At 42.5% G+C, this 121,896-nt stretch overlaps 3 protein-coding genes across 3 annotated transcripts in view; 2 read left to right on the forward strand and 1 right to left on the reverse strand.

The window, feature by feature from the left end:
• lmo1 (LIM domain only 1) overlaps window positions 1-11,233 on the forward strand; it is a 26,733-nt gene extending 15,500 nt beyond the window's left edge. The window contains exons 2-4 of the mRNA XM_038969797.1: window positions 546-759; window positions 8,872-8,997; window positions 10,705-11,233. Coding sequence (XP_038825725.1) covers window positions 546-759; window positions 8,872-8,997; window positions 10,705-10,810 — 446 coding nt within the window. The 3' untranslated portion in view covers window positions 10,811-11,233. The remainder of the gene's footprint in view (window positions 1-545; window positions 760-8,871; window positions 8,998-10,704) is intronic.
• A 34,764-nt stretch (window positions 11,234-45,997) lies between these two features.
• Window positions 45,998-48,728, forward strand: LOC120024788 (protein RIC-3-like). Its single transcript, XM_038969073.1, has 5 exons — window positions 45,998-46,198; window positions 46,329-46,356; window positions 47,294-47,387; window positions 48,231-48,388; window positions 48,613-48,728. Exons 1-5 carry the CDS (start codon window positions 45,998-46,000, stop codon window positions 48,726-48,728), a joined length of 597 nt encoding a protein of 198 aa, XP_038825001.1.
• A 3,868-nt stretch (window positions 48,729-52,596) lies between these two features.
• LOC120024789 (tubby protein-like) lies at window positions 52,597-109,491 on the reverse strand. The gene is made up of 12 exons (XM_038969075.1): window positions 109,364-109,491; window positions 90,160-90,211; window positions 73,259-73,421; window positions 67,173-67,310; window positions 60,195-60,347; window positions 59,282-59,403; window positions 57,962-58,153; window positions 57,350-57,462; window positions 54,583-54,697; window positions 54,013-54,111; window positions 53,723-53,894; window positions 52,597-52,730 (listed from the first exon to the last, which is right to left on the reverse strand). Exons 1-12 carry the CDS (start codon window positions 109,489-109,491, stop codon window positions 52,597-52,599), a joined length of 1,581 nt encoding a protein of 526 aa, XP_038825003.1.
• Window positions 109,492-121,896: the final 12,405 nt, after the last annotated feature.

Here is a 121,896-nt window from a genome sequence, read left to right on the forward strand (position 1 = left end):
GAGAGGCACTTAGGCCATAACATATCTCACCGGGGTCTGCGAGCAGCGTTCATGTGGTCAGAGGCGTTTTAAAAGGTTAATGTTAATCTATACCAAACAAAGCCCATGAGAAGCTTTTACAGCTGTGGACAGTTCAGAGCAATGAGCGCTGATGAAATGGTAGGTGACTAACATAATATACAGCATGCTGTAAATACCACGGTAAGCAATATGACTCTGTTAAGAGTACAGCTTCAAAAAACACTAGGCCTGCCTGCGTAGTATGTCCCTGTTGCATTGTATGTGGTTTACCTGGTGTAATATAACATCTGTTTCCATGGGAGCAGCAAGTGGAGTGAATGTAGTCCAATGTGACCTGTGTGCCTATCTGAACGGAAGAGTGTTCATGTTAATGCATATGAAGCAGAGAGGCAGTGCACTTTCTCGTGAGGCTCTGCTGCCTCCAGACGCTGCTGCAGCAGCCTTATCAAAAAGAGAACATGAAAAGTCACTGGTGTTCCTGGGCAGTGAATCACGCCGCGGCGTTTGTCTCCTTATCGCTACAGGTGTGCCGATGCTCTCCGTCCAGCCCAAAGGGAAACAGAAGGGGTGCGCTGGCTGCAATCGCAAGATTAAAGACCGCTACCTGCTCAAGGCCCTGGACAAATACTGGCACGAGGACTGTCTGAAATGTGCCTGCTGCGACTGTCGCCTGGGGGAGGTGGGCTCCACCCTCTACACGAAAGCCAACCTCATCCTCTGTCGCAGGGACTACCTGAGGTAAGAGAAGCCACAGTCAGTCGCCCCTCACAGAACAGAAAGGCCGCGCCCCACCTAGAGCTGTGTCATTAAAAAGTGCTCTCTCTCTCTCACTACTGCTAGTGTAGCGCCACCATGAATGTCTATGAACCTGCCTCTCACTAGAACTCTCTAATTTGGGTCCATTTGTATGTGAACCAGTGTTTTTCTCAAGCTTTTAGAAGACATTTCCTCCCAGGCTGTTTTAGTAGATCAAGCGCTTGTTTGTTCCTTATTATAGGATATCGATACTAACTAGATGTGTGTCAATTAATCCTGAATCCCATTATGCTCATGTGCTGACTCTCCTGAGGCTCTGATCTGAAGCCTTGGGAAGGCGGAGCGGAAAGTTTCCAGTTCCATGTTTGTTTGTTTTAGCTAAAAAAATATATATATATATGTTTCAATTGTTTTGTTGCTTGTTTACATGAACACAGCACTCTCCCCTCGTGGTACAGACCTGGTTTCAGTAACAGTAGAGATGGGTCATGTTGAGTTCTGGGAAGACTCCAGGCAGGCTAGCTTCAACCTCAGTGTCTGTGGCTCAATGTTTTTCCCTGTACTCTGCCATCTGCTTGCTAAATTAAACATGATCATTTCCTGGGCGTTAAGTCGCATACCCTGGGGCTTCCGAATGAGATCCTACCATTTATCCCTGAGACCATCCCCTGGGGGCCAGCCTAGAGACCTTGCTGCCCCTGGCCTCTCCCTGTCTTTCCCTCCCTCTCCCACCCTGCCCTACCAGCAGGTCCCAACCGAGAGGGGCTTGGGGGCTGGGCGTTGAGAGGAGCCATTACCATCCATCAGCTCCCACCAAGAGTTAATGCTGTTAAGATGCAGTGAGAGAGGTTCACTAAGACTGCTGCTGCCCCCGGAAGGGGCAGATGGTGCAGATGAGGTCATAATAAACGGAGCAAATGACAAGAGAAGGCAAAAATTATTAAGCCAAGAGTGGCGCTTTTGACATGGTTAAATATGATCCCTTAAAAGGGCCGGCTTCTCCCTCCATCTGATTGATTTCTCCTCCCATTATGAAGGCCTTATCGTAGACATCAGCTCCCTGATGAAAATGTGTTCCTATGGCGCAGGCCAGAAGAGGCTAACTGGCCTGACAGGCAGCTCTGCAGAAAGCAAACTCAAAGCAAGACCAGGGCAGAGAGGTGAGAGAGGGAAGAAAATGAGGGGCAGAGGGGGCTAGAATGAGAGGGAGGAAGCAAGGGAGAGAGATGGGCTTTCTGTGTTTCTGCCTGGATCCTGATGGCCTAATGAAATCCAGCCCACGTGTCTGCTCTTCAGCCTGAGACAAATGCATGCCACTTAATGGCTGGAGATGTTTGAGATGAATTCTATTATGGAACAAATTAAAAACGTTCCCTTTCGCAGCAGCGAGGGAAGAGACCGTTTTAGAGCTCATAGTTTTAAAGTAGGTGACGCAGGCTCCATACGGCCTTGTAATCCCCTCACAGAGCCCCCGTCCTGCACGGAGAGAGGAACGCTTCCCCTCACCTCCATTAATGAAGTGGAATCCTCCTGTATGGAGCTGCAGTTCATTAGGGACATGCAGCCAGGGTGGATCAAACACTATTTATTTCCCTGGGTTTGGAGCCCTGCCATGCGCACATTAATTATGATAGGAGCTCCGTCTGTGTTCGTCCTTCAGGAGCTCAGGAGCACCGGTAACATCTTGTGCACGCCCCCCTTCCCCCCGCTCTCCCCTGCCTGGCCTGCCAGCAGCGTCTTCTAAAACCTCAGATCAGAAGTTTCTGAATCCACTTGACATTCTATTCCCTCCGTTGTAAAAGGCTGGGTTGGTTTAATAGCAGTTTTACCACACTTTCATTATCACGCAGAACAATAGATTAATTAGGTGTTTAATTTTTGTCTAGGACTCAGTATCTGGCGACCTCGCCAAAGAAGGTTGACAAGCCAGTCATGCTTTTGATCGGCCAAACCCCAAGCCTGACATCATTTTATCTTCTAACGGACGAATATTTTAGGGGGAACGGACTGTATCAGTCATCTACTTATCAAAGTAGAGCGCTTTTAATTGAAATTTTAAAAGCACTTTTTTCAAGCTAATGGACATTGTAAGTTATGCAGTACCAATGGCACTGCAATGGAAGTAGATATTAATAAGATGTTTTGATGACAGTTTCTGTGGATGTATTCATGTATGTCAAACTTCTCTGCCACCCACCGGAGAGAGAGACTTAGAGGAAAAAAAATATAAACTCAGCAAAAAAAGAAACGTCCTCTCACTGTCAACTGCGTTTATTTTCAGCAAACTTAACATGTTATGTTAATACAAATATTTACACAAGATTCAACAACTGAGACATAAACTGAACAAGTTCCACAGACCTGTGACTAACAGACATTGAATGTGTCCCTGAACAAAGAGTGTGAGGGGGGGGAACAAAATCAAAAGTAACAGTCGGTATCTGGTCTGGCCACCAGCTGCATTAAGTACTGCAGTGCATCTCCTCCTCATGGACTGCACCATATTTGCCAGTTCTTGCTGTGAGATGTTACCCCCCTCTTCCACCAAGGCACCTGCAAGGTCCCAGACATTTCTGGGGGGAATGGCCCTAGCCCTCACCCTCCGATCCAACAGGTCCCAGACGTGCTCAATGGGATTGAGATCCATGGCAGAACACTGACATTCCTGTCTTGCAGGAAATCATGCACAGAACGAGCAGTATGGCTGGTGGCATTGTCATGCTGGAGGGACATGTCAGGATGAGCCTAAAGGAAGGGTACCACATGAGGAAGGATGTCTTCCCTGTAACGCACAGCATTGCGATTGCCTGCAATGACAACAAGCTCAGTCCGATGATGCTGTGACACCCCGCCCCAGACCATAACGGACTCTCCACCTCCAAATCGATCCCGCTCCAGAGTACAGGCCTCGGTGTAACGCTCATTCCTTTGGCGATGAACGCAAATCCGACCATCACCCCTGGTGAGACAAAACCGCGACTTGTCAGTGAAGAGCACTTTTTGCCAGTCCTGTCTGGTCCAGCGACGATGGGTTTGTGCCCATAGGCGACGTTGTTGCAGGTGATGTCTGGTGAGGACCTGCCTTACAACAGGCCTCAGTCCAGCCTCTCAGCCTATTGCGGACAGTCTGAGCACTGATGGAGAGTTTGTGCGTTCCTGGTGTTGCCATCCTGTACCTGTCCCGCAGGTGTGATGTTCGGCTGTACCGATCCTGTGCAGGTGTTACACGTGGTCTGCCACTGCGAGGACGATCAGCTGTCCGCCCTGTCTCCCTGTAGCGCTTTCTTAGGCGTCTTACAGTATGAACATTGCAATTTATTGCCCTGGCCACATCTGCAGTCCTCATGCTTCCTTGCAGCATGCCTAAGGCACGTTCACACAGATGAGCAGGGACCCTGGGCATCTTTCTTTTGGTGTTTTTCATAGTCAGTAGAAAGGCCTCTTTAGTGTCCTACGTTTTCACAACTGACCTTAATTGCCTTCCGTCTGTAAGCTGTTAGTGTCTTAACGACCGTTCCACAGGTGCATGTTCATTAATTGTTTATGGTTCATTGAACAAGCATGGGAAACAGTGTTTAAACCTTTTACAATGAAGATCTGTGGAGTTATTTGGATTTTTACGAATTATCTTTGAAAGACAGGGTCCTGAAAAAGGGATGTTTTATTTATATATATATATTACAGTTTAAGTCAAAAGTTTTATATACACCTTAGCCAAATGCATTTAAACAAGAATTCACAATTCCTGACATTTAATCCTAGTACAAATTCCCTGTATTAGGTCAGTTAGGATCACCACTTTTATTTTAAGAATGTGAAATGTCAGAATAATAGTAATTTTTCAGCTTTTATTTCTTTCATCACATTCCCTGTGGGTCAGAAGTTTACATACACTCAATTACTATTTGGTAGCATTACCTTTAAATTGTTTAATTTGGGTCAAATGTTTCAGGTAGCCTTCCACAAGCTTCCCACAATAAGTTGGGTGAATTTTGGCCCATTCCTCCTGACAGAGCTGGTGTAACTGAGTCAGGTTTGTAGACCTCCTTGCTCGCACACACTTTTTCAGTTCTGCCCACATTTTCTATAGGATTGAGGTCAGGGCTTTGTGATGGCCACTCCAATACCTTGACTTTGTTGTCCTTAAGCCATTTTGCCACAACTTTGGAAGTATGCTTGGGGTCATTGTCCATTTGGAAGACCCATTTGCGACCAAGCTTTAACTTCCTGACTGATGTCTTGAGATGTTGCTTCAATATATCCACATACTTTTCCTGCCTCATGATGCCATCTATTTTGTGAAGTGCACCAGTCCCTAATGCAGCAAAGCACCCCCACAACATGATGCTGCCACCCCTGTGCTTCACGGTTCGGATGGTGTTCTTCGGCTTGCAAGCCTCCCCCTTTTTCCTCCAAACATAACGATGGTCATTATGGCCAAACAGTTCCATTTCTCCAAAAAGTACGATCTTTGTCCCCATGTGCAGTTTCAAACCGTAGTCTGGCTTTTTTATGGCGGTTTTGGATCAGTGGCTTCTTCCTTGCTGAGCGGTTATGTCGATATAGGACTCGTTTTACTGTGGATATAGATACTATTGTACCTGTTTCCTCCAGCATCTTCACAAGGTCCTTTACTGTTGTTCTGGGATTGATTTGCACTTTTCGCACCAGAGTACGTTCATCTCTAGGAGACAGAACGTGTCTCCTTCCTGAGCGGTATGACGGCTGCGTGGTCCCATGGTGTTAATACTCGCGTACTATTGTTTGTACAGATGAACGTGATACCTTCAGACGTTTGGAAATTGCTCCCAAGGATGAATCAGACTTGTGGAGGTCTACATTTTTTTTCTGAGGTCTTGGCTGAGTTCTTTTGCTTTTTCCCATGATGTCAAGCAAAGAGGCACTGAGTTTGAAGGTGCCTCCCTTGAAATACATCCACAGGTACACCTCCAATTGACTCAAATGATGTCAATTAGCCTATCAGAAGCTTCTAAAGCCATGACATCATTTTCTGGAATTTTCCAAGCTGTTTAAAGGCACAGTCAACTTAGTGTATGTAAACTTCTGCCCCGCTGGAATTGTGATAGTGAAATAATCTGTCTGTAAACAATTGTTGGAAAAATTATTTGTCATGCACAAAGTGTCCTAACTGACTTCCCAAAACTATAGTTTGTTAACAAGAAATTTGTGTAGTGGTTAAAAATGAGTTTTAATTTCCGACTTCATCTCTCTCTCTCTCTCTATATATATATATATATATATATATATAATAAAATAGCAAATTTTCTGGCAACATTGAAATCTATATAGGAAGCTTTACACCTTCAAAGATACAACTGCTGAGGAAGGTCAAAACATGCCTTACGTGCATTAATACAGTAGCTCTCCTTTGTATGAAATCGGACAAACTGTCAATGTAGCGGGTGAATCTCAGAGTTTAGAACAGAGTAGAAGACTTGAAGAGCTCAAGTCCAATCTCAATGAAACAGAAGACATGCAGATGATGCCGGCATGCAGGGGGAGAGTTTGAAGTTAGCGAAGCAGCAAGTTCAAACAGCTAAAGAAAGCACACCTGTCTCTCCAGATCCACGCTAAATCACACAATAACTGAAGGAGTGGAACAATGGAGGAGAGGCTCTTTAACTTTAATGGCAGTTCATTTTGTTTCAACCAGTGAACATCAGTGAAAGAAAATGACTTCCATTATAAACTGTTATATTATTTTCTCTCTTAACGCTGCAGTGTTTTCTCAATCTTGGCAGTGAACAGTTCAAATCTGCCTTTTTGTTAATATGCATTTATTTTTTATGGCATTCTGTTGAAGATCATTTAAAATTTCAGTTAACTTTTCAATTATTTGACAATCATACTCTATGGATTGAATAGATATTCCGTGACAGGTCATTTCACACTAAGACAGAGAATATGAAAGTGGAAAGTCACTGGAAAGTCCCACTAAACGGCCTCACCATGGTAATGGCCGGTTTCACTTTATCTTACAATGGGATGGATTTTGAAGCTATATAATGTGTCTCAGTTTGTGAGTGACCTTTCAAATGAGTATTTGTAACCCTCTAATCCACTTAAATTAACCACTATTTTAAGCTGGGACCTTTCTGTGCTTTAAACCCTGCCTAAAAATGATGACTTCTTAACAAACTAGGATTGGCTGTAGTGAGGGGCAATGTAGTCTACCCTCAAATTTTCCGCAGCATTCATACTGCACTTCAATGGGTTAACTGGACAAATTGTATTCATGTCGAAATAATTTGTATACCAGTTGAGGATATTGACTTTTCTTAATCCTAACAGACAAGAAAATGGAACTGCATCGTGGGAATTCAGCAGAAAATATTCTATGATTTGTAATCATTCTTAAAATAACTAAAATCTCTACTTTATGATGAATCGCCATTAAGGTGTTGCGATCCTCATTCTCACCCAGCTCTCCCTAGTGCTATGCATGCTGGTCTCTGTAGTCCCTATTCCACAGTGCCCTCCCACTAAATGGTCAGCACAGCGTCTCAATCTATTACTCAAAGTGCGCTGCAGTCCCTATATCAACCACAGAGCCCAGGGACACACCGCCATAACACTGAAACATAACCTACATGATGGCTTTACATCACTGACATGTCCCCTGGGATGCATACAACACTGCATATAATAAAGCATCCATATTCACAGGGCCAGTCAAGTAGCAGGTCAGCACACACACAGAAGGACAGACTAGGTCTGAGTCAGGCCACAGAGATGATAACAGTCTGGTTTAGTTTGAGCTAGAACTGATGCTGATAATAACAGAATCAATACAGAAGACTGAGTCCTTTTCATCTTTTTTTTTTAAAGAGGAAAGAAATCGCTAATATAGCATGAATAAATCTAAAAGCCTGACAATCATTTTACCAAGTGGGTTTGAGCAGCAGCACCTCGTCTGGGTGGAAAGCTCAGCGTTCCAGAGGTCTATATCAACACACTTTACTGGAACAGTAACCAGTTCTAACAATGACTTTGTTCAACACCTCGTATCTATTAGAACCAAACAGCTCTGTCTCGCTCTCTTTCTCCTAGTCTAAGGCACCAGCAGCAGTCCTCTCCTCTGGGGCAGTGTGCTCTAATTAGACCCTGGGTCTGCTGGAGGGATATATGTTTTCTGTGACAAGGGGAGAGCAACCGACAGAGACTAATATGGAGAGGGGATACCAACTTTTGACTTCTGAGTGTCTGAGCCCACAACTTTGGGAAAGTGTTTAACATACTGTCAGAGTGGCAATCTGCTGTTGTCTGCCTGATCCCCTCTCACAAAGCTGTGGCACTGTCCCATTTTCCTGCCTGCAGAATGTACAAGTCTATCTGATTCAAAATCTTCAAATTAAACATAAGGGCAGGCGCTTGGAAAATGTGACTAGGGGCTGCAGGCTCTGGAGTGGAGTTGCCTTTGCTTTGCTTTGAGGAGAAGGATCTACACCAGTGCCTCTTGCTCTGCTTGTGACCTTCATCGTTTGCCTCCTATCTAATAAGCTTAAACAAACAACAGTGAAATGTGAGTTGTGCGTCTGTTCAGTGTACTGCCGAACATCTAGTTACCTCTCCAAGGTCTCCCCGCCATTCTCCCAGGCAGTCTCTGAATGAAACAGAGGGGGATCAAGGCAGTATCCTTGCAACAGGAATCTTTTGAATGTTTGACTACATTATAGAATTTAGCCTCTTGTGTAAAATCCAGCTGGCTTTGGTTGGAGCAAGTCTCATTAGGTACTTTGGTTTTAAAATAAAATAACTTTCAACAGTTCAATTGGTTGCCTCAGACCTGTTTTCATTGCTTTCTCTATGTGCTAGGAGAAAGGCTTTGAAGAAGGGGATTAGAACCATGTGATCATTTTAATTAGATCATTAGCAAAGAATTAACATCTAGGTTTGTAGCCCTCATTAACAAAAAATATCAAGTGTGTGCCAAGATAGATTTGTGTATTACATGAGATGTTTTCACTGTTCTTTCTGGGTTTTCTTGGCTTTTACTTTTTGTTCGCTCCTCTGTTGCATGAAGGCTAAGGAAGGTACGTTAATCTTTGTCTGTATTCTCTCTCTCTCTTCCAGGCTCTTTGGTACAACAGGGAACTGCGCTGCCTGCAGTAAACTGATCCCAGCCTTTGAAATGGTGATGAGAGCCAGAGATAATGTTTACCATTTGGACTGTTTTGCCTGTCAGCTTTGTAACCAGAGGTAAGGAGAGCGAGAGCTCACAACTGTGTCGTGAGATTGCCTTTTTCAAATATGTAATGCTGTTCTGAAATGGCCATTAACTCAAACTAGTTAGCCATTTAACAAAAAACCTGCCTCTTGAGGTGCAACAGATCTGTTTTGGGGTCAGTAAAAGCTTACAAAGCTCAACTCAGACTGTCTGTGTAAATCCAGATTTTTTTTTTGTCTGTCTTCCCATTTTGAAAGCACACACGTGCTGCATTTCATTAGCAACACTCTGTTAATTATTTTCTATGTTGACCCTGCCATTAGTTTGTTTTGTGACCAGAAACAACTGGGATTATAAACTCGAGGGAAACAAAATTTGCTCATGTATCAAAAGTGGTACAGCTGCCAGACCAATGCCAAGGCTGATCACACTCACAACACTCAGTGCTTTAGTTGAAAGGTCCACTTTAAGCCACAGCAAGAGGCCACTCTACAGGAACATGCCTCACTAGTTTGGTTACCACACTACAGGGTAGTGGAATTAAACAGACAAAATTATGTTTTTTGTTTTTTTATATATATATATTTTATAAATACTGTATGCTATTCAGTCCAGGAATGTTAACTAAGACACCTTAGTGACCCACGTGGGCCAAAACCTTGCTCACTCCGTCCTAGGTCCTGACCTCTCCTCACTTCTGCGCTCTACACTATTACATCCATACATACTCTCCTCACAATACAATGCAACAATCCCATAACAGTACCACAGTGCAGCACAGAGAACACTCTGCTAATCATGGGGTATTGTGACCCTCTCCATCCATACAGCACAAGCACATTAACCTTCCACAGGGATGAGTCAGTAACCATGGTGAGCACCTGGCTGGGGTATGGGAATGCTGGCTGCAGCCACTCATGGGGCCAGGCTTTACTGGCTCACTGATACCACAGCCATTGCCCCTCTGCCAGCCCTATTCCTGCCCAACACATTACTGTAGCCCAGCCTGATAAGCAGCCCTGCCATCAGTACGGCTGTTCTTATCTTCACTCATTCTGTCTATGAAGCTGTGTGTCGTACAGTACATAAGCACCACCATTTAAAAGGATGCCCCTGAACAAGGCAGTTAACCCACTGTTCCCCGGTAGGCCGTCATTGTAAATAAGAGTTTGTTCTTAACTAGCTTGCCTAGTTAAATAAAAATCAAGGCCTACTTGGGTGTGTGTTTTTTTTCTTCAATTGACTTGAAATCTAGAGACAAATTCATACAAGGTGGCACCCAAACTGGTGTATGGAAAGCTCGCCCTGTGGCAGGGTTTCCTTGGAAACCGGTGTGGTGCTTTTCTTGTTTGCCAAGCCTGGGAGGGACTGCTTTCATTGGATGCCAGTCCTCTTGTCCGCATGCTTTGAAATTAGTTTTTTAAATTTTTTATCTACTTGTATTTGAAGCCACAACTTCAGTGACCATCAGAGAGGCCTTTGAATCACACACAAGGAACAATGGCATTTGCAAACAAGCAACGTCGCCAAACGTGTACAATCAAAGCCCAGAGAGCAGCAATGGCCATCGCCTTTAACGGCTGATCTCAATCAACCACATTCTTCTCCTAGAGCAATGCTATCATTATCAGCCCGTCAACACAAATAACTGTCATATTGTCCGCTACTAATCTCCTTTGTCTCCCCACGTTGTCCTCCTTTTTATTAATGCTTTGCCTTTGTGTTTTCCTGGCTGGCAGGTTTTGTGTGGGGGACAAGTTTTTCCTTAAGAACAACATGATTCTGTGTCAGATGGACTATGAGGAGGGCCAGCTGAACGGCAGCTTTGAGACGCAGGTTCAATAGCCGGGCCCAGTGGCAGCGACCAGAACCCTCGGCCCGCCGTACTTACACATGATGCCATGGATGTTCTGCTGCACTTGGAAAGAGGAGCGTCTGTCTGCTTGCCTGCAATACTTTTTAAATAGCCCTTTATCAGTCCATAAGGACTCTATTGTAAATGTACTACTTTTTGCCCCTCCCCTTCCCACCCCAACACTGAGCAGTTACAAGTTTTGATGTACAGTTGTGCCTGCTTAGCTGAGCACTGTATTGCTTGTATGTTTTTGTGATGTTTGTTTTGGGTTTGTTTATTCTTTTCCCCTTTCGGGAACGTTTCCTTGGAGGGTATGTACAGTCTGTTTTCTCTGTATATATAAACTGGAACATTTATTTTATGAAATGTAATGCAATTTTATTACTAGTGTGAATTAAAGATTCTTAAATGTTCATAGTGAGTTTTTGTTCGTATACCAAAACCAAAGTTGTTTGAGGAGGCTGGCCCATGTGTTGATATATCATTATCATCTCTCAAACCACAGAGCTGTAAAAAAGCCTTGTGAGGGAAAACATTTCTTTTTTTTAACGTGATGGAGAAAAAATTAAGTTTTATTACATTTTGCAAAGAGTGCTGATGGAATTAGAAATGCTGTTTCAAATGAACTAAATAAGATTTTATTTGGAATAAAATAATGACTTCTCCAGACTGTGTTGTTGTACTGAGCGTGCAGGTGTCATGAAAGAAGCAGTGTTTGGATGAGAACGCAGAGAGAGAGAGAGAGTCTGCACCCACTGAATCATGCCTCGCTAATTGCCATCTGATTATGAGTGTGAATTGGCTGGGAAATGAAATGCACCAGCAAATAACAAATTAGATAAATGCTCATTGCATTTGAGTTTATTCTAACTAGATGTGGAGCTGCAATAACCAATTTAGGTTGGTGGCACCGTCACTATTTATCTGAGGGGAGAAGGCAAGGAGCAAAACTCAAGACTTTGTTATATCATTATCGTATGAAATAGAATTGTGTATATACAATGTAGTATTCTGGAATGATATAGTTATATTAGTTAATACTCTATTAGCAAAAAAGATCACTTGAAACTGTCGATCAGATAGAAAGGATGCAATGTTTGAGACCTAAAATAAGGCACTGTACACTTTAAGGGAGAATATTCAACAGATCTGAATAGCTTTTATGTACAAAGGCATTGCAATTAAGGGATTGCTACTTAGGTGATACAATCCTTTGTCGTACTACTTTTGATTTTCATCGGTTGGTGGTAATTCTTGTTTCTATGGGCTCAGAGCCACAGGAGACCTGCTTTGCAGCGTTTATGCCATTTTAAAGCAATTCGCTTCATCCTGAGCAAAAATTGTGAGGAAACCAGTTGGGATCTTTGAGCATATTGACATTTCATTTAAGCATGTCTAACAACTTGGGTAAGAAAAAATATATATAAAACAAACTTAAGTTTATTTTAATGGACTCTAATGTTGCTTACCGCAAAAACTTTTAACAATGTTTTTCAAAAGTTAAAAGGTAATTAAAGAAGTCTTATTTTTTTGCTGTAAAGGCATTTATTAAAAACTCCACTAATAAAATTCTATGTATTCATATATTTTTTGTAGACCTATATTCTAAATGTACAGCGTTAAAAAATTGATTCCTTTTGAGTGTTCAAATCTGTCCCTCAGGCATTCACCTTGGATTACTGTGCCACAATGACATCACATGTTTTGATAGTGATGTCAGAGCTCTCAGCTCAGAGTGAACACCAGTCCTGTCGTTAGTGGGACTTAACAAGTCTGGAACACGCTATATATAGCATATAGCCTTGCTTCCTAGTTCCTACCGCCACACCACATGCAGTAACAGTACATACAGATGATATAAAACCTGTGCTCACTCAAACATTCACACAATCAAGTATCATATAAACAAACGTGATACCTCAACACAAACCCAGAACTAAGACCCACTCTGCACACTGAGTCACAAGGCATAGAGCTGGGCTGTGTCTGGTCGGTGCAACACCCAAATGGAGCAATCAGTGTAATCATAATAAAGGAGGTAAGGCTTTTAATGGCAGTACTTAACATGCTGGAGGTTTTTACAGGTGCACACAGAGAGCACTGTGTGTTAGGGGTATACATGAGGGTGACTGTGGGCAAGACAGCGTGTGACTGGAACTGTCTGTCTAGGTTATGGGAAAGGCAGAGAACAATTGCCAAATGATCATAAACTTTTAATGTTTCTCCTCCACCTGCATAGCTGTGGCATTTCCAGCTGGACGTGGGGAACACATGTTAACTGAACTTTCCAGTTTCTGCAGGATGCACACAACTCCTATTCAGCACACCCACGGTCTTCAATTTCCTCTCTGCTTATGCGACTGGCTGTACCTCAGATTCTGGGCAATGTGTGACATTCTGGAAGCACTTTATTCCAGCAGAAAGCAGACCAGCGACATCATTTGCTAACAAATAAATTAAGTGTGCAATGTGCATTAATTAGAAATTCATAAAACATCCAGACTCACCGGCAGGTGTGCAAATAAAGGATTAGCAAGACATCAATTACACCACATAAGAGTACCTTTTAATTGCAGCTCCTGGATTGATTTACAGAGGGAGACAATCAGGCTCTGTGCAAGATGGCTGATTGCTCATTTTCTGGAAAAATAATGAGAAAAAGACCTGACCAGGTTACACTGTGTCCCCAGCTATGCTCTCGCTTGCTCTCGCTCTCTCTCTCTCTCGCGCTCTCTCTCTCTCTGCATTCCCATCTGCCTATGTTGGTGGAGATGTTATTAAGCATGTTGAGCAGTTATGACTCAAGTCTATGAATTAATTCTCCAGCCTCCCTCCACTGTGTTCCTGATTACTGCATTATGGCATCTGCCTAATTAGCTGGGCTTGTGTCATGTGCGGCACACCAGAGGGAGATGGAGAAATGCCATTCACTCCAGCTCAGTTAGTATACCTGCCTTCCTCACTCCATATGATCTACAATACCTTCTCCTGTGTTACATTAGATCTTACTTTTACACTTTGCATGCAGTAGTTTGTTCCATACATTCATCTATAAAGGGTTTCTCTCACTCTATCCATAAACTAAGCCAAATGAACTGTCATTGTTAGGTTCCAATATCCTCTCCATGACTATTTGAAAAGAGTTGGCGTTTCACTATGGTAGGTTAGTCTAATATGATGATCTTTGTCACAAGATGTCTGTCTATCCATGTGACCAGTGTGAAAGCCCTCCCTATGTGTTAGGACAGGAGTGGCCTGGGCCTGGACTATGTTCACCAAATGAGCTGCCTGCCACTGGCATCACCACCCCTCTGATGGGTCTCTCATTACAGACGTCTAAGCACAACTGATGGACCAACATAGAAACACAGAGTCAGTCAGTCAGTCAGTCAGTCAGTCAGTCAGTCAGTGAAAGATTAGTGGAATCTGTGTGGGTAGCTGGACAGGTAGGATGACTGACAGTGAAGGTGAACAGGTGGTCACGTGTCAGGTGACAGAAGAATGGATGAGACTGAGGCAGGAATTCCTTTAACCATAAAGTGGTATATTTACTGAGTAGTCTGTGGTGGATTCATGGACGCACAGAACTTCGAGCAGACGGAGTTAAGGAAGAGAAAGCAGCGAGATCAGGTGATGCCGTTTTCCTCCTTTTATGTGGATGAGATCTGTCGGTCATTGCCACCTGACCTAATTAAAGCGCTCTGGCCCAGCTGAGTAAGTGACCATGAATTAAAGGATTATTCCACCAACTCCATTGGCCTTTTCTACAGCCACCCTGGAAATTTGTTAAATTCCACACTCCTCAAAAAGGCTCATTGCTCCCCGTCCTCCGTCATCTCAGGGAGAGGAATTAGTCGAGCAACTGGCCTAATATATGTCCGGTTCTTTACCTGGATCTCCACTGATCTAACGCGACCATCGGTCCCAGGCATGGTCTTAGTGATACGTCCCACCGGCCAGGAGGCTCGAGGCAGCTGAGGGTCCACCACCATTACTACTTGGCCAGTTTCCAGGCTGGCCATTTCTCTCCGCCATTTCCCTCTGTGCTGTAGGCTTGGTAGGTAATCCCGAATGAATCGGGCCCAGAAATGGTCAGCCAAGATCTGGCTGTGTCGCCACCGGCGTCTGCCAACGAGGTTGGTATCAGCATACATGGCTTGAGGAAGTGACGCATCTCGGCGTCCCATCAAGAGCATATTCGGTGTAACCGGATCGGGGTCAGCGATATCTGCAGAGAGATATCCCAAGGGTTGGGAGTTCAATATCCCTTCCACCTCTATCAGGACGGTCCGTAAGACAGTTTCAGTGACAGTTTGGTCACCCAGGACGACTCGTAAGGCCGTCTTTACAGATTTGATCTCTCGCTCCCATGTTCCTCCAAAATGAGGAGCTCCTGGAGGGTTAAATTTGAATAAGATTTGTTGGTCCATCAGCTGATCCTGGAGGCTGGGTTCCATGGCTTGGAAGGCTTCCTCCAACCTGGCTTCTCCTGCCTTGAAGTTTGTGCCTCTGTCAGCCAGGATCTCGTAGGGTTTCCCCCGTCGGGAGATAAACCGCCGTAGGGCCATGAGGAAGGCTTCAGTATCCAAACTCTCCAGTAGGTCCAGGTGGACACACCTAGTCGTCAAACACTTGAATAGAATGCCCCAGCGCTTTTCCACTCGACGACCTAGCTTGATCGTCAAGGGGCCAAAGCAATCTACTCCTGTTGACCAGAAGGGTGGTTTGAGAAGGCGCAAGCGAGCAGGGGGTAAATCTGCCATTTTGGGCACAGTGGCTCCAGCCCGCCATCTCTGACATTCTACGCAGGCGTATTGGTGCTTACGAATGGCTCCTCGTCCTCCAAGTATCCAGTACTTCCGCCTCATCTCCCCATAGACCCTCTCTGGCCCTGGGTGGAGAAGCTTTTCATCATAACTCTTGATGAGGAGCCTGGTAAGAGGGTGTCTGGAGTCAAGGATAATTGGGTGGATAGCGTCGGGGTCCAAAACTTCTGCTCGGCGCAGCCTCCCTCCGACTCTGATCACTCCAAGGATTTGATCATATTCTGGGGCGAGAGAGAGAAGACGGCTCTCCTTAGCAACTTCCCTACCAGCTTTCAGAGCTTTTAGCTCCTCAGGGAAGCTAACTGCTTGTGCATGCTGGAGGAGTAGTGTCTCTGCCGCGAGGGAGGTGGGTATAGAAGCCACCCCATCTGAGGTCTGGTTTGTGGCGGCGATCAGATCCGGCAGTGTTTGGGATTGTGCTAGGTCAGGGAGAGCTGTTGTTGGTTCCGTAGAGATGCTGTAACATTGGGCGGACTTCCTTAACTCATGAGTTTCAATTGGTTGCGGAGGAGCCGCACGCCTGGGGGCTTTCGGCCACTCGTTCTCTGGTTGGGACAAGAATGGTGGTCCCAAGCTCCAGCGATGGGGTTGAGCCAGTTCCTTAAGGGTTTTACCGCGAGTAACGTCATCAGCAGGATTGTTTATGCTATCAACATACCTCCAGTCCTGGACTTCTGTCAGGTCTTGGATTTCCGCAATGCGAGTTCCGACAAACACCTTATACCTGCAGGACTCCGATGTGAGCCAGGTCAATACAGTGGTCGAATCACTCCAGTAGATGACCCTTTGGATTGGCAAGGTGAGCTCGGCTCGCAAGGTAGAGGCCAACTGGGCTCCGGAAAGGGCAGCACTGAGTTCCAGCCTAGGCATTGACAACTGCTTCTTGGGTGCGACCCTGGACCTGGCCATGACAAAGGAGACATGGGTGTGTCCTGCCTTATCCTCCACTCTTAGATAGGAAACCGCCCCATAAGCTCGCTCCGAAGCGTCACAGAACACATGCAATTCCAGGCATGATCCCAGTTGGTCAGCACAGGGTGGTACATAACATCTTGGCATTTGGACTTCAGAGAGCTCCGATAACTCTGTTTCCCAACAGATCCATCGTTCCACTAGGTCAGCCGGATGGATCGGTTCATCCCAGTCCCTCTTGGTCTGCCACAGGTCCTGGACTAAGACTTTGGCCCGGGTTGTGTATGGCAGGATATACCCAAGGGGATCGTATTGACTGGCCAGTGTCCGATAGATGGTGCGCAGAGTGGGGGTTTCGGTACTCAGGGCTGAGCGGTGCTTGTACCCAAGGGTATCCGGTATGCAGCTCCATCTCAGTCCTAGAGTGGGCTCTTGTGGGTTAGCACCAGACTGCGATAGCCAGAGTTCACTGCTACTGGACCTAGCTTGTGGCGGGAGGTGCTGGATAACCTCTGCTCTGTTACTCGCCCACTGTCGGACCTCAAATCCCCCTTTGAACAGGAGATTCCGTACTTTATCGAGGAGTGCTTTCGCTTCAGCCATGGATGGGATGCTCTGTAAGCAGTTATCCACATAGAAGGCATTTTCCACTGAATCCCATACTTCTGGGTCACTGTCTGGGTGCTCCCGTGCGTGTCTCTGCAGAGCGTATATGGCACAGCAAGGACTGCAGGTGGTGCCAAATGGGAGTACTTGCCATTCATAGATGGTGGGCTCTGCGTCTCGTTCCATATCTCGCCATATGTACCGGAGCAGTGTGGTGTCGGAAGGCAGTAGACGAATCTGATGAAACATGGCTTTGATGTCTCCACTGATGGCTGTAGAGTGCTGCCGGAACCGGAGAAGGACACCGAGCAAGGAAGGACCTAAGGTTGGTCCCAGGAGTAGACAGTCATTCAGGCTTTGACCAGCAGCTTGGAATGAACAGTTGAAGACAAGTCTGTACTTCCCACCGTGTTGCTGGATAACATGGTGAGGGAGATACCAGGATTCGCTGAGTGGGTTTCCCTCTTCATGAGCGGTCACTTTTGTGACATAGCCTGCCTTCACAAGGTTATGAATCTCCCGGTTATGAACTTCAGCAAGCTCAGGATTCTTCACCAGGCGTCGCTCCGTTCCACGCAGTAGTGGGAGTACAGCCCGTGTTGTGGTTGCCAGAAGAGGATGGTTGGGCACCCGTAGCAGTGGGGTTGCGTACCTCTGAACGCCATCCAGTTCAGTGGTGGTGCGCTTCTCCAGGAGGTCTAATGCATAGGAGTCATGTTTTGAGCGGGTGACCTCCTGTAGCTTCCGGTTGGAGAAGGTGTCCATCTTCCAGAGCATCTCTACATTCCGAAGGAGGTCAGTGGCCGCACAGGGGGATGGAGCTGGATTGCTTCTGGTGAAGAGGACTTGCTGTGTCTGTACAGCTTGGGTGGAGAGAAGTAGATGGACTGGACCTTGCACAGCCCAACCCAAGGCTGTATGGACAGCAATGGGCCCTCCTTCTGGTCCAGCTCGTATAGGCTCAGTCGGGGTGACGAGATGTGGGTGGTCTGACCCAATCAGGATAAGTGGCGCTACTCTGGCCAGGTTAGGAAGAGGCAATCCTCGTAGATGAGGATATTGTTTCTGTAGAACACTTACCGGGCAGGAGTGCTCCGCAAGATTCAAGCCATCTGCCGTGAAGGCATTGGTGATGTTATAGGCCACGTCCCGGTTTCCTGAAGGTGAAATGCTAAAGGTCACAGCAGAGCCTTTCATTTGGATAACATCATGTCGCACCGTTCTGAGGTTAAGGGTCTCGGGAGTCCCCTCCAGGTTTAGCTGACGGGTGGCCGCCGTGAGAATGATCGTTCTTTCTGACCCATCATCTAGAACGGCGAATGTATCAATGCTTCTCCCTTCACTTTGCAGAGTGACCTTGACCACCTTCAACATGACCCTTGGAGACCGGTTCTGCTGGTCGAGGTACAGCTCCTTTGCAGCTCCTACCATGAGCATACTCTGCTCCTTCTGTGCTTGGGGAATTACATCATGCAACACTGTGAGATGGATTTCCTTACAGCGATTGCAGGGTTTCCTCAATGTGCAGGTCTCCGCCTTATGGCTACGGGCACACTTGTAGCATCGCTCGCCTGAAGTGATCCAGGCCTTCAATTGAGTTTGAGTGAGCTTTTTTACCCTGGTGCATGAGCCAAGGAAGTGTCCCTTACTATTGCAATATGGGCAGTAAGGCTGGAATTTGATGTTCTTGCTCTTGAGAGGGGTCTTCTTCCCGGGTTCCTCCCCGGCTTCACTATTTAAGTACATGGTAGTGGGATTTGGTCTTTTCTGTCCCCCCTGGCGTTCAAACTCCTTCCTTCCCCCGGTGGCTATGGCTGAGATTGTGGCCTGGTGAGCGATACTCTTCGCCTTTGCCTTCACCTCCAACCATGCGGCCAGGTCTCTGAGAGCATAGGTGCTTCTCGAGCCCTCTTTCAGGATGCCCTTGTTCAAACAATGTTCAATGAAACTGTCTCTGAGGTACACTGGAAGCTTGCTGAGAAGCCTGTCCACGTGGGAGCCACATTTCAGCTCGTTCCCATCTTCTCCTTCAACAGATTGGAGCATTGAGGTCAGGGATTGGACAGCCAGGGAGAACTCTTGGAAGGCAGCATGGTCTCCCATTTTAATTGGAGACGTGTTCAGGATGTTGTTTAGTTCATTCTGGACTAGCTGGCGTGGCTCACCATATCTCGCCTTCAGGGCCTGGAGAGCGGCAGTGTATGGTGTTGCGGAGTGCATAAAAGATTGGGCCAGCCTGTATGCACTGGGAAACCGCAAATGATCCATTAGTACTTGGTATTTGTAGCGTTCTGACAGATGACTGTGAATACCCAGTAGGCTCTCCAATGCCATTTCCAAAAGGACAAATTCACTCTCCTTTCCGCTCTCTAAGTATGGCAGTTTGGGTCTGGGAATTCCATAGGCTGAGGCTACTAGAAGTTTCATAATATTGGCTCCCTCTTCTGGTTGCGTGAAGGATAAACCCGGGACTTCTGATGAGCCCACTGTGGCCTCATTGGGCCGGTCCCCTACTGTCCCAGACTCTCCATTGGTGGCAGACGGAATTGGGTGAGAGCCCTTCCACCTGATGTTTGAGGACTGGCCTGGCCCTGGACGAGAGGAACGATTTGCCGTGGTTGGTAATTGGCGGAAAGGCGAAGGAGTGATGCTTTGTCCACATGGAGGAATGCTAACTGGTGTCACTGGCATAGAGGGCGTTGGTGGAGCGGCCTGTCCCCCGTGCTCCGTGTTGGCTGTTGACCCCGGAGCCTCCGGGGACTGTGTGCCATGCTGTACCAGAGGGGCAGATTGGGAAAGAAAGGCAGACAGGTCAGGTCCATGTGGAGGGGTGGTCAGGTCACCTCCCTGTTCGTTCCTCTCCAGGAAGGATGAGACCATCCGTGCCTCCTCCAATTCCCTTCTGGCTTGACGGTGCCGTCGCTGTTGTGCCAGGTCCTTGGCAATGAATTCCCGTTCCTGTAGAGCACTACGGGCCTGCACATCCAATAGGTGACATCGTTCATCAGCCTGTCGTTCCTCCTCAATCTGACGCTCAATTTCCTCCAAAGCTAATAGTTTCATCCTCTCTTGCAGGACAGCGGTCTGTGAATCGCTGAGGGCTAGTGAATGGCGGCTGCCATGGCCACTTCCAAAGGGGTATCCACTGGTCGAACTCCCACTCCGTCTAGAGTGCCTCGACGATTTCCCTTTAGTTAAGGAGTGAGCGGAGCCTGCCTCAGGAAGCTGGTTGACCTGTGCTGTGGGAGTCACCTCCATGGGTTCTTCCTGTAGACCACTTTCCTGCTCCAACGCAGTTTCCGGTGCTTGGCTCAGAGGAGATGGTTGATGGCTGAAACGTACAGTTGATCCATCACCACCTTGAGCTCTAGTGGGCTTGCCCTTTGATGTCGAAATCTCGACCACATAATCCTTAAGATAACCAGGTGCTTGCCTGGTTCTTCTAGTGCTGCTGGTGGTTGAGGATGAAGCCTTTGTTGCTTTAGGCTTAGCTCCTGGATATTTCCTTTGTTCCAAGACCTTTCCCTCAGCTGCCCTCTCCTCCTCTCTTCCTTCCAGTGGAGACAATTCTTCCCTCTCCTCCTCCATTTCACCTGTCTTTGGTTCAGTCATCATCCGGCTCGACGGACCATTGAAAGATTAGTGGAATCTGTGTGGGTAGCTGGACAGGTAGGATGACTGACAGTGAAGGTGAACAGGTGGTCACGTGTCAGGTGACAGAAGAATGGATGAGACTGAGGCAGGAATTCCTTTAACCATAAAGTGGTATATTTACTGAGTAGTCTGTGGTGGATTCATGGACGCACAGAACTTCGAGCAGACGGAGTTAAGGAAGAGAAAGCAGCGAGATCAGGCGATGCCGTTTTCCTCCTTTTATGTGGATGAGATCTGTCGGTCATTGCCACCTGACCTAATTAAAGCGCTCTGGCCCAGCTGAGTAAGTGACCATGAATTAAAGGATTATTCCACCAACTCCATTGGCCTTTTCTACAGTCAGTCAGTCAGTCAGTCAGTCAGTCAGTCAGTCAGTCAGTCAGTCAGTCAGTCAGTCAGTCAGTCAGTCAGTCAGCCAGCCAGCCAGCCAGCCAGCCAGCCAGCCAGCCAGCCTGTCCGTCCGTCCGTCCGTCCGTCCGTCCCAGTCCAGAACGATGTTGTGTAAGGGTATAACACTCAAATAGCATATTTAACAAAATATGTATATAATTATAGTATACACACTTTCATACAAATGGTCCCAGCAATTGAACCCACTATCCTTACGTTGCAAGCACCATGAATAACCAACAGAGCTAAGGAGTATTCTTTTTTTTTTTTTTTTCTTATTATAATTTGGCTAGAACTTTAGAATTTGGCTAGAACTTTAAAACCTCTGTTCATGAGTCCACACTAAAACAGCCAGCCTTTATATACACTAATGATAGGTAGAGTCAAACAACTGAGTGCTATGTACTGTAGTAGCATATATTAGAGCTACATACAGTTAATTTGGAAAGTATTCAGACCCCTTAACTTTTTCCCCAAAAATTTACATTACAGCCTTATTTTAAAATGGATTAAATCGTTTTTCCCCCTCTCCAATATACACACAATACCCGATAATGGCAAAACAAAAACAGGTTTTTAGAAATGTTTGCAATCTTATTCATTTTTTAAAACTGAAATATCACATTTACATAAGTATTCAGACCCTTTACTCCTTGTAATCGCACCTTTGGCAGCGATTACAGCCTTGAGTTTTCCTGGGTATGACGCTATAAGCTTGGCACACCTGTATTTGGGGACTTTCTCCCATTCTTCCCTGCAGATCCTCTCAAGCTCTATCAGGTTGGATGGGGAGCGTCCCTGCACAGCTATTTTCAGGTCTCGCCAGAGATGTTTGATCGGGTTCAAGTCCAGGAGTTTTGATACCCTTCCCCAGATCTGTGCCTCGAAACAATCCTGTCTCGGAGCTCTAAAGACAATTCCTTCGACCTCATGGCTTGGTTTTTGCTCTGACATGCACTGTCAATTGTGGGACCTTATATAGACAAAAATTCAAAATCATATCTAATACATTTAATTTACCACAGGTGGACTCCAATGATCAAGGATGATCAATGGAAACAGGATGCACCTGAGCTCAATTTCGAGTCTCATAGCAAAGGGTCTATTTCAAAAAACCTGTTCTCTCTTTGTCATTATGTAGTATTGTGTGAAGATTGATGAGGATTGATGAGGATTTTTTTGTATTTAATCCATTTTACAATAAGGCTGTAAGGTAACAAAATGTGGAAAAAGTCAATGGGTCTGAATACTTTCCGAATGGAACATTATTCATGTTCTACATACAAACAGCCTGTCCCAAGAAATGCATTTAAAACTGAAATAAATGGCTACAGATGCATAAACTCGCCCTGATAGAAGTTTACTTATTCTATGATCTCATTCTTAAATGAAACCAATTTGCCTAGAAAGGTCTACATGAAGAGTTCTGTACATCAGCCCTGCCACACACGGACACACACATACACTTTCACAGTCACACTGCCTCCCACCCTTCCCTCGCTGCAAATCATGTTTGACTTTGAAGTGCTAATTTTGGAAGTTTAGCCAATTTTATTTGCTGCTTTGAAATGTATCCTCTAAGCTGCTTCACCAGCAATGAAATATACAGACCTTTACAATGAGGGATAAGTGACCAAAATGAGAAGCGCCTGGTTTTCTCCTCCACATTATATAACTGTGAATAATCTGCACATTGCATTTGCTCCTATGGCATTACTGAATTACTGACTCAATTTATTTTCCCAAACATTATGCAGACACACTTCTTCCTCATTTGATAAGCTACCTTCCTTCAGAGCTCACTGCAGGAACACTATGACGCTCATGACAAACAAACGTATTTATATGTAAGAAATGTAAAAATACTAAATCTAGAAACTTACAGTACCAGTCAAACCTAGACTTACAGTACCAGTCAAAGGTTTGGACACACCTACTCATTCAAAGCTTTTTCTTTATTTGTACTATTTTCTACATTGTATAATAATAGTGAAGTCGTCAAAACGATGAAATAACATATGGAATCATGTAGTATCCAAAAAAGTGTTAAATAAATCAAAATATATGTTATATTTGAGATTCTTCAAAGTAGCCACCCTTTGCCTTGATGACAGATATGTACACTTTTGGCATTCTCTCAACCAGCTTCATGGAATGCATTTCAATTAACAGGTAGGTGTGCCTTGTTAAAAGTTAATTTGTGGGATTTCCTTTCCTTCTTAATGCGTTTGAGTCCATCCGTTGTGTTGTGACAAGGTAGGGGGGTATACAGAAGATAGACCTATTTGGTAAAAGACCAAGTCAATATTATGGCAAGAACAGCAAGAACAGTCCATCATTATTTTAAGATATGAAGGTCAGTCAATACGGAACATTTCAAGAGCTTTGAAAGTTTTTTCAAGTGCACTCACAAAAGCCAAACGCTATGATGAACCTGGCTCTCATGAGGACTGACACAGGAAAGGAAGACCCATAGTTTCCTCTGCTGCAGAGAATATGTTTATTAGAGTTACCAGCCTCTGCTTCACAGAGTTCAAGTAACAGACACATTTCAACATCAACTGTTCAGAGGAGACTGCAGGAATCAGGCCTTCATGGTCGAATTACTGCAAAGAAACGACTACTAAAGCACACCAATAAGATGCTTAGGCCAAGAAACAAGATCAATGGACATTAGACTGGTGGAAATCTGTACATTGGTCTGAGGAGTCCAAATTTGAGATTTTTGGTTCCAACCGCCGTGTCTTTGTGAGACGCAGAGTAGGTGAAAGGATGATCTCCGTATGTGTGGTTCCCACCATGAAGAATGGGGGAGGAGGTGTGATGGTGTGGGTGGTGCTTTGCTGGTGACACTGTCTGTGATTTATTTAGAATTCAAGGCGATACGCCATCCCATCTGGTTTGCGCTTAGTGGGACTATCATTTGTTTTTCAACAGGATAATGACCCAACACACCTCCAGGCTGTGTAAGGGCTATTTGACCAAGAAGGGGAGTGATGGAGAGCTGCATCAGATGACCTGGCCTCCACAATCACCCGACTTCAACCCAATTGAGATGGTTTGGGATTAGTTGGACCGCAGAGTGAAGAAAAATCTACCAACAAGTGCTCAGCATATGTGGGAACTCCTTCAAGACTGTTGGAAAATAATTCCAGGTGAAGCTGGTTGAGAGAATGCCAAGAGTGTGCAAAGCTGTCATCAAGTCAAAGGGTGGCTACTTTGAAGAATCTAAAATATACTTTGATTTGTTTAACACTTTTTTGGTCACTACATGATTCCATATGTGTTACTTCAAAGTTTTGATGTCTTCACTATTATTCTACAATGTAGAAAATAGTAAAAATAAAGAAAAATCCTTGAATGAGTAGGTGTGTCCAAACTTTTGACTGGTACTGTATAATACATCAGATGAATTGCTCAATCACAAGAAAAACAAAGCAATATAAAATCATTGTTTTGCACTTTTTTGTGCAAATGAGCGTAACAGCGTAACAATAATTACTGCTGTAATATGATACAGCAGTAATTGGGAGACAATCTGCCTAAACTCTCAGGGGAACCTTTGTGCTGCGAGGCCAAGGGACAGGTGAGTGTCATTCAGTGGTGGAGACTAGGGAACATCAGCACTATTGTGGTTGGGAAATGTCATTACTGTAATCAGCCTTAAGGTGCAGGCCTCTGTTGTGTGGAAAACAGATCTGCACAATGAAAATAGACCTTGGTAATGGATGAGCCTTGAATTCCACTTCATTTAACCCACTAATGGATGTATTGACGACCTCAATCACAATCCTTTTTTAACCATTTTCTCTGGGAGACGGAGCATTATGTGGTAAAATAAGTTGATCAGATTGGCTCCTCACAAAACAGCCCAGCTAATCACATGGCAGGCAAAAAGCTGGAGGGAGAAGAGATTTGGAATGTGCCCCCCTTCCCAGCCCCCTTTTCTGCTTTGCCACGGCCCTGGACTTGGCAATAAATTGCTTCGGTAATCAGCTTTTTGAAAAGCTTATTTACTGCTTGTTCTCTGTTTATTGTGGTTCTCAGAATGAAATATAAAATTGGATTTCATTAGATGTGCAATTTTCTCTTCTCGTAAAGAAAGAAAGAGAGAGAAAGAGAGAGAGAACACATCACCTTGTTGAGTATAGAGAATGGATCCAGACAGAGTGTATATTATTGTTGATTGAGTTACTCTCTGTTTTGATTCAGTCTCCTCCTGCTCTTACTGGGAACACAGTCCAGAGAGCCAGGAGAGGAAAGCCCAGGACTAAAAGGTAGGAAACAGTACTGTATGTATGGTTCTGGGGCAGACTCCTGTGTGTGAAAGCCTCAGACAGACAGTCTGTGAGGGGTGTGAGTGTCTGTCTGGCTTTCAGCCTGTATTAATAAAGTACACACAGAATAATTGCGTGCTGATTGACTGAGCACAGCTCTGATGCAACGTTCATTTGACCACAACTGTACTTAACTAATGTACAAATGATGTACTTAATCATATTGGAGTCTTGTGAGTTACACAGCGTTAGTTAGGAGCACTTCTGCACAGACTACTGTATGAGCCTCCAGGGCTTTTATTTTTCTGATGTTTTAGTCTGGTTCATTTCTGGTCCTATGAGGAGAAATAGCCATATGTCTCAATGGTTCTAGGCCACGGGAATGAATAGGAGAGGATGCAAACATTAAAAAAAGACTAGAAACCAAAATTGAGTGGTCAAAACAATTTGTGTGGATCACCAAAATAGAATTTTCAGTGAAACATGTGATATTTCAAAGGTCTACAGTAACATCATACATCATCACAAAGCCGATGTCTATGGTCAATATCCTAAGATGTATTACTTTGTAGATGCGATGGATCATTAAGGAGTTATGGAATACTATGACAATAATAATGGTTTCGTGCAGCCATACATTTTAAAACAGCACCATCTGCAGGCTAGAGGGAGGTAGCATCACGGTCCTACTGAGGGAGAGACGGAGGACACTGAACAAGTGTCTAGCCCTGCGGATACACCATCCATGGACTACATGACCATGTCACATGCTTCTGACCTCTCAGGACCCTAAAATCAGTAACAGCCTCTTGCTCACCCCACATGACAAAGGAGATCATAGTGGACTACAGGAAAAGGAGGACCAAGCACGAACCCATTCTCATCGATGGGGCTGTAGTGGAGCAGGTTGAGAGCTCCAAGTTCCTTGGCGTCCACATCACAAACTAACATGGTCCATGCACACCAAGACAGTCGTGAAGAGGGCATGACAAAACCTATTCCCCCTCAGGAGACTGAAAAGATTTGGCATGGGTCCTCAGATCCTCAAAAGGTTCTACAGCTGCACCATCGAGAGCATCCTGACGGGTTGCATCACTGCCTGGTATGGCAACTGCTCGGCCTCCGACCGCAAGGCACTACAAAGGGTAGTGCGTATGGCCCAGTACATCACTGGGGCCAAGCTTCCTGCCATCCAGGACCTCTATACCAGGCTGTGTCAGAGGAAGGCCCTAAAAATTGTCAAAGACTCCAGCCACCCTAGTCATAGACTGTTCTCTCTGCTACCGCATAGCAAGCGGTACCGGAGCGCCAAGTCTAGGTCCAAGAGGCTTCTAAACAGCTTCTGCCCCCAAGCCATAAGACTCCTGAACAGCTAATCAAATGGCTACCCAGACTACTTGCATTGCCCCCCCCCCCCCCCCCCCTCTTTTACGCTGCTGCTACTCTCTGTTATTATCTATGCATATTCACTTTAATAACTCTACCTACATGTACTGTACATATTACCTCAATTACCTCAACTAACCGGTGCCCCCGCACATTGACTCTGCAACGGTACCCCTGTATATCGCCTCGCTATTGTTATTTTACTGCTGCTCTTTAATTATTTGTTACTTTATTTTTTTTTTTTTTTTTTATTAAAACGGCATCGTTTTTAAGGGCTTGTAAGTAAGCATTTCACTGTAAGGTCTACTACACCTGTTGTATTCAGCGCATGTAACAAATACAATTTGATTTGATTTGATTTGATCTGACATGTCTGAAAATAAACATATTACAAGAAGAATAGAGAGTGAATGCTTGGTGTGTGGGGACATTGGCTCTGTGTGTGACAGAGTGAGTGAGTGTGGTGAAAGGTACATGTAAGGGTTGCTGGGGCCTCTCTGCCCCAGGGCCCTACTGCCCCACACACACACAGCTGCAATATTTACCAACACACCTCCCTGCTCAGCCCCCCTGCCACATTCATACCCACACCCCTTCTTTATAATCCTTTAAACATGCTTCATGCAGCTTTCCTGGAAATGTAATTATGTTTACAAGGTGACAAGACTTTCCAAAGTTGTACGATTACCTGGGTTGAACATGCTGCCTACTCAGCCAAACTCACGCTACAGACCAAAGGCTAGGATTGCATCACCGTCCTCTTTGGCTGAGAGAGTCTGGTATTTCTATCATGACTGCCACTTATCACCACCTTCACATCAAGGAAGATTGGGGGCAAAGAACACAGTCTTTAAAGCGACTTATCATTTCATGACTCAAATACAAAGCTGTTAATATTTGGGGGGAGTTGAAAGGGGGCAGCTGTTTACCCCCACCTACACAATGCATCTAACTCCCAAAGAGCACTTGAGGAAAACAGGTCAATACAAGCTCCAACACGCATTTTTAGAGAGAGTTGACATGGCTGTAGGTTTAATTTGCGCGCTCGTCTCCTCTCAAAAGATCTTGGATGCTTACAAACCTCTCACAAACTCATGACGCCAAACTATGTTGACAGGCAGCTTTTCCTTTATGTTTTTTGCCGTCAGTGAAACTTAAAAGCTAATTATAAAGTAATTTCACTTTGAAGCAGATGTGCCTTTCATTTCTACAAAGACCTGCACACAATATGCATATCTCACTGTTTATATACCCCCAGGTATACAACTAAGAGTCCTCTCACAACACCCCCAGGTATACAACTAAGAGCCCTCTCATAACACCCCCAGAATAGGCATCAGTTACATTGTTGAAAGAGTACAAAGACAGTGAGGAGCCTGTCATTTAGGCACAACCAGAATAAGTTAGGCCTAGCCAAACAACACCTACGCTTTACAGTTCAAAGTTTATAGCACAGTATGTCCAGCAGCTCTCTACAGGCTCAACTTATTCATATTCAGCTATTATTCTGGTGGCAGGTAGCTACAATGAAATCCAAATGAGATCTCGGTAGCACTGACATACTTTTAGCTAGCAGGTACAGGATGCCTCCTATATGATTCATTAATTGCGGCAGCCTGCCATCTGTGTTTTAACTGATTAAATAGCTCACAAAGTGGGATGCACCTTTTGATGTGAACCTTCGGGGAACAGGCTCACTCTTTGTATTTCTACCTTGATGAACCACAACACTCCAGCACTTCCCCCAGCCCTCAATTTCAAAGTCTCTTTAATTTGGGAGGAAAGGACACAATGGCATTTGGGGTGCTTTATAATCCTGCCCATCTCCAGCAGCAGTCTGGGGGCTCTCACTCTCTCTCCTCTTTTTTCATGAAGTGAATGTTTCACACGGGGCCGAGCACAGCGCAGTGAGCAAGCATCCAGCCTTCGGATAAAAATTGATTCCAGTAAATTCTCACCTGAGATCCATCACGGAGAAAGGCTTTAAAAGGTCACATGTAATAAGTTCCTATGGTCTCAGTCACTCCAATAATGGGCCTTTAGTCTGCCGTGGAAGACTGGTATATAGAAATAATTGAGTAATCTGTGGACCATTCAATTCAATAGTGGGACTGGGTGACAGTGCAGGGGCTGGTGGGGTGCTGAGAGGTTGAACTGGGGAGTCTCTGTACCGAGTGGGAAACGGTTTGTCCCTGTAAGCCATGCACCTCTATTCCATCTCAGCACCGCCACTGTGGATCACTGACATTTAAAGGCTCTCTCATAGGCCTTAAATGCACTGAATGGTGTCAGTATTTCAGATAAGAAAAAATAAATATTACAACTATTCTCAATACCATTTTAATTAGATATAGAAGTGATAGATTAAAATATTATATTTTAAATACAAATGTGATTAACATAAGGGATGGAGACATAAATCCTACATAAACAGATACAGCTACTGTAACTATACAGATATCAAATGTTTAGGGAGCTAACACAAGTTAATGCATATAAACTCCCAAGTGAAATTGAAAATGTAAAATAATAAACAGTTGATAATAAAGCAATAACAGTTCCCAGTGAGTTCAGAATCATACAGAATGGCATTTGAATAATAATGTCATAATGCTACAGCCCAATATGAGCCCATGTGCTCTTAAACTAAGGCCCCTGCGTGAACCATATCACTCAGCACCCCATCTCTACAGCAATTTCTACAGATTACAGTCCTGAGATAGCTAACTGGCTGAGGACAAGCCACAGTCCCCCAGAATTATGGAATTTAATATAGTGTGTGGAAAACATTGGAAATGTATAATTTATGCTTGATGCATTCCACAGGCCTGTATCCTCTCAAGCTTCTTTTATTACCATCCTCAGATGAGCCAGACACTCTGTGGCCTTCTGATTCTGGGAACACGAGGGACAAGCCTGCTGCTTTTGCCAAGCCAATCCAAATGCTTATCATTCAAACGAGCTGGAGCATTCCAACGATTGTTACTGTTTCAAGTACAGTTAAAAGTAGAAACCTCAGTATTGAATACAGCAATGCTGATTTGTCTGACTTTCCTTATCCTTTCATGTTCGTTTGTTCAAATGTTATTCAACGTATTGTAAAAAAAAACTGTTGCCATTTAAGTAGCCTCTGTCTAGTAGGTGAATACTAACACCACTCAGTTATATAGATAACTTCAATCAGTCCACTGTTTGATGCCTTACTGCTTGTTCATTCCACTTCCATCAGCATACCAATACAGAGCATACTACAACATGATGCGACAGCTCGTACCACCATTTTGTTTTCAGCCAAACTCTCTTCTACCCCATCAAAGAAGTTCCCTCCACACACAAAACATGATATACTTGGAAATATGACTTAAACCAGAACAGATGGCCTAAAAAGTACAACACAGTAACTCAATCTGGATAATGGAAGGCTAACCACAAACTGCTCCGTTCTCATTTCTCTGACTGAGAAACTCTCAGCTGAATTGTAATTTGGACTTTGATGCTCAACCCCTCCATCAAAGTGTGTTTCTATGTTCCTCATGCATATTATAAGATGTTTAAAAGGAAAATAGTGTATATTTACTAGACAGGCCTCACAACGTGCCCATAGAAGAGCCATTAGGGCCCAGACAAAAGAGGAAATGTATTGTAATTGATTGTTATCAAAGATTTCCCCTTCTCAAGAAAGCATCTAGACATTTCAGGATCACATTTGATGGCTAAAAGCACTGTGCAAAATAAAGAGGCTCTTTCAGCATCACACATTCATGCTGACATGCAGCTTACAAAACAATTACCGCACTTTGTTGCTTTGTCTCAAAACCTGACTAGCCGAGTTCCTGCTTTGGATCTTTCTTCATAAGTGTGAGCACAGTCGTTTCCCTGCCATGCAAGTCCTGTGGCAATTATATGGCTGAATCTATTGACGCTTCCTTCAAGGAATCTCCCATCAACAGCAGATGCATTGCACGTTCCCTAAAGATATACGACAAACTGTCAAGACGAGAGCAGCTTGCTACATGAAAATTAAGCAATTAAAATAATTCTGCATTATGTTTCTGTCGAAGAGTGGCATCTGTTTCTATGAGATCAGATCTCACCTTCATTCACTTAAAACAATGAGCCTAGAAATGATTGAGGTTGAAGTCATTGTTTAATACAACATCATTTAGATGTGCTATATGTACCATGCAGTGACTATACAGAATGTGTTGAGTGAGGCCATTGGAGACATGCCAAACAAGCAAATCACAGTAAGGTTTTGCAGGAAGCCAAGGAGGTTGAGTGAACCATATACATCTCGTAATGACAGAACATTGCAGGGCCTGTATTTGATTCTGTTTCTGTATGTTTATGAAAAGATATCCAGTAACAGCCAGACTATTCTCTTATGAGGTCTCCTTAATTATCCACCGAATCGGAATATAGTATTCAACTCCATACACAGAAAGATTCCATAGTCAATAAAGAACCTCCAGCAGACTGAAATAGTTGATTTGAAGGGAAAGGCATCTGTGTCCATTTAAGGATAGTGTGGTAGTGTGTCTAAATAGGCGAAACACAGAATCTTGAAAATCCCCAACTAGCAGAAAATTGGTTTCTCTGTGGCTGCAATATAGCTGAGGCATTAATATTCAGCCCTTTGGAGGAAATATATTAACCTGGTGGGCCACGTGCTGAAACTCTCTAACCTTTTTGTTGACAGGTTTTATGAACCTAATGCACTTTGTGATGTATAGCATAATAACAGTTTATGACTGTAGGGCCTTGCTCTTAATATCGGCTGGCTGGTGTATCAGGCAAAATTATTGTAATGAGACCAAATTTCCATACAACAGAAAAATGAGTTCATTACTCTAAGTTAAATTGGTGAAGTAACCAAAATAAATTGATGCTTTTATTTGGCCGGAATTGGATTTCAGACATATATAGAATTAGGTAAACTTGCAGATAGCAAAATGTAAGAATTACATTCCAGTTATCGAAAAGGATATCGCAATGACCCCCCACCACTCTTTAATCACTGCTTTCAAACAGAGGTGCACTTTCTGCGCTGGGATAATTCCAATTTCCTTGGCCTAAACATGCTGATTGAAATTCTGTGGCATGTCCAAATTGACAGTTGGACATTACACTGTCTGAAAACACTACAGGAATGCACTGTTTCCAATCATGTTAAACTTGGCCGTTTTCTTACAGGCTTCCTTCTCAGTCAGATAGTCTTGCATATTTACGATTCAAAGACTGAGTTTGCACTGCACATTGACAATTTCCCTCTCTAAAATGCCTCAGATTACTGCATGGCTGATGAGTAGTAAGTACATTACCAGGAGACTAGTCTAGCATGGCTTGATGTTTGGGAATATTTCGGCTCCTGTCAAGGCTACAGCACAGATATGATGTACACTACAGCAAGTTATCCCAAATACATATTCCTTATGCAATTTATTCATTGCTTGCTTCACTGGCAAGGTGGAGAGGCTTGTTCCGACAGTAAAACTGAGCTACAGTTAGATTGGCAGGCGGTCTCTTAGGGCCCAATAGTTCATGACTCTGTGCTTCAATACAGTGAGCAGTAAAGGTACACGACAAGGATGTCCCAGCTACCATATATCAAAGTGTGTCTTTACACCATCACCACATTAATATCCCAATACAATGATCATATACTGTGGAATAGATAGAATACCACTTTAAACTGCAGTACAGTATGTACAGAGAGTTCTTGGAACAATTAATGTGAATGTGCTTACTAATGCGATGATAGTCAATAATTATAGGCCTGTGTAGGTACTGTATTATATAACAAGGTGTACTGTAGTTACACTGTGCCTGCCTATATAGCCAAGTGATCATGTAATACAACAACAATTCAGAAACACTTAGCCTAAAGCTGAACTGAAAGCTGCATTCCCCTGTTTATCCTATAGATTTATCAAACCAATTATAAATTGCATTCAGTCCTTTCAAGGTTACCTTAACAACATCCTCATCTCTCACAGTAGCCTAGCTGCACTATTCAGTGGTCTGTCCATTCAGTGTGTATCCTCTTCATCAGCTGATTATACTATCTATCAGCCCCAGCTGTCACTGGCCATTTAAACCTTTGTCAAGTCCTCCATGTAATGCAACCACCTGGAACCCAGTTGATTGCTGTTTTGTAATCCAACACCTCCAACATGCCTCACCCTTTCTCAATAAAAAAAAATACATCTTATAAAACCTGAAATCAAAAAATACATACTGTATAGGAACGCTTTAAAATGAAACATTTGGGTTCAGCTCTGTTGATGAAGGAGGGGGAAATACCATTTACAAACAAATTGCCATCGAAAAAAACATTGTTTAGTTTTTCTCTATGTTTACAAAGTTGAAATGAAAGGAGAAAAAAAACATGCCAAATGCTTTTCCTCGTTGCCAAGGCACGCACAGGATGCTGGCAGCAACAAAGATTCAATTATACAAAGTGCAGAAAATAATTAGAAAAAATAATAGCACTTGAAAAAAATTGCCCCTCCAGAAATTGCGTAGAACAATAAATCTGTTAATTAGCTCATTAATATTCAATTGGGGTCAGTGGACTTAATGGAACCTTTTTCATGGGCCAAAGAAATGTTTAACACTCAGTTTTCCCTCTGCCGGTTCTTATTATCAACTATGCACAGCCAGGCCTTATCAGTCCTCCAGATGGCGAGGAACAATGCAGCGCCATTATCGTCTTACAGCAGCGTGTGTGCCTTGTAACCGGTGTGTGTCTGGGACAGTGAAGTATAGATACTGAGGCGTTTAGTGTAATTGATATGTGGTATATATCGTATTGTTTAGGCATGTTTGTTTGCTCTGCTGGTATTCAAGGCGAAAGGAGAGGCGAAGATTGATTTTCCCCGCAGTCGTTCCTGCTCTCTCTACAGGTCACAGATAAGTTGTCAACGAAGGGCTAGGTCCGGTGTAAAATGCATCAAGGCTAAACTCTCGGCCATTCCGTAAGAGAGCGGGTTTCATCTCGACAAACAGCAGCACAGCGTCTGCCATTTCCTTCTGCTATGAGACCAATGTGTTTTTATTCAACAAGTGCAGGGGGCGGAGAAGGGAGCTATGTTATGTTGCTTTTCAAACCATTCACAGCCAAATGAACAGGACATTTTTCAGCCTTTTTATATGCTTTATGTAGGGATAAAACTTGAAATCAAATATTCAAACTGAGTCAAACCAGGCAATGGCTACAGCTGCTTAGAACTCATAGTACACAAGCCAATTAAATAAAATTGATAGAATCGGACTCAGTTTGGGCAGCAGTTCGTACACATACTGTGCTGCATTACACCTACTGTACAAAATACTCTTAATGATCTACCATTGTTTTTCTCTTGAAGTCAATAGGTATGCAATTGATGTCATTTTCCAGGAAGTAACCTTGTAGTTTTGTAGGCTTTTTGAATGGTATTCAGCGCAAAAACGTAATAAAAGGCATCAGGCAGAAGTAAATTAATCCACAAACCAAAATTTAATTTTAAATATAACTGTGTTTTCACAAATTTTATAATATAATCGCCAAGCCCATTCAAAAGATTAGGGGACATGATACGGAAGTAAAGTGGAAGAGGGGGTTACTTTCACAGGGTATAACGTTCTGTAGCCTAACAAACACGTGCTTTACTACATTGGCTCTTTCCCAGGTATGGCATCCTGTTCCTATATATATCCATACAGTGGTGAACTACACATGATGGTTCTTATAAGCCAATTGATGAGTACATGAAAGCCAGCTCCCCCAAAAGTCCCTGCAGTACAGCCTGTGTATATTTCATCAGTGTATCTTATATAACCATTTCTTTTTTGGTACTTGCATATTGAGTAAAAAGAGGAGAGATCCTCCATGCCGGAGCAAGAAAAAGTAATTTTTATGATCCTATCTCCAACTTCAAAAAAAGGGGGCTCAATCATGGAATCTTCAGTCATGCCACCAAAAACTGGAGGCGAGTAACCAATCTTTGATTAAGCTTCTCTTAGTGTCACAGAGGTTCTGTGAACTTGCCAGAACCCTGGCTTTGCTCTCACTTATTAAGCTCCTCAAAGATTCAGATTACTTCAAGCCATTTTCACTGGCATACGGCTTCAGCCAGCGTCTCATCAGAGAGCAGATTGAGACCAAATCACTCATGCATACACAGTTGGCTAGGAAATGGTAAGGTCAAAGACTATGGTAAAGCCAAGTATAATTAATGCAGACATATAGATTAAAAGCCAGGTTGTCACTGTGGGGACGTTATTAAAGCCATGATATATACAGTACAAAGCTTTTGGTAGGATATCTCTCTCACAGAGAGGAAAACAGGCCACTGAGGATTTTCAGGATCTCAAATTTTTTGAGGAATAAAATCAGCTCAAGCAATCTTATTTTACTGACAGTCAAAGGGGAAATGGTGTTGCTTGCTCAGTATTTCTTTTTTATCAATATTTTCCACAACACTGTGGATTAACATAGCTTACTTCAAAATATGAACCATGACGGTGTCATTTTCCATTAGCTTATTCCATCTCCTGTATTCATCATTACGTCTACAACTGTTAAATGTCAACCTTTGAAAGTCATCCTCTCCAATCCCATGCAGGGTCTTGCCTCACTGAAAAATAAGGCGCAACATAAAAATGAATAGAATGTGTTTCTTTCTCTGGTTGAGGTAAAGACTTTATAGATTTTTGCTGAGATAAAAGCTGCCACGTTTGTTCTAAAAATGTCTGTTTACTGACACCATTCTGAGAGCACAGGAAGATTATTTCAAATCGCATTATCTTTTTAGTTGGTGGTAAAAATGTTGCTTTAGGTTCATCAGGACATGAAAGATGTCTGACTGTAGGGCTGGCCATGGGGGACTTAGAGGAGATTTCCCTTCACAGTCTTGCCCAGGTAATTTAAAATAGAATGATATGAACAGTACAAAAACAGCAACATTGGCGTAGGAGACCAATGATAGAGCCTCTCAACAAATATCTAACAGTGGAATACAAAGCAATTGCCTTTGAAGCTGTGGAAGTCAACAGACCACAGTACTGAATTTGCTGAATGTGCAACAGCAAACCTATGGATCTCGACAACCAGAGGTTATCCCAGATCATGTGTTTAAAGGTTGAAAGCTTCAGAGCCTAGGTGTCATGGATAATACCTACTCAGATATCTTTAGGAGCCTCTTCTATCTCTCCCCTTCTCTCTGTCCTGGCTTAACTTCACCTCTGTCTGACAGTGGAGCTGCCATGCTATCGATCCTCCCACACCCCCACCTCAGGCCCAGACGGCGGGCACAAGGGCAGCCACTAAACCTGTGGGCAAAGAGAAAGAGGACCCCCCTACTGAATGCAATTGGGATTTGAGAAAGTTAAACACTTCTCAAGCACAAAATTCCAGCCTGGGCAGCAGAGAGGGGATTCTCTCTCCAGGCCCTGTGGATGCTCCCGATCAGGAGGTCAGTTCTATCATCACAGTCCCTCCTACCAGCCTCCCCTCCCCAGCATCCTCACCGCTGTGGAGGGGCTCAGCTCTCTCATTTACTTCAAACGCTCCTGTCAACACTTTTGCTGCTGCCCTTGACTCAAGAACGCCAGGTTGAGGTGAAGAAGGACGAAAGTGCAAAATGGAAGAAGGGGGATATTGGACAAAGTGTTGCAGAGAACGCTATTGGCTGCACTAGAGGGGGAGGGAGCCTACCTTGAGATCTTGTATTATACCCTGCCTGCGGTGACCTCAATGAAACTGATAAATATAAAGTAGAAAACATTCCATTGATACCAATGACCATGAAACATTACCTTGACAGAACAAAGTTAGTCATGATAGTCATAGCTTCATCTCCTGGTCTTGTCCATCCGTACGTTACAGAATCCATAGAAATGGAGCATACAGAGCTGAAAGCATGGCTTTTGAAAGCATAAATGGACCTCTGCTCTTTGAAAACCTATCAATACACATATTGAATATGGCGGTTAAAGGATGCTCTGTTGAAGGTCACCTGGAACTGAGTGTGAAAAGATAGGAAAGCCCTTTATTCATACGTTGACATGAATAGCTTAACTGTCCATACTTTCACAGTCAGTCCCAGCCAAGGTTCTAAGGAGAAGGAGTGGGATGGAGAATGGTGAAAAGACCTGCATGAAATGACCGTCAAATGATAGTGGTTTCATGGATCATCTACTGCTAGCTGTTACGGTTGTCACTCCTGTACATCCTCCCCAGTGGACAGCTTATTGCCATCCTCACTAGTAAACCTACCAAACATGATTATAAACAAAATATAAACAGTTGGGACAGCCTGTCAAACCCCTTTCACACCACACCCAACATACCATAGATGTCATATTCCCTCTCCAGAAGAATGAAGTATGGATCCACAGACACATGACCAGGAAGCTGACTGAACTACACACAGGTCTCAGGGCTTAAAGGGGGACAAAACAAGCTAAATGCAACCATTATGTGGCCTGTCAGAAACATTACTTTACCTTCAGATTAGCTTTTGCCTCACACCATATTCAGTGCTAAGATTAACTGCACTTACTCTGCACAGCCTAATATAAAGCTACACTACTGCGCCATCGACCTAACTACAACCCAGCACCTCCTCTGTTGTTCATGAGAGGTTAAGTGCTTTCCTTTCACATCATAGGTTCAATATATGTCCCAGTTTTAATCACAGATATTAATCAAATGCTGCCTTCTCATCTTCATAACTGACATTAGACTGGTCAAAGCCCTGCTCGGTGGATATATAACCTCTAAAAGTCAGGACCATGTTTGTACAGAGAGGGCTGAACAACAGAGCAGAACAGAGGAGAGGCTTTGGACTGGGGGAGTGCATCAGACACAGGCCAAGCCCAGAGATAAAAGCCTGGTACATCCATTCAAATGTACTCTCACAGAGTTCAGGTTGTTCAAGAGACAGGTCTTAGTGGTCATTTAGAAAAGCCTCCGTTCATGACGCAACAGGCATAGTGATGGGGCCAGGCAGTTCAACAGTGAGCCCCACAGATATTTACTAATGGAAGACAAGTGGTGTGTCGGGTACTACTACACAGCCATCAACCATCTGCTAAAGGGCTTCCATTGGACTGCTTTATTGAGTCATCTTGACAAGTATTACCGTTACTTTGACTGCCCTGTGAGAACTCCTGCATGGCCTTTATCTGTACAGACCTGTGAGTCTCATTAAACAAAAACCTGAAGCAGGGAAGGTGGATATAGGTTGTATCACCACAACAAAAGAACCGTGTTTACATGTCCAAGACAAGCATATTACATAGACACAATGCAGCGCTAGGCTCCAGTCCTGCAGCGCTCTCCCCCTCAACACCCCACCCCCTGGGGGTGAGAAGACCTTCCTTCAAAGATTATCAGTTAATCCAAAATGTGCAGGAGCATGAGACGACAGGAAAGGGACCAATATAAGAGGGTGGATGGAGGGAGCTTCAGCTTTTTATTTGTTTGTTGGCTTTCATATTAATCCATTGGAACACCACACATTTTTTCCTATTTTTGGGGCATGTGTAAATTATGTTTAAGAGCCATTAAATAGAAGATGAAATTTTCAATGGATAGCATGCGAAAGTATTAATTGTAAAGGCCATTATTTGGTGTCCATGAGGCTGAATCAGCTTAGCCACTCCATTCCCCATTTGCATACAAAATGCTTTATTTTGGCAATCAATGAAAGTGTTCCACTGTATGTGTAGCTTATCACATGCTTGCAGGAAATGGATTCCTTAGCCATCTCGTTAAATTCTGTTGATGCAGAACAATTTGAAACATGGCACAGGCTGCAATGACATTTAAAGATGCCTCGGCTTAATTATATTTTGCAAACATTTGAGGTGTTTGTCCTCAGGGATAAAGTGCCTCCACTACAAAGTTAACTTGTTAATAATTCAAAAATAATCTCTCTTTTTCGCAGAGCACTAATCATTATCTCCTATTAGTAGTGGTTAAGGGCATTCAAGGTGCCATGCACACACAGGGGAGACATTCTGCTGTTTATCCGCCTAGCGACAACTTTAAATGGAGTGCTCAGATGGAGCAGAAGTGCGACGAACTGTTTCCTAATTTTCTGTGATAAAATGCTTACCACGCAGACACTACAGACCTTGTAAACTTTTGAACCCCATGGTCAGGGAGAGAGAGAGTGGTTAAAAATAGGAGGAACTGGAACACTCACCAAAATGCCAGCTTCCATTCTGCAGGTTCTTGTAGTGCATGGTGTAAATGCTCTCTATTATGTCTTCACCCGGCACAGCCAGAAGAGGACTGGCCACCCCTCATAGCCTGGTTCCTCTCTAGGTTTCTTCCCAGGTTCTGGCCTTTCTAGGGAGTTTTTCCTAGCCACCGTGCTTCTACACCTGCATTGCTTGGTGTTTGGGGTTTTAGGCTGGGTTTCTGTACAGCACTTTGTGACATCAGCTGATGTAAGAGGGGCTTTATAAATACATTTGATTGATATTATCTGATAAGAGATAAAAACATCTATTAGGAAACGACAAAACATGCTCTGTAATGTTTGGACCTGTTTGTCATATTTCAACAGTGGTATCTTATCTGAGACTAACACAAACACTCAAAGTGTTTGATTACACATACAATACAGTATATCAATGTACCCAACATACTATTCAGCCGATTTGCGCTATTCCAATACTGATAAGACAAAACTAGCATATTGTTGACTGGAAATGAAACATTATGAGTTCTTTAAGCTCCAACAGAAAGATGCTTTAGTAATCCCAATCATAAACATACCTGAATATACAGTGAATCAGAATACACACAGTATGTGATTAATGTAATTACCAGAGAGAATGTATGTTGTCTCTTATGCTTTGTTTTAGTTTCTATGTTGATGCCAGACAGAAAGTATTTTAATGTAGATGGCATCAACATCGTCTTCTTCATTAATGCCCCGTGTGGCTCAGTTGGTAGAGCATGGCGCTTGCAACGCCAGGGTTGTGGGTTCGTTTCCCACGGGGGGCCAGTACAAAAAAAAAGTATGAATGTATGTACTTGTAAGTCGCTCTGGATAAGAGCGTCTGCTAAATGACTTAAATGTAAATGTAAAATGCGACAGCACAGAATGCATATCATTTACCAAGTGGCATCAGAAACACTCACAACAGAACATGTATACAGTATATTACATGAGCCTACTGTATAACAGAAAGTCTAAGCTTTGAGATACTGTATTCCTTTGAGTCGGCCTATTTCATCTGGTTGAGATGCTTTAAGGGCCACATATAGTATAACAGTATATAGGTGATACATGAGAGCAGTCTGTGGTCATCCATAACAAAGACTCTCCTCTCCTCACTATGTCCAGCAGGCTCCTAGCCCAGCAGCTGCACAGCTTCAGCACTCACCATGTCACCAACATGGCAGAGGGAGTCCTGGAATCAGACAGACAGAGAGGATGAGTGAACATATAGACAAAGACTGTATATTACCTGTGCTGCACTAGCCCTGAGGCCCTCCAGTACTGATATGGTATCAGTACCAGTACTGGTACCTGCAGGCATGTTTCTCCAGCCAAAGGGTGGGCACACTGAGCTGCAGCTTTACAACACTGCAGCTGTGGGCAAAATCCTGATGGAGCAGAACCAAGAGGGGTTCAATGATCTGTGTGTTTGTGTTTAGTGTGTGTGTGTTTAGTGTGTGTGTGTGCACTTGCGAGAAAGGGCACACATCCAGCATAGCGCAAATAAACCTGCAATTTCACTGTGTACCTCACACAGCGCAATGCCATGGAGATGCTGAGACACCTTAAATAAAATCATCTCCACCCCCGCTGGTGAAGATCAAAGTTGTATCAGGTGAACTTCAGCGGCGGCTCCACCCTGGTGGCGCGCCCCTCTGGAGCCCAGCACAGGGCTAACACAATCAAAGGGGAAGACACAGATACAGTTCACAGCTGAGTAACTCTATATGTCAAACAAAGCTAATCAATTGTTCATTCCCTCTGTGAAAAGACGATCAGCCATGGCTTACCTTTAAAATGATAGGCCAAGCGGTTGTAATTATCCTCTCTCTCTCTCTCCCTCTCTGTGGAACAAACAGAACAGAATAAAACACAGCTTGTTTTAGTTCCCCAGGATTTCAGTCATGGAAATGCAAAAATACTAAATTACTATTTTTGTCACAGCAGATGTTACAATTGCAGCATCCAGATGTAGCCTAACAAAAATTGTTTTTAGAATGTGATATGTGGATTTGGTTTTTGTTTCTGACCTGGTTTCTTTCCCAATAATGAACGTTTATCTGAATGTGTTGATGAATAAGAAGCTAGCCTTCCCTTTGTCTTTAAAGTCTGGGTGGAGATGCTGTATAGTAGACTCTCATCCAGTGAGTTGGGTCTCACCACTTGTACAACTCTGCTGCAGGTCTGATTACGGTGTAAACAACTCTTGAAAGCTAACCAGCAGACACATATGCAAGCTCTGAAACAGCACAATAGGTCTACTTCATCATCATCATCATCATTAGTGGTAATGGCCACTAATGGCCATCCATAGATAACAGAACAGTTGTTCTATCTCTATGTGTCCACCAATATTTGATGTGTATTGATGTGTATACAGGGCTCATCTGTGAAAGAGAACGTCCTGTTAAAATAAAGGTTAAATAAAATAAATTACTTCTCTATATGTTTTGGGTGAGGATAATCATAAAGTTTGCACACATTTAAATTTGATCCCATGGTCATTTGTTACCAGTGGATTATTCAAAGAGTTGTCGCAACTGTCCTTCTTGTGATGCTAATAAATAAAGTCTGACAACAGCAGCACTAGAGCCACTCAAGGACTGTCCTAGCTGTACAGCACAGCATCCTCCTTCGACTCCATTAATCCACCTCATTCACATTTCACAACTGTCTTTGTTCTATGAATATAAAGGCCTGGGATTTGTAACAGTGTGTCCTTCATGACACTCAAAGCCAGGTTCATCCACATCAATATCAAATAAAAAATTAAACCTCCTTATATAGGAGTGCACTGATTTAATATTTTGCCAACACTGAAAAAACCCTTGCTCCTACACTCAACTTGCAATTTGGAAATAAATTGACTGATTTAGACAGAGGCAGAGAGAGGGGGAGGGAAAACAACTTGATGTAAACCTGGGCCTGCTACGCGCTACCACTGAGTAAGGTGACATTGCACACCAAATCACTTGCATGAATATAGAGAAAGAAAACAATTTCCATTTCTGAAAGCAATTTTGTTTGGTGAAGGTGTGTTGATTGCCATGTATGTGAATCTATTGCTCACAAGACGTAGAGGAGCATGAACATTTCATAAGAGTCAGTGTTACATTTTGCTGTTAATATAACAATAAGAGAACCCAGGACTTTCATCTAAGGAATAAGAAAAACTTGTTTTTCCAAGTACATATAGAAGGGCAAGCACGGTAGCCTCCCTCTGTTGTTCTTTGTACACTGCTGAGAGGGAGCAGAAATTGCCTGACTTTTGCTGCAGCGAGTCTATTGTATTTTAATTGAGCCTAATGAAGAATAATTAAGTAATTAAAGACTTGATAAGAGAGAGGCGCAGTAAACAGATAAAGGCAGAGTGCCTAGTATTACCAATGTGCCACACTGCAGTGTGAATTGGCCATACTCTCACACATACCTTCTGCGTGGCATCGTCCAAACTAGAGGCAAATGACCAAAGACACTGTCCAAAATGTACCCACAGACCTTAGTATTTCATTCCTCATAATGGCTTCTCCATGTGTCTGTGAGCATGCATGTGGTCGAATTCAAAATGTAATACTTCCCAGTTGGATTTTGGAAATGGGAGTACACTGTGATATTTTCACCACTCTGACATTAGCAGGTTTTATTTTTTGAGTAATTGCACAGCGTGATGTGTACTTATGGGTTTCCATGAGAACCATCAAAGTCTTATTTTAACAACACTGCAATTATGGGGAATATGGAAATACATTTTGAGCCAATTCACAGTTGAGTTGACTCGAATAATAGGAAAATAAAAGTGAAATGGGGGAGGGTGACAGTGGTAAAATTAAACTCTCTTTTCTTCAAAGTACCCACAATTTAAGGCCAAGAATCACAATGAACGAAATCCCTAATACCCAGATATTGTTAAATGCTATGTGCTATAGCACATCCACAGTACTTTGAAGTAAGTGTGTGGTGCCAAAAACTCTCAGCATATCGCTCGCTATCTGCCGTATTAAACATCTGTAATCTCTGTTCAAATCATATGCTGGTTGGCACTGATAATCTACACATAATCCATTCCTCCAAGAGAGGGTACACAAATGCATATTTGTTTCCCAGGATTAAAAGATTATGGTGGGTGGATGGCAAATAATGTACACTGGTGGCAGTTTTCACTGAATTTAATTTCAACACGCAAATTGGTAAGACCTACAAGACCTATAAAGATTTGACTTTAACGCCACATTGTAAAATTATAATATCTTGAATAAAGGTAAGCAAAAGATGCTTGTGAGAGCTCCTGTACATTGATTCCATGCTGGCCATGCAGTTCACACTAACTGGGACTTGATCTGAGTGTTTTATGTTTATAATCTAAGTGTGAAGTTCAAGGATTACTTTGTGTTCCCAAACCACATTGGAGGAGGTATTTTGATGCGGCCTGCCTGAGATCAATGACAGACTGCTGTGAGAGACAGGGTGGCAACCTTCAGAGTGATATTACTGCAACAGCCACATTGTTTTCTTTCTTTGCATGCCTTCTCAAAATGTCACCTTTCAGGGAAAATGTAATTGCTTTAATAAATCTATGTATAGACCTCATGTGGCTAAACTATACATTCACACTCATCAAACAAAGTGAGTGGGCCCTAACCAAGGTCTATTGGACACTAGCCTTTGTGGACTAAACTCTGCTAGCTTCACCTACGCAGGCTACAGAACTATCACATAAAATAAATCATTCTGGGCAATTATAATTGCACAATGAACACAATTACTGTAGGCCAACTTTGATAATGAGATTAGACTAACATTGTCTCAGGGAGACCTTTGTCAATATTCCTGAAGGACTGATACTGTAGGCCTATGTGAAATATCAACCATATGGAACTATATCTGTAAAGTTTAGACTAGGGTAAGTATTTTGTTCGGTGACTTGTCATAAATATTTACAATCTGGCCTACTGCTCTGAATTCAAAATATAATAGGACGCTCGACCATCCTCCCTGTACCGCCTAGCCTATGCCATTGTAAATGGAACTTACAGAACTAACAGAAACCGCCATCTTTGTACTCATGGTAACTGACCCCGCCCTTGATTACAATTGCCAATAGCTGAGACGGTCAGTGCTATCTGGGATCCGTGTGACGTCCCTACCTTAAACTCGGCAGGCCTGGATAATTCCAGTCCTCGGGGCCTGATAGGTGTCACACTTAACTGCAAAAGATTCGACCTACAGGTTGTTTTATCATACTGAAGTGATTCAAAAAGTATTACACTAAAGGACAAGGGAATAAAATTGCGTTGCCTGATTGAGTCTAAAAACAGCCATTATAATGAGCCTGCCCTCCTATAGCTCCTCCCACATTGATCAGCCTACATTATAATTAGATTACAGACACGGAAAATGAAGGATGTTTTTATACATTTCAAATGGCCTCCTGTGGGTTCATAGACCAATCACGATGCGAATACAAATCAAAACATGATGTGATTGGTAAATGAGTTGCAGAAATCTGACCAATTGTATTTGCTCCTCAATTCATGACGCACCTTGGTTGGAGAGCGAGATAGCGGCAGTGTTCCTTTCCAATAGCTAAAGCTGCATTGCCATCTGATGGATATCTTCCGAATTACATCGTATGGCCTACTTTGTTGGACCGCGGATGACGCCTCTCATGGATGAGACTGCAAGCAGGCCTTGCTAGATATAATCCAGTATTGGTCAAATTAACGTCAAAAGTATATATTATTAACATTTTAGCTAACCCTTACCATTTTCCTAATCTTAACCTAATTATCATAACCTGCTACGAAAAGTAAAATCTGACGTTAATTTGATAAAAGCTTGGATGCCTTCCAGCCATGACTACTGCAAACTGCATGAAAATACACCAATCACAAAGCCAAAACAAAACAGGTCACTTCCGTTGAGCTGTAAAATCAGGAAGGATGCTGGAGGTTTGGGTTTCCACTAGTTACCACAGCCACAGAGTCCAAATTGACTATATCGTAAAAAATCGGTTTATGGGCTACATTTAAGGTGAGGCATAAAGTTAGCAGTGTGGTTAGGGTTAGGTTTAAAATCAGATTTTAAGAAGAACAATTGTAGAAATGGGCGGGGTGTAGCCATAATTATGACTTTGTGGTTGTGGTAACTAGTGACGACCAGATGCTTAATGTACAGCCAAAGATACTCCATTCTCTACTATCTCTGGTACAGTTTATCTGTGACAAAATGTCGATGACAACTATGCAGAAGGTTACTCTGATTTTCTGCTCTGTCCTCTGTGTTTCGTTTTTCCTTCCCTAAATAATTTTACAGAGAGGGAAGAATGATGTAGGGCAGCCCGAGGGTAAGGCAGCTTATCACTGATCCGTTCTGATGTTGATGTGCAGCTCGGCTTTGATGCTTGGAAGATAATTCCATATTTTGCGTATCGTTCTAGCCATCTACAAACCTGCCAGCAAAGCTAGATAATGTATAATACGTACAGTAACTGCATGTAACTATTGAATACAGCATTTCATATAAGTCTATGCATTTTGCCAATAGCCTACAACTGTAAGTTATTATAGCCTACAATTTTGTCATCATCATCAGGTTGTATGCATCTATTTAGTCTAGGAGGTTATCCTCTGTGTTCTACTCCTCATTGCCCTTGCCAGTTTTATGAACTCCCACACCATTCAAATAAAGTCATTGTAATTTGTCTTGTTTTTCCAGTTCTTCATTGTGACCATCTCTCTCCATAATATATTATACTGTATCTTTCACCCGTTATATCTGTCAGAGGTGTGCTGTGTTCAGTAAACTGTAAATTGATTAATCATTGAACGCTGCAGGCTTCTTCCTAGTGTGTTGATCAGTGCTCTCTGCTCTCATTCCTAGTTGTTCCTGGGTATTATCCTCCCATGATGCATCGCCTACAGATGCCAGAGGAGGGCCTCAGACAGTGGATGGAGGGGACTCATGACTCTGGACCCCACAGCCCTGAGGTCCTGGCTAAAGTCAAAGGCATGGGCACACTTCAGATCCGAGGAGCAACTAAATCCAATCTGATCAGCCAGGCCATTCCCATCTACGGATTTGGAATCCTACTCTACATCCTCTTCAAGGTAAGCTGCACAATGTCCACCCTAGACTGGCTCAGTCAAATGGATAGACAAACTATTTAGAGGCAGGAATGTAGAAGATGTAGACTATTACAGTTTTTAACAGCATCCATGTAATACCTATACTGGCTAGGAGTCCAGTGCATCCAGTACATTACAAGGTGTGCATACCATAAATGCATTGCTGTATTCACAGATGACAACTAGGCCTAAAGGAAAAAGTACTAAACTGGTATGCCGATTTCCTACAATGTCATTTGAAGTTTGGCAGAAGAAGAGGAGTAAGTAGACAGAATCATATCATTAATAGCTAGGCCATTGTGAATGACACAATGATGTATATGATGTGCCTTTTATCTCATAGCGCAGTTGATAAGAGTCCCATGCACCTGACCTCCCTAACACACACCATTTAGGTCCTACATTCCGTGATGATTCACCCTGATGAAAGACTAATGCAGGATATAGCACACCCTGCGAGGAGAAATGTCATCTGACAAATGAGCTCCTCTCTAACAGTCACCTCTTTCATGACTTTGAGGGCTTATTTTCAATCAACTTCCTCATTGTTTCATTGTTTTGATCGTTCCATTTGTCAGGGCCCCTGCAGAATGTATCAGTAGCTCCAATTTAAGCAACTCCGTGATAAGGTAGATTAGGATCCTGTCCAATTCACAGGGAGCTTTGTTCCCTGCCTTTGTTAGACCTGGATTAGCAATCAGAAGTAATGTTGTTTCAGCCCAGCAGTGTCTAATACCAATTACTGCATATATTTTGGATCAGCACTAAGAGGTTTAGCACCATTCATCAAATGAATGCCAAGGGGGTAGGGGTGGGGGACAATGTGACAGGGACGAGCATAGATATCTATTCATGTCCTATGTATCAATGCCACTCTCACCTTCCGTAATTAAGAAACATTGAGTCACAATGGTTGATTCGTTTTCATTCCTGAGTATTGAACATGTAGTTCTGAACGTGCAGAGTGAATGTTGAATCTCAAGGCTTTCTGCAACATTGGAAAGCAACTCTAGATACGGTGTGTGCGCGTGCATGAGTTTGCTCTTTACATCCCTGACTGCCATGTTTCCCTCCCAGCAGATGATGAGCTGACCCAGCTTCAGGAGAAGCTGCTGGAGACAGAGAGGGTGATGGAGAGGATCGTCTCCAGAAGGAGCAGCACTCCTGACAGGTAAACGGCCCATAGTTCCATTTACACACCACTTCTCACAGCCCAGATCTAAGAAAAGCCAAATAAATTACTCCATTGCAGGGATAAATCAGGGTGGACGCCACATAAAAATGAAAGGGCAAATTCTTTGATTAACTCTCACATATTCAGGCATTCCTTTGCTCATGTGCCATTTGTTTTTTTGTCTGGATCCAACTGTTAAAATATGACATGACAATCTTTATAGGTTCACACTCTTACCCACCATGCAAGTGTATATTTTGTGCTTCATGAAGATTGTACTTCATTGTAGATTTGATGCAACTTGAAGGAAAGCATGTACATTTAAAAGCCTCCTGTTTTACACAGAGATTGGGGCCACCATCCATGGAAGGTGAATATTCGATCTCCAATAACAGATAATATTCACTCTGATCTTTCTTAATAAGGTGTATATTAGATCAATAACATGCAATTAGTGGCTCTCTTCATTTTCACCCCATACTGGAGTAGATTTCCAATCCTTTTCAGAGACAAATATCTTCTTTCAGGACAAATCTCAGCTATTAACTTCTCTCTTTACTAATTTCTGCATGCCATTTTTCACCTCTTCACAATAACTTCCTAATATTGCTCATCCTAGAAGCAGTGTTTAGGCATTTCATTAAAATGTGTTTGACTTAATATTTGTAATCTGTGAAAGTGTTGCAGGAAGGCATAAAAGGTTATCATGAGCATGAATAATCTCCAGGCTATAGATAAAGATTGATCAGAATGAAAGCACTGTGGTATGAATGGGAGAAGGACCGCATTGGTATTGAGGCCCACTTTCCCCCCTCTCTGCTGCTCTCTGGTGGCGTGCAGCAGGACTAGCAGCAAGGTTAGAAGAGCATCCAAGCAGGAGGAGAGGTTAATGCGGAAGCAGAGTAAGATCAGCCGGGTGATGCAGGAGGTACGACTGATGGAGGTGGCCACACCTGAGATGGAGGCTGAGATGGTGCCCTACGCTGCTGACTGGGAGGGTAGGTTAACACAACACAGTAGGCTCCTCTGTCACTCACCACACATACAATAATATTCACATGAGGCTTTGAGTATTATTTATTGTACTTCTATAGAGTTATGACAGAGGTAAAGTGGAAAAGGTAAGTTAGCAAAACGTTGGACTGTGAGACAGTTGATATTCTGATTGTCCCCTCTGGTGGAGTGGGTCCCTGTCATTCCATGTCTGTGTCTCTCTCTCCAGGCTACCATGAGGAGACCTACCCCCAGTATGAGGAGCCCGGAGGCAGGCGCAGCAGCAGTTATGACCCCATCACCATCCTGGAGGAGCCTGCTGCTGACTCAGATACCCACTGCTGATGCGGTGGTGGATGAGGAGGTAGAAGAAGAGGACGCAGAGGAGGAGGAGGAGCAGTAGCTCTGCCTGCCCCCACCTCCTGAAGGAGGAATGGAAGAAACGGGTAGTAGTCCCAGCAGAGTAAAAAAGCTAATCATATTCAGCGACCACAAAGATGTGTTTCACTACCCTAAGCAGGATACGGTCTATGAATATAGGTATGAAGAGGAGGAAGAGGAGAAGGAAGAAGAGGAGCAAGTGGATGAGACAGAGGAAGAGGAGCAAGTGGATGAGACAGAGGAAGAGGGTGTAGTAGGTGATGAAGACCCACTGATGGAGTCCGAGGCTCTCAGTTTTAGTTGTGACGTCTGTAGTAATCCAGAAGCAGAAGAAGAGATGGAAGAAGAGTACATTCTACTGTCTCAGTCTGAAGAGACAGACAGCTTCACCCCACCATATATGTCTGGGGAGCTGGGGATTGGGAGTTCTCACAGGAGAGACAGAGGGCAGAGTCAATGAGGAAACTAGCTCATCCTAAACTAGCCTCTCTAGCCCTTTGACCTTACTGAATGTTCTGAATATTCCTCTCCTTATGCAAATCCCCGTTTTCTATCCTGCCTCCTTGCGTCCCAAGACAGAATATGCTGTTCACTGGGTGTATTTTGTGATCCTTACTGGACTACCTAATACTCTAATATTCATGCTGCTTTAAAGAAAACCATTTACCCACAATTCACCATGTCCTTTGATGGTAGACAAACTATCTGACTCTAACCTTATTCCAATATGGCAGTCAAGCATTGTAGAGACCCTGGTGTCCTCTGGGATAGATTGTAAACAGAGAGAGAGCAGGGACCCACATAAATAAGTAAACAGAGGTAGATCGTTCAAGTCCAGCTTTTGTATCTCAGATCTATTAAAAGGTCATATGAAAAATATTTTTTCAAACCAACAACTATTAAGCCCAGAATGTATTCGTAATGAAAAATGAAATTGTCCATGAGTTGGATCTGAGTCTCCTGTTTTCCTGTTGAATACACTGTACTACCATACCACTGTCCTAGCTGCCTATTGTCCTTTACGACCATATCATCACTTCATACACATCTCAGGGGTTCAGTCAGAGTATACATAGTGTTGTGGGTGCATGTGACTGTTGTTTGACTCATTGGAGTTTTATTTTTTTCATAATCAGAACTGTGTGTTTACAAACACTGTATATTGAACAATGTACACATTTTACATTACAGTGAAACAGTACTAAACACACTCATAGAATGAAAGGGCCTTGTTTCTTGGACACAAAGAAACTTGATATGAAAAGCACAGTATTATTTTCTGCAAGGATCTCAGCAGTTTGCCTAAGAATTCAGAAGAGTTGGAACACATTACTAAAAAACAGGAATATCATGGTTGATTAAAGTAGACCCTTTTTCATAACTTACAATAGCAATGAGCTGCCTCATCAGAGATTGTTCTTTGCCTTCATTTGGTCTTAATTTTCCACTTAATATCTGTAAAATAGTTTCATATATTTTGTGAAAGGTTTTTGCCTCTCAACAAGTGTGGAGAGTGGCCAGGTGGTCTAATGGTAATTTCGCAGCCTCCAGCACATTTCTGCATTATCAGCATATGTTTGAATCCAGTCTACTGCCCTTTGACACAACCTCTCTATCTTTCCCCACTGTCATCCTCTCTTTCTATCTGTTCAATAAAGTCAGAAAAAATTATATATATTTAAAAGGAGGGTAAAGATATTTATTGATTCACTAAAATATAGAGAATAAAATCCTCTGGTATGCCAGATTCATAGAGAATGATATCAATATAGGATAACATGAGATATTAGTATGTGTGTTAATACAGACAGGCCTGCTACTATCCTTGCCATATCTGAGTTGTTTGGTCTCTGATAACGTGTGAAATGATTCACATTATCAGATGGATGTTATCAGTTCAACTAATAATGTCAGATGAAGATATGAGTGCATCTGCAAACCACAATGCCCATGGTCTTGTGCCTGGTGCCAATAACCGATTCTGTACGTTATATTACTGAATATAATTTGTTAAGATTCCTGGGGACAAATTAGTAAATTATATTTTATTCAGGGAGTTGAGCATTTACAGTAGGGGCATATAAAAAAACCTGACTTTAGTGACTTCATCATCTGAAAATAATATAATCAGATATAACCAAACAGAAAAGGGACCAAATCCCGTCACCTCAAGAAGTGTTTTTCTAGTAGAGGGTGGGAGAGGAAGCAGGCAGAACAAAGAAACCCAGGCTCAGACAGGTCAGGTGCATTACAAAGTCCCGTCTCAGAGAGAGAACATCTGATAAAGTTAAAGCATAAAATTGGATTTTGTCTCCAAAGGCACAATATTTACAGCTATTTCACATACACTGTAAACGTTGTTAAAGTGCACCATCCTATACATTCTCATACTTGATAGTGTGATATGTTTTACAAGATGCACGGACTGTGTGTCATGCCCTTGGCTTGACCTGGTCTGTTCATGTCCAATTGACTATCTGTTTTTATCCTATGTGTCGGTATGACAGATATTCCCTTCAATCATGTGTGCTTCAGGCTCAAAAACAAAGATTCAATGAGTGTAAACTAAGGATATGGACACACTTAAGAACAAGATACAGGTAACTGCCAGAATAAAGACAACACTTGAGTAACTTAAGGATACAAAGTATTATGAAAGCAGGTGCTTCCACACAGGTGTGGTTCCACAGTTATTTAATCCCATCATCCTTAGGGTCATGTATAAAAATGCCCAGTTACCCATTATTTTGGCTACCATGGCTAGAAGAGAACTCAGTGACTTTGAAAGAGGGGTCTCAAAGAAGTATAGGGGGTTTAAAAGAGTGTGTCTCTCAGTCACCAGATCTCAATCAAATTGTAAACTTATGGGAGATTCTGGAGCGGCGCCTGAGACAGCGTTTTCCACCACCATCAACAAAACACCCAATGATGGAATTTATTGTGGAAGAATGGTGTCGCATCCCTCCAATAGCGTTCCAGACACGTGTAGAATCTATACCAAGGTGCATTGAAGCTGTTCTGGCTCGTGGTGACCCAACCCCTTATTAAGACACTTTATGTTGGTGTTTCCTTTATTTTGGCAGTTACCTGTGTCATGGATATGTATAAATACATAAATAACAATATAAACACATACATGGATGTGAATGTTATGCGATGTTCAAATAAGTAATATTAGTGACAGTTATGAAGTTAAAGTGTTATTTGTTAGAAGCTTTATCTTGAATTATGTTTTCAATCTTGAATGGGTCCTAATTTGTAACCTAATGGTTTCCAGTCCAATATTGAATAAGTTAAAGGTGGCATGTGGGGGTTAATTACTACGACGATGAAACTCTTTCAACCAATTCAACATGAAGATGAACAGTTTTTTGTTTTTTTGTTGTTGCAATAAATGTTAAATTCATTGAAAAGTAATTAATGGTTAAAGAAATGTTAGAATTCCACAACGGATACATAAAGTAACAGAATTCATTGTTACATATTTAATTTAAAACATGATCTATTAAAATCAAGAGTGGATTAGTCTTTGTGCTTGTCCTGTCCACTGATTGACATATCCTTATCCAGAATAGAGACTGGAAGGGTTCCTAAGGAGCACCAGAACACATATACACACTCACAGACACACTTGCAGACAGTTTGTGCCGCCACACCATCCTCGGCTTAAGCAAATTCCAGGGGGGATTCTCGGACAGTGTTGGGTCCCCATGGTGACCCGGGATTAACTGCAGCCCTTGGTGAGGGGACTGATGGACTAATGCAGGCCCATGAGTAGGCCTTCAGTTAGGGGCAGGTAGCTTCTCAGGAGGGAAAGGAGAGAGGATGGCTGCTACTCACAGGCCAGCTTGCTGTCAAAGCTGGAGAGAGCAATGGCGAAGGCTTGGAGGGCACACATAGGGTAGTTGTAGTCCATAGTGAATACATCCTCCGCAACCCTCCCAAACTGCATCACAATGTAGTCCGCTAAAGGGGTTAGGAAGAAACAGAAAACAAAGAAGTGATAACTTGATAAATGTGGGGTTTTAGTTACATAAAACAATATAAACTATCATTACTCAAATCAAAGTTTATTTGATTTATTTGACGTACACAGATTAGAAGATTCAGACCTTAAAAATATCACTTTAAAAGAAGTGAGTGAAAAGATATTTCTTGAATAAGTAAAAATATGGAGAATAAAAACCCTCCGGTATGCCAGATTCAGAGAATGACATAAATATAGGATAACATGAGAGATTAGTATGTGTGTTAATACACACAGGCCTGCTGTTATCCGTGCACTGTGCTCTGTACTTTGTCTGCATACCAAATGGCACCCTATTCCCTATATCAGGGATAGGCAACTTCGATGGGGGTGAGGGCTACAAAATAGATCATTTTTACATTTTATAGTTCATTTCATGCAATTCTACACGTTGCCATTGGCTGTAGAGAAAGTGTTGCAGTGTTAAAGCAAGATTGCTGCAATTCTACATATTTTGCCATGGGGTGGAGAGGAAAATTAGCTTTTTTACAGCTAATTTCCTACAATTCTACACAGTTTGACATAGGGTGGAGAGAAATGTTTGCAGTTTTTAATATGATATCTGAGTGAGACTGACTAACCAAATCAATGGGGGCCCTCCAGCCGGTAATTCAATAGCTGGCCGCAATACTAATTTAGCAATCCCCCCAAAAATGTTGATATGGGCTAATTGACTGACTATCAGTGACTGACATAAGAAGAGAAAAACTGCTGATGCACAACCACATTTCAAAATGACACCTTGTGTATTCTACTATTCTAACTCGCAACAGTAAGTTGAGACCCCGACTGATCAGAGGGCCTTCAAAAGGGGGGCCGCGCCGCCGGTTGCCCATCCCTGCCCTATATAGTGCGACAATTTTTCATCTGATTAGGGAATAGGATGCACAAAGTATTTGACATGCAGGCAGTAAGAATCTGGAGAGCTCACGGTCATTGTCGTGGATGATCTGGAAATTCTTGACTGAGGCCTGAGTGACTCTGCCGTGGAAGTTGAGAACGTAGGACTGCGTGTCGTCGTTCCACACGGGCGTCTTGTTGTGAAGCTCGATCACGCTTTCTGTGCTCTTGTTCTGCCACCGCGCCAGCAAAGACTCATGGTCCTGAGGTGAAAGGATAAGTCACAGACAGGTGAACCATTACTCAAGGCAACCAACTGAAACCACACCACCAGTCCCTAACATAATCTACCTACATTTAAGAATATTTTTGTTGACTTACATTCCGTGGGCAGATGGCAACTCTCTCATGGTCCATGTTCATTCCAGGAATGATGACACTCATTTTACGAGGTCCCTTGAACCCTAAAACATTGGTTTCCTGAAAAATAAGTACAGTGGGGACTTATATTATGGTCCAGTTTATGTCCACCACAGTATGAGTCCTCGTTGATAAAGTATCAGGTCAAAACCGTTGCCATTTAAATGTGAGCACTAGGTGTCCCCATGTTCCAACACTAATGCTCTGTGGCTTTGCCTACTAACCCCATGACATTGTATGGGTTCATCCAGGTTTGCCTCTTTTCTTTTATTTGCTATTATTTGTGTCTGACACACAGATGTCTCCCCAGATGAAGGTACTGTTATTAAGGGGCTACGGGGGCTGGTCCTAATGCCTGTGCGGTCTCTGGATTCAGTGTATGGATTTGACCTTGCTTGCCTCTCCTCCCTTATTTGTGTCTGACACGTCCATGTCTCCCCCAGACTAAGGCAATGCTAATTATCTATGGGCCTGAGAGTAGCTCAATGTTTGCCTGTTTGTATCTGGGTAATAGACAACAGGAGGACTCACATAGCAGACAGCTGCCAGCTCCTGCCGCAGGTTAGTAGCCTCTAGGCTGGAGGTTGTCTTCCCAGGGTTCTGTCCACCGTCATACACTGTAAACTTGGTTCCCATGAGGTTGGATCTGTAGAGAAGAGAAAACACACTGAGGATACAGAGGGACTGGGAGAGTATGCCATGCCATACCAAAGGGACAAGGAGCCATTGAGACAGATGAAGGCAGTGGCCATTATCCCTAATCAGCCACCTCCTGGAGCCCATCCTTCAAATCAGACTCAATGAGTAGGAAAATGGCTCTGCTAATCAACCTTAAGAAAACAATACATTTGTATCCAGCCCATGATGCGCAATCAATGTAAATGGTTTACATCATCATCATCATCAACAACATCATTGTTTTTGGTAAACGGTTGAGTCATTAGTCGTTCAAAAGTCACCATCTCATTATTTCAAATTACAATTAGTGTTTATCATATCTTACAGTACATGCAATCATGGTATTTATACTATTGCCATAGTAAATTGAATTTATGAATTAAAACTGCATTATTTCGTTATTAGCTGACAAAATAAATAATTGTATGGCTATAAACAGTTGGAGAGGGTTAGATGAGATGTCTGCACAGCTAGGTTGAATAATGGCTCATATCTCTGTTAATCCCTTTACCTCAATCACAACTGGAGCCCCTAATGGAGGATTGGACGGCTCTTAAAGGTCAATTGAAAAGTCAGGAGCTCATTTATGCGGCCTGTCCATGACTCTCACAAGTGGCAGGTGAAAGGTCAGCTGCTATTCTCAATCCAGCTCTCCATCAGTCAAGTGTTACTGTGATGATAGAGGCGTGAGGAGCGAGAGGGACGAGAGGCGCGGAGGGGAGCGTAGCCTATCGACCAGCAGAAGCAGCCAGTACACCAGATTAATGAAGAGCGTGGCCAGGCCATGTTTGATTAGGCTACCTGGGGGGCTCTCTCTGTGGAGCCACTGTGCTGTGGCAGAGCTGATGCTATCTCTAAGGAGCCCTGATGTCACTGTCTTCCTGGAAATCAAAGCCTGGAGCCTCGGCACTATTCTATACTAACGCAGACAGTGAGCAGGCCCAGACAATATGTGACTGGTTACAGGATCGGCGGCGTTTGAGGCTAGTTTCTACTTAAACAAAAAAGAGCTCATTAGAAGAAGAAAAAATCTGTTACATTTTACATAAACCCCCACAGCAAAATCTGGTCACAGAAAGTATTCAGAAAGTATTCATACCCCTTATTCCATATTTTGTTGTCGTTTTTTTCCTTTCTCGCCCATCTATACACAATACCCCATAATGACAAAGTAAAAAAATTTAGATTTTTTTGAAAATGTTTTGAAAATGAAATACAGAAATATCTAATTTACATAAGTATTCACACCCCTGAGTCAATACATGTTAGAATCACCTTTGGCAGTGATTACAGCTGCGAGTCTTTCTGGGTAAGTCTCGAAGAGCTTTGCACACCTGGATTGTATGATATTTGCACATGAAAAAAATTCTTCAAGCTAAAGTTGGTTGTTGATCATTGCTAGACAGCCATTTTCAAGTCTTGCCATAGATTTTCAACCCGATTTAAGTCAAAACTGCAACTACGCCACTCATAAACATTCAACGTTGTCTTGGTAAGCAACTCCAGTGTATATTTGGCCTTGTGATTTAGGTTATTGTCCTGCTGAAAGGTGAATTTGTCTCCCAGTGTCTGTTGGAAAGCAGAGTGAAAGGATTTTGCCTGAGCTTAGCTCTATTCCGCTTCTTTTTATCCCCAAAAACTCCCTAGTCCTTGCCGATGACAAGCATACCCATAACATGACTCAGCCACCGCCATGCTTGAAAATATGAAGAGGGGTACTCAGTGATGTGCTGTGTTGGAATTTCCCCAAACATGTGTTAGTATTGTCGAGTAACTACAATGTTGTTGATCCATCTTCAGTTTTCACCTATCACAGCCACTACCTACGGTTAAATAAAAATAAAATAAAAACATAATTCCACTGGGTATTGTGTGTAAGTTATGGGTTATTGTGTGTAGGCCAGTGACACAAAATCTAAATTTAATCAATTTTAACACAACAAAATATTGAAATACTTTATGTGAATACTTTCTGAAGGCACTGTATGTATGCGCACACACACACACAGACACAAAGCTGATGAATCAAAACAATGTAGACATACTGTAGTCAGTGCAGACCCACCCACACATCCTTATAGGAAGCGTCTGCCAGGGTGTGTAGGCTGCAGCAGTGCCGCTCTCCCCTCTCCAGTGTGCCCACAGGGTCTCTCTGTCCTTGTTTTAATCAACCCTGGCCCCCTGGCTGCCAACACGCAGGTGTTGCTTCCTCATCCCAACAATTAGCGCTCAAACGGAAGTAATGAATCCAATTACTTTGTCTTCTCCAAGAGAGCAGCCAGGTGTGGGCCTGCACAGCCCCCAATTCATTACAGCATATATCAAACAGCACATTCATTCAGCTACTCCAAAAAGGCAAACGTCCTTCTTGCATAATATATTTAAGGTTAGAGAATCCCATGGAGTTGACAAATAAGTATGAGCATGCACTCAGTAGCTTGCTCTACTACTCTACATTGTTGTAATACCTCTGCCCATAGGCCTACAGTCTGAAAGAGAAACAACCATCTTCCACAGTTTCTTGGAAGGTAATCTGGATTTCCCATAAAGATGAGCTCATTATTGTGAAAATTGCAGCTGCAGCCCCGTGGTCAGAAGAAACAGCAGCAGACTCACTCACCTCAGCTTCCCGATGAAACTCTCCCCCCCTCGAGACAGATCAGTGGGATCGATGGAGATGAGGTAATTAGATGTTTTGCTCTTCTTTCTCTTCCGTCCAGCTAACAGGAACACCTATGGCAAGAACAAATCCAATTAGCAAAGCAACTTCATCAGAAACAACACCATCATCAATAAGCCCTGGGACTTGAGGCTGCAACACCTAAATTAGCCTCATCTAACCAGCTCCACTAAACAATCAAAGCATGTACTCATTTCACAACCTGTCACAGTTGATTGGTAGTGCTAATTCATAGTGTCATGATGGTATTTGACACCAGTTTTTGTTCATAGGCAGAGGGCCAAGTGGTGTCAGGATGGATGGTGGCCCTAAAGCAGTGCTGTTCAATTCTGGTCCTGGAGGGCAGAAACATTTCTGATTTTTGTTTCAACCTGGTAGTTAATTGCACTAACCTGGTGTCCTAGGTCTAAATCAGTCCCTTATTAGAAGGAGAGGATGAAAAGCAGTCGTTTTTTGGCCATCCAGGACCGACATTGAACAGCCCTGCCCTAAAGGGTCACACTTTGCGTTCTGTCAGTGTGATAAGTATTTATCCTTCTGCTCCACACTCACCTTCTTCCCATCCTCCCTCTCCAGGTGGAGGTAGTAGGTAGGGTACATGCCTCGGTCCATGCCCTTCTTGTCTCTGGTGATCCTGCACTTCACCGTGATCCCCTGAGGGGCTGGTCTCTGGGTGAACTCTTCCAGGTCGTCCACGTCGATGGCCGGCTCACTGACGGGAGGGGTGGACGCTGAGGCTGCCTCCTGAGGGACAGAGGGACACATCAGTCCATGTCACGTTCAAAACATCAGATTATCGGACCTTCGGCTGTTCTGCTTCCCTTCCATTATAAACGGTAATGGTTATTATAAAACATCCAATGGGGCCTGAAACTACATTAGCACGTTGTGTTTAAAACCATGAGGCTGTGTAGACACCATCTGGGTTTCAACAGGGGGTTAGATCCACATTGAAGGACCAGGCAGCGAGAAGACATGATTAACAACCAAACTTATAGTAAGAGACAGACTGTCTCAGCAGCTTGGTGACATGGTCAGTTTCTCAGGGTAGGTTCTAATGTCACTCCTGATGTCAGGTGCCTCTCTAAAGCCCACAGTACACTAAAGAGTCACTTCCCCTCAACCTCCTCGAACCACAGGAGACTACACAGCCCACCGCCTCCTCTGACTAGCTCTACCTCTGAGTCAGACAGCAGGAGAGGAAAGAAACAGCAGAGAAAAATTGCCTGTTCTCACACCACATTTCCTGCAGGTTTAAAATATTCATACAAATAATAATCAGCAGTTATTTCGGAATATGACAGATGATAAGTCAGAAATACCAGAGCTAACCTAACCTAGTCATTTTGTGGACTGTCATTTGTCTTTTCAGGGGGGTATTTTAAATAGCATTTCAAAACTGCCAGGGGGCCAAAGGGCCAGGGTATGTCATCTGCATGATAGAAAGCCATGCCAACCGGAATATTATATTCAGCTACCAAAGAGTTCAGCAAGGACATGATTCAGAGAGGCAGTTTGATATACAAAAACTCCCCTTTCCCCTCTCAGATGGATTCATGAGACTGCTTATGTTCTGAGATCCAGGGAAAAAACTCCCATTTCATCAGAAGATGTCTGGGCTGCTTCCATGCATCAACAAACTACAGTTCAAATGACAATAATAAAGCTACAAAAGAGGAATAGGTTGAGCATAATGTAGCCCAAAACACAAAACTGCTCTGTCGTCATTCCCCAAATGGACTAATGGCTGAGCCCCGCTGAACAGAGGAACAAAGCAAATAGAGGGTGCATTAGTGCACACTGTGTGTAAAGTAAAAGCTCCATCCAAGAGTCAGGAATAAATAGATGACCACAGAGCATCAAATGGTGTACCTTGCAGGACTTCTTGCTGGTGGCAGAGCCTGGCCGTGTGTTACTGTTGAGCTGAGAGGAACTGGAACTGACTTCATCCTCGTCATCCTCCTCTTCGTCAAAGTTCATACTACTAGAAATACCTTCAAACAGAAAAGACATAATGTAATGGCATTGTCGTGCTCCTAGTAATGCTGTTTGAATAATAACAGAACTGTAAATGCATGCTGCACCATACACCAAGCACTGTACACAAAGACACAACACACAGGAACATAGACACATACGCCTGTTCTGAAACATCAGTTCATGGAGAGGTTTGGATACACTACTGTCTAAAGGCAGGGTAGTGTTCTGGGTAGAGTCTGAACTGTATGAGGCTCTCTCTCCAACAGGGAAAGAACCATGAAAAGCTGCCAATACACACCTGTAGCGTGCTCACTAAAAGCATCACAACATAAGCCTCAGGTCATAGTATACCTGCTGCTTCCTGAATTGGTTGGTTGCCCATGACAATTTTTAAGAAAAATGTATCTAACTGTCACTGTACAGTATGTTTTCAGCTATCAAAAGGTGGTGGAAACTGGAAACCTATTTACCAAGAGGAACAAAACAAGTGGAGTACTGTTGATGTTTTTAGTAAGGTGTTATTCATGATGTAATAAGCATGATGTTACTGTTTAGTTGGCTTAGATGTTATTGTTCAGTTGGCAAAGATCTAAGGGGAAAGGAGAGCTGTATTTGACAGGTCTTACTGTATAATAAATCCAAGGTCCTCACAATCTCATAATCTCAGACCAATCACTGCATGATTGGAGAGGCCAAGTGCCATTCACTCTCTGACCAGTGTTTCAGACCAATCAAAGCCACAGAGGGACTGTACATGTACACAGATCAGGCTAGAGGCCAGGGATAGGCCTATATGTATTGATACCTTTCTTAAGCATGGTGACCCTCAGGTCCTGCTTGCCCTGTGGCTGAGCACTGATCACAGCATCTCCCTCACTCCCCTCCTCCACGGCCCAGTGACCCACCGTCATGATCTGGATCTGGCCCTCTTCCTGGAAGGACGCCGGCCCATCGAGTCCTGCCACACCACCACACCCAACCAGCCCCATCAGGGTCAGATCTCCATAGTCGTACAGTAACAGTAGTAACACACATGCATTAGATCATGCACAAACATACTGTTATGTGTCAACACTCACACATAACATGCCTACATGCATGCAAACATGACATGGAGAATGAATGGAAATGTTGGAAAAAAACTCATACAGTATAAGTAAATGGAGTCTAGTAGATGACATTTGCCTGGGTAATACGGGTCATGCAGTAAAATTCAGATTTGAAAGCCTTTGTGGGTTGATGTGGTATATTTTCGGCCTGACTCTTAAAACTTCCGCTGCTTCTTTGCCATTCAATTAGCCTGCATAACAGGGCAGAACATGATGTCCCTGCTGCTAGTCAGCTACCGACTCAGCCAATCAAGCATCAGATTACTAGTCCCTTTCACACGAATAGAGTGGTGGGGGCTTCATTTATAAACCGTGCGTATGTACAAAATATACCAAAACATGCGTGCGCCAGTCTTCATGCAAAAGTTAACTGACATGAGAATGTGGTCACCTTCCTGCAAACTTTAGACCATGTGTACGCACAGTTTCGAGTGGTTTAAGTATTGCTATTGCAAGCAGGCAAGTGGCCTAGTATTTTGTGCAACTGTAGATTTTTTTATTTTATTTTACTAGGCAAGTCAGTTAAGAACAAATTCTTATTTTCAATGACGGCCTAGGAACAGTGGGTTAACTGCCTTCTTCAGGGGCAGAACGGCAGATTTTTACCGTGTCAGGTCTGGGATTCGATCTTGCAACCTTCCGGTTACTAGTCCAACGATCTAACCACTAGGCTATCTGCCGCCCCAGATGGACATGTTTGTCATATTTCTTCTATTATTTTTAACGAGCACCTTATGAACTGCATATGCACCAAAAACCCTGTTGTTTTGACAAGTGGCAATTAATCACTCATATTGATTAGGGGAGAAATCAGGTTGTGTGCACTGTTGAAACTAACACAACTCAAAAACCACATGGAAACTGGAAATCATTTTTACATCACTCGTTAGAGGTCCACCTGCTGATGACAACCAGCTACATTTTGTAGTGATGCATTTTGCTGTGGGGGTGTGGCCAAAACGGAAAGAGAAACGCAACACTTATTTGTCAATCACTCATACTGATATCACGTTGAAATCAGTAGAATGAGAGGGGGGAGTCGGGTTACACGTCCTGTTCAAACTAACCTTACTAAAAAAACACACGGAATCTGGGAATAATATGTATATCACTGGTTAGAGAACAACTTGTAGAAGACAGCCAGCTACATTTAGGATTGTTGCAAGTGGGTCGCCAATGAGGAAAGAAACAACACTATTTTGTTAATCAGTCATATCGATATTAATTTGAAATCAATAGAGCAGGGGCAAACGTTTGGAGTGTATGCACTGTTTAAACTAACACTATTCAAAGGCCACACTGAATCTGAGAATCATTTGTATATCACTGGTTAGAAGAGAATTTGCTGTAGACAGTCATCTAAATTCTAGAATGTCGGATGGAAGTTGTGAGGATGCCGAAACGGGGAAGGAAATAAATCAGTTGCTTTGTTATTTAACTTCAACAAATCAAGACTCGCCATAGGATATCAACAGTGACAAGGGTTAGCTGTTATTTGAGTGATAAATCCATGTATTGGTTTGAGGCCAGTGACTTTTATACAGAGAGCATTTCAAATTTTGCCTGACATTTGAGTTTGAAAACGATAGTAGAATTTGAAGTCCCAAGACCCCCGGTCTAATCTGAGGTAAAAAAGGATGTGTAATTACCCTCAATTCAATATAGTCAAAACTTGGGGTTGTGTAATGTAGTAACACATACGGTCTTAGTACAGGAAATTAGCGCAAATAATCTAAAATCTAATATGGCACAGAAACCTGAACATTTATGTTAAACTGCAATCAAGATTAAAAACAAGTAAACTGAGGAACATTTTCTCTCCCATGTCTCTCCGGAGCACAATGTCCATCTCTTTGCCTACCCACACCAGTGATAATTCCCTGAGGTTCTCAACCTCTTTAACACACCACCACAATATGGGAGTGGTTCAATCCTATCAGATTTTGGAACCATTCCTATTGGACTCCTATGGGATTCTATCCTATAGGTTTTTATCTTATAGGATCCTACAGGATTCAAATTCAACAATCTCCCCAATAAACAATCATAATTTAGAACCAGTCCTATCAGATAAAATCCTATACGATAGGACCTACAGGATGAAATCCTATAGGGTAGGTTCCAAAATGATTTTCTATTGGATTCTAATAGTTTCTATTGGATTTGGGGGATTTTTTGACTAGGGTAGCCTTTTCAGAAATTATGCACAGATATTTAGTGTCAAACTTACACAACGGTTATAAATGAGACCTCATGATCATTACTGCTTCAAAGCCACTGATATACTGTTTTTCCTCATCCTCTTCTGTCTCATCACCATAGCAGTGCAACAAGCGATTAAATGAGATGAGCCAGATGAAATCACAGCCGGTAAAACGCACATTCTGAAAGAGGGTTTTATTGCTCCCAACTGAATTAGTGACTGTCTTTTTAACACTGTGATTACACAAGAATTACTGCTGCTTTTAGAGGGAGATTGCAACCCTTTGTTAGTGTGGCGTTAGCGAAACAGCCAACCCTCATTTCAGAGAGCAGCTGTGTGTGTGTGTATGTGTGTGTGTGTGTGTGTGTGTGTGTGTGTGTGTGTGTGTGTGTGTGTGTGTGTGTGTGTGTGTGTGTGTGTGTGTGTGTGTGTGTGTGTGTGTGTGTGTGTGTGTGTGTGTGTGTGTGTGTGTGTGTGTGTGTGTGTGTGTGTGTGTGTGTGTGTGTGTGCGCGTGTGACGAGGTAAGCCATCATTCCGTAAGAAGAAAGGGACCATATCGGTGTTGAACGACGTCGTGACTCTGGTCTGATTAATCACTAGCCCTGAGTGAATCACATTGGAGGAAAAACAATAGCATTGAACAGATGAGTAAGGATTACAAAAGCATCCTGATATGACAAACAGCCCTGTTACCTATATCATCTTTACAAGGTAGTGGGTTTCCCATAAACCAGCCTGGAGGGCTCACTCTGTATGTCAGGGATAGGTATCACTTGATCAGAGTGAAATAAAACATACCCATCACTGGAAATTAACACATTTCACTGTACCTATCTGGTGTATGTGACAATAAAAACATGTATTATTATTTATTATATAAATCATTTGCCTTTACATTATTTCAAGAGAAGTTTCCTGCATTATTGTGCAGACAACAAAGATAGCGCCAACGGATAAGAGCGACATCTTAGGAGTTCCAACCTGACTTTGCTATTTAGTGACTTTTTCGTATTTATCTTTACTTTGTTTCGTAGAGAAAGTTCATACTATTATCACATATGACCGCCATCCAATTCTGGACAGATCAACAGTTACTAATCTCGATTTCGACTTTCATATCCGACTTCAACTCCGACTCAGCTGTTCCCTTGTTCATACTGGACCCCATTCCTTTGCTGCATGGGCTACCAAAACACTGCAGGCGTAGACGCGGCAAACAAGCCGGCATCCTTGTGAGACTGAGACGAATAGAATATCGAACATCACTCCCCTCCGTTCTATTGGCAAATGTCCAGTCACTCGAGAATAATATGGATGAGAGAGTCTTCTATCAGAGAGATTTGAAAAGCTGCAATATTATATGCCTTGCAGAGACGTGGCCGGATGACCATGTATGTAGAACTCAGTGGTTTCTCTATGCAGCGGCGCGATCGGACGAATGTGGCCTCAGGCAAGTCCAAGGGGGGAGGAGTGTGTCTCTTCATAAACATCAACTGGTGTGCTGCTTCCAGTGAGAAGGAACTCTATAGCTTTTGCTCACCAGATATAAAATACCTCATGGTAAGCTGCAGACCCTTTAATCTACCAAGATAATTCTCATCTGTAATTATCACAGTTGTCTACATCACTCCACAAACCAACACCACTTTGGCACTCAACAAACTGTATGGTGCCATAAACAAACAAGAAACCGCTCACCCAGAGGCAGCGTTTCTGGTCGGCGGAGACTTTAACGCAGGGAGACACAACTGTTCTACTTAGCGTTGCAAAATTCTGAAAACTTTCAGTAAATTCACTGTTTTTACAAAATCCTAGTTGGAGGATTGCGGATTTCCTGCTTATTCCCTCCTGATTCAGGGAAACCTCCAACTGGGATTTTAAGAAAACCAGGGAATTTATTGAAAGTTCACGGAATTTCGCAACCCTAGTTCTACCTCACTTTTATCAACACGTCTTCTGCGACACAAGGTGCTAAAACTCTAAACCACTTTTATTCTACCCACAGAAACGCATACAAGCCACTCCCTTGTCCTCACTTCAGCGAATCTGACCACAACTCTATTCTTCTAATTCCTTATTACAAACAAAAGCTCAAACAGGAAGTACCAGCGACATGCTCAATAGGAAAGTGGTTTGATGAAGCAGACGCGAGGCTACAAGACTGTTTTGCTACTACAGGCTGGAATATGTTCCGGGTTTCATCCGATAGCATTGAGGAGTTTACCACACCGGTCACAGGCTTCTTCAATAAGTGCATAGATGACGTCGTCCCCACAGTGACTATACGAACGTATCAAAACCAAAAACCATGGATTACAGGCAATATCCACGCAGGGCTAAAGGTTAGAGCTACCGCTTACAAGGAACGGGACACATGGACGCATACAAGAAAGCACGGTACGACCTCGGATGAGACATCAAAAATGCAAAAGGACAATATAGGAGAAAGGTGGAATGCTATTACACCGACTTTGACGCTTGGCATATCTGGCAGGGCTTACAGACAATAACGTATTACAAAGGAAACCCAGTGAGATGCCCAGTGATGCAGAACGCCCAAACGAGCTAAATGCCTTTTATGCACACTACGAGGAATACAACACTAAGTCTTGCGTGAAAATCCCAGTACCGAGTCGATGTGCAAGAGTATGGGGTAATTTAGGTAGATGTACATATAGGTAGGGATAAAGGGACTAGGCAACAGGATGGATAATAAACAGTAGCAGCAGCATTGTGATGAGTCAAAAGAGAGTGCAAAAAGGGTTCCAAGCTCAATTGCACTTCACAATGCCCTCTCCTACCTGGACAAGAGGGGAAATAACTATGTGAGAATGCTGTTCATAGACTACAGCTCAGCGTTCAACATCACATTCCCCTCCAAGCTGTTTGTTTGTACAGATGAACGTGGTACCTTCAGGTGTTTGGAAATTGCTCCCAAGGATGAACCAGACTCGTAGAGGTCTACAATTCTTTTTCTGAGGTCTTGGCTGATTTCTTTTGATTTTCCCATGATGTCAAGCAAAGAGGCACTGACTTTGAAGGTAGGCCTTGAAATACATCCACAGGTACACCTCCAATTGACTCAAATTATGTCAATTAGTCTATCAGAAGCTTCTAAAGCCATTACATCATTTTCTGGAATTTTCCAAGCTGTTTAAAGGCACAGTCAACTTAGTGAATGTAAACTTCTGACCCACTGGAATTGTGATACAGTGAATTATAAGTGAAATAATCTGTCTGTAAACAATTGTTGGAAAAATGACTTGTGTCATGCACAAAGTAGATGTCCTACCCGACTTGCCAAAACTATAGTTTTTTAACAAGAAATTTGTTGAGTGGTTGAAAAACAAGTTTTAATGACTCCAACCTAAGTGTTTGTAAACTTCCGACTTCAACTGGAGCTCCATTCTTGTGTATACTTATTCCTCGTGCTACTATTTTTTTATTATTATATATATTTTTAAATCTGCATCGTTGGGAAGGGCTCGTAAACAAGCATTTCAGAGAGCCACTGGCAATTTATTTTATTTTTTAATTGAACCTTTATTTAACTAGGCAAGTCAGTTAAGAACTAATTCTGATTTACAATGACGGCCTACACCGGTTAAACCCGGACAACGCTGGGCGCCGCCCTATGGGACTCCCAATCACGGCCGGTTCTGATACAGTCTGGAATCGAACCAGGGTGTCTATGGTGACACCACAAGCACTGAGAAGCAGTGCCTTAGACCGCTGCGCCATTCGGGAGCCCAGAAATACATACAGTATACTGATTTGATTATTGAAACTCAGAGGTTGAGAGAGACATCAAAGTGAGACAGGGAGCACAATTTCACACTTCCATTTCAATTCATGCTGCTTACGTATGAAGTCTGTATCAAGGCCAAGGAGCATTTCAGTAGTCACTAAGGTGTTTACTTGGCAGGCAGAGAGGACCGACTTCTCTAACATCATTACTCAGATTAGATTTTGGACAGACTTAGCACCTGAGTGCATGCTTCACTTCTCTGTAAGGGCAGCTTGATTAGCTTTAGAATGCCACTATGTGCCACCAGAGATGGAGACATGAACAGAACCGAGTCCAATCCAGTTTGAGGAGGTTTGAAAGGATGATTGTGTGAATGAGAGATGCATACAGCCAGGTACCTGATGGAGCATGGGGAAGAGGCATCTTAACATGGACTTTTTAGAGCTCAACTCATTAAGACAATACAGCAATACAATTCAGCTATCAAAGGAGATCAATTGGGAGACAGATATGTGATCTGGTGGCCATGCAACTCATTTCACATGCAATCTGTTTTACTCTACATGATTGGATCGTTTCATTTCCATCACGGTAGGAGACAAAGCTGAGCCAGACGGAGACGTGTTGTACAGTTGACCAACAGACAGAGAGAGAGGACCATGCATGCTGCTGTAGCCTGTCTGTCTCTCGGTCTGTCTGGAGGCAGCAGCAGCAAGCCAGACCTTTGTGCTTCCCCTTCCTCTCCTTCTTGCCGCTGCCTGTCTGCGGGGTGGAGCTGGTCGATGCCTTGCCCTTTTTGGCTGAGCGAGGAGCCTGGTTGTCCGCTACCACCTTCACCTCCTCGTGTTCAGCTTCTTGCACTATGCACGGCACGGCAGGAACCAGCGGACAGAAGGGGTTAGCAGGCAGGTGGGGGGGAATTATGAAGATAAAAATGAAGTAAGAGACTAAACAGAAGGGTACTGTCAGTTAAGGTTAGCCTATAGGGAAAGAGAAAGAACAGGTAAAGACAGAGTTAGCAGAGGACACTTTGCAAGGTTATAGGAAGCAGACACACAGCAGAGGCGTTTTTCTTGCCTGGGAGAGAACACTGTTTATCGCCTCATGTCAAACAGGTCATGAATGTGCTAGCTCTGTGAAAATTGCAAATGCACACTCCTCCCAGCAACAACATGTTCCAGGATTAGATGATAACAAATGCATACTGTAGCTACAGTCCCTTGAAATTGGCACTTTGATTCTAACATGTTTATCTTAATCCTATCAACTGCTTGGTTGCCTTATTCTTTCCCCTACAGCCTCCTCTGAATATCCAGTGGTATGTGTCTATTCTCATAAAAATTCAGAGCCCAGATCCGTCAACGCGGAGACATTCACAGTCTCATTGTGGGAACCCATTTCTCTTCGAATTATTCCAAACAGCTTCAAGGGGAATAATAGAGCAAATGCTTCAAAAGCTCCGAGCAGAGAGGGATGGAGAGACCTGTATTCTTGACCTAAAGTTACTGTTAGCATATATGGAAACTAACAACTAGTAGGCCTACATACTCTGTTTCAGATAAGCATGAGCCTGAAGTCAGTTTCTGAACTAGGTTAAATTAAATCTGTTTAGTCCACCTAAAATATTCTGTTAACAATGTCACTCTATATTTGGGGCGGTCAATAATATACAAATATTTTCCAGGTTTTTCTGCTTTATGATTTATCTACTGGATGCTAATCTTATTTATAGCAGAAGAAACATGCTATTTACAGTGGCAAGAAAAAGTATGTGAACCCTTCGGAATTACCTGGATTTCTGCATAAATTTGTACTAAAATGTTATCTGATCTTCATCTAAGCCACAACAATAGACAAACACAGTCTGCTTTAACTAATAACACACAAACAATTATACGTTTTAATGTCTTTATTGAACACACCGTGTAAACATTCACAGTGCAGGGTGGGAAAAGTATGTGAAACTTTGGATTTAATAACTGGTTGACCCTCTTTTTGCAGCAATAACCTCAACCAAAAAGTTTCTGTAGTTGTGGATCAGACCTGCACAACGGTCAGGAGAAATGTTGGACCATTCCTCTTTACAAAACTGTTCCAGTTCCGTAATATTCTTGGGATGTCTTGTGTGAACCGCTCGAGGTCATGCCACAGCATCTCAAATTGGGTTGAGGTCAGGACTCTGACTGGGCCACTCCAGAAGGCGTATTTTCTTCTGTTGAAGCCATTCTGTTGTTGATTTACTTCTGTGCTTTTTGTCGTTGTCCTGTTGCATCACCCAGCTTCAATTAGCGGACAGATGGCCTTACATTCTCCTGCAAAATGTCTTGATAAACTGTTGATAAACTCATTTTTCCGTAAATGATAGCAAGCTGTCCAGGCCCTGACGCAGCAAAGCAGCCCAAACCATGATGCTCCCGCCACCATACTTTACAGTGGGGATGAGGTTTTGATGTTGGTGTGCTGTGCCTTTTTTTCTCCACACATAGTGTTGTGTGTTCCTTCCAAACAACTCAACTGTAGTTTCATCTGTCCACAAAATATGTTGCCAGTAGCGCTGTGGAACGTCCAGGTGCACTTTTGCAAACTTCAGACTTGCAGCAATGTTTTTTTGGACAGCAGTGGCTTGTGGTGGTTCATTTCTTTACTATCAAATGAGGAGAGAAAACTTATCACACGTAAGAGTTATACTTAAACTACATTTTTAATCACTAATTAATAATGGAGCAGGTCAATACAACACACACATATATAAAGTGAATCGATTGAGTGCTTTACGATAATGATGGCTGGTCATGGCTGGTCGACAATTCACGATCAAATGAGTCGTTGAGAGCCCCTAGACAAAAGTACAAAGGTCTTTTATAGCCAAGATACACCTCTTTCAACCTACACGACGAACAACAGATATATAGAACGGGTCACAAGGTTAAGATTTGTATGAAAGATACCTATAATACATAGCAGACAGTATCTGCTGTGTCAACAGTTTTCATTGTATAGACCAGTGTCTGTCCCTCCGACTCCAAACTGGAACCATCTCTCCCTGGTACGGTATAGAACAGAAACATTAACTCATGCTCTGGAATGGTCTTTAGGCTTTATCACCCAAAAGACATTGTAAATCTCCTGTCAGTGTTATCTCTCAGAGGCCTCAGTAGAACACACACACAATAGTTAACAGAATACTCTATTCTGTTGCATAAAACAACCATTTGATGCAATAAAAGTATTATAACATAGCAATTTTTCCACCATAGGCTTCTTCCGTGGTGTCCTCCAATGAACACCATTCTTGTTTAGTGTTTTACGTATCGTAGATTCGTCAACAGAGATGTTAGCATGTTCCAGAGATTTCTGTAAGTCTTTAGCTGACACTCTAGGATTCCTCTTAACCTCATTGAGCATTACGCTCTGTGCTCTTGCAGTCATCTTTGTAGGACGGCCACTCCTAGGGAGAGTAGCAACAGTGCTGAACTTTCTCCAGTGGACTAATGAACGTCAAGGCTTTTAGAGATACTTTTGTAACCATTTCCAGCTTTATATAAGTCAACAATTCTTAATCTTAGGTCTTCTGAGATCTCTTTTGTTCAAGGCATGGTTCACATCAGGCAATGCTTCTTGTGAATAGCAAACTCAAATTAGTTTTTTATAGGGCAGGGCAGTTCTAACCAACATCTCCAATCTTGTCTCATTGATTGGACTCCAGGTTAGCTGACTCCAATTAGCTTTTGGAGAAGTCATTAGCCGAGGGGTTCACATACTTTTCCCAACCTACACTGTGAATGTTTAAATGATGTATTCAATATAGACAAGAAAAATACAATAATTTGTGTGTTATTAGTTTAGCATACTGTGTTTGTCTATGGTTGTGACATAGACGAAGATCAGATCAGATTTTATGACCAATTTATGCAGAAATCCGCAATTTATGCAGTAATTCCACATACTTTTTCTTGCCAATGTACATGGTATACTTTGAAATTACATACTACAGTACTTCTTTGAAAATTCCAGAAAGTACCACTTTGTCACGATCGTCTTCGTGAGAGAGAGAGGACCAAGGCGCAGCGTGTGAAAAATACATCTCTTTATTTTGGAAGAGAGAAAAAACACGAAACGAACACTATACACAAACTCACAAAACAACAAACGACCGTGAAGCTAAATAACGTAAGTGCACAGACAAGCAACAAACGTTCAACATAGACAACACCCCACAAAAGCCTACTGCCTATGGCTGCCTTAAATATGGCTCCCAATCAGAGACAATGAATGACAGCTGTCTCTGATTGAGAACCAATCTAGGCAGCCATAGACATAACTAGACAACTATACTCTACTTTGCCCCATACAACACCCCATAGACACTACAAAACACATACATTCCCCATGTCACACCCTGACCTAACTAAAAAACATAAAGAAAACAAAGAATACTAAGGCCAGGGCGTGACACACTTATAGGATAAGTGCCATATGATTTTTCAATGAATCCAGATAGGGTAAGTAAATAAAAGCTGTAATATGAAACAGCATTTCCACTTAATACTGAACTTAACCTTTCATGGATATTATCTGAAGGATATACTGTAGATGTGGAAATGCATAGAGTTTAAGGTTAATCAGACGAAAATACGAAAGGTACAGAGAACACGTAATCCCTCTTAGTGAGTGCTGAATTGATTCTTAAAATAGAGCCAAGAAAATGTGAGTTCTAAAGAGAGAAAAACAGGGGTTAATCTAAGGATGGTGAAAAATAAGGACAGGAGAGAGAGAGGGAGATTCTATTTTTATCAAGACCAAACAGTGTGTATGCTTCCTTCACTAACAGCGTAGTGCCATCTGTGTGTTGTTAAGCATAAGGTATGAATCAAGGGACTCTCCATATGTTTGCTGCTGTACTGAATGAGCTCCAAGGCATCTTTTTTGACATCTTTGGAAGGATGGGGCTGAGATTGCAACGGGAAATATTCGGAGAAGTTCAAAGCTTCAGTGTCTTCTGTGTATAGCAGGGGCTGTTTGACTAGTGTCGGAGGGGAATATTTTCATCAGGATGTACACTCACTGAAGGAAGATGAAACATATACTTTGTATTGACGTCACTCCATTCATATGCACTGAGCTGTTTCTGAAGCTTTCTTATTCAGTCATTTCCACATTTTTTAGCACGCATTATAAAGGTGATGAAAAAATACTATAAAATAAATACAAATACTGAGCTTTAATAATAAATTGTATTATTTTATAATAATACAATTGCTCAGAGAAGAATATTTTGTTTAACAAGTGATTAAAGAAAATCTCAAAAAGATAGGTGTCGAAAGCATTGGCACAACCTGTTTTCAATACTTTGCGAGGGTAATGGCACTGAGCTTTCTTCTTTAATGTTTTATGAGATTGGAGAACACATTGGGAGGGATCTTAGACCATTCCTCCATACAGAATCTTTTCAGATCCTTGCTATCCTTAGTCTGCGCTTATGGACTGCCCTCTTCAATTTAAACCACAGGTTTTCAATGGGGTTCAAGTCACAGCCCCATAACATCAAATATCCATGACCATATTTTACAATAAGTATGAGGTTATTTTCTGCATACCTCTAGTGTGTGTGGCCAAAGAGCTCCATCTTCGTCTCATCTGACCATAGCACCTGGTTCCAATCGAAGTGGCAATGCCTTTAGCAAACTCCAGACATTTGCATTTGTTGGTTGCTCTCAATAAAGCCATTTTTATGGCAACCTTTCCAAATGGCCTATTGGCATGGAGGTGGCATCTAATTGTAGATTTGGAGACCCCAATATGCGACCAAGTTTTGTATTTGTCCAACTGTGACCCTTGGACTTTTCTGCCTCCTGAACCATCTTCCTCGGTGTGCGTGGGGACAAGCTACACATTTCCTCTACCAGGCAAGTTTACCACGGGTCCTATGGTTTTAAACTTCTTCATTGTTGCCCTAATAGTGATTAGTGGTATATTTGCTTTTCAGTCATTTTTTTGACCCCATTGCTTGATTTATGTTGTGTTGGGCATTGTGTTCCTCTCCAGCAGCCAGCCATCCAGGCTGTGCTGTGTGGATGCATGGTCTGGAGCCCAGACTCAGCCACTCTGAGCTGGGGATTAAGACTGCAGCTAAAGTCCCTCTGTGGAGATCAGTGGCCCAATCGCCACAGCACTAACACCATCTCTGCTCTATCTGGAAGGACTACTGCAGAGCTCTGACCACTAGAGTTTTATAGTTGAAAGGCATGTACTGGTAAATCCTGGAGTCTCTCTCACACAAAGACACAAAGTTATTTAATGAATAAAGTATTACATGTTTCTTTTGCCGACCTTGACATGGTATTGATAGATATCTAAGTACTTACATATGCAGAGCAGAAAGTAACACTAAAAAAGTCACAACAGTAGAAAAGTTTTCCTTTGGCCCAGGAGCTAAGAATCAAGAGACGAACTTGATCAAACAGTCAATACCACCCGGTCATGGCTGTGAATAGCCCTTGAAAGGGCCCCACGCCAGAGCGTTACTGGACATCTCTGGAATTGCCGGGCACCACTGGAGTAGCTTCCTCAGAGATGAGAGGAAGCGGGGTCCTATGGTAAACAACTGTTGAAAGGGTCATGGGCTGTTTCCAAAATGGCACCCTATTCCCTATATAGTGCACAATTTTTGGGAAAAAGCATATATAGTAGTAGTAGTAGATATACAAAGCCTAGCCGAAAGTAGTGCACTAGGGAATAGGGTGCCATTCGAGACACAGCCCTGGTAATAGGGTCCTGGTGGTGAAAGGATCCTGGCTGGCTCTCTTACCGTGGTAGATGGTGCTCCTGTTGCTGCTGAGGTAAGACTCTACCAGGGGAGCCTGCTCCTCACACTGCTTGGTCCTGCGGGCGCGAGACCGCCCGTCCACGTTGGACTGCACCATCAGAGGCTCCTGCCGCTTCTTCTTCTGCTTCTGCTCTAGGAGAGCTCGCTGAAACACACACACACACACACACACACACACACACACACACACACACACACACACACACACACACACACACACACACACACACACACACACACACACACACACACACACACACACACACACACAACGCTGTCTCACATGTACAGTGCACCCTCACTGTAACAAGACACAAGACTGTGTCCTTGAGAGAACAAATGTGTCTGTGTGCTCTGGCCCTCCAATCACCTGAGTTACAGTAGATTAAAGATTGATTGCTGGACAAACATGTGCATCTGCCCAGCCTGCAATCATACCACAGTCCAACTTAAATGACATTTCTGCTTGTCTTCATACGATGAGCTACAGAACACCCTATCAAGGACAAGATCATTGTGACATGAGTTTGACCTCTGCCTGACTGTGTCTGCCTCAATTCGTTCACCTGTAGGTGGGTGATTGCCTTCATTTTTATTACGTTTTTTACCATTTCTTGAAGAGGAACCAGACTAGTTGACAGACGTGTCTTATAACAGTTCTATTTAAACGTTTACATGCTTTGCAAGAATAAATTATTTCCCTAATAATCTTGTTTACCTGATGGGATTTTGATAAACGCACCACCAATCAAAATAAACGTTCTACCACAGTGACCATGTTATTTTTGGGAAGCCTATTTGATTCTGAGTTCGGACATATACATTTTGTATGTGAAAACTATAAGATGCATAATTTCCGAACTCATTTTACTCTCGCATTCACATAGAGGGAAGCTTGCGCTGCTGGTGCTGAAACATGCGTAGATCCAATACACCACTGCAGTTGACGTAGCCTACGTCAGCTGACATAGCAGCGCAAGCCAATCACAGAATGTGACAACAAAACTGAAGTAAATCGTACAATCTGGCCAGGTGGTTCTCAGTGGTGTAAAAAAGAGGCCAATTGTCATACTTGAGTAAAAGTAAAGATAACTTAACAGACAATTACTCAAGTAAAAGTGAAAGTCACCCAGTAAAATACTACTTGAGTGAGTAAAAGTCTAAAAGTATTTGGTTTTAAATATACTTAAGTATCAAACATAAATGTAATTGCTAAAATACACTTAAGTACCAAAAGTAAAAGTATAAATCATTTAAAATTCCTTATATTAAGCATACCAGATGGCATGATTTTCTTGTATTTTGAATTTACACTCCAACATTTACACTCCAAAAACTCAGACATAACTTATAAACGAAGCATTTGTGTTTAGTGAGTCCGCCAGATCAGAGGCAATAGGGATGACCAGGGATGTTCTCTTGAAGTGCATGAGTGGGACCATTTTCCTGTCCTGCTAAGCATTCAAAATGTAACGAGTACTTTTGGATGTCAGGGAAAATGTATGGAGTAAAAAGTACATTATTTTCTTTAGGAATGTAGTGGAGTAAAAGTTGTCAAAAATATAAACAGTAAAGTACAAATACCAACAAAAAAAACTTAAGTAGTACTTTAAAGTATTTTTACTTAAGTACTTTACACCACTGGTGGATATCAAGATTTTAATTTGGTAAAATCGCACAGTGTGACATGTAATAATCATATAAAATAGTGACTCCTATGTCCAGTGTGGGAAGGCCTTTAACTCACACGACTGACCAAAAATAAGCCTGAACCTTCAGCTGCAGATGTGACCAGTATATGAACTCTCTAACATGATTCACACACTGGCACACACAAACCGAAAATTCATATAACACCTCTTTTTTTCTCACACAAATCCTTTATCCTTATCCGGTAGCGCAGTAGAATCTGTGTCATTGCACAGATTCATTATCCTACTTTCACACTAAATAATTACTTTCCTTTTCCCACATGAGGCAATTTAATTTACGTCATAATCCAAATTTTGAGCAGTCACAAACGTTTTAACATCCTGTAAAAACCAGCTCTACTGAGTTCACAGAGCTCAGAGTTCAAAAACAGAGAAAGCAAGAAGAGTTGCTTCAAACCTCTGCATAGCACAGTCTCAGAAATACCTCCTCAGAGCCAGAAAAATAGAATGTCTTCTGCTTCTGTAATTAATGTTTCAGGACCACTGCCCCAATCCGTTTCTCCTCAGCTCTATCCCCCCTCTCTGGCAATGTGGATAACCCACATGAAGTATTACTACAGCTTGGGTATCCATTCCATCCTGCTGCAGTCAGCAGTCATCTGAGATTATGCAAGTTTACAAACAGAGGGACATCCCAAGGCTGGAAGCTCATCAAATATTGAGAGAATCCCTGATGAAGCAGGAACACCACTAGACTGTACTCTTGTTGCTGTACTATTGTCTGCTGTACCAGTACAGAGTGCCCTTAATCTAAGCCCATGGCTGTGTCCCAGTTGTCCACCAGTTGTCCACCCCTTTCCCTAAGTGGGCACTTGCACACTTTCTGTAATGAATCGAAAAGTATTTGATTGGTGTATCGTTGGCTAGAGGGAGTTTCCATGATAGGAAGTGTGCAAGTGCACACTTTGGGAAAAGGGTGGAGAATTGGGATTGCGTCATATAGCCCATCACTTCAGCCATGACCAGAACACAACGTCTCAGCACACTCTAGCAGTGAGTGTGGAGGAGGAGGAAGCCTGAACTAAGTTAACCAGGAGGAACCATGGAGGAGCTCTATGGCTGTCCAAAACACCACCAGTCAGTGTACAGTGAAATAACCAACTAATAAGTCCTCTCTTTTTCCTACTCTGCCTCCTCTCTCTCCACTAACAAGATGTTGTCCTTCTCTCATGCACAATGCCTGACAGTGCATGTACAGCCAGGAGGTTACCATGAAATTCACAATTTGAAAAGCATGTGAGGTGAATAACCAACATCGCATGTGCCACCTTTTGGACCTAAAACAAAATGGTTACAGCATCAGGACTGGTTATGCAACTTGCTACAGTAACTCCTGACATTTCGATGAACAGACTTTACAGGATTGAAGCTGGATGTGGATGCTGCTTAAGGAATACTGTTGCTTGGGTACCTGTCTCAGTACATTTACATTTACATTTAAGTCATTTAGCAGACGCTCTTAACCAGAGCGACTTACAAATTGGTAATGCAGTATGAATATCCATACCCACTTTGATATTCAAACAATGGCTTGTTCAGCACGGACACCACACTAGGGAAAGAAAAACAGAGAAAGGGTCTATCTTTCTTTTGCACAGAATAATCTTGACAATTTATTTTGTATGTTCTTTTTCTTTTGTGGAAAAGCAGTACATTTAATATTATGTTCTTTAACAAACAATTCCTTTAAAACAGATCTACTCTGAGAATAAAATGCAAAAGTGGTGTGGTTACAGCAGATGGACGGTTGGTTTGAGCTTTCCTTCAGTCTTCAGTGTTTGCCAAATTGATGCAATCACAGGCTCCTTAAGTACTATAGCAAGAACACACGATGGAGGTCATACTGTACATGTCATGCTGAACAACCTTACAATGCATTTCCACATAACTCATTGGCGGCGATGAAATAACAGAGCCCCATTCATTTTCAATGGAGGGAAGTGAACGAGGGGAACGTTGAATAACCCCTATGATGTAACTGGAATGATGAGATAGATGTTCTTCTTTTATGTTTTTGTTTTATTATTTCACTGCCATACTGTGTTCGATCTTGTCTAGCCATCTTGTCTCAAGAGGACCACAATGGAAATAAGTCCCAGACTTTATTGTGTGTTATCCTCAATGATTTTATTCATGTGCATGTATGGCTTTTAAGTTTATTGTGTGCTTGTTTTTAAAAAATGGTCGAATTAATAAACTAAACTAAACGTTGGGCGATACGAGCATGGGCGAGGGAGCATGAACAGGGCGGGACCAAAGTTGGGGCAAGCTGAACTTTATGATAATACTCGGCGATATCGCGACGCTATGGACCAATCAAAGCTCACTATAGCTTCCAGCCCCTACTGGATTGGCTGTTGATACCTAGCACTACCTAGCCTGCTTGCTAGCACCCACATAAGGGAGAAGCTAGAGTGGAAATACAAATGATTGTGTATGTGGAAATCCCCTCTTAGCCTCAGATCCTTCTGTCTTCATATTCAAAGCAGCTGAGCAATAATGGTAATTCTGTCCTCAGCTATTGAGTGACCAAGCCATGGGAGTTTCATGGATAATAGACTCACAGTAATGACAACCACACTATAATACTGTCTCCTCTCCTCTGTCACTAAAATCACACTGTGTGAACCCAACAGGAACTCCCTGAGTGAATACCAGCAGGCCACTGCAGCACTACAGTGATCAGGATGGTTCTTACGAAGCTACAAATACCTGGCCGGTCTTCAGTCAGCTGTTCATTCCACCCCAAAAAATATTACTTTTTTTTTGTTGACGGTTTAAAAAGGTTATTTTATTTTCATGATGGTCTTCATCCATAACTGCACGGTTTTACAGTAGTTATGCCAGCCCTAAGCACAATACAAATCAAATCAAACTTTATTTGTGACATGCGCCGAATACAAAAAGTGTAGACTTTACCGTGAAATGCTTACTTACAAGCCCTTAATCAACAGTGCAATACAACAACAGTTAAGAAAATATTTACCAAGTAGACTCAAATAAAAAGTAATAATAAAAAAGTAACACAATAAGAATAACGAGGCTATATACAGGGGGCACTGGTACCGAGTCAGTGCGCGGGGGTACAGGTTAGTTGAGGTAATTTGTACATGTAGGTGGGGGTGAAGTGACTATGCATAGATAATAAGCAGCGAGTAGCGCCCCCCGGTACAATGTAAATTGTCCAGTGGCAATTTTACTAATTGTTCAGCAGTCTTATGGCTTGGGGGTAGAAGTTGTTGAGGAGCCTCTTGGTCCTAGACTTGGCGCTCCGGCACCACTTGCCATGCGGTAGCAGAGAAAATAGTCTATAACTTGAGTGACTGGAGTCTCTGACAATTTTATGGGCATTCCTCTGACACCGCCTATTATATAGGTCCTGGATGGCAAGAAGCTTGGCCCCAGTGATGTACTGGGCCGTTCGCACTACCGTCTGTAGTGCCTTACGGTCAGATGCCGAGCAGTTGCCATACCAGGCGGTGATGCAACCGGTCAGGATGCTCTCAATGGTGCAGCTGTAGAACCTTTTGAGCGTCTGGGGAGCCATGCCAAATCTTTTCAGTCTCCTGAGGGGGAAAAGGTTTTGTCTTGCCCTCTTCACGCCTGTCTTGGTATGTTTGGACCCTGATAGTTTGTTGGTGATGTGGACGCGAAGGAACTTGAAACTCTCGACCCGCTCCACTACAGCCCTGTTGATGTTAATGGGGGCCTGTTCGGCCCACCTTTTCCTGTAGTCCACGATCAGCTCCTTTGTCTTGCTCACATTGAGGGAGAGGTTGTTGTCCTGGCACCACACTGCCAGGTCTCTGACCTCCCTATAGGCCGTCTCATCATTGTCAGTGATCAGGCCTACCACTGTTGTGTCATCATCAAACTTAATGATTGTGTTGGAGTCGTGTTTGGCCACACAGTCGTGGGTGAACAGGGAGTACAGGAAGGACTAAGTACACACCCCTGAGGGGCCCCAGTGCTAAGGATCAGCGTCGCAGACGTGTTGCCTACTCTTACCACCTGGGGGCGGCCCGTCAGGAAGTCCAGGATCCAGTTGCAGAGGGAGGTGTTTAGTCCCAGAGTCCTTTGTGGGCACTATGGTGTTGAACTCTGAACTGTAGTCAATGAACAGCATTCTCACATAGGTGTTCCTTTTGTCCAGGTGAGAAAGGGCAGTGTGGAGTGCAATAGAGATTGCATCATCTGTGGATCTGTTGGGGCGGTATGCAAATTGGAGTGGGTCTAGGGTGTCTGGGAGGATGCTGTTGATGTGAGCCATGATCAGCCTTTCAAAGAACTTCATGGCTACTGATGTGAGTGCCACGGGGCGGTAATCATTTAGGTAGGTTACCTTCGCTTCCTTGGGCACAGGGACTATGGTGGTCTGCTTGAAACATGTAGGTATTACAGACTTGGTCAGGGAGAGGTTGAAAATGTCAGTGAAGACACTTGCCAGTTGGTCCGCGCATACTTTGAGTACACGTCTTGGTAATCCGTCTGGCCCAGCGGCTTTGTGAATGTTGACCTGTTTAAAGTTTTGTTCACATCGGGTACCGATAGCGTTATCACACAGTCATCCAGAACAGCTGGTGCTCTCGTGCATGCTTCAGTGTTGCTTGCTTCGAAGCGAGCATAAAAGGGCATTTAGCTCGTCTGGTAGGCTCACATCACTAGGCAGCTCACGTCTGGGTTTCCCTTTGTAGTCCGTAATAGTTTTCAAGCCCTGCCACATCCGACGAGCGTCAGAGCCGGTGTAGTAGGATTCAATCTTAATCCTGTATTGATGCTTTTGCTTGTTTGATTGTTCGTCTGAGGGAATAGCGGGATTTCTCATAAGTGTCCGGATTAGTCTCCCGCTCCTTGAAAGTGGAAGCTCTAGCCTTTCGCTTGAAAAGGATGTTGCCTATAATCCATGGCTTCTGGTTGGGATATGTACGTACAGTCACTGTGGGTACGACGTCGTCGATGCACATATTGATGAAGCTGATGACTGAGGTGGTGTACTCCTCAATGCCATTAGATGAAAAACGGAACATATTCCAGTCTGTGCTAGCAAAACAGTCCTGTAGTTTAGCATCGGCATAATCTGACCACTTCCGTATTGAGCGAGTCACTGGTTCTTCCTGCTTTAGTTTTTGCTTGTAAGCAGGAATCAGGAGGATAGAATTATGGTCAGATTTGCCAAATGGAGTGCAGGGGAGAGCTTTGTATGCATCCCTGTGTATGGAGTAAAGGTGGTCTAGGAATTTTTTTTCTCTGGTTGCACATGTAACATGCTGGTAAAAAATTTGGTAAAACTGATTTAAGTATGCCTGCATTAAAGTTCCCGGCCACTAAGAGCGCCGCTTCTGGGTGAGCATTTTCTTCTTTGCTTATGGCCTTATAGAGTTGGTTGAGAGCGGTCTTAGTGCCAGCTTCGATCTGTGGTGGTTAATAGACAGCTAGGAATAATATAGACGAGAACTCTCTTGGTAGATAGTGTGATCTACAGGTTATCATAAGGTAATCTACCTCAGGCGAGCAATACCTCGAGACTTCTTTAATATTAGACATCGCGCACCAGCTTTTATTCACAAATAAACACACCCGGATGGCAGTGGGAGTTTACTCGCTCGCCTACGGATCTTCAGAAGGATGCCGATCTGCGGCCCCATATCCTCCATCTTTTCTTCACACAAAAGGCTGGGATCTGGGCCTGTTCCAGTGAAAGCAGGATATCCTTCTCGTCGGACTCGTTAAAGGAAAACTTATTTTTCAGTCCGCGGTGAGTAATCACTGTTCTGATGTCGAGAAGTTATTTTCGGTCATAAGAGACGGTAGCAGCAACATTATGTACACAATAAGTTAAAAAATAATTGACACAAAACGCAAAAAACTAACAAAACAGCACAATTGGTTGGCAGAATGTAAAACGTCAGCCATGTTCTTTGATGCCATCTTCACTCTATACGGTATGAAAGTGATGAGTAGTTTCCAGGAAGTTTTTAAAAAACTTTTTGAATGGTGTTCAAATGGGTAAAAATGTAGCACAATGGTCTTCAGCACAAAAACGTCATAAAAGACATCTTGCAGAAGTAAATTATTCCACAAACAGAAATATAATTTGATATACAGTGAGCTCCAAAAGTATTGGTACAGTGACAATTGTGTTGTTGTTCTGGCTCTGTACTCCAGCACAATGACTAGGGTATTTGCATCCATATCGGATGAACCGTTTAGAAATTACATAATTTTTTGTACATAGTCCCCCCCTTTTAGGTGACCAAAAGTATTGAGACCTGAATGAATCGTGAATAATGAGTGAGAAAGTTAGACGCACAATTTGTGCATCTGTTATTCACGATTCATTCAGGATTAGCCACAATCATGGTAGCATCCACATTAATGTAGAGGTGTTTAGAAACATATTCTATTCTTATTTACAATTAAAAGTGACTCCAAAATGACACAATGCATTATTACCATTAATTTCTATTGGGCACAAAATAATCTGAAACAAAACCAAAACAAACAGCAAATGCATCCAAAAAATGTGGAGCATCACAATTTTGATGTAGTCATTGTGGGCTATGAAAATGGGACCAAATACTACTTTAATGCACATATGTGAATTTGTCCCAATAATGTACAAAAAGTGCTGTAATTTCTAAACGGTTCACACAATATGGATGAAAATACCCTCAAATTAATGCTGACAGTCTGCAGTTTAACCACATAGCCATTGTATCATTTCAAATCCAAAGTGCTGGAGTACAAAGCAACAAAAAATGTGTCATTGTCACTCTAGATCTGTGTTTTCACGAATTTGATGACATAATCATCAAACCCATTCAAAGATTAGGGGATAGGACCCGTAAGAATGACATCACATAAGTGAGAGAGCTGTGCGATGTTCATTAAAATCACTCCCATGTTTATAAGATCACTTAACTTTACAATTAGCATCTCCAACCATTTCCTGACTTGTAATCCTCTAAAAGTATTGCAGATTGATTTGTGCAAGCAGTATTGAGTAGTGTTATCTTACAGTGGCTTGCGAAAGTATTAACCCCACTTGGCAATTTTCCTATTTTGTTGCCTTACAACCTGGAATAAAAATTGATTTTTTGGGGGGTTTGTGTCATTTGATTTACACAACATGCCTACCACTTCGAAAAAGCAAAATATTTTTAAGCAATCTTTAAGTCATACCACAGATTCTCAATTGGATTGAGGTCTGTGCTTTGACTAGGTCATTCCAAGACATTTAAATGTTTTCCCTTAAACCACTCGAGTGTTGCTTTAGCAGTATGCTTAGGGTCATTATGCTTACGTCCCAGTCTCAAATCTCTGGATGACTGAAACAGGTTTCCCTCAAGGATTTCCCTGTATTTAGCGCCATCTATCATTTCTTCAATTCTGACCAGCTTCCCAGTTCCTGCCGATGAAAAACATCCACACAGCATGATGCTGCCACCAGCATGCTTCACTGTGGGGATGGTGTTCTCGGGTGATGAGAGGTGTTGGGTTTGCCCCAGACATAGCGTTTTCCTTGATGGCCAAAAAGCTACCTTTTAGTCTCATCTGACCAGAGTACCTTCTTCCATATGTTTGGGGAGTCTCCCACATGCCTTGTGGCGAACACCAAACGTGTTTGCTTATTTTTTTCTTTAAGCAATGGCTTTTTTCAGGCCACTCTTCCGTAAAGCCCAGCTCTGTGGAGTGTACGGCTTAAAGTGGTCCTATGGACAGATACTCCAATCACTGCTGTGGAGCTTTGTAGCTCCTTCAGGGTTATTTTTGATATCTTTGTTTCCTCTCTGATTAATGCCCTCCTTGCCTGGTTCGTGAGTTTTGGTGGCAGGTTTGTTGTGGTGCCATATTCTTTCCATTTTTTAATAATGGATTTAATGGTGCTCCGTGGGATGTTCTGATATTTTTTAATAACCCAATCCTGATCTGTACTTCTCCACAACTTTGTCCCTGACCTGTTTGGAGAGTTCCTTGGTCTTCATGGTGCCGCTTGCTTGGCGGTGTCACTTGCTTAATGGAGTTTCAGACTCTGGGGCCTTTCAGAACAGGTATATATATACACTGAGACCCTGTGACACACTTCTTGCCACTAGGGGGGTGCCATTTCGACATAGCACAAATTCGTATCCAAATTAAACTGCCTCGTACTCAATTCTTGCTCGTACAATATGCATATTATTATTACTATTGGATAGAAAACACTCTCTAGTTTCTAAAACCGTTTGAATTATGTCTGTAAGTGAAACAGAACTCGACTTAGAGCAATTCTCCTATGAGGATTTGAAAATGGTGAAATCTGCTTGCTGTTCCCAGACCTGTAGATAACCCTGACTGTCTTCTATTGGTTGAGATGCACTGCATACGCCTTCCCCTGGTTGTTAGCGAATAGGGAGAGTTGAAATGGAGTCTCTACGTAGTTCAGAAAGTTGATAAATTGATTGGAACCGAGGTGTCCACCCTTTTGGACCTTCGCGCTGATGCAGAGAGGGTCTTGGAATGTCTTTTTAGAAGCTCTGGTTTTAAAAACTAGATATATCCGGCTCTGTTTTTATTCGATATAGGCTTTAAAGACATCATAATCTTGTTATTTTAAACCGATTTATATCAGTTTATGTCAGTATATTGCGATTTTCGGGCATTTCATTTTCTGGCGTTGTAGGAAGTTGGGTCTCTCTCTCTCGAATGCCATTGTGTACTGCTAATTGCAACGTCGAAGGAAACATTCTCCAACCCAGCAACGATTCTTTTGGCCAACGGACACCTTTCCCAAGATTCTGATGGGAGTTCAGCTAATAGTAAGTACTATTTATGCTGATAATTCGTTGTTCTGTTGAAAAAGTAAAATGTATAAGACGCCATTATTTTCCGTGTAGCGTTGCGCTATCGCACCCTGTATTGCACCCAGTATTGCGCAGTAAGGTTAATTTTAAAAATGTAATTCAGCGATTGCATTAAGAACTAATTCTTTAAATTGCTGTCCACCCTGTATTTTTTAGTCAAGTTTATGATTATTTATTGATTAGACTAGGTGACTCTCCAAGATGGCGACCGACATTTTTCTGGGCAGCTTGGCAACTTTTCTCATTGTATAAGCACGATATGTGCCGCTAAATATGCACATTTTCGAACAAACTCTATATGCATTGTGTAATATGATGTTACAGGACTGTCATCTGAAGAATTCTGAGAAGGTTAGTGAAAATTAATATTTTTGGTGGTGAATACGTTATCGCTATGTTTGGCTGGAATCAATGCTGTTGTTTGGTTTGCTACTGTGCTAAGCTAATATAACGCTATATTGTGTTTTCGCTGTAAAACACTTAGAAAATCTGAAATATTGTCTGGATTCACAAGATCTGTGTCTTTCAATTGCTGTACGCTGTGTATTTTTAAGAAATGTTTTATGATGAGTAATTAGGTAATACACGTTGCTCTCTGTAGTTATTCTAGTCGAGTTGTGATGGTGGCTGCAATGGTAAACTATGATTTATACCTGAAATATGCACATTTTTCTAACAAAACCTATGCTATACAATAAATATGTTATCAGACTGTCGTCTGATGAGGTTGTTTCTTGGTTAGTGGCTATTTATATCTTTATTTGGTCGAATTTGTGATAGCTACTGATGGAGTCAAAAACTGGTGGAGTAAAAAAAAAAGTGTCTTTTGCTAACATGGTTAGCTAATAGATTTACATATTGTGTCTTCCCTGTAAAACATTTTAAAAATCAGAAATGATGGCTTGATTACCAAGATGTGTATCTTTCATCTGGTGTCTTGGACTTGTGATTTAATGATATTTAGATGCTACTATTTACTTGTGACGCTATGCTAGCTATGCTAGTCAGCTTTTTTACTGGTGGGGGTGGTGGGGGGTGCTCCCGGACCCGGGTTTCTGAGGAAGTAGAGGTTAAATAAAGTCCACCTGTGTACAATCTAACTAATTATGTGACTTCTGAAGGTAATTGGTTGCACCAGATCTTATTTAGGGGCTTCATAGCAAAGGGGGTGAATACATATGCACGCACCACTTTTCCGTTTTTTATTTTTCAGGATTTTTTGAAACAAGTTACTTTTTTCATTTCACTTCACCAATTTGGACTATTTTGTGTATGTCCATTACATGAAATCCAAATAAAAAGTCACTGTAAATGCAAATCTGTTGATTTGGTTTATGTTAATGTAGTACCGTAAAACCCTAATCCTCTGTCTATCCCTTTAATCCACTACGATTAGCCTCAAATCATAATTTGAAAAATAATCTCCTGCAATTTGTTCCTACATTTCAGGAAATGCAATAAATGTAATGTGTAGGGAGAGGTTGCTGATTTAAACCTAGGGAGAGGTTGCTAATGTAACCCAGTATCTTGATGGAATTACACAGGGCCGATGAAACTATGCTAATTGACGAGTCTCTTGAGAGTGTCACTGATGTCGACGCCATTTTCTACGCTGGTCAGGTCTGAGACAACACTTTGCTAAACATCTTTATCATGTATCATGGACAGCACAGAAGTGGCAAAGGCTGATTGGCATAATACACTTCTGATAGCGCATTATTACACATTATAAACTGGGTGGTTTGAGCCCTGAATGCTGATTGGCTGATGGCCGTACTATATTAGACCCTATACCACGGGTATGACAAAAAAATACTTTTTACTGTTCTAATTATGTTGGTAACCAGTTTTTTTATTTTACCTTTATTTAACAAGGTCGGCCAGTTGAGAACAAGTTCTTATTTACAACAGCGACCTGGCCAAGAAAAAGCAAAGCAGTGTGACAAAAACAACAACACAGAGTTACACATGGGATAAACAAACGTACAGTCAATAACACAATATAAAAGTCTGTATACAGTATGTGCAAATGAATTAAGGAGGTAAGGCAATAAATAGGCCATAGTGGTGAAGTAATTACAATTTAGAAATTAACACTGGAGTGATAGATATGCAGATGAGCATGTGCAAGTAGAAATACTGGTGTGCAAAAGAGCAGAAAAACAAAAACAAATATGGGATGAGGCAAGTAAGTTGGTTGGATGGGATATTTACAGATGGGCTGTGAACAGCTGCAGCGATCAGTAAGCTGCTCCGACAGCTGATGTTTAAAGTTAGTGAGGGAGATAAGTCTCCAACTTCAGTGATTTTTGCAATTCGTTATAGTCATTGGCAGCAAAGAACTGGAAGGAAATGCAGCCAAAAGGGGGTGTTGGCTTTGGGGATGACCAGTGAAATATACCTGCTGGAGCGTGTGCTATGGGTGGGTGATGCTATGGTGACCAGTGAGCTGAGATAAGGTGGAGCTTTACCTAGCAAAGACTCATAGATGACCTGGAGCCAGTGGGTTTGGCAACAAATATGTAGCGAGGACCAGCCAACGAGAGCATACAGGTCGCAGTGGTGGGTAGTATATGGGGCTTTGGTGACCAAACGGATGGCACTGCGATAGACTGCATCCAATTTGCTGAGTAGAGTGTTGGAGGCTATTTTGTAAATGACATCACCGAAGTCAAGGATCGGTAGGATAGTCAGTTTTACGAGGGTATGTTTGGCAGCATAAGTGAGGGAGGCTTTGTTGCAAAATAGGAGTCTGGAAGGAGAGTTTACAGTCTAGCCAGACACCTAGGTATTTGTAGTTGTCCACATATTCTAAGTCAGAACCGTCCAGAGTAGTGATGCTAGTTGGGTGGGCGGGTGCAGGCAGCGATCGGTTGAAGAGCATGCATTTAGTTTTACTAGCATTTAAGAGCAGTTGGAGGCCACGGAAGGAGTGTTGTATGGCGTTGAAGCTCGTTTGGAGGTTTGTTAACACAGTGTCCAAAGAAGGGCCAGATGTATACAGAATGGTGTCATCCGCGTAGAGGTGGATCAAAGAATCACTAGCAGCAAGAGCAACATCATTGATATATACAGAAAAAAGAGTTGGCCTGAGAATTGAACCCTGTGGCACCCCCATAGAGACTGCCAGAGGTCTGTACAACAGGCCCTCCGATTTGACACACTGAACTCTATCTGAGAAGTAGTTAGTGAACCAGTCATTAGAGAAACCAAGGCTGTTGAGTCTGCCGATAAGAATAGGGTGATTGACAGAATCGAAAGCCTTGGCCAAGTTGATGAAGACGGCTGCACAGTACTGTCTTTTATCGATGGCGGTTATGATATCGTTTAGGACCTTGAGCGTGACTGACGTGCACCCGTGACCAGCTCGGAAACCGGATTGCATAGCGGAGAAGGTACGGTGGGATTCGAAATGGTCGGTGATCTGTTTGTTAACTTGGCTTTCGAAGACTTTAGAAAGGCAGGGCAGGATGGATATAGGTCTGTAACAGTTTGGGTCTAGAGTGTCTCCCCCTTTGAAGAGGGGGATGACCGCGGCCGCATTACAATCTTTAGGAATCTCAGACGATACGAGAGGTTGAACAGACAAGTAATAGGGGTTTCAACAATGGCGGCAGATAATTTTAGGAAGAGAGGGTCCAGATTGTCTAGCCCAGCTAATTTGTAGGGATCCAGATTTTGCAGCTCTATCAGAACATCAAATGAAATCAAAGTATATTTGTCACATGCGCCAAATACAACAGGTGTAGACCTTACAGTGAAATGCTTACTTACAGGCTCTAACCAATAGTGCAAAAAAGGTGTTAGGTGAACAAGGTAAGTAAAGAAATAAAACAACAGTAAAAAGACAGGCTATATACAGCTGACTGGATTTGAGTGAAGGAGAAGCGGGGGGGGGGGCTTGGGCCAGTTGCTGCAGGGGGGTTCAGAGCTATTGACCGGGGTTATGGTAGCCAGGTGGAAAGCATGGCCAGCCGTAGAGAAATGCTTATTGAAATTCTCGATTATCGTGGATTTATCGGTGGTGACAGTGTTTCCTAGCCTCAGTGCAGTGGGCAGCTGGGAGGAGGTGCTCTTATTCTCCATGGACTTTAGTGTCCCAAAACTTTTTGGAGTTACATTACATTTACATTTAAGTCATTTAGCAGACGCTCTTATCCAGAGCGACTTACAAGTTGGTGCATTCACCTTATGATATCCAGTGGAACAACCACTTTACAATAGTGCATCTAACTCTTTTAAGGGGGGGGGGGGGGGGGGGGGGTTAGAAAGATTATTGCTGCAGGATGAACATTTCTGTTTGAAAAAGCTAGCCTTGCTTTCCTAACTGACTGTGTATATTGGTTCCTGACTTCCCTGAAAAGTTGCATATCGTGGGGACTATTCGATGCTAGTACAATACACCACAGGATGTTTTTGTGCTGGTCAAGGACAGTCAAGTCTGGAGTAAACCAAGGGCTATATAGGTTCTTAGTTCTACCTTTTTTGAAAGGGGCATGCTTATTTAAGATGAGGAAAGCACTTTTAAAGAACAACCAGGCACCCTCTACTGACGGGATGAGGTCAATATCCTTCCAGGATACCCGGGCCAGGTCGATTAGAAAGGCCTGCTCGCAGAAGTGTTTTAGGGAGCGCTTGACAGTGATGAAAGGTGGTCGTTTGACCGCGGACCCATAACGGACGCAGGCAATGAGGCAGTGATTGCTGAGATCCTTGTTGAAAACAGCAAAGGTGTATTTAGAGGGCAAGTTGGTCAGGATGATATCTATGAGGGCGCCCATGATTACGGATTTGGGGTTGTACCTGGTAGGTTCCTTGATAATTTGTGTGAGATTGAGGGGGATCTAGTTTAGATTGTAGGACGGCCGGGGTGTTAAGCATATCCAGTTTAGGTTACCTAACAGTACAACTCTGATGATAGATGGGGGGCAATCAATTCACATATGGTGTCCAGGGCACAGCTGGGAGCTGAGGGGGGTCTATAACAAGCGGCAACAGTGAGGGGCTTATTTCTGGGGAGATGGATTTTTAAAAGTATAAGCTCGAACTGTTTGGGCATAGACCTGGATATTATAACAGAACTCTGCAGGCTATCTCTACAGTAGATTCCAACTCCGCCCCCTTTAGCAGTTCTATCTTGACGGAAAATGTTGTAATTGGGAATGGAAATTCCAGAATTTTTGGTGGCCTGGATTCAGCCAGGATTCATACACGGTTAGGACATCAGGGTTGGCGGAGTGTGCTAAAGCAGTGAATAAAGCAAACTTAGGGAGGAGGCTTCTGATGTTAACATGCATGAACCCAAGGCTTTTACGGTTACAAAAGTCAACAAATGAGAGGGCCTGGGGACAAACAGGGCCTGGGTTAACCTCTACATCATCAGAGTAACAGAGGAGGAGTAGGATGAGGGTACGGCTAAAGGCTATAAGAACTGGTCGTCTAGTGCGTTGGGAACAGAGAATAAAAGGAGCAGATTTCTGGGCGTGGTAGGATAGATTCAGGGCATATTGTACAGACAAGGGTATGGTAGGGTGCGAGTACAGTAGAGGTAAACCTAGGCATTGAGTGACGATGAGAGAGGTTGCATCTCTGGAGGCGCCAGTTAAGCTAGGTGCGGTCTCCGCATGTGTAGGGGGTGGGACAACGGAGCTATCTGAGGGACTAGGGGCTCCGCAGTAAAATAAAATAATGAGAGCTACCCTAAACAACAGTATACAAGGCATATTGACATTATAGAGAGACATAAAGCAATCACAGGTGTTGATTGGGAGAGCTAAGACAACAGGTAAGACAACAACGGGTAAACGGCGATGAATGGGCAGAGAGGGTCAGTTAGCTACACACAGGGCCTGAGTTTGAGGCTGGAGCCGACAGATAAACAAAATGAAGTACCGTGTTAATGAACAGGCATCAGGCATCAGCTGTGTAGCCGAGTGATCATATAATAGCAATAAGGCACCTCGGGGGTTTGTGGTATATGGCCAATATACCATAGTTAATGGCTGTATACCACACCTCCTCGGGCATTATTGCTTAAGTATAACACTGATGACATCTCCTAAAAACAATTAACCAGATTAGCTTTAGCTGGCTTTCATCCCTGCCTAATAATCAGAGATGGAATTATTTTCTACCATGAAAACCAGGTGTGTGAACTTTCTAGTTCACAGTAATTGATCAAATATAGCGCAACCCTTCTGTAGAGTATATTCTTCCTCTCTTTTCCTCACACTACAGTCTCCTCTACCAGCCAAGGAACAACAGAGGAGGTTCATATCAGTAAGTGGCTGAGCTGCTCTGCTACAGTACAGGGACATGGAAGACCTACCTGTCTGTCTAGCTTCTGTTGGCGGAGGTTGCTGCCCTCATCGTCCAAGGTACTGCAGAGAGCAAGAGAGAGAAACAAAGAGAGAGAGATGGTTAAAACAAAAGCTCTTTCCATTTCTTTGACATTCTACAGAACAAACACACACACTCCAGATAGGAAAAACATTTGTTTCCTCTCCTGTTTGATACACTGCGAGAACCACTTGGAAATGATGGGAAATAGTGATACATTAATATCTGTCATGCAGCTTTCCTGTGAAGCAGAAAACAGCAGGTGATCTCTTGAAAATGCAGTGTATGTCACTGGAGGAGACACAGTAGTTATTGGGAGTGACATGTCATGTAGCCTCCGATATGTTCTCTAGGGTGCGACACATAACTCTTACGATTAAATTACAAAACGTGTAGAATGACATACAGAGATCAGTCAAAACAGCATGGATATGAAGTGCTAGGGAATTCATAGTCACAATTGGACGATGATCTAACATCTTTATCCTGTGTGATAGGACTATAAAGGCAATGGTAACGCTCAGCCAGTCGCCATCGTTCCCACCCCTCCCACCCCCAAACACACGCAACCTCTAAATCAGCAATGACACACTCCCTGATTGCCCATTCACTCTGTGTAGCTTGGCATTTCCCATTCACTCTGTGTTGCTTGGCATTGCCCATTCACTCTGTGTTGCTTGGCATTGCCCATTCACTCTGTGTTGCTTGGCATTGCCCAGACCATTTAAACAAAAGGGTTCTTAATTAAAGACAATAAGAGGCTGAAGGTCAGGTGAAGGAGAACAGTGCTTCCTTCAGCTGGGGGGGGGTAGATGGAGCAGAGCCAGGGGGGGTTCAATAATGTGTGTGTTTATGATTAGTATGTGAGCTACATACACAGTACATCTGCCTTTCGGAAACACACAGAAAAACACTCACTAGCGACAGTCAGCAATCAAGTGTGTGAATGTGTTTCAGACAGGTAGATAATGACATAAACAGAGCTGTTACAATGAGGGTCAACTACCGCATTAAGATAGAGAAGACATGTTAATTGATATGCATCAGTGGTAAGCTAGAATGTGCATTAGACACCTCCACTCTTCTCGCCCCCATCCACCCCCGTTGATGTCAATAACAACGTAGTCTGAACAGTACCCATTGACCCCCCAACAGTCATGCATTAATGCTGTCCCTATTGGAAACACAGTGCTGGTGAAGTGCCTAGTGAGTGTTTTATGTGTTTTACCTGCAGTGCAGAGGGATGTCTTAGCAGATATTCTATTTTGATGTTCCCTCCACAGAATAGAGTTAGAATGTTGTGCTGTCTACCAGCATCACATGAATAATCAATGAGGGTTGTCGTCGTAAAGAAAACAATTAGATCAAATGCCTTACATTACATTTTATATAATATAACAGGGACATCTTTTTCCCTGATACACTATTGTCTAATACACTCAATATAGTACAGGTTTTCAATGGCATTTCTCTGAAATCATGCCAATTCCACAATTTCTGTTGCCAAGTCCTTGATGCTGTTTTTTCCTCGGTTTAAATATCGAACATTTTCATAGAAATTGGTTATGTATGATTATTGTGCAAGCACTTGCACTATATTCAAGAAGCCTGTGTATGTACAGTATGCGTATGCATGTGTCTCCAAGTATGCACAATACAGTACGTGGCCCACATTCAAAAAGTTTGTGTACTTTAAAGTGTTAGGCACTTTTTTACAGTAGGTACAGTTGAAGTCGGAAGTTTACATACACTTAGTTTGGAGTCATTAAAATTTGTTTTTAACCTGTTGAGGACAGAGGGCGCTGTTTTCACTTTGGGGGAAAATCGTGCCCAATTTAAACGGCCTCGTACTCAATTCTTGCTCGTACAATATGCATATTATTATTACTATTGGATAGAAAACACTCTCTAGTTTCTAAAACCGTTTGAATTATATCTGTGAGTAAAACAGAACTCATTTTGCAGCAAACTTCCTGACAGGAAGTGGAAAATCTGAAATCGATGCTCTGTTCTAGGGCCTGCCTATAAATGGCCTTCATATATATCAGTATACATGCACTTCATACGTCTTCCACTAGATGTCGACAGGCAGTGAGAGAAGAAATGGAGTGTATAACTTGATCTGGAGTCGAATAACAGCTCTTGGCATGACGTGTCACCAGTTTCCTGTTTTCTGGAGCGCGCGAGAAGGGACCTGGTATTGCCTTCTGAAAAGCTGTCGTTATAGACGACTAATATCTCCGGCTTTGATTTTATTTGATAAATGTGACAATATCATCGTAAAGTATGTTTTTTCAATATAGTTTTATTAGATTATTGAAATTTATTCGGGACGTTAGGCGTGTTGCGTTGTGTGCCTTTGTTCAGGAAGGAGAGCTTCGCGCTACTTTGCTAGCTTTCCGTGCTAATTGACTGGAGAAGAGGACATTCTAAAACCAAACAACGATTGTTCTGGACAAAGGACCCCTTGTACAACATTCTGATGGAAGATCATCAAAAGTAGGACCCATTTTATGATGCTATTTCATATATCTGTCAAACATGTGAAATAGTAGTTTGCGCCCAGATTTTGGGCACTCTCTCGCTATAACTAAGCTGGATGTCGAAAATGAAGTTATTTTTATAATTCTAACACGGCGATTGCATTAAGAACTAGTGTATCTATCATTTCCTATACAACATGTATTTTCTAGTAACGTTTATGAATAGTTATTTGGTCAGAATAGTTGAGTGTCATAAATATATCCGGACTTTCTGGGAAAAAGATGCTACGTTAGCACAATGTATAACCACTGATTTCAGCTCTAAATATGCACATTTTCGAACAAAACATAAGTGTATGTATAACCTGATGTTATAGGACTGTCATCTGATGAAGGTTTATGAAGGTTAGTGAAAATTAATATCTTTTGCTGGTTTATTCGCTATCGCTAACGTGCCTATTGCTATCGCTAACGTGCCTTGAATGAATGCGGTAGTGTGGTAGGCTATTGTAGTAAGCTAATATAATGCTATATTGTGTTTTCGCTGTAAAACACTTAAAAAATCAGAAATATTGGCTGGATTCACAAGATGCTTGTCTTTCATTTGCTGTACACCATGCATTTTTCAGAAATGTTTTATGATGAGTATTTAGGTATTCCACGTTGGTCTCTATAATTACTCTGGCTGCTTCGGTCCTATTGTTGACGGTAGCTGTGATGGTAGCTGCAATGTAAAACTGATTTATACCTCAAATATGCACATTTTTCGAACAAAACATAGATTTATTGTATAACATGTTATAAGACTGTCATCTGATGAAGTTGTTTCTTGGTTAGTTTGGTTGGTTCTTGGTTAGTTAGGTTGGCTTTGTGCATGCTACCTGTGCTGTGAAAAATGTCTGTCCTTTTTTGTATTTGGTGGTGAGCTAACATAAATATATGTGGTGTTTTCGCTGTAAAACATTTTAAAAATCGGACATGTTGACTGGATTCACAAGATGTGTATCTTTCATTTGCTGTATTGGACTTGTTAATGTGTGAAAGTTAAATATTTCTCAAAAATATTTTTTGAATTTCGCGCTCTGCCTTTTCAGTGGAATGTGGGAGGAGTTCCGCTAGCGGAACCCCGGTGCCAGACAGGTTAAACCACTCCACAAATTTCTTGTCAACAAACTATAGTTTTGGCAACTCGGTTAGGACATCTACTTTGTGCATGACACAAGTCATTTTTCCAACAATTGTTTACAGACAGATTATTTCACTTATAATTCACTGTATCACAATTCAAGTGGGTCAGAAGTTTACATACACTAAGTTGACTGTGCCTTTAAACAGCTTGGAAAATTCCAGAAAATTATGTAATGGCTTTAGAAGCTTCTGATAGGCTAATTGACATAATTTGAGTCAATTGGAGGTGTACCTGTGGATGTATTTCAACGCCTACCTTCAAACTCAGTGCCTCTTTGCTTGAAATCATGGGGAAATCAAAAGAAATCAGCCAAGACCTCAGAATAAGAATTGCAGACCTCCACAAGTCTGGTTCATCCTTGGGAGCAATTTCCAAACACCTGAAGGTACCATGTTCATCTGTACAAACAATAGTTTGCAAGTATAAACACTATGGGACCACACAGCCATCATACCGCTCAGGAAGGAGAAGCATTCTGTCTCCTAGAGATGAACGTACTTTGGTGCGAAAAGTTCAAATCAATCCCAGAACAACAGCAAAGGACATTGTGAAGATGCTGGAGAAAACAGGTACAAAAGTATCTATATTCACAGTAAGACGAGTCCTATATCGAAATAACCTGAAAGGCGGCTCAGCAAGGAAGAAGTCACTGCTCCAAAACCGCTATAAAAAAGCCAGACTACGGTTTGCAACTGCACATGGGGACAAAGATTGTACTTTTTGGAGAAATGTCATCTGGTCTGATGAAACAAAAATATAACTGTTTGGCCATAATGACCATTGTTATGTTTGGATGAAAAAGGGGGAGGATTGCAAGCTGAAGAACACCATCCCAACCGTGAAGCACAGGGGTGGCAGCATCATGTTGTGGGGGTGCTTTGCTGCAGGAGGGACTGGTGCACTCACAAAATAGATGGCATCATGAGGCAGGAAAATTATGTTGATATATTGAAGCAACATCTCAAGATATCAGTCAGGAAGTTAAAGCTTGGTCGCAAATGGGTCTTCCAAATGAAAAATGACCCGAAGCATACTTCTAAAGTTGTGACAAAATGGCTTAAGGACAAAAAAGTCAAGGCGTGGCCAACACAAAGCCTCAATCCCATAGAACATTTGTGGGCAAAACTGAAAAAGCATGTGCGAGCAAGGAGGCCAACAAACCTGACTCAGTTACACCAGCTCTGTCAGGAGGAATGGGAAGGCTTGGGAACACAACCCAACCAAGCCACACTGCTTCTTAACACAGCGCACATCCAACCCGGAAGCCAGCCGCACCAATGTGTCGGAGGAAACACCGTGCACCTGGCGACCCCGTCCCACCGGGCGCGATGAGTTGCTGGTGTGCGATGAGACAAGGATATCCCTACCGGCCAAACCCTCCCTACTGCGCCACCCGGGAGGCCATCCAAGTTAAACAATTTAAAGGCAATGCTACCAAATACTAATTGAGTGTATGTAAACTTCTGACCCACTGAGAATGTGATGAAAGAAATAAAAGCTGAAATAAATCATTCTCTCAACTATTATTCTGACATTTCACATTCTTAAAATAAAGTGGTGATCCTAACTGACCTCGACAGGGAATTTTTACTAGGATTAAATGTCAGGAACTGTGAAAAACTGAGTTTAAATGTATTTGGCTAAGGTGTATGTAAACTTCCGACTTCAACTGTATATATATAAATAATTGTTAGCTTCTGTGTACAGTAGGAACAGTACAGGTAGCCTGGCATCCCTCCCTGGCAGTGCTGTGTGTAGTGCTGTGTGTGTTTGGCTGTGACCTGCCGGAGTCAGAGTGAGTCTGATAGTCTGGGCTGGCTCAGAGCTGGCTCACATGGGATTAATGAGAGGCCACAGAGGTGCAGCTGAGTCCCCGGGTCACCTCCCCTCGTCTCGCCCGGCTCGCCACCAGGCCCCATACATACGTTTTTCATGGAAGGCACCAGGCAGGCTCCATCTGATGGGAGGAACTGCTTATCGCTCTGAGAAACCATCCATGAAGGGCTGGCCAGGCCTCCAAGTTGAGAGGAACACCCGCTCTCTGCCTGTTCCCCCTCCCCTCTTCTCACCCCTCAGCTCCCCTCCCATATCAACCTCCCACAGGTAAGCAATGTGACTCTGTGGCAGTGCCTGAGCATGTCAGTGTAGTGTGTTGTTTAAGGGCTCTTGTCCCCGAGAACAGTTATAGGACACTGCGTCACCTAATATGTCATCCTGTCTATTACTTTTAACACCTAGGCCTACAACGTCAATATCACCTTTATTATCTACATTACTAATGTCATTGACTACTGCTATATCACTCATCATCGTAATCACATCTTCATATAGCGAACATATAAGAAACATTTTTTGAAGAGTTCTCTTCACAAAGTAATTTGTCATAAAGCACTAAACTATGAACATGCTTAACAAGAAACTATACAGCAAAAAGAGCATGCTTAAGGATACAAAAGCAAATTAAATTACATGTTAAATTATTATTTTCTATGAGATTTGATTTAATGAAAGGAACTTATTAGTTCCCTAGATTGACTGAAATGATATCAGATATTTTTAACTACTGTTCCTGGTAGGCTCATATTGAACCAATCCCTGTGGTTGCTCTTCCTCTCAGATGAATACATCCTCTAATAAGTGGGTTTAGAAACCCTAGACCCTGTCAAATACAAATCCAGGACACTCAAGCGTGTGTGTTTAATGTTGGTGTGTGTGTGTCTATGTGTGCTCTCCTAGAAGCAGCAACATGAGTGTGTGTACGTACGTACACACAGATCTATCACTACCTTTATTGCTCCATCATAGGAGGCCAGTTCTCCTGACGCAATCTCTCAATGAGATTCATGGCAAGCCAGCTCCGTAACGTATAGCAACGAGGAGCCAATAGGAGCAGAGGAAGCAGTGCAACCATGGCAATGGGGCTTCTCTTGGAGGCAGCAGCATTAGCAACAGCAGCAGTAGTAATGTCGTTGAGAGCAGACATAAGTCTTTATTTCACCCAAAAAGAAGCTAACTGATAAATAACACTGACATTATTAACCATTCGGGCAGATCAAATCAAAGTTTATTTGTCACGTGCACTGAATACAAGACCTTACAGTGAAATGCTTACTTACAGGCTCTAACCAATAGTGCAAAAAAGGTATTAGGTGAACAAGATTGTGATTAGATTGTGAATCGAGAATGCCTATAATCAGCAGAATGCTTTATCAATGTATGGGGAGAGACATGCAGGGGTCACACAGAGCAAAACAATGGCTGCTGCTTCCCAAGGTGGTAGTAGTGGAGAAAATACACTTTGGGGGAAATGAGCAGAGCTTTTTATGTATTTTATTACACCAGATTCTGCATGAGAAAATCCCCATGTAATTGGATTACAGTAAAACGGTGCCATATATTCCCTAAATAGACTTTCATATCAGCAGACTTTACGACTCACCAATAATACAGTAACCTACACAACATTGGAATTGAATGTGTACTACAATTTTATGTTGTTAAAAAAGTGGGTCAATAAATACACTATAAAGACAGGTCCAAAATATTTTCACATGAATAACCAGTCATAACTACTACAGTTATTATAAGAGATAGTGAGTTTTTCATCATTCTTGAAAGACAAAACCAAAGAAACATCAATTAGATACTACCACACACCAATGACCACAACAGACCCTTCGCGAAGCCCCTCCCCCTTGGTTACTGTTGCAACAGACATTTTCCCGGGAAGCCCAATATCCCCTTCTAACCACTGGTGAAATCCCCTCACAATGATCTCAAACTGTGTTTTTAATACACAATGAAATTAAACACAGACTACTACCCTTTGCTAATCAGGAAACTCTGGCATGTTGTGGTGGATTTTCATTACAATTGTTTCATGGGAACCTGGTAAAAATTATGTTTATAACGTGGCTAGCCACTGAATGGCTCTGAACTAAAGAGATTCTCCAGTACTTGTATATTTTTAGCCAGTAGTTCTGAAAGTAGCGCTCATGAGCAGTGGCGGCCCTTCACCCCAAAAAAGTCAAAATAATAACATATATACACTACCGTTCAAAAGTTTGGGGTCACTTAGAAATGTCCTTGTTTTTGAAAGAAAATCACATTTTTGGTCCATTAAAATAACATCAAAATGATCATAAATACAGTGTAGGCATTGTTAATGTTGTAAATGACTATTGTAGCTGGAAATGGCAATTTTTTTATGGAATATCTACATAGGCGTACAGAGGCCCTTTATCAGCAACCATCACTCCTGTGTTCCAACGGCACGTTGTGTTACCTAATCCAAGTTTATCATTTTCAAAAGCTAATTGATCATTAGAAAACCCTTTTGCATTTATGTTAGCACAGCTGAAAACTGTTGTGCTAATTAAAGAACCAATAAAACTGGCCTTCTTAGACTAGTTGAGTATCTGGAGCATCAGCATTTGTGGGTTCGATTACAGGCTCAAAATGGCCAGAAACAAAGAACTTTCTTCTGAAACTCGTCAGTCTATTCTTGTTCTGAGAAATGAAGGCTATTCCATGCGAGAAATTGCCAAGAAACTGAAGATCTCATACAATGCTGTGTACTGCTCCCTTCACAGAACAGTGCAAACGGTCTCTAACCAGAATAGAAAGAGGAGTGGAAGGCCTGGTGCACAACTGAGCAAGAGGACAAGTACATTAGAGTGTTTAGTTTGAGAAACAGACACCTCACAAGTCCTCAACTGGCAGATTCATTAAATAGTACCTGCAAAACACCAGTCTCAACGTCAACAGTGAAGAGGCGACTCCGGGATGCTGGCCTTCTAGGCAGAGTTCCTCTGTCCAGTGTCTGTGTTCTTTTGCCCATCTTAATCTTTTCTTTTTATTGTCGAGTCTGAGATATGGCTTTTTCTTTGCAACTCTGACTAGAAGGCCAGCATCCCGGAGTCGCCTCTTCATTGTTGACGTTGAGACTGGTGTTTTGCGGGTACAATCAAGTAGTGCTTTCAAACTGCACTGAACTAAAATGGTGACGAGCGGGAGCGAAGCAAAACTTTCTAGTGGTCAAAACAAATCATCTTGAGGCTAGTGATGTGCAGTGATTTGTTATTTTTGAACTACTCTTTTTACTTGAAAGTCATGATTCATTTCTCCGAGTGACTCGTTCATTTTAGTTGTTCGTTTGACCTGCTGGCCCGCCTGGCCTCAATGAATTCTAAAGCAGGATTAATACGCACTTCTCCATTTGAGCTCCCACCACCAACAGTCTATCAGGTGGCCACAGAAAAATGTATCATGCTGCAGGTAGTACAGAGAAGGAAAATAACTGATAAATGATTGCACGGGGCAAGCATGAACGCAATCAATCCGATAGCATTAAGAAGTTTACCACAATAGTCACAGGCTTCATCAATAAGTGCATAGAGCATGTCGTCCCCACGGTGACTATAAGTATGTATCCAAATCAAAAAACATAGATTACAGGCAATATCCGTGCTGGGCTAAAGGCCAGACCTACTGCTTACAAGGAACGGGGCATGGACATGGACACATTCAAGAAAGCCCACTACGACCTGCGACGAGACATCAAACATGCTTGCAGACGATAACGAATTACAAAGGGAAACCCAAACATGAGTTTCCCAGAGATGCTGAACTCCCATATGATCTAAATGCCTTTTACGCTTGCTTTGAGAAATATAACACTGTACCTTGCATGAAACCCCCTGTTTTTCCAGATGACTGTGACCAGGTCACTCTCCGTGACCAAATCTGATCAAAATGTTTAAACAGGTTAACAATCACGAAATCCCAGGGGGCATTCTCAAAGCATGCACAGACCAGCTGGGCAAGTGTCTTCACAGACATTATTATTATCATTTAAAAAATGTACCCCCTTTTTCTCCCCAATTTCGTGATATCCAATTGCGATCTTGTCTCATCACTGCAACTCCCCAACGCGCTCGGGTGAGGCGAAGGTCGAGTCATGCGTCCTCCGAAACATGACCTGCCAAACCGCGCTTCTTAACACCCGCCCACTTAACCCGAAAGCCAGCTGCACCAATGTGTCAGAAGAAACACCATTCAACTGACGACCGAAGTCAGCCTGGAGGCGCCCGGCCCACCACGAGGCGCTAGAGCGCGATGAGCCAAGCAAAGCCCCAAGAGGTCAAAGGTAACCTACCTAAATGACTATCGCCCTGTAGCACTCATATCTGTAATTATGAAGTGCTTTGAAAGGCTGGTCATGACACACATCAACACCATCATCCCAGACACCCTAGGCCCACTCCGCTGTCGTGTATTGACTATTATTAATGTGTCTGCTATTTTATAAAATGATTACATACCACATTCAATTTTTACGCGATTAAATTATTCATATAACAATTAATTAAGTAGTAACCAGGGGCACCACGGAAAAAGTGTTTTAACAAGTTACTATCTCCCTACTAAACTCTAAAGATATATCGCTTACATCAGTCAGTCAAATCATGAATTCTTATTTACCTTCAGTTTCATTCTGAATGTCGCAAAACTCTTGGATATCTGCACAAACCCTAGCATGAATGATGAATCAGCGATATACAAATTGGCTTAATTATTTATTTACTAAGTAACTAAATAATCACACAGAATTACATAAACACACAAACAGGATAGCTTACACATGAATTACTACACAATGCAATGAAAAGTCCCTAGTGGACTAAACTGATATGGCAGCGTGTTACACAAAATTGCGGATTCAAAAGAGAGGGAAAGGGAGAGATAAAGGAATTCCACTAACGTACACACAACTGATAACTATGCTCATGGAAATGTGAATACTTTGCACATGAACGGCTGCTCATTCGAAAGAATTGCAATGTACATATTTATGTGTGTATGTCTCTCTGTTGAAAACACTCGATTCATCGGCCAGTAATTCGACAGAAAGTCTTGGGTTGTGTAAGTCTCTGGTTGTCTACCAGAGAACACCATGTCTTTGTAGTTGTAGCTTCTTGGTTTCAGGTGTCTGTGAGAATGGATCTTCCAGAGGAAATGTTCGTTAGAATGGATCTTTCAACGTACCACCCGGTGGTTCTCGGTCGAGTTTACTAGACTAAAGTACTTAAACTGCTGCAGACTGAATGTTCCTCTGTAGTCTTCTTCGGGTTTCAGAGTTTCTAACAATTTCGTACCTTTCAGCTCATGCTGTCGGTCACGCTGATCTAATGTTGAGCTAGAACCATTTCACACACCCATAGCAACCCGCCAATGTACTGGTCTCTAGAGATTTACATTTCCTAACCATTTCAGTGTATGGACTGCGTTCTCACGTTCTCTGGTCTAATGTAAATTTTGTTAGCGAGTTCTTTTATAAACTCTGGCATAAGGGGCGTTCCATGACGCCGACATAATGTCTGTGCTCACGTGGGTGTGGTCACTGACTGGTTAAAACTTTTAAATGAAAAACAATTCTCATTTAGAAGGCCAATATCACATTTAATCTTCTCACAAATAGTTTCATATTTAATCATACAAGTTCCACAACATTTAGATGTAAATCTGATAAATGGGAAATATACACATTCAGAGATAGTTATGTTGTTATACTGTCCTTAATGAGATCCCAAAACAACAACTGATATGACAATTGTTCTTTCAGTACCCACGGACCTTTCCAATAGTTTGGATTACAGAAATATTGTTTCATTATTCAACCTTTTGATGTTACCGTTTTGGCGAGAGGAATCTCCTTGTAACAAAGATGTTTCTTTCCCCTCCTCCTGCAAATCCCAAAGGCAGAGTTTCTACAAGGTATTTACGACCGTCATAAAATGGCCAACTTCACCCGTCTCCCCCTCTGCGGGAGAGAGAGGGCGCTGTAGAGCGGACCCACTGTAACCTGATCCTTCAGATCTTCACAAGAGAGTCTCGACACCGCCCCAACAGATCCACAGATGACGCAATCGCAATTGCACTTCACACTGCCCTCTCCCACCTGGACAACGGGAGGGAAAATAACTATGTGAGAATGCTGTTCAGACTACAGCTCAGCTTTCAACTAGGGATGCACGATATATCGGTGAACATATCGGAATCGGACAATATTAGCTAAAAATGCCAACATCGGTATCGGCCCGATGTCTAGCTTAACACCGATGTGCAAAACCGATGTTAAAGCTGACTTGCATACCTATATAATGTAGGTACATGGCGTAATGATGCCACGTAAAATGTTGCGCTACACATACTGTAGCATTCCTAACCTAGCCCACAATGTCTGCTGTGTGGATCGAGCAGTCAACACGTCGAGCAGTCATTTGAAAGAGTAAGAACATTTCACCGAGACAACTCAAAGGCAAAATCCATTAAACGCCAAGATAATGTAATTCATTGACCTTGACAATCAACCATTCTCTGTCGAGGGTGATGTTGGCTTTCGCCGACTGGTCGAGCACCGGTACACATTACCTAGTGTGCTATTTTCAGATGTTGCCCTACCGGAGCTACACAGTAATAGCGTCACTACTATGGAATGCCGTTTGGGTCTTGCGTGTCAAAAGAAAATAGAAGTAAAATAACACTATTTGATGCGTTAAATAAGCTTTTAATTTGACACGTCGAAAAATACAGTTCTTTTATAGAATGTTGTGTGTTCTGAATTTGCACGTGCAAGCCAAGTGCCACCACTACTATCAGTAGCACTGTCAAAGCTGTACAAAAAAGTCTGCAAACAAGCAAACACCGGCCACAAACTATGTGTTTACAATACCGCGTTGGTAATAAAGCATTATTTATTCGACCGCAACTTCTGGGGTAGCTAGCTAGCTTTAGCTTGGTACCTAGCTAGCACCAATACAACCAGTAGAAATTGAAGTCATTTTCATTATTCTTAGCAATGATTTATGAATCCTTGTGAGTAAGTATTAGCTAGGTAGCCACTTGTTGTTTGCCTATTGAAATTGAACTTCAGTTCATGGAAATAAACAGCTAGCCAGCTATTTAACCCTGTTGCCCAAAGCTAACATTATAAGCAGACAGTTAGCTTTTTCTGGCTAGTGATGCTCAACCGGACCTGGTTATGTGTTGTGAAGCTAGCCACAATAAGGATTAGGCACAATAGTGGAATTTGCGGTTTGCCTTCAAAATAAAAGTACCTTTTTGAAAGTGATGCAGAAGGTTACAAATGGTGGAATCATGCCATATTTAGACTAGATAATGTTAAACAAGGTTGGAATGTGAAGCAATGAAATGGGGTATCAGTCTATTCGGTGACACCCACAGAATACAACTGTGAAGAGTTTACGCAAATATTAGCGTTGTAGCTCTTATCGCGGGACTGTGACTGTGTGAAATCCCCTCCCCAGTCAGCCTTTTGTGTGTATTGACATTCATATTGCACTGGACTGTACAGCTTTACCTAAGGATTGGGGATCAATGAAATGGGGTATCAGTCTACTCAAAACATCAAGGCTTTTAGAGATACTTTTGTAACTCTTTCCAGCGTTACGCAATTCAACAATTCTTAATCTTAGGTCTTCTGAGATCTCTCTTGTTCGAGGCATGGTTTACATCAGGCAATGCTTCTTGTGAATAGCAAATTAAACATTTTTGAGTGTTTTTTATAGGGCAGGGCAGTTCTAACCAACATCTCCAATCTCGTCTCATAGATTGGACTCCAAGTTAGCTGACTCCTGAATCCAATTAGCTTTTGGAGAAGTCATTAGCCTTTTTCCAACCTACACTGTGAATGTTTAAATTATGTATTCAATATATTATGACTAATTTATGCAGAAATCCAGGTAATTCCAAAGGGTTCACATACTTTTTCTTTCCACTGTAGGTTGACAATAAATGTGTCTCAATTCACAGTTGTTTCTGAGTCCCACAATAAGAGCTAAGATGCTATTGTTCTCTGGGTGTCACTGAGTAAGTAGACTGATACCCCATGTCAATGATCCACAATCCATAGGTAAGGCTGTACAGTGAAATAAGTATGCCCCAATGCAATTCAAAAGTATAATACATCCAGTGTGATCAACAGGTTGTCAAATTGTCTTTTGTTGATTTTATATATCAATATTCCAACCTCGTTTAGCATGATCTATTATGTCATAATTCTACTATTTTGTATTGATTTGCATCACTGTCAATGACATACTTTTATTTTGAAGGCTAACCGCAAAGTCCAGTATTGTGGCTAATCCTTATTGTGGCAAGCTTCACATAGATGGGTCTGACCACCATTAATCAAATAAGAACTGTCTTATAAATGAGGGTTATTTTAGATGATGACACCTAAACATATAGTTAGCTAGCTAACTATAGCTACTGAAACAGATTGTTTGCATCCATGAGCTAGCTAGCTTTTTTTATGACCAGCACTGTAATGGAGCGAGACAACTTAACCAGCATTATAGCATACGTATCGATGAATCGTTGTTACATATGAAATACGAGTGATAATGTAATCAATGTGTAATAACTACGTAAAAAATGTGCAGTCATATTCAGGTTCTGATTGGTCAACAAGCTTATTTGACACGTCAAATAGTGTTATTTGACGTATCTTTTTTGACACGCAAAGACCATAATGGCGTTCCATAGAAATCCTGGTGAAATGACTGAACAACGAAACAGCACTGCAAGTAAGTGAAGAAATAGGTTTTGAATATGTTTTACTGGTAATGGGGACATACGTAAATGCCAACAAAATAACATTTTGTTCAGTGTGGTGTGTGTGTGTGTGTGTGTGTGTGTAACCTTTATTTAATTAGGCAAGTCAGTTAATAACAAATTATTATCTACAATGACGGCCTACCCCGGCCAAACCCGGACGACGCTGGGCCAATTGTGTGCCGCCCTATGGTACTCCCAATCACGGCCGGATGTGATACAAACTGGATTCGAACCAGGGACTGTAGTGATACCACTGAGATGCAGTGCCTTAGACTGAGTCCATGTGTGTGTGTGTGTGTGTGTGTTAACTATTTAACTGTACTAGAATGCTGAGGCTGTAATATCGGTTATCGGTATCGTTTTTTTGTTGGCAAGGAAAATATTGGATATCGTATTGGCCAAAAATATCATAACGGTGCATCACTACTTTCAACACCATAGTCCCCTCCAAGCTCATGACAAACTAGGGACCCTGGGACTGAACCCTTCCCTCTGCAACTGGACTTCCTGATGGGCCGGCCCCAGGTGGTGAGGGTAGGCAACAACACCTCCGCCACGCTGACCCTCAACACAGGGGCCTCTCAGGTGTGTGTGCTTAGTACTCGACACGACTCCAACACCACCATCAAGTTTGCTGATGAAGCGACGAGTCATCCTACAGGGAAGATGTCAGAGACTTAGCATTGTGGTGCCAGGGACAACAACCTCTCCCACAATGTCAGTAAGGCCAAGTACCTGATTGTGGACTATAGGAGAAAGAAAGGAGAGCACGCCCCTATCCACATTGACAGGGCTGTTGTGGAGTGGGTCGAGAGCTTCCAGTTCCTTGGCATCCACATAAGGACTTAACATGGTCCACACACACCCGCACAATCATGAAGAGGGCACGGCGGCTGAAAAGATTTGTCATGGGCCCTCGGATCCTCAAAAAGTTCTACAGCTGCATCATCGAGAGCATATTGACTGGCTGCATCACCGCTTGGTATGGCAAATGCATCGCCCTCGACCGCAAGGCGCCAAAGAAGGTGGTGCTGACAGCCCAGTACATCACCTGGGCCGAGCTCCCTGCCATCGAGGACTTTATATCCACACACACACTATACGATACATTTATTAAAACATAAGAATGAGTGTGAGTTTGTCACAACCCGGCTCGTGGGAAGTGACAAAAAGCTTTTATAGGACCAGGGCACAAATAATAATATAATAATCAATAATGTTGCTCTTTATTTAGCCATCTTACACATAAAACCTTATTTGTTCATCAAAAATTGTGAACAACTCACCACAGGTTAATGAGAAAGGTGTGCTTGATAGGATGCACATAACTCAATGCAATGTTGGGTTGTATTGGAGAGAGTCTCAGTCTTAAATCATTTTCCACACAGTCTGTGCCTGTATTTAGTTTTCATGCTAGTGAGGGCCGAGAATCCACTCTCCACTCTCACATAGGTACGTGGTTGCAAAGGGAATCAGTGTCTCAACAGCGCGATTTGCCAAGGCAAGAAACAGAAATCTGGCAGTGGCTTCTGATTAAATTACATTTTCACAGAACCGCTTGTTGCAATTTTGATGAGGCTCTCTTGTTCAGATATCGGTAAGTGGACTGGAGGCAGGTCACGAAACGGATAACGAATCCAGTTGTTTGTGTCATCCGTTTGGAAAAGTACCTGCATAATTGAGCACCCATCTCACTCAGGTGCTTCGCTATATCATATTTAAAATTGTCCGTAAGCTTGAGTTCATTTGCACACAAAAAAATCATACAATGATGAAAAGACCTGTGTGTTGTCCTTGTTAAATGCAGACAGAAAAGAGCTCAAACTTCTTAATCATAGCCTCAATTTTGTCCCGCACATTGAATATAGTTGCGGAGAGTCCCTGTAATCCTAGACTGAGATCATTCAGGCGAGAAAAAACATCACCCAGATAGGTCAGTCGTGTGAGAAACTTGTCATCATGCAAACGGTCAAATTGTCTCTCAATTAAAAAAAAAACGTGTCAATACTTTGCCCCTTGATAACCAGCACACTTCTTTCTGTATGTTGTAAAAGCGTTACATGGTTGCTGCCCATACCATTGCATAATGCAGAAAATACACGAGAGTTCAGGGGCCTTGCTTTAACAAAGTTAACCATTTTCACTGTAGTATCCAAAACGTCTTTCATGCTGTCAGGCATTCCCTTGGCAGCAAGAGCCTCTCAGTGGATGCTGCAGTGTACCCAAGTGGCGTCGGGCGCAACTGCTTGCACGCGCGTTACCACTCCACTATGTCTCCCTGTCATGGCTTTTGCGCCATCAGTACAGATACCAACACATCTTGACCACCAAAGTCCATTTGATGTCACAAAGCTGTCCAGTACTTTACAAATATCCTCTCGTGTTGTCCTGGTTTCCAGTGGTTTGCAGAAAAGGATGTCTTCCTTAATTGACCCCCCCTAAACGTAACAGACATATCCAGGAGCTGTGCTATGCCCGCCACGTCTGTTGACTCATCCAGCTGTAACGCATAGAATTCACTGGCTTGTATGCGAAGCAGTAATTGTTTCAAAACATCTCTTGCCATGTCACTGATGCGTCGTGAAACAGTGTTGTTTGATGAAGGCATTGTCTGTATAGTTTTTTGGGCCTTTTCCCCCAGCATTGTCCCAGCCATATCCACGGCAGCAGGAAGAATTTAGTCCTCCACAATAGTATGGGGCTTGCCTGTCTTAGCCACTTGGTAGCTCACCATATAAGACGCTTCTAGCCCCTTCTTATTAATGGTATCTGTTGCTTTTATACATCCCTTACTACTCGAAAGTCGTCTTTATTCTCGCTCCAAAAACTCCTGTGGCTTATTTTTCAAATTGCCATGTTTCAGTTCTAAATGTCTGCGCAAGAGTGAAGGTTTCCCGCGAGAGAGTAACGGTTAATGTGATTGGATGTTAATTATTTGACTAAGCTACCTGTATTTGACATTGTGTTGTTATTTCGCTGAACACTAGATGGTTACATTTTTGGCAGTGAAACAAGGCTACTCAGGCGAGAAAAAAACCTCACCCAAATATATAGCCCCGTTGGAAAATATAAATTTACAGATTTTTTTATTATGTAAATCACATTTTTATTTGGCGTACCCCCGACGGTATTGCGCGTACCCCAGTTTGGGAATACCTGGTCTAAGGGTTTAAAAATCCTTCTTTAACCTGTCTCCTCCCCTTCATCTACACTGATTGAAGTGGATTTAACAAGTGACATCAATAAGGGATCATAGCGTTCACCTAGATTCACCTGGTCAGTCTATGTCATGGAAAGAGCAGGTGTTTTTATTGTTTTGTATACTCAGTGTAATTTAGGCTTGCCTAAATAAAGCTGCTCCGTTTGCTATGAACATCGGCACATCCAGCCCAAAGTGGTAGGTAAAAAAAATTCTTAGTAGTTGCCAAAGTTCCAGAGCATGCATTCAGCATGCAGTCAAAGCTACTAGCTAACAGCTTTTGGCAAGTATGGGTAGCTGCAGCCCAATATGGCAACCGGAGTATGGGCGAGTTAGTGTGTCGAAAGGAGTGGGTGTATGGAAAGCAAATCAGCTAATTGGGCCACTCAAGACAATTTTGCGTGTCTGATTGGACTGCACGACGTGTCGATAACTGCCGGCGGAAGCTAACGTGGCCATTTTTTAAAATAGCAATTAGGATAGCAGCCTATATTGATAACTATCTAGATACATACATAATGTACATACAGTCTACTACTCAATGGGGAGGGCATGAATGGCAACACCAGGACACAGTGCCCTTTTCTCTCGCTTGACAAGCACTACTGTCCGGCAACAGCGTGCGAAGTAGCTAACTAGTAACCAATATCAGGGTGACAGTCATAGGAAGCACACACATACAACGCATGAAACAACAGTACAACCATCAATATTTTTAATCAAAAATAAACAATCATCAGTTTTATAACTGAAAATGTACAATTATTTGTATAAAACTTAGTGAAATACGACTCAGGTTAATCCTCTGGTTTAAAAACAAAAGTCCAAACTCTCGCAGTACGATAGCTCAATGTGCGGTAATTGTATGAAAGAAAAAAAAAATACCCACCACCAATCAAAACCATCAAACGTATAGCAGATTGCTTTCGACACACCCACTCCTTTCCACATGCCCACTACTTTCCTTTCGACACAACCACTCGCCCATACTCTGGTCGCCATATTGGGATGCAGATCACTTTTGGAGCTAAACTAGCTAGTGCTCTCAAACTGTATCCTGATGTTGACAGCAGTTGGGAGTTGTATCAACAACATGGCTAACTTCGCTAGCTAACATGCATTTAGAGAAAACAAGTTATATTAAGTGGCTAGCTAGTTAGCGTTAGCAACATTTTGTGGTCAATGAGACAGATAGCTAACCATCTGAGCAAAACAAACAAATAATTTCAGATTCGAATAAAAAACTCCATCAAGAGGCTCTGCATTTCAGGAATCACAGTAGAAAGTACTACCCCTGGTGCACTGTTAAATTATTTAACCATTTAAACAATTTATATTTTAAGAAAAACATTTTTCACGTGAGGTTGACTGAGGTGTCAGACTCATGGAGAGTTTCTATCCATTGGAGCACTGTGATTGGTTGCCCAAAATTCTGAGGCGGGGCTTAGCGAAGGGTCAATGATGTCAACAATCTAAACTTCCAAGCATGCTCCCAGGTGTTAACCTTTATTCTCTCTATCCTTAATAGTGCTGGAGCATGCATAGCTATTCACACTTGTACACACAAACATGCACACACTCCCTTCTCTTGTGGTCTGTTGAGTCTTGACTAGCACCCAGAGAACTGTACTGTACCTGTAGGGGATCCAGTCGGAAGAGTGCTTGGAGCTCATCTTTCTACCACTGACTGCTGATGTCCTCCGAGTGCTGGGCTAAGTGGGGGCCTGTGCCAGCAGCCGAGCGAGTCAGAGGCAGCTGAGGGGTCTGGCGACAGCGATCACGGCGGCAGAGTCCACGCAGCCAGCACATCCTCTGCACAGCCCTCTCAAAGTCCCCCAGCCTCTGTCTGTCTGTCCCTGTGTTCCTCAGTCAGTACAGCCTATGGAGCACAGAACCCAGCTCTGGGGCTGGAGATGACTAACGATCCAGACAGGAAGGCTCCTCAGTCATGCACACGAGCAGCACACATAAAACAACCCCCTTCTCTCAGTCTCCTCTCCTTCATATGCGCATTCTTTCTGGTTCTCGTGCTCTGTCTATCTCGCTCACACCCTGCTCTGCTCTCACTCCCAGCGCTCTCTCACTTCTCTCCTCCACCTCTCTATCTCTATCCCTCGCACTCAATCTCTCACACGATCTCTCTGAGCATCAGTTAGAGCGGAATCGAGCACCAAGCTGCAAGGCGGAGGAAACAGGTACCAGAGATTCTCTTTTGTCTTGCTGCTTTAATGTTTCAGCCTTAGTGTTCCCGTCCGGTCTTTCCTCCCGCACGCACACGCACACACACCTAGCTGCTAAAGCATGGACTCAGATGTGTTTTCTGAGACATGATTTATTCATTCTCTGAGAGTGAATGTCATTAACATATGATTGTACAGAGTAGTTGTAGTAATCATTTAACATGCTCCGGACAAAGACACGCAGTCTGTCTGTGATTATGACTGCCTCAGTCTCTCTCTCTCACACACACATTTGCTGCCCCCCACCCACCGCTAGTGTGTTCTGATGGTTATTACTAAACATTAAATCAATCAAATATATTTCCCTTAAAACTGCTTATTGATGCAATTCCATGTTGGCTTAATCAGCAATCTGAAAATGCAAATCAGATGTGTTTAATAAACATTCAATATCAAAATAAAATATATAAACTATTAATCTGGTACACCAGCCTGCTCTCTCTGTCAAACCTATACTGAGTGTACAAAACATTAAGAACACCTGCCATTTCCATGACAGACTGACCTGGTGAATCCAGGTGAACATCCAGTTTTATATGGTAAAACAATGCCCTTCCATATACTGTATTTTCACCACAACATCCCCAGACACAGTGTTTAAACTGTATTTCATCATCGGGATGTTGTGCTCTTCCCTGCTCATCTCTATCATGGTCACATTCAGTCACTTTAATTTAGTGTGCATTCAGTGAACCTGACCATTGATTCTAATATTCAGCACTGCTGACAGACCTTTTGCTGTACCACTCAGCACACACACACACACCACACAACACACACACCATCTTAGGGATGTGCTACTGTATGCTGAGGCATGGGGGAACATGCATGCATTTTCCCCAACAAGGTCAGAGCAGTGTAGATGAGACTGTTCTTTTGATACAGATACTGTGCACACACATTATGGCATGATATACTGTCATCTGCTTTCTTTTTCACTGCATATTATTCACGATAGCATACAATGCTCGTCAAATAAATGTCACTGGAGTCATGTGACAGATTAACACGTCAGAGGCAGTGCAGGCAGTATTGAGGGCGCTTCAGCATTCTCTCTCAATTATTTACGGTATGCCTCAACGACAGGCATCACTGATCCATAGGCTACTGTTCATTGGTACGCTGGTGTATTGGGAAACACAGAACTGAATGGCAATACACCCAGGCTTCAGTAGAAATATAAAATGGAGGTAAATTACAGTTATGGTAAAACAAATTCTGTGAAATAAACCGATCCAGAGAAAGCCTGGGCCCTGGGGGAGTTTCAAGTTTTAATGTCACATGCACAAGTACAGTGAAATGCCTTTCTTGCAGCTCTAACCACAACGCAGTAATCAACAACAGTGTAACACTAAAAATAACAAGGTAGAACAAAAACACACAAGATATAAAAATACAAAGAACACGATAAAGTAAGTAAGCATACTATACTGTATACAGGGTCAGTTCTAGAACCATATTTACAATGTGCAGGAATACTAAGTAAGTACAACATGTTCTGTCCCTCCTATGCTGTATAGCATGAGATCCACATACTCTGATCTTCTGAGGGCTTGGCTGCTCCATATGACAACTCTCGCTAGGCAACAGCGCTAATAAAAAGGTGCCTCTGACATATTGGCTCGTTGAAAATAAGCTAAATCTTCATCACCACTACCATCACCATCCTCAAAGTTATCATCATTACCATCATCAAGCTCAGCCATAATAGTCTGTCTGCACCACTGGACTGTACTTCAACACTAAACATAGGCTAAGCAATCTGCAGCACAGTGATAAAACACTGAACACATTTCTAAATGCATGACAGTAAAGTGGGACTGTCATAGTAAGCCTTCACATTACTAACATCAGTCCACCAGAGTGAGTGCTGTACTTTATTAGTGTGTGATGTCTGAGAGCACAGACAGACGAGTTACTCTCCTCTCGTCTTCTCAGAGCAGGTGTAAGCACAGCAGGATGGTAAATATTTGATGCCAGAGGGGGAGCCCTTTGAAATTGGGGCTGATCTGGTCAGGTAGATGACAGACAGCAGGGGCCCCTTTAGTTCCATCATCATCCTCACTGTGCCTCCTGTACCAGACTCCCTCCCTGGTCTCTCCCTCCCGCCCTGATCGCCCTCCCTCCCTCCCTCCCTCCCTCCCTGATCGCCCTCCCTCCCTGCTAGCCATCACATCATCATCATCATCATCATAATTCTCACTGTGCCACTGCTACCAGACTCCCTCCCTCCTTGTTTACACTCACCTACACTTTCACATGTCCAAGGACAGAAATATAATATACTGCAGTAAATGTCCAACAAGCCCTGGACAGAATCAATTCAATGAGAAAAGTTTCAGGCGCTGTCTCATATCATGGTTATATCATTAAAGGACTAACACTATAAACTACCCAGAGCAATTAGATTGTCCCGAAACAGACCTTTGTGAGAGGCTTGTCCAGAGACATTGTGGAAACTGGAGGATGGCAGGATCAGTGATTGTGATAATGGTCCTATGCCCTGGACCCTTGCTGATGTGATTCCCTTTGAAAATGCTGCTCTGGGTAAAATGTGCATGGTCTCTTCAAATATCTGGTCCTGCCAGTGTGATGCACAGCTGCAGAGCTTAGTTCTGGAGGAGAGGAGCCACACTGTTAATAATACATCAGTCTGATCAGGCATGCAGGACATGCCATGCACACTCTCTGATGAACCACTTTCACCATTGTCAATGTGTCTGTACGCGCACGCGTGTGTTTGTTTTGTTGTGTAATTGGAAAACAGCATGTGGCCAACCTGCTTATCCAACTGATTGAAGACATAAGACATTTCAATATCTAACTAATTAATCTTGCTAAGAGAGACAAGTATTACAGTACTCTGAAGGAATTAGACACAAAGCTTGTTGATAATACCTCTTCACACCTGGAAAACACAATAGCATTATGTTTCTGAAGACACAGCCTCTTAAAATCCCACTGATTACATTACATATTCCAACCAGAGCTGTTGACCAGCACCGGTTTGCTTTAAAACAAATCCCTGGATTTCTGTCTCAATCAGGTACAGTTGAAGTCAGAAGTTTACATACACTTAGGTTGGAGTCATTAAAACTCGTTTTTCAACCACTCCACAAATTTCTTGTCAACAAACTATAGTTTTGGCAAGTCGGTTAGGACATCTACTTTGTGCATGACAAAAGTTAAAAAAATTCCCCAACAATTGTTTACAGACAGATTATTTGACTTATAATTCAATCTATCCCAATTCAAGTGGGTCAGAAGTTTACATTGACTAAGTTGACTGTGCCTTTAAACAGCTTGGAAAATTCCAGAAAAATATGTGGCTTTAGAAGCTTCTGATAGACTTCTGATAGACTAATTGACATAATTTGAGTCAATTGGAGGTGCACCTGTGGATGTATTTCAAGGCCTACCTTCAAACTCTGTGCCGCTTTGCTTGACATCATGGGAAAATCAAAAGAAATCAGCCAAGACCTCAAAAAAAATGGTATACCTCCACAAGTCTGGTTCATCCTTGGTAGCAATTTCCAAACGCCTGAAGGTACCACGTTCATCTGTACAAACAGTACACAAGTATAAACACCATTGGACCACGCAGCCGTCATACCGCTCAGGAAGACGACGCGTTCTGTCTCCTACAGATGAATGTTCTTTGGTGCAAAAAGTGCAAATCAATCCCAGAACAACAGCAAAGGACCTTGTGAAGATACTGGAGGAAACAGGTACAAAAGTATCTATATCCACAGTAAAATGAGTCCGATATCGACATAACCTGAAAGGCCGCTCAGCAAGGAAGAAGCCACTGCTCCAAAACCACCATAAAAAAGCCAGATTATTGTTTGCAACTGCACATGGGGACAAAGATCGTACTTATTTGAGAAATGTCCTCTGGTCTGTTGAAACAAAAATAGAACTGTTTGGCCATAATGACCATCGTTATGTTTGGAGGAAAAAGGGGGAGGCTTGCAAGCCAAAGAACACCATCCCAACCGTGACGCACGGGGGTGGCAGCATCATGTTGTGGGGGTGCTTTGCTGCAGGAGGGACTGGTGCACTTCACAAAATAGATGGCATCACGAGGCAGGAAAATTATGTGGATATATTGAAGCAACATCTCAAGACATCAGTCAGGAAGTTAAAGCTTGGTCGCAAATGGGTCTTCCAAATGGACAATGACCCCAAGCATACTTCCAAAGTTGTGACAAATTTGCTTAAGAACAACAAAGTCAAGGTATTGGAGTGGCCGTCACAAAGCCCTTACTTCAACAGAAAACTTGTGGGCAGAACTGAAAAAGCGTGTGCGAGCAAGGAGGCCTACAAACCTGACTCAGTTACATCAGTTCTGTCAGGAGGAATGGGCCAAAATTCACCCAACTTATTATGGGAAGCTTGTGGAAGGCTACCCGAAACGTTTGACCCGAGTTAAACAATTTAAAAGGCAATGCTACCAAACACTAATTGAGTGTATGTAAACTAGAGGTCGACCGATTAATCGGAATGGTCGATTAATTAGGGCCGATTTCAAGTTTTCATAACAAATCAGAAATCGGTATTTTTGGACACCGATTTGGCCGAATTAAGCAAGTCAGTTAAGAACACATTCTTACTTTCAATGAAGGCCTACAAATGGTGGGTTAACTGCCTCGTTCAGGGGCAGAACGACAGATGTTTACCTTGTCAGCTCGGGGATTCAATCTTGCAACCTTACGGTTAACTAGTCCAACGCTCTAACTAGCTAGCATTAAACTTATCTTATTAAAAAAATCTATCAATCAATCATAATCACTAGTTAACTACACATGCTTGATGATATTACTAGTTTATCTAGCGTGTCCTGCATTGCATATAATCGATGCGGTGTGCATTCGTGAAAAAGGACTGTCGTTGCTCCAACGTGTACCTAACCATAAACATCAATGCCTTTCTTAAAATCAATACACAAGTATATATTTTTAAACCTACATATTTAGTTAATATTGCCTGCTAACATGCATTTCTTTTAACTTTTAACTTGTGTCACTTCTCTTGCAACAGAGTCAGGGTATATGCAGCAGTTTGGGCCGCCTGGCTCATTGCGAACTGTGTGAAGACTATTTCTTCCTAACAAAGACAGCCAACTTCGCCAAACGGGGGATGATTTAACAAAAGTGCATTTGCGAAAAAAGCACAATCGTTGCACGACTGTACCTAACCATAAACATCAATGCCTTTCTTAAAATCAATACATAGAAGTATATATTTTTAAACCTGCATATTTAGCTAAAAGAAATCCAGGTTAGCAGGCAATATTAGCCAGGTGAAATTGTGTCACTTCTCTTGCGTTCATTGCACGCACTTCAGGGAACAGTCATCTTGAACTTCTTCCATTTTCGAATAATTGCGCCAACAGTTGTTGCCTTCTCACCAAGCTGCTTGCCTATTGTCCTGTAGCCCACCCCAGCCTTGTGCAGGTCTACAATTTTACCCCTGATGTCCTTACATAGCTCTCTGGTCTTGGCCATTGTGGAGAGGTTGGAGTCTGTTTGATTGAGTGTGTGGACAGGTGTCTTTTATACAGGTAACGAGTTCAAACAGGTGCAGTTAATACAGGTAATGAGTGGAGAACAGGAGGGCTTCTTAAAGAAAAACTAACAGGTCTGTGAGAGCCGGAATTCTTACTGGTTGGTAGTTGTTCAAATACTTATGTCATGCAATAAAATGCAAATTAATTACTTAAAAATCATGCAATGTGATTTTCTGGATTTAGATTCACTCTCACAGTTGAAGTGTACCTATGATAAAAATTACAGACCTCTACATGCTTTGTAAGTAGGAAAACCTGCAAAATCGGCAGTGTATCAAATACTTGTTCTTCCCAATATATATATACAGTGGGAAGAACAAGTATTTGATTTAATTTAATATTTTTTAATTTTAATTTTATTTTTTAATTTTATTGCAAAATCGGCAGTGTATCAAATACTTGATAAAATAATCAAATACTTGATACACTGCCGATTTTGCAATAAAATTAAAAAATAAAATAAAATAATAATAATAATTATTATTATTATTATTTTTTTTTAATTTAATTTTAAATCGGCCGATTAATCAGTATCGGCTTTTTTGGCCCTCCAATAATCGGTATCGAAAAAATCATAAATCGGTCGACCTCTAATGTAAACTTCTGACCCACTGGGAATGTGATGAAAGAAATAAAAGCTGAAATAAATAACTACTATTATTCTGACATTTCACATTCTTAAAATAAATTGGTGATCCTAACTGACCTATCCTTTTATTAGGATTAAATGTCAGGAATTGTGAAAATTGAGTTTAAATGTATTTGGCTAAGGTGTATGTAAACTTCCGACTTCCACTGTATCAATTGATTTTTCAGTTCTGCCCAGCACCAACCAGCCAGGACAAGGCCCTTTAATGGGTCCAGCGATTACTTTAGAACTAAAACAGCCCTATATTCCGGTCATAGAATTACCCCCCCCCACTAATAAAAATAGATTTAAACACAAACACAGCTAATGGCCACAGAAATGCCCTCAGGCTTGAGAAATTGTTCTTGATACATTGGTTAAGTAAGATATAAATATTGTGATCATCCTGATATCAGTCTACACACCTCTTGCACAGTTTTCATATTTTGCTGCCATCTAAGGGGCTAAATTGGATTCAAAGTGATAGAAAATTGTAAATGAACAAAATTAAAGGACAAATTAAAGGATGTGTTACAAAATCCATTACAAATCATCCATTTTGTTTGCAACAAGGCCCCTAGTTAGTCCTACTGCAGGACAACAAGGCACGTAATTAATACTGCAAGACAAGGCAAAGAAGTAGAGTATGTGTGCGGAGTTGAGCGGTCGGAAATCCCGCTCATTGCTCATGGAGTTCTGCTTCAGCTCCAGCACTCCACCTCCTTTCCAACCGCTCCACTAAAAACCACTCGTTCACAGGAAGAAAAATTCGCTCCATTCATTAAAATCACAATTAACCAACACCCGTCCATTGTTGTGACTACCTGAACCTACCATTTTGTTTTGTAGTATTGAAACCAAACCATATGATTTGAATGAAAAGTTTTTTTTTTAAACATGTAAAGGTGAATGTAAAGAACCGCTCATTATTTCAAATAGGCTAAAGTCAGATTAAACAGCATATAAACACTAAATAGGTCAGGAGCCAGACAGAGAGCCTAAGAAAATGAATTATTCAGGCTATATTATTTCAATTATAGCCTACAAAGTAATAGATTGTGAAGCATTTGCGAGTATGACACACAAGGCTGGTAGGGAGTCAGGGATGTTAAGTGCTCAGCATTTAAACATTTCGTTGTATTAAATCATTATAGTCTATAGTCTATTGAGGATATAGGCTGTGAGACTTATAGTAGTTAGAAATAAATACAAATTTAACAAAAAAATGCCTTATTAAGCGCAGTCTACAGTGCCTTTGAATACATTTTTAGAAACGAGTTTGGACAGAGTCTGCAGCTTCAGGTTCATGTAATGGTGCCTGGAGAGCAGGCCAGCAGCGGAGAATATCCTCTCCGTGCTTGCTGAGCCACTGGGCATACTAAACACAGTTTGGCTACTCTTGTCAGGGATGCAGAGTTTTTTTGTGATCTACAGGTAGGCCTAAAGAGAGAGAGGGCTTTGCATAGGCGCTTTGTTGCGATTTTTGTGGGACTGTAAAGAAATGCCCGGAGCATAAAATAATGTTATTAACTGGTTCCCATGCTTTTAAAACAACGGTTCTGTACCTCAAATAATTTTGTTATTTTCCGGTTTTTGATTCTGTTCCCTGAACAGGTTTCATCCCTTGGTCACTGGCAGTTTGTCAGGATCAAAATAAATCTGAAAGTAGCAAAGCAGAGGTAAAAAGTTAGAGGAAAACCTGTTGTAGTCTTCTGAATACCTAACCGAATAGAGTTCTATTTTTCAACCAGACAATTACACATATTTTTATGCCAAAGACACACCAGAATGGCTTTCCAAGCAGTGTTAAGTGTTCCAGTCTCAGTCCTACTTGAAAATTTGAGAAGGTTTGAATATTGCTGTCCATCAATAATCTCCAACCAAATGTACTGAGCTTGAGCAATTTTGATAAAAACAATGCATATATGTTTCCCTAAGAATTGTTCAAAGTTGGCAGTATTAGTCAAAAGTATTCACATTTGTAATCACTGCCAAAGGTGCTTCGACCAAGTACTAATGCAATCAAGACATCAGAAAATGTTCTATTATCTCTATTTTAAAATGTGGAGTAGGTTATGTAGATCAGTAGAAAAAAAATCCAATTTAATTTTTTTGATTACATTTTAAGGCAGCAAAATGTGAACACTGTGCAAGGGGTGTGTAGACTTTCACTAGGCACTGTAGCTAGATGTCATATGCCTCTAATTACCACCAAGTACAGCAGCCGGAGGAGGATTCAGCTGGATTCTGCATGTGCTTTCATTAGAATATGAATTGTACATGCAAATATTATCCAGCAGAAACCTAATCAGCAGTGATGGAGGAGACCCAAGAGGCAGTTTCAGAGGGTGCCTGTGAGGGATTTGTACAAAACAGAGGCTTCCTTATTTCAGGCGGAGTACTACATCTCTCAGCTTTACAAGAGTGTGTGTGTGTGTGTGTGTGTGTGTGTGTGTGCGCGCGTGCACGCATGTGTGTGTTCAACAGGAAGTGAATGGGGGCATTGGCTGCTTCCCAGTATTGATTGGGTCTGATGTGACTGTGTTCAGTTCGAGGAGCAGCACCCTGACTGACATTCAAATCTCATTCACACTTTTATGGTGCACTCCTCAAAAAGGGGGGAGAATGGGGGGACACACGCATAAAAAGTCCTCAAAGCTTCTACTGTGTGACACAAATGTCTGTGTGCTTTTTACTGAAAATGACTCTTATGTCTGAATTATACATCTGCAGTCCATTTGCACCCAGCCCTGTCCTCCACTTCTCATCAGATAGATTCTATCTGCCAAAAGGAACACATGAGGTCAAGGAAACTATGGTAATGTCTGTCCAACAACACAAGGTGTTTGTCATGACAGCCAAGAAGAGGATTTAGTTTGGGTTTGTGTGGGGCTTCATAGATCAAGACATGTGACAGACTAGTGTTATTCAGCAACATAAGGCGTCACACCAAATCAAATCAAATCTTATTGGTCACATACACGTGTTTAGCAGATGTTTTTGCGGGTGTAGCAAAATGCTTGTGTTTCTAGCTCTGACAGTGCAGTAATAGCTAACAAGTAATATCTAACAATTTCACAACATACAAAAGTTTTGAGAATGACACAAATATTAATTTCCACAAAGTTTGCTGCTTCAGTGTCGTTAAATATTTTTGGCAGATGTTACAATGGAATACTGAAGTATAATTACAAGCATTTCATAAGTGTCAAAGGCTTTTATTGACAATTACATGAAGTTGATGCAGAGAGTCAATATTTGCAGTGTTGACCCTTCTTTTTCAAGACCTCTGCAATCCGCCCTGGCATGCTGTCAATTAGCTTCTGGGCCACATCCTGACTGATGGCAGCCCATTCTTGCATAATCAATGCTTGGAGTTTGTGGTTTTTTGTTTGTCCACCCGCCTCTTGAGGATTGACCACAAGTTCTCAATGGGATTAAGGTCTGGGGAGTTTCCTGGCCATGGACCCAAAATATCAATGTTTTGTTCCCCGAGCCACTTATATATCACCTTTGCCTTATGGCAAGGTGCTCCATCATGCTGGAAAATGCATTGTTCATCACCAAACTGTTCCTGGATGGTTGGGAGAAGTTGCTCTCGTAGGATGTGTTGGTACCATTCTTTATTCATGGCTGTGTTCTTAGGCAAAATTGGGAGTGAGCCCACTCCCTTGGCTGAGAAGCAACCCCACACATGAATGGTCTCAGGATGCTTTACTGTTGGCACGACACAGGACTGATGGTAGCGCTCACCTTGTCTTCTCCGGACAAGCTTTTTTCCGGATGCCCCAAACAATCAGAAAGGGGATTCATCAGAGAAAATGACTTTACCCCAGTCCTCAGCAGTCCAATCCCTGTACCTTTTGCAGAATATCAGTCTGTCCCTGATGTTTTTCCTGGAGAGAAGTGGCTTCTTTGCTGCCCTTCTTGACACCAAGCCATCCTCCAAAAGTCTTCGCCTCACTGTGCGTGCAGATGCTCTCACACCTGCCTGCTGCCATTCCTGAGCAAGCTCTGTACTGGTGGTGCCCCAATCCCGCAGCTGAATCAACTTTAGGAGACGGTCCTGGTGCTTGCTGGTCTTTCTTGGGCGCCCTGAAGCCTTCTTCACAACAATTGAACCGCTCTCCTTGAAGTTCTTGATGATCCGATAAACGGTCCATTTAGGTGCAATCTTACTGGCAGCAATATCCTTACCTGTGAAGCCCTTTTTGTGCAAAGCAATGATGACGGCACGTGTTTCCTTGCAGGTAACCATGTTTGACAGAGGAAGAACAATGATTCCAAGCACCACCCTTCTTTTGAAGCTTCCAGTCTGTTATTCGAACTCAAGCAGCATGACAGAGTGATCTCCAGCCTTGTCAAAACACACCTTTTGTTAACGAGAGAATCACTGACATGATGTCAGCTGGTCCTTTTGTGGAAGGGCTGAAATGCAGTGGAAATGTTTTTGGGGGATTCAGTTAATTTGCATGGCAAAGAGGGACTTTGCAATTAATTGCAATTCAGCTGATCACTCTTCATAACATTCTGGAGTATATGCATATTGCCATCATACAAACTGAGGCAGCAGACTTTGTGAAAATCAATATTTGTGTCATTCTCAACTTTTGGCCACGGCTGTACACCCAATACACACAAATCTAAGGGATGGCATTAAGAATATATAAATATATGGACGAGCAATATCAGAGCGGCATAGACTAAGATACAGTAGAAAAGTATAGGATACAGCATATACATATGAAATGAGTAATGAAAGACATGTAAACATTAAAGTTATTCACTTCTGTGCAACCGCTGTGTCAGATTTCAAAAAAACTTTACGGAAAAAACAAACCATGCAATAATCTGAGACGGCGCTCAGAACAATAGCCAAATTAGCCGCCATGTTGGAGTCAACAGAAATACGAAATTACATCATAAATATTCCCTTACCTTTGATTATCTTCATCAGAATGCAGTGACAGGAATCCTAGTTCCACAATAAATCATTGTTTTGTTCGATAATGTCCATTACTTATGTCCAATTAGCTAATTTTGCTAGCATGTGTAGTACACGTGTCCAAACGCTCGCGCAGATGCAGGCAAACGTCGGACGAAAACTTCAAAAAGTTATATTACAAGTCAAATAACCTGGTCAAACTTAGTAGAGAATCAATCTTCAGGTTCCTACCGGAGCATTCTTTTCAGTCTCTATAAGTAATGGAACGCATGGCGATATCATGAGGAAAGTGCGTGACCAAGACCACTGACTCAAACACCTCCCATCCGGTCCCACAACACAGCATAAGCTTCATTCCATGTTCTACTGACTGTTGACATCTAGTGGAAGGCGTAGGAAGTGCAGACAGATCCATATATTACAGGGAATTGAATAGGCGATGACTTTAACATCGACCACTCAGAATTCTCACTTCCTGTTTAGATTTCTTCTCACGTTTCTGCCTGCCATATGAGTTCTGTTATACTCACAGACATAATTCAAACATTTTTAGAAACTTCAGAGTGTTTTCTATCCAATACTAATAATAATATGCATATATTAGTAACTGGGACTGAGGAGCAGGCCATTTACTCTGGGCACCATACATCCAAGCTACTCAATACTGCCCCTGCAGCCATAAGAAGTTAAAGTGGCCAGTGATTTCAAGTCTATGTATATAGGTAGCAGCCTCTATGTGCTAGTGATGGCTATTTAACAGTCTGATGGCTGTTTTTCAGTCTCTCTGTCCCAGCTTTGATGCACATGTACTGACCTTGCCTTCTGGATTATA

Source organism: Salvelinus namaycush, chromosome 30 (assembly GCF_016432855.1).
Source record: "Salvelinus namaycush isolate Seneca chromosome 30, SaNama_1.0, whole genome shotgun sequence".
Taxonomy (NCBI): Eukaryota; Metazoa; Chordata; class Actinopteri; order Salmoniformes; family Salmonidae; genus Salvelinus; species Salvelinus namaycush.

What these genes read in the sequence shown, in the direction of transcription:
- LOC120024789 (XM_038969075.1), bottom strand. Translation starts at nt 109,491, where the DNA reads ATGTGCTGGCTGCGTGGACTCTGCCGCCGTGATCGCTGTCGCCAGACC. An exon ending in GAGGAAGGGGAAGCACAAAG is followed by an intron (nt 60,348 to 67,172) that starts GTCTGGCTTGCT and finishes GTGGTGTGGCAG; the next exon opens with GACTCGATGGGCCGGCGTCC. An exon ending in TTGCCATCTGCCCACGGAAT is followed by an intron (nt 53,895 to 54,012) that starts GTAAGTCAACAA and finishes CTTTCACCTCAG; the next exon opens with GACCATGAGTCTTTGCTGGC.
- LOC120024788 (XM_038969073.1), top strand. Translation starts at nt 45,998, where the DNA reads ATGCATCGCCTACAGATGCCAGAGGAGGGCCTCAGACAGTGGATGGAG. An exon ending in TACTCTACATCCTCTTCAAG is followed by an intron (nt 46,199 to 46,328) that starts GTAAGCTGCACA and finishes TATACTGGCTAG; the next exon opens with GAGTCCAGTGCATCCAGTAC. An exon ending in CTACGCTGCTGACTGGGAGG is followed by an intron (nt 48,389 to 48,612) that starts GTAGGTTAACAC and finishes CTCTCTCTCCAG; the next exon opens with GCTACCATGAGGAGACCTAC.